This window comes from Mobula hypostoma, chromosome X1, assembly GCF_963921235.1.
Source record: "Mobula hypostoma chromosome X1, sMobHyp1.1, whole genome shotgun sequence".
Taxonomy (NCBI): domain Eukaryota; kingdom Metazoa; phylum Chordata; class Chondrichthyes; order Myliobatiformes; family Myliobatidae; genus Mobula; species Mobula hypostoma.
This window is the reverse complement of record NC_086128.1, coordinates 36929751-37073929: the sequence shown is the minus strand read 5'-3', so window position 1 is coordinate 37073929 and position 144179 is coordinate 36929751. Positions and strand designations below refer to the sequence as shown.

At 40.9% G+C, this 144179-nt stretch overlaps 3 protein-coding genes, 1 long non-coding RNA gene and 1 pseudogene across 6 annotated transcripts; 3 read left to right on the top strand and 2 right to left on the bottom strand.

Moving 5' to 3' along the window:
* The window catches only part of LOC134340619 (glucose-6-phosphatase catalytic subunit 1-like), an 11382-nt pseudogene extending 4338 nt beyond the window's left edge, over positions 1–7044 (top strand).
* A 21016-nt stretch (positions 7045–28060) lies between these two features.
* On the bottom strand, positions 28061–50107 carry LOC134340312 (membrane primary amine oxidase-like). The gene is made up of 4 exons (XM_063037391.1): positions 48450–50107; positions 33659–33947; positions 32355–32484; positions 28061–31328 (listed from the first exon to the last, which is right to left on the bottom strand). Exons 1-4 carry the CDS (start codon positions 50017–50019, stop codon positions 31062–31064), a joined length of 2256 nt encoding a protein of 751 aa, XP_062893461.1. The 5' UTR covers positions 50020–50107; the 3' UTR covers positions 28061–31061.
* Positions 50108–71179: 21072 nt separating this feature from the next.
* On the top strand, positions 71180–110743 carry LOC134340377 (uncharacterized). The gene is made up of 3 exons (XR_010016537.1): positions 71180–71665; positions 105618–105686; positions 110453–110743. It is a non-coding gene; the product is annotated as an uncharacterized LOC134340377 (long non-coding RNA).
* psme3 (proteasome activator subunit 3) lies at positions 82830–115252 on the bottom strand. The gene is made up of 11 exons (XM_063037557.1): positions 115148–115252; positions 110776–110808; positions 108792–108854; positions 107879–107998; positions 101647–101695; positions 93440–93558; positions 90462–90530; positions 90152–90219; positions 89843–89897; positions 88286–88372; positions 82830–85068 (listed from the first exon to the last, which is right to left on the bottom strand). Exons 1-11 carry the CDS (start codon positions 115187–115189, stop codon positions 84988–84990), a joined length of 786 nt encoding a protein of 261 aa, XP_062893627.1. The 5' UTR covers positions 115190–115252; the 3' UTR covers positions 82830–84987.
* A 76-nt stretch (positions 115253–115328) lies between these two features.
* becn1 (beclin 1, autophagy related) lies at positions 115329–142588 on the top strand. 3 transcript variants are annotated; one of them, XM_063037556.1, is made up of 13 exons: positions 115329–115452; positions 119354–119482; positions 122222–122289; positions 123671–123729; positions 127244–127334; positions 129413–129549; positions 130760–130954; positions 132124–132270; positions 134065–134214; positions 135782–135842; positions 137079–137221; positions 140293–140309; positions 141967–142588. In XM_063037556.1, the coding sequence occupies exons 1-13, from the start codon at positions 115392–115394 to the stop codon at positions 141972–141974; spliced, it is 1266 nt and encodes a 421-aa protein (XP_062893626.1). In that variant the 5' UTR covers positions 115329–115391; the 3' UTR covers positions 141975–142588. The 3 variants fall into 3 exon arrangements, with proteins under 3 accessions (XP_062893626.1, XP_062893625.1, XP_062893624.1); XM_063037555.1 differs by lacking the exon at positions 140293–140309; XM_063037554.1 differs by having other exon boundaries at positions 140293–142588.
* Positions 142589–144179: the final 1591 nt, after the last annotated feature.

The window sequence follows — 144179 nt, the reverse complement described above, 5'->3', positions numbered from 1 at the left end:
GTACCGGTGACCCCTGTTTCCATCCAGGGGGTCAGTGTGGACATGGTGGAGGATTACAAATACCTGGGGATACGAATTGACAATAAACTGGACTGGTCTAAGAACACTGAGGCTGTCTACAAGAAGGGTCAGAGCCGTCTCTATTTCCTGAGGAGACTGAGGTCCTTTAACATCTGCCGGACAATGCTGAGGATGATCTACGAGTCTGTGGTTGCTAGTGCGATCATGTTTGCTGTTGTGTGCTGGGGCAGCAGGCTGAGGGTAGCAGACACCAACAGAATCAACAAACTCATTCGTAAGGCCAGTGATGTTGTGGGGATGGAACTGGACTCTCTGACGGTGGTGTCTGAAAAGAGGATGCTGTCCAAGTTGCATGCCATCTTGGACAATGTCTCCCATCCACTACATAATGTACTGGGTGGGCACAGGATTACATTCAGCCAGAGACTCATTCCACCGAGATGCAACACTGAGCGTCATAGGAAGTCATTCCTGCCTGTGGCCATCAAACTTTACAACTCCTCCCTTGGAGGGTCAGACACCCTGAGCCAGTAGGCTGGTCCTGGACTTATTTCCTGGCATAATTTACATATTACTATTTAATTATGTATGATTTTATTACTATTTAATTATTTATAGTGCAACTGTAACGAAAACCAATTTCCCTCGGGATCAATAAAGTATGACTATGACTATGACTATGACTAAATGGTTTTATCTTTACAAGTATGTGCCCTAGCCCTTGCTTTGCTGTCTGGCAAAGCCTTCTCTGCCTTTTCATATTTCTCAGGGTTCCTACTTAACGTAAAAACTGGCATATAAATCAACTTCCTGAGATGTTTTGGAAGGGGCTAACAAGGGTGCAAGGAAAACAGGGTTTGGGGGAAGCATCTTTGACATCAGTACAATGTATTCAACTAACAAAATTTGTTTTGATCAAATTTAACATTTATTTTTCAAATTTTACTAAATTTTGAAACATGGAAATTGTAAAGCATGCATATTATTAAATGGAATGGTCCCAGAGATCTGGGAAATTGCAAATGTCATTGTATTCTTTAAGAAGGGAGAGAAGCAGAAAAAGAAATTATAGGCCAGTTAGTGGTTGGGAAGATGTTGGAGTTTATTATTAAGGATAAGGTTTCAGGGTACTTGGAGGCACAAAATAGGCCAAAGTCAGCATAGTTTCTTTAAAGGAAAATCTTTTGGAATTCTTTGAGAAAATAACAAGGAGGATAGACAATGGAGAGTCGGTGGATGTTATGTATTTGGATTTTCAGAAGGCCATTGACAAGGTGCTGTGCATGAGGTTGCTTAACAAGAAAAGAGCCTATGGTAAGATAATAGTATAGATAGAAGATTAGCTGATTGGCAGGAGGCAAAGAATGGGAATAAAGGGGGCCTATTCTGGTTGGATGCTGGTGAATAGTGGTGTTCCATAGGGGTCGGTACTGGGACCACTTCTTTTCATGTTGTATGTCAGCGATTTGGATGATGGAATTTATGGCTTTTTGGCCAAGTTTTTTTGCAGACAATACAAAGACAGATGGTGGGGCAGATAGTGTTGAGGAAGGAGGGAGTCTGCAGAAAGACTTAAATAGATTAGTAGAATGGGCAAAGAAGTAGCAGAGGGATTATAGTGTCAGGAAGAGTATACTGTAGTCATATACTTTGGTATAAGCAATAAAGGTGTAGACTAAATGGGGAGAAAATTCAAAACTCCGGGGTGCAAATGGCCTTGGGAGTCCTAAATATTGATTTGCAGGTTGAGCCAGGGGTGAGGAAGGCAAATGCAATGTTGGCATTCATTTCGAGAGGGCTAGAACATGAAAGCAAGGATGTAATGCTGAGGCTTTATAAGGAATTGGTCAGACCACACTTGGAGTATTGTGAGCAGTTTTGGGCTCCTTACCTAAGAAAAGATGTGCTGGTATTGGAGAGGGTCTAGTTCAAGAGAATTATTCTAGGAATGAAAGTGTTAATGTATGAGGAGCATTTGATGGCACTGGACTAAATTCAATGGAACTTAGAAGAATGAGAAGGGATCTCATTAAAACCTATCAAATATTGAAAGGGCTAGTTAGAGTGGATATGTATGTTTCTAAAGTGGATGAGACTAGGATCAGAGGGCACATCCTCAGAGTAGAGGGTGTTCATTTAGAACAGAAATGAGGAAGAATTTCTTTAGTCAGAGCGTGTTGAATCTGTGGAATTCATTTCCATGAATGGCTGTGGAGGCCAAGTCATTGAGTATATTTAAAGAGGAGACTGATAGGTTCTTGATTAATCAGTGTCAAAGGTTATGGAGAGAAGGCAAGAGAATCGGGTTGAGAGAGATAATATATCAGCCATGATGGAATGGTGGACCAGACTAGGTGGGCCTTATTCTGCTCTTATGTCTTATTGTCTCATAATAGAAAATGTTTTGAATACTTGAATTGTTTTTTTCATAATTGACTCAAGTTAAAAGTGGAAAAGTTAAACATATTTTAAATTCGTGAAGTGTTCAGCTAAAATTGAAATCCACAGATGGGTGGGGGATAGCAAGTTGGGGGGAGGGGCTTGGGAAGCTGAGGAAAAATATTCCACACCAATGTATAAGTTTCACAGTGATCCAGGTCTGTGTGCACAAAATATCACAAAAGGAGTCCACTTTGCCCATTGGGTCCATGTCATCTCCCAGGGGAGCATTCCCATTTGTCGAAATTATCCAGTTCATTATTTATCTATTCCCTCTTGTACACACTCATCAGCTCCTCTTGGTTTCTTTTTGCAATTAAGGGGTATGGAGAGAGCACGCAAATCCCACATAGCAAGCACCCAAGGTCAGAATTGAACTCGAATCCCTGGAGGTGTGAGGCACAAGTACCCTCAGCACCATGCTGAATTGACCAAACTCTTTACAACCACAATGATTTGACTTGCAAAAACATCCAAACCAAGGGCTATAGCAACAGAAGCCAAGTATTAAGTCAAGGCTTGAGGGCACTCAGGCCTTATTTCTAGAGGAGAGTGGGAAATGGGACATAGGTTGGGGCTGGGTTTTAAACTGACCTGCTCAAAACTGTTCTGGGGTTAAAACTGGAACAAAGCACTCTGACACTCCGCATTTCTTCACCCTGAGTTATTCCCTTATATTGCAGATGTATTTGTGTTGGACTTTGGATGATATTCTGGGTGATTCAACACAAGAGTGTTTGTGGCCACACATTTCCCTCATCAAGTCTTCCTAGGAGTCCTTTCAGGTCAGTCACCTTTTGCTTAGTGAAAGAAAAAAAACAATGAAAAATCTAATAGTACTTTGAATCTGAATAAGCAAAAAAATTAGATTTTTGTTTTGATTAATTGGATGTAGTAGATTAGTAATACAGGACACTTTAATACTGTTATTTTAAGTTCCTAGCGTAGCATGAGTTGAGTAAAATTATTTATCATTCGCGATTTTTTAATTTCACTTCATGAAAAATGCAGCTGACATGTAATGTGGATTGGATAGTGCTGGCCAATGAAACAGCCCGGCAAAATGGACCATCGACGTTGCGTCCAAAGTCCACCAATGCCATCTGCACCCCAACCCCATCCCCGCCTAACACCTTTGCCTCAAATTTCCTGATGCCCTGCCCAAAACTTATTTTCCAGTTAGGAACTACATTGACTTACGCATTTTCCACAGCACCAGTGGAAATTCAGGCAAAATTTCTGGAGGTTTTCAATCCAGTGATTTGGCAGCAATTCCAGATGGAAGCTGAATTTCATGACATGTATTGTTAATGTCCTTCAAAATCACGCAAGTAACAGGTTTGAATTACTGTATTCAAATACTGACATTCAAAAAAAGTATCAGAATTTGAATTGATCCATTTCTTTATGGGCTCTAGCTTAAAGGGGACTAGCTAAATATATCTTAACAAATAAGGCCAATTTCCAAAATTTTCCAGAAAGCGATACTAACTTATGCAATATCACATCAGGATCTTTTCAGTTTAATTCATGTATGGGACTGTCTCGGCCCGAAATGTCAACTGTTTATTCACGTTCATGGATGCATTCTGACTTATTGAGTTCCTCCAGTGTTTTGTGTGTGATGCTATGGATTTTGCTCTTTGTGTTTATTTGAGGATCCTTACTGATACTTCTCAGTGCTAACATTTGACCTATTTTGTGTTCAGGAGTGGCTGTAGCTGAGGCGTTTGGCCGGATTAATGCAATCTACAATGCAAGCCTTAAGAAGTATCTGCAGATCACTCTCTTCCTGTTCTCCTTTGCTCTGGGTTTCTACCTGCTTTTGAAAGTGCTGGGAGTCGACCTGCTGTGGTCAGTGGAGAAAGCCCAGAGATGGTGTGCCCGAGCCGAGTGGGTCCACATTGACACCACTCCCTTCGCTGGGCTGGTCAGGAACATGGGAGCCTTGTTTGGACTGGGATTGGCTCTGAACTCATCCATTTACACCGAGAGCTGCAGGGGGAAGAGAGGCCAGCAGTTCTCCTTCAGATTCATCTGCATTGTGACCTCGTTGATCACCCTGCACCTGTTTGACTCGGTGAAGCCTCCAACGCAGAGGGAATTCCTGTTTTATTTCCTGTCCTTCTGCAAAAGTGCCACGGTGCCTCTGGCAGCTGCAGCTTTTGTCCCGTTTTGTGTGTCACAGGTTGTACACAGACAGGAGGAGAAAGTTCTGTAGATTACTAAGTGTAACATAATTGCATTTTCAGAGGATCTTGAGGATTCAGTCTACCGTTAACAGGTTTATGTACATTGCATTGGAAGTGTGGCATTTTTTTGATTCAAAGCTCACTTAATAAGATTTTTTTAATGAGACCACTTTGGAAAAAAAACGTGAAACGAAGTATGGCTGAAATTTGCAAGGAGGTGTTTCACAGTGTGTCATCTGGATGTGATTAAAAGGCAAAAGATAAATGCTTTCACATGTTAGTTCTCTCTAGATTATGCATAAGAGACATTGGGGTAGTTTAAAAAAATTAATATCACTAAATTATTTGACAGAAGAATGCTTTAAATATGTTGTACACTTTTTATTGCTTTAAAATTTGAAGTATTTGGATCATTTTAACTTTCTCTATATTTGAAAGCAGATCAGTTTTGTTTACACAGTATATTACAACTGCCAACTCACCAGATGTTTCATCCATGCATAATTGAGAAACTGATTAAATAGTTTTAATTAACTACATCTTGGCTTGTGGCTAGTATGCATGGAGAGCTTGGAATGAGGAGACTTGGGCTTTCACAAACAAGAGAAAATCTGCAGATGCAAGAAATCCAAACAACACACACAAAATGCTGGAGGAACTCAGCAGGCCAGGCAGCATTTATGGAAAAGAGTAAACAGTCGACGTTTTTGGCCGAGACCCTTCATCAGGACTCATCAGGACCTAGGCTTTCATAGATTTGGCACCTTGCATCTCATTTTCACCTGCCAGAATTCAGGTATAGAAATGCTACTTTTGCATTTGAATATCAAAGCTAGAGTATCAATCTGCCATTGGGATGCACACACAATTTTAATTGCTGATCCAGCCATGGCCAGTATCCCCATACTCCGTAGTAGAAGCCAGAGGCCGTGGGCACCCAGGCAGATTCACTTCAAAACAAAGCTTCTTGTGTCCAGCTGCAGGACTCTTGCTTGTCTTGGCATCTCTTCCACTCTGGATTTCATCTGCCTTCCTCAACTCCTGCTCCTTCCGAATTTTCCCCTTCCAGCCTCTGTCCAACCCTGTGAAAGTTAACTCTAGTCCACCACTGGTGACATTATTCTCACCGGAGTCACTCAAGCACACATGATCTTTCTTGACTGGAATCCTTACCCTAGCAAGTCCTTGCCAGAGTTAAAATCATAAATTGTGCGCTTCATGATATGATAATGGTTCATCCATATAAGCTCATAACTGAGTGTGAAAGGAGACCTTGCGGTATTGTGCCCTGGCCTCTGGGGAGAAAGAAATTGGTATTGGAATAACAGTAATGTACTGAATATGCATCCCTCCTTAAACAAAACAGGAAATAGTTCCCAAGATATCCCCAGTGACCAGCCTATCTAGAGAGTAATGGGCCTTTTTAAAAGACAAGAGTTTGTTCTTTCATTCTCTGAAGTTCAGTTTTATTGCCAAGACCATTTGGGCAGTTGCATGGATTTAAAATATGAAGTGCTATGTATTCATTTTCTATTGATTTTGTTACGTACCCTGTAACTGGGTTGCCAAACCAGCAGAAATGGATCACTCAGTTGGAGTCTGGAGTACTAGAACTAAGAAAGTTTTATTAAAGAAACAAGCAACACAGTAATCGAAAGGATAATAAATGCAACAGTTCAGCAATGATAACCACTCATGTGCACATAATTAAAATAACAGCATCAATCAAGCTCTATCGTTGTCTAGGGGTAAATGACCAAATTTAAAGTGACTCAAAGTTCAGTCCAGTTAGTAGTTCAGTTCGCAGTAATCGTTGCCATGGCGATGGACAACGTGGGGGGAGAGAGAGAGAGAACAGGAACAACTGATCATTCAGAACACTACTTCACTCACAGACCGGCGATATGGCTCACAAGCAACTTTTGGGCGGGTCCTTGGTGATGTCACCTGAGGTCACCGACTGTGACCCCTCCTCCAGATGCGGTCGATCCTCTGCAGTGAACCCGGCACCCAGGCAAGGGCGGACACACAGCGGGTTCCCGCTGATCGTACCTTTCCACCCTGGTCGTTGTCTGGTACTTCTCACCCACTCGTGAGAGGCGCACCGCTTCCAGGGTCTCGTTACGTCGGGTGGCGTGTGTGTCCTGCCTTAGCGAACCTGTCCCTTTTTATCCCCATGCTGGGGCATCGCCTGTCCATCACTTCAAACAGTTCAGGGTTCAAAGGGGGGAGCCGCTCCAGACAGCTCTCTCTCCCCCGTCCCTTCATTACACATCTCCAGACGCTGCTCCATTGTTCCTTATCTCTCCTTCCCCTGAGGGCAGGTGGCAGACCACTTGCTGATGTCACTGATGCGAACCTAGGCCAGCAAACATCTTAATTTTTATGTGTATTCTCGTCACAATTTTTTTTAGGGGAAAGATATGAAATGAATAAAATGTATTTGAAAGAATTGGTGGTGATTACATTACTTATCATTGTGTAAATTGTAACATTTGGTCATGTTTTATTATGAAATTTTCCAATAAAATACTTAAATATTTGAGCTTCTCCTGCTGTGGAATTTGCTTTCTTGGTCACTGCAGAGCAGACCAGGAGCAGCATCTGTGCAATGCACATTAGGCGCAATGGAGGGATATGTTGACAGTCCATTTATCGTTTAGTTACAGCGCCATTGCTGAGAAAGGATCCACGTGTCTGTGATGTGACGTGGATTATTCTGTTGCTTTAGTTAAGCTAGATCGTTTAAAGCCTGGCTGATGACTGTGTAGCAACAAGTTCGATAACAGATTAATTACCAGGTCAGAGATGATGCAAAAGGAAGAAATTTCTGCCTTTCTGAAAAGATTTTTAAAATTATCTTTTAGGAGGTTGGATATTTTGCAGTTATCATCTGACGTGTGATATACTTTAAGTATATGGGATATAGAAGCTAGTTACCTGTTTCAGACCACTCTCATAAAAATAATGACGGTTATACTGTTACAGATGGATACAAACAATATTTTCTAAGCTACGGCTTTTAATACATTGAAGTGTATGGTACTTTATAAGGAATCACACCTGTACATCAAAACATGTGATATTGGATAAGGATTTGAGATGGATTTGAACAAAATTAACATGCACATATCCATGCAGTCTCTAATACAGGTCTCTTCAAATTTGGATTTACTTTGGTTGAAGGTTTTATATTGGCTGCGGTTCAGACGGTCAGTGAACAAAAGGTCATGTAGTCCATAATGTGGGCGTCTTAAAATCTCACTGTCTGGTTGGGTAATTTTGATTGTGTGGGGTCAATTGTTTTCTAAATATTGGAAGGTTAAAAGTCAGCTACTAATGTCTTTGAATTTTGCAAGAAACCTCAAAAGAGCTGATTTCAAGAAAAAAAATATTGATCATCTTCAAGGATGATCACATTGGGACTCACACTCAGAATAGTTGCAAAGAAGGAACCAGATTTAAATTGTCAAGTTTGGGGCACCAAGTGACAGTCTGTATATCCCCTCACTTGAATTCTAAATGACTGCATTCACAATCTCTATGAAAATACATCTGGGACTCTACAAATCAAGAAATATTAAATAACCTAGTGCCAGGATAAGAATTTTCCAAATATTTGGGATTAGGAAATTCTACTTAGGTCAGTATGATATACTGTCAATAATACCCTGTAGGCATATTCAAGACTGTTTACTGTCATTTCCAGTACACAAGTGAGAAGGAGAATGAAATAATTGTTACTCTGGCTTCGATGCAGCACAAAAAACAAAACACAATAAGATAAAGAACACAATAATTAAAAAAAACACAAATATATATACATAAGATATTTTGTATACATAGATTGATTGTATGTTTATAAAGTGATGCTAGGCACAGGAATGTCTGTACACAAGGTGACTGACAGGAAATGATAAAGTTGTGGTGTTTGGTGGCGTGAGCTTGCATCTGCAACTTAAGACTTATGTTAAAAAGGGAAAGACTGCAAATGAGGAAATTCGCCTCTTTAGTTTGTAACATAATTATTTGTTAGATTAACTCCAACTGAAGGAAATTGTCCTTCTTGTTACATATTCATAAATCTTAGGTCTTTGAAAAACAAATTCAAATGCAACAGGAATAGTAGTTAAAACCAGATCACACTTCTTTGCTGTGCAATTTGTTGTTAAAACCAACAGCAGGCAAGGCTATGCTAGTAGAAAAAGAGAAACGGAGTCAAAATAATGACAGAGAACCGATCAGCTCTGATACAAGCAGAAAGAGAAAATTAATTTCCTAGAGTCAGAGAATTCAATACTGAGTCCTGGAGGTCCCAAGTTATCAGATGGATGATAGATTTGTTCCTCAAGCAACAGATAAGGTACTGTGGAACTCAATTGGTCAAGCAGCTTCTGTGGGAGGAAAGAAGTCCTGGTACAGGGTTTCAACCCAAAATGTCAACAATTTCTTTTCTCCCGCAGATTCCGGCAGATTGTCTATTTACTCTTTCTGCCGTCTCTTCTGCCTCTTTTGTTCCTGGAGCCTGCAGTAAACCTTGTAACGGTTCAGGAGACCACAGAGAGCTCAGTTTGGGAGTGGGATGGCCAACAAGTCTTGTTTGTGTGTAGTTTATCATTAATTCTATTGTATTTCTTTGTTTTACCGTGAATGCCCACAAGAAAATGAATCTCAGGGCAGTACGTATATGGTGATAATAAATTTATTTTTGAAAAGTGACAGACCCAGAGTCTACTCCTGCTAATGAATGCAGGTGCACTGCAGATTTCCAGCATCTGTAGTTTTCCTGATTTTAATTTGCCATGAATATTGTCTGAACATTTTTGAGAAGCTCTTGCATTAAGAACTGGGTAGAATCAACAGCCAGAGTCAAGCAATTTGGCCTAATTAGTCTATGCTTATGCAGTACTTATTATTCACACAAACCTGCTTTAAACTATTCCGCTATCCCCTTAATCAGATTTGAAAGCATGGTCTAACATAACTGTAATGTACAGATCTATTTCTTTTAGCTCAATGACTCCCTTTAGCACTAACTATTAACTGATAATTTACACATGCACAGTGAATACCCCGGTTATCCTCACCTCCACATGCATACTTTTAGTTAATTGATATGTAGTTGTATAGACACAGTAAACTGGCAATGAGCTCGAACCTGAATGTCAGTGGATGTCGCCAACGGCACCGACAGTTCTGAGACGACAGAATTCAGAGGAAGTGAAAGAGACAGCAAGAGGAAAGAGTAAATCAGTTTAGAGAAGGCCGTCACGGACGCTAACCAAAGAATGCATAACAGTGGCTGGTACACAGTAAGAGATGCACAACTAGCAAATATAAAGTGAAAATAACATGACGATGGCTTTAGTCGGGAAAGTTGATGAATTTGATAGTGCTAATGAGGACTGAGAATCGTATATTGAGAGGGTTGAACTGTATTGTAACGCTAGCAATGTGGATAAAGTAAAGAAAGTCTCCACGTTTCTTAGCTTAATGGGTGCTAAAATGTACTGTCTTTTATACAACTCAGTAACCCTTGCAAAGCCAGTAAGCAAGACGTTAGATGAAATTGTCGCAATTTTACAAAATCACTTGAGGCCTTAACTGCTTGTAATAGCTGAGAGGTTTAGATTTCACAAAAGAAACCAGTCAAAGGATGAAAGCATTTCTGAATACATTGCAGAACTGTGCAAACTTTCCCAGTACTGTGACTTTGGAGATGGACTTTCTGATGGATTAAGGGATAGGTTTGTATGTGGAATGCAGAGTCAAAGCACTTAAAAGAGGCTACTGTCAGAAAGAGACCGAACCTCAGAACGGGCATTGACCATTGCAATATCATTTGCGATTGCAGCAAAGGATGTGGCAGAACTACAGAAAAAGAATTTAGAATGTGAAACACACAAAATCTCCCTGAAGGGTGCAAAAAACCAAAAATGTGGCAAATCCTCCCATGACGCAAATGACAGTTAGTTCAAAGAAAATGTTTTCAGAAAGTGTCACAGGCAAGTTCACATAGAGAGAGTGTGCAAGTCAGACAACAAGCACAACCAAAGAGAAAACCACACAGAGTGAAAAGTTTCAAGCACATAATTAAACAAATGCATAAAGTGACTGAATGAGAAACTGAGTCAGAGAACACAGGTCTGACAAAGGTGAGCTGTCATGCCTAGAACTGTTTAGTATTACTGAAACAAATCACAAAATCATACAGATCACAACAGATGTGTCTGGTGTAAAACTGTAAATGGAGCTGGTTACAGGGTCAGCTTTGTCTGTAATTTCAGAGGCTGACTACAACAGACTGCTTTCTAAGCTACCTTTAGAAAAGACCTTGGTGATGCTAAGGACCTACACAGGTGAAAAAGTGACTCCCAAAGAAAAACTGAAAGTAAATGTGACGCACAGGGATGAAACACACCAGTTAGAGCTTTATGCATTGAAACGTGGAGGACCAGCATGTTTTGGATGTGAATGGTTGAGAAAAATCCAACTAGACTGGCACACAGTCAAACCTCTCAATGTGTTATCAACAGGCAACTGCAGCCCAAACGGTAGCGCTAACCAGAGACTGTCTCAGCTGCTTAATGCTGCTGAGAAGATGTTTGAGAAGGGTATTGGTAAATTCAAAGGCAGGAAGGCCAGAACTGAACTGGATGAAGCAACAACACCAAGATTTCATAAAGTGCATCCAGTGCCTTATGCTGAACTTTAGAGCTTAGAGGCAGCTGGTATTCTCGCCAAGATTGAGTGGAGTGATTGGCCATGCCCATTGTCCTGGTGATCAAGGAAGGGAAGGTTGGAGCTGTTCACAAATGCAGGGACTTCAAAGTGAGCTTCAACCCTGTGCTGCGTACTGTGCCTGCCACAAATCGAAGACATTTTTGCATCTTCGGCAAGTGGAAAGAGGTTTTCAAACATTATCTTGTCACAAGCCTATCTGAAAATGGATATTGAGGAGTCAAGCAGTTCATCAATTCACCAGTTAACCTCACCTCTGTGTGCGTGTTTTTATTTCATTGATGGACAGACACAACAATAGCCCCAATACCATGGTGAAGGGGTAGTTTTCCCTACACCTGTTAATTAAAATTGACTATTTGCTACAAATAATATTAATATAATCAAAACAAGTAGTATGATTTGTATTTGAAATGATCAAAGACACGATATGAATTGTTATAGTCTCATAGTCTCATAGTCATACTTTATTGATCCCGGGGGAAATTGGTTTTCATTACAGTTGCACCATAAATAATAAATAATCATAGAAATAGTAATAGTAATAGTCATAGAAATAATAAATAGTAAGAGAATAGTAGCAGAAAATAGTAATAAATAGTTAAATAGCAATATGTAAATTATGCCAGTAAATTATGTAATAAGTCCAGGACCAGCCTATTGGCTCAGAGTGTCTGACCCTCCAAGGGAGGAGTTGTAAAGTTTGATGGCCACAGGCAGGAATGACTTCCTATGACGCTCTGTGCTGCATCTCGGTGGAATGAGTCTCTGGCTGAATGTACTCCTGTGCCCACCCAGTACATTATGTAGTGGATGGGAGACATTGACCAAGATGGCATGCAACTTAGACAGCTTCCTCTTTTCAGACACCACTGTGAGAGAGTCCAGTTCCATCCCCACAACATCACTGGCCTTACGAATGAGTTTGTTGATTCTGTTGGTGTCTGCTACCCTCAGCCTGCTGCCCCAGCACAGAACAGCAAACATGATAGCACTGGCCACCACAGACTCGTAGAACATCCTCAGCATCGTCCGGCAGATGCTAAAGGACCTCAGTCTCCTCAGGAAATAGAGACGGCTCTGACTCTTGTAGACAGCCTCAGTGTTCTTTGACCAGTCCAGTTTATTGTCAATTCGTATTCCCAAGTATTTGTAATCCTCCACCATGTCCACACTGACCCCCTGGATGGAAACAGGGGTCACCGGTACCTTAGCTCTCCTCAGGTCTACCACCAGCTCCTTAGTCTTTTTCACATTAAGCTGCAGATAATTCTGCTCACACCATGTGACAAAGTTTCCTACCGTAGCCCTGTACTCAGCCTCATCTCCCTTGCTGATGCATCCAACTATGGTAGAGTCATCCGAAAACTATCATTCTCCAATTGGAGCTCTATATTCTCTACCTCACACAGCTTTAACACTTAATTGTAACCCTTGGCAATGTTCTCTTTCTACAAGTAGTTAATTGTGAGCAGCAATTAGCATAATGTCATTACAATACGAGCAATCAGCAATTGGGGTTCAATTCTCACAGTTGTCCGTAAAGAGTTCATGCGTTCTTCCTATGACCCTGTGAGTTTTCTCCAGGTGCTCTGGTGTCCTCCCACATTCCAAAGACATACGTACGGGTTAGGGTCAGTAAGTTGTAGGCATGTTATGTTGGCACCAGAAGCATGGCAACACCTGAGAGCTGCCTGCCCCCAGCACTATTCGGACATTTCACTGTATGTTTTGATATTTCAATAAACATATGACAAATAAAGCTAATCCTAATCTTATTTACCTTGTGTTTGCAGTTGCCTTGCAAGCTGCCCTTCAACCTTAAATATTACCCCCTCTTTAATTCTAGATCATTTTAGACCCAAATCACCATGGTGACCACACAGGATGTGGTTCTACCTTGAGCTCCGTACGGATTTCTCCCCTTATCCCTGAACACACTTATCAGGACAACTTGACTATTCCTTTGATTGTACCACCTGTTTAGCTTTGACAAGACCATGAATTAGCCAATATACAGTACAAATGTTTGCTGCTAACTATAAGAAAAATACTTTGATTGAGAAAAGTTTGTCAGCATTTTATTGGCTGCTTTCCCCTTAATGCCTACACTTGCAAACACCTCCTGAGGACAGCTCCAGCAATCGACCACACAATAACATAGTCACAGGCAGGTACCCAAAGTTCTGAGCAGTTGGTCTGGGATAGAAAAAAGTTTACATGCAACAGGAGAGATTGGCAAATTTCTGCACTGATATTTCCAGTACAACATGTTTACACACAGCTTCTTTTTTTCCTCTAAAGGTCTATTGCACGGGGAAGTGTTTGATCCTTTTTAGATTAATTTCAGGACTTGTACTTTGGGAAGAGTAGACAGTCTAACGTAAAATCTTCCACCTCTGTGCAGTGAAAACAAGGACTTGAGGACCTGAATTATGGAAAAGGTTGAATAGGTCACAGCTTTATTCAGTGGAGCTCAGGAGAATGAGGGGCGTTCTTGCAGAACAAAATTAAGAGGGGTATAGATAGGATGAATGCTTGCAGGCATTTTCTCCTCAGGTTGGGTGAAACAAGAACTACAAATTATAGGTTGGGGTGAAAGATGAAACATTTAAGGGGAACCTGAGGGGGAATTTCTTCACTCAGATGTTGGTGTGAGTGTGGAAAGAACTGCCAGCAGAAGTTGTAGGTGCCGGTTCATTTGTAATGGGATGGGAAAGCTTTGGAAGGATATGGTCCAGATGCACTAGGACAAGGCAGACCAGGTCAGTATGGACTTAATGAGCCAAAGGGCCTTTTTCTGTGCTGTAGTACTCAATGACCTGAACCAGATGGACCACTCCCTAGTGTCCTTGAAAGAGGTGGCTGAAGAGATTGTGGAGGCATTAGTAATGACCTTTCAAAAACCACTAGATTCTGGCATGGTTTTGGTGGACTGGAAATTTGCAAATGTCTTTCAATTCTTCAACAAGAGACTGAGGCAGAAGAAAGGAAATTATAGACCAGTTAGCCTGACCTCAGTAATGGGAAGATGTTGGAGTTGATTATTAAGGATGAGGTCTCAGGGTACTTGGAGGCACATGATAAAATAGGCCAAAGTCAGCATGGTTTCCTTAAGGGGGAATCTTGCCTGACAAATCTGTTGGAAATCTTTGAGGAAATAGCAAGCAGGGTAGACAAAGGAGAGTCAGTGGATGTTGTGTACTAGGACTTTCAGAAGGCCTTTAACAAGGTGCCGCACATGAGGCTGCTTAACAAGATAAGAACCCATGGTATTACAAGAAAGATACTGGCATGGATAGAGCATTGTTTTTTTTTGGCAGGAGGCAAAGAGTGGGAATAAAGGGAGCTTTTTTGGTTGGCTACTGGTGACTAGTGTTCCACAGAGGTCTGTGTTGGGACTATTTCTTTTTATGTTCTATGTCAATGATTTGGAAGATGGAATTGATACCTTTATGGCCAAGTTTGTGGATGATATGAAGATAGGTGGAGGGCAGGTGATGTTGAGGAAGTAGGGAGTCTGCAGGAGGACTTAGACAGATTGGGAGAATGGGCAAAGAAGTGGCAGATGGAATACAGTGTCAGGAAATGTATGGTCATTCACCGGTAGAAGGAATAAAAGCATACACTATTTTCTAAACGGGCAGAAAATTCAAAGATCCGAGGAGCAAAGAGACTTGCGAGACCTGGTGCATGATTCCCTAAAGGTTAATTTGCAGGTTGAGTTGGTGTTGAGGAAAATTATTGGTGACAGAATCTATATTTCTATGTTTCTAACATCTCCACCTCACCTACAGTCAATACAGGCACACTCCAGGGGTGTGCGTTTAGCCCACTGCTCTGCTCTCAACACCATGACTGTGTGGCTAGGCACAGCTCAAATGTCATCTATAAATTTGCTGACGACACAACTATTGTTAGCAGAAGTTCAGATGGTGATGAGAGGGCATACAGGAGCGACTTGGTTGCAGGAGGGGCAGGACTGGCAGCTCAATGTTTCAGACATGATGGAGAGGGAGGGATTAAAGGAGGGGGTGGCGATACTAGTCACAGAAAATGTCATGGCAGTGCTCCGTCAGGACAGACTGGATTATTCGACTAGTGAGGCACTATGGGTGGAACTGAGATATAAGAAAGAGATGACCACATTAATGGATCTATATGTCAGACCACCCAACAGTCCTCATGATATAGAGGAACAAATTTGTAGAGTGGTCACGGACTGTTGCAAGAGACACAAGGTTGTTATAGCAGGTGATTTTAACTTTTGACATATTGACTGGGATTCCGAAACCGTAAAAGGATAAGAAGGGACAGAGTTTGTCAAATGTGTTCAGGAAAGTTTCCTTAATTAGTACTTTGAAGTCCCAATGAGAGAGAGTGCGATACTTGATCTGCCATTAGGGAATGAGATAGGGGAACACTTTGCATCCAGTGACCACAATGCCACCTGTTTGAAAGTAAATATGCAAAATGACAGGACCGGTCCTTGGGTTGAGATTATAAATTGGAAAAAGGCCAATTTTGATGGTATCAGAAAGGATCTGGCAAGTGTGGATTGGGACGGGCTGTTTTCTGGCAAAGGTGTACTTGGTAAGTGGGAGAACTTCAAAAGTGAAAATTTGAGAGTACAAAGCTTGTATGTGACTGTCAGAATAAAAGGTAAAGATAACAGGTGTAGAGATATTGAGGTCCTGACTAAGAAAAAAAGATGTGTAGCAGGTATAGACAGGTAGGAACAAAGGGTGTGCTTATGGAGTATAAAAAAATGCAAGAGAAAACTTAGAAGGAAATCAGGAGGGCTAAAAGAAGGCATGGGGTTGCCTGAGCAGGCAAGGTGAAAGAGAATCCTAAGAGCTGAAGGGCTTGTTCTGTGCTATGCTTTTCTGTGACTCTGTGACTCTAGTTGAGTGGCTAGGCAACAACAACCTTGCACTCAACGTCAGTAAGACCGAAGAACTGACTGTGGACTTCGGAAAAGGTAAGACAAGGGAACACACACCAATCTCCATCGAGGGATCAGAAATGGAAGGAGTTGGCAATTTCAAGTTCCCGGGTGTCAATATTTCTGAGGATCTATCCTGGTCCCAACACATCGATGCAGCTACAAAGGAGGCACAGCAGTGGCTATATTTCATTAGGAGTTTGAGGAGATTTGATATGTCACCAAAGATTTGATATGTCACTCGCAAATTTCTACAGATGCGCCATGGAGAACATTCTAACTGGCTGTATCACCGTCAGGAGTGGGTGGGGGGAGGAGGGCTACTGCACAGGATTGAAATAAGCTGCAGAGAGTTGTAAACTTAGTCAACTCCATCATGGACACCAAACTCCCCAGCATCCAGGACATCTTCAAGGAGCGGTGCTTCAAAAAGGCCGTATCCATCATTAAGGACACCCATCACCCAGGACATGCCTTGTTCTCATTGTTACCATCAGGAAAGAGGTGCAGAAGCCTGAAGACACACACTCACAGCTTCTTCCCCTCTGCCATCTGATTTCTGAATGGACATTGAACCCATGAACACTACCTCACTACTTATTCAATTCACAGTTTTTTCACAACATTTGACTGTGATGTTAAACCTGATTCTGATTCAATAATAGCTCCTTCTTTTGGTTAATCAGACCCTATTGAAGGTCTGACTAACCAGAATACAAAATGCTTCCCCCAGAAATGCCCACAATATGTTTCAATGGTTGTTTAATAAATTAACCGTGCAAGATCGGAAAGCAGTATTTGCTGGACTTACTGCCATTGATGGAGTAGTGTGACAGTGAATACAGTATCAGTCATTACAGTCAGTAGTCCCTAGAGATGAGGACCAGAGCTCTGCTATTTATTGTTCGGCAAGTTGCAGTTGCCAGGTAACAACAAGCAGCCACAGCCAATGGGAGTGTTTCATCGCATTCTAGACATCTTGAAACACTGAAACATCAGTGTTGTTGCTATGTAGCAAGCTTCAAGTACTATGCTATGCTCAGATATATTCATTATAATGGATGCAGTGGGCAACAGAGCTTATGGTGTGTGGGAAGGCTTGCAGGACAATTAATTTCCCAATAGAGTGCAAAATCAGAAACTGTAACTCATTAACTGCTGTTTGGAATCCCACAAAGCTTGGATTTCTGAAAGTCTGGTCAATATTTTAATGTTTATAGCTAAAGCATTAAGTTTAACATTTCTGGAAACTTTTAAAAGTTGGGGAATGAGCAATTGAGTGAGTGAAAGCCAGTTGATGCATTAATCTCTCTTCTTTTTACTGAATAGTTGATTTAATGTTTTTCTTTAGATTTTATGCAGCTGTTACTTCTCATAAGGATACATAAGCCTTATGCTTATGTTGCATAGCCATAAGGATGCTTATGTGCGAATGCTGTTCTTGGACTACAGTTCAGCATTCAACACCATAATTCCCTCCAGGCTCGACAAGAAGCTCAGAGACCTCGGCCTTCATCCTGCCTTGTGCAGCTGGATCCTGGACTTCCTGTCAGATCGCCGGCAGGTGGTAAGAGTGGGATCCCTCACCTCTGCCCCTCTGACCCTCAACACAGGAGCCCCTCAGGGCTGTGTCCTAAGCCCCCTCCTTTACTCTCTGTATACCCATGACTGTGTCACCACCCACAGATCGAAACTGATAATTAAATTTGCCAATGACACTACATTGATTGGCCTTATCTCAAACAATAACGAGGTGGCATACAGGGAAGAAGTCATCTCTCTGACACAGTGGTGTCAAGAAAACAACCTCTCCCTCAATGTCACAAAAACAAAGGAGCTGGTTGTGGACTACAGGAGGAATGGAGACAGGCTAACCCCTATTGGCATCAATGGATCTGGGGTTGAGAGGGTAAACAGCTTTAAGTTCCTCGGCATACACATCATCAAGGACCTCACGTGGCCTGTACATACCAGCTGTGTAGTGAAAAAGCACAACAGCACCTCTTTCACCTCAGATGGTTGAAGAAGTTTGGTATGGGTCCCCAGATTCTAAGAACTTTCTACAGGGGCACAACTGAGAGCATCCTGACTGGCTGCATCACTTCCTGGTATGGGAACTGTACTTCCCTCAATCACAGGACCCTGCAGAGAGTGGTGAGAACAGCCCAGCGCATCTACAGATCTGCACTTCCCACTAATCCGGACATTTAGAAAGACAGGTGTGTGAAAAGGGCTCTAAGAATCATTGGGGACCCGAGTCACCCCAACCACAAACTGTTCCAGCTGCTACCATCTGGGAAATTGTACCGCAGCATAAAAGCCAGGACCAACAGGTTTCAGGACAGCTTCTTCCACCAGGCCATCAGACTGATTAATTCATGCTGACGCAACTGTATTTTTATGTTATCTTGTTGTACATGCTACTTATTATAAATTACTATGATTGTACATTGCACATTTAGACAGAGACATAACGTAAAGATTTTTACTCCTCGTGTATATGAAGGATGTAGGTAACAAAGTCAATTCAATTCAATTCAATATGGCAACTTTATGTTGTCTTTGTTTAGTACAGGCCCCTTAATTGTTTAACCTACTCTAAAATCAATTTAGCCCTTTTGTTAAATTAGGTAATTTGCAGAAGAAAATTGGTCTATTTCTGTCTGTGGAATGAAGTTACTAAAACCATTTAAAGACTTTTTAAAAACATTTCAATTGTTCATTTGAACCATGCTTATGGAGTGTTAAATCTTAGTAATAATATTCTGTTACCAATGCACGTCACTTGTTGTTCATTGCTCTGGAGCTAGGTTTGGTTTCCAGTCCTGTTGAAGAAACAGGTGAGTCTGGGGTCTTGAGATACGTGGGCAAATAGCAAACCTTGGGAGCAGCTGAGAGCGAGGTCAGAGACCCCAGACCCAGGAGTGGGTCAATGGGTCAGGTGATTCGACCCATTGAATTTGAGCAACTTGCACTTTCTGCAATATCACATTTTAGATCAGACCTTGCTTATTTTTTTATTGATCTAGATTGTGCTGTGACGGAGTATGGTTTATGATACAAAATTTATCACATAGAGCAAACACCGTGGCACTAATTGATTGACGTTTGTGTCATTTGCTCCTTGGAGTAAAACTTTGGAAAATGATCTGGATGGAAACTTGCTGGATTCAAACCCCTAATGACTTTATGAATCAAGCTGTTTGTACTTCACTGATCAGTGACTATCTCCAGAAATAGGCAAACTCTACCTCATCATTGATTATATCTTTTATTGAGAACAGAAAGATTACACTGTAAATTACGCTGACACCAGTAGTTATATTGTATATATAAGTTTTTCAAAAGATATGTAATAAAATACTACATCCACACATACGTCAGTGTCAAAACAAGCTAGAAATCTGAAAATTTGCATATGAGTTTGGTTTAGCACTCTTTGTGTTACTAAAACTCCAATCACAGGAGGCCCTCCACAGTCCAAAGAGGGACTGATTTTTATTTTCCCTCACTGAAGATTGATTTGATCTTTTTGCAGATCTATTTTTGAGGTACGCCATATCCTCGTTATATGCGTCTTCAGACAATGCAGATTCACAGTTATGCGAGGAACCTATTTCTACCAACGTCTCGTTATATACGTTCAAAACTCACAGTTATGCGAGGAGCACTGCTTCTCGCCAATACAAGTCAGGTGCGCGCACCTCACAATCTCACTCCCGCCAGTCTCGCATTGGTTTTGGCAAGGTGTGGATGCGCAATCTTGCGCTCTTAAACTTTTGGTTTTACATACGGTGTAGTGATTTTGTGTTTGAAATATTTAACTATGCCTCCTAAGCATCCAATATCATGCCCTGGGCCATCAGCCGAGAGGCAGAGAACCACTTTAACACCTAGGGAAAAAATTTGGAAATTATAAACAGCGCGGCATCAGCTGAAGGTAACACAGCTCTGGGACGCTACTGCTGGGAACAGAATCTTGCCTTTAAAGTTCTTTGAAGCAACATACATCAAAGTTTCTGGTGAACGCAGCAGGCCAAGCAGCATCTATAGGAAGAGGCGCAGTCGACGTTTCAGGCCGAGACCCTTCGTCAGGACTAACTGAAGGAAGAGTGAGTAAGGGATTTGAAAGCTGGAGGGGGAGGGGGAGATGCAAAATGATAGGAGAAGACAGGAGGGGGAGGGATAGAGCCGAGAGCTGGACAGGTGATTGGCAAAAGGGGATACGAGAGGATCATGGGACAGGAGGTCCGGGAAGAAAGACAGGGGGGGGGGGTGACCCAGTTCTTTTGTTGTTTGACAATGCACCAGCCCATCCCAAACATTTGGACAGCATTCATCCTAACATAACAGTGCGTTTCCTGCCATTGATTCAACCACTCGACCAAGGTGTGATCCACATTCAAGGCGTACGTATTTTTTTTATGGCGAACTATCTCTTAGCTGCTGCAAGCAACAGGCGATTTTGAAAATCCCGGGAGTTTACCAACAGTGAGGGAATGGTGGAAGTCGGAACACTTGACACAAATGGCGATGGACATGGACCCAAGTTTAGAACGGAGTCAGCATTTCAGTCGTTCCTTGCCGTCAATCCTTCTTCCCTACAAGCAAATTTATGCTGAAAAACAAAATGCTGCCAAGCAAACAACCCTCACCACTTTCTTCAAATCAGTGTCATCTCCTGCTGCCGGCAGTTCTAAGAGTTCTGTGAGTCTTCCTTCACCCCTTGCTGTGCTTGATGATCCTGACGACCACAACCATCCACCTTATCCATGTAAAACTGCCCAACACCACAACAACCACTCATCTCCCAGAGCGAACACACCTGCCACTGTTGGTGAGTACTGTACACCCTCGGATGTTAACTATGATTTATTACATTGAATATTACCTTAAATTGATGAAATATAGTACAAATGTTGTCTTGTGGTACTGCTTTTGTGTCGCATTTGTATGAAAATGTGAATAAATTACAGATAAAACATATTTAGGAAGCCCTTTGGAATGCATCCTTATTTTCTCCATTTAAATAATTATTCACATTATGTGTTGACTGCGAGGAACGTATCCCTCGCATATAAAAAGGATAGGGTGTACTAAATATTTAGGGTGCTCTGACCTAAGTAATTTTGGTCTTCCTAAATCACAGAGAAACTGAAAGTTTGTGCACTGTTTCTATGGGAAACTAGCTATGATTTAAATCAGTTAGACAAATGTATCAGAGAGAAAGTACCCCAGTTTAGTGAGATACCAAAGAACTGGCGTAGGTACTATTACAGAGACTGTTTACAGTGAACATATTTTTGGATGCATCTCGTGGAAGGCTAAAACTTTCCTTTTACTCTTTTTCTTGGATTAAGTTTGAAAACAAAACATGATTCAACTTATTTGACATGCGGGAAGACTGCCCTTTCGGCTTTTCAACTCCCTTTAAGTTTTACAAAAATGGAGACTCCAACATGCAACAAAGTTCAAGGAACTGTAAAGGAAAACAGTTTCTAAGAGATTGTAAGCTTATTTCCAGGATAGTATAAAATGGCTCACAAAGCAATCACTGAAGCATTAGATCTAGTGTTATAAAACCTTAAATGCAAAAATAAATTAATGGGAGGAGTTACTTTAGTGCTTGCTGGAGATTTTTGTCAAATGCTACCAGTAATTTCACAAAGTACAAAAGCCAATAAATTGAAAGCCTGTTTTGAAGCATCATATTTTTGGAAAAATGTTAAATGATTACACTTGAAAACCAATATATAACAACTGTGTCACATGTCCAAGCAAGATGGGTATTGGAAACCCTGGGTAATGTAGCCACTTGGGCAAGGATGTCCTTCAAGGCCAAGAAGTCCAGGTGCATGGTGATCAGAAAGGGCAAAGTTACTAGCAAGTTTTAGCCTCCAGGTTCAGGGTGAGGTCATCCCTTCCATCGAAGATAACCCGATAAAATGCTTGGGGAAGTGGTTTAATGTGTCACTGACAGACAAATCCGGACTTCTGGGTAAATTCAAGACCTGGCTGTACCAATACAGCATTCTGCCCAGGCTTCTCTGGCTCTTCACACTTTATGAGTTCCCCATGACTGTCGTAGAGGGCATCGAGAGGAAAACCAACAAGCACCTGCGGAGATGGTTGGGAGTTCCCCAAGCTTCTCTTTAGTGGGCCTTTACATTCGTTCTGGGCAACTGCAGCTTCCCCTGTCATCTGTTGTGGAGGAGTTCAAGGTGGCAAAATGCAGAGCTTTATTAAGCTTGAGAGATTTTAATGATGTCTTGGTAAAGCAAGCAGGCGTTACAACCAGATCTGGGCGTAAGTGGGCAGCCAATGCAGCTGTGGAGGAGGCAGTGTGTTCTCTGAAGCTGCGAGATATCATCGGCAACCCCTGCGTCGAGCAGCAAGACCTCGGCTCAGTTCACTTCCAGAAGTGGGGAAACGCAAGCATAAGAAACAGGCGAGACGTGATACAAGCAGAAGTACGGATCCGTGAGGAAGAGAAGCGGATTTCAAAAGCAGTGGAACAAGGGTCCCAGGGTGCCTGGACAAAATGGGATCTGCCTAAACGCAAGATCTCATGGGCAGAGTTATGGAGACTGGAGCCCTTCCGTATTTCCTTCCTCTTGCGATCTGTGTATGACACCCTTCCTTCACCATTACATCTGTACACATGGGGGATGAGAGAGGACCCGAACTGTAAGCTCTGTGGTCAAAAGGGGACACTGGCTCATATACTGTCCGGGTGTAAAACAGCTCTAACTCAAGGTATAGGTGGTGCCATGATAAGGTGCTTCTGGCTCTTGCTGACACACTAGAGCGGGAGAGATGCAAGAAGAGGACGACTGGCACAGATTTGAGGAAGGCTATCACCATCAAAGAGGGATCTAGGCCTTTCCTAACCAAACAAAACAAAGCCCAATCTGCAGCTAACGGCCAGGTCCTGGGAGATGAGGGTCGATGTGGGAAGGAGGCTGCAGTTCCGGGATATGGTGCATACAACCCTACGCCCAGACATTGTACTGTGGTCAACTGAAGACAGGAAAATAATTCTGGTTGAGCTGACTGTGTCATGGGAGGAAGGATGGGAAGAGGTCCACGAGAGAAAGGCCTTGAAGTACCAGCCCTTAGTGCAGGAGTGTAAAGACAAGGGATAGCAGGCATGGTTGTTCCCTGTGGAGATCGGCTGCAGAGGTTTCCCAGCCAAATCAGCATGGCGATTGTTATCAGATCTGGGCCTGGACGAAAGGAGCAAAAAACAAGCAGCTCGTAGGATGGGGGAAGAGGCAGAACGAGCTTCTTGTTGGATTTGGAGTAGGCGAGAGGAGGAGAGCTGGAAGCCAGGAGCAGATGGGCAGTGATTTGGCCACCACTGCTGGCCCACCAACTGTAGAGTGTTGTGGTTAAGGGTCGAAACGCTCGGTGAAGGTTGGGAACCACCTGATGACATCTGCTCCTGGCTGAAGGCTACGGTTACCTAAAAAGGTAACTGGAGAATGCACCCTAACAGGTATATGTAACAAGCACTTGACAGACAATCCATTTGTGAGGGCTTGCTTTGAATTTACTCTAATTAGGAAATGGGGAAATTAAGAACAAAGACTCAATAGGAATGAAAGCATTGAGCTGAATTGTTACATCATCACAAATTGATTCAAGTTGTATTCCCAAATATCACTCGACACTATTTGAATTACCAATGGTAGTATGAAAGAGCAATTTTAGCACCAACAAATGATGCAGTGCAGCCCATGAATAAACCATTTTTCAAAACATCTCGAACAACCTGTACAACACAAATCTAGTTACAGTGTGACAGACATTGATGAGGCTGTACATTTTCCTGCTGAATTTTTTTCAGCTCTCAGTCACCACCTGCTGTGCAGTCGCATAATCTTGAACTAAAAAAAGTTGTTCTCATCATAATACTCTGGAATTTGAACACACCAATACCAAGCAATGACAATATTATTAGTTCAGAAATTACTGCCACATGTAACTGAAGCAACAATAATGACTGGTAATACTATTGGGGAAAATGTCTTCATCCCTCAGCTGCCAATTATCCCATCTGATCTACCATTTAATTCAAGTTCCCTGTTCAACTTAGTGTTGCTATGAGCATTAACAAGGAGCAAGAACAATATCTAAAAGCTCTTGGCTTTAACTTTGAAACTTATTGCTTTTTCCATGGTCTGCAGTATGCTGGTTGCTCCAGAGTTGGAGATAATAATAACCTATATATTAGATAAATTGTTGAAGTGTATTAGAATAAACTTCAAAAGAAAATATTCTTATATGCTTCAACAAAAGTAAATTTGCACATAATGAATAGGTACAAATTTACTTAACGAGAACTACAATGTTAATATTGTATACATATTTATTTTCAGTTTATATGTTGTTATTGATAGCTTTAGTTAAACTGCACAATTTTATTCCCTTTTCATGTGATAATTATATATTAAAGTTAGCTTTTACTTCATTTATAAGAAGAGTTATAAAAGCTGATTGCAAGGAACTAAATGCGAGTATTCTGATTGCTGGGTATAAAGTTGAGAATAAGACCTGGAAATCATACAGTGTGACAGTTTAGCCTTGTGACATCAATCACTCCCTTCTATCTTAGACAGCTACAATTACATTTGAAATAGATTATTGGTATTAAAATGGCAGAGAGCAATTTTGTGCTCAGCCTTCAAATGATTGCTTTGCTCCCTTTATTTTAAATTGTACTTAATAGCCCTGGTGTCAGACAATCTTCTGATGACTGACCAAGACTCATTCTTCATTCACTCTGTAACGTTCATTGCCAACAGGAGAATTACAGTGAAGTTACATTACAGTGCCACCTTCTAAAGAGTATTTTTGCTGCTTTAACAACAAATGAAATTGTGCTCAAGTACCGACTCAGTGATAAGACCATAAGAGATAGCAGCAGAACTAGGCCATGCAGCCCATCGAGTCTGCTCTAGCATTTCATCATGGCTGATCCATTTTCCCTCTCAACCCCATTCTCCTGCATTTTCACCATAACCCTTGACTTCCTCACTAATCAGGAACCTATTAACCTCCACCTCAAGTACACCCAATGAACTAGCCTCCTCAGCCACATCTAGTTAAAGATATTCCTCCTCATCTCTGTTCTAATTGGATGTCGCTCTACTCTGAGGCTGTGCCCTCTGGTCCTAGACTCCCCCACCACAGGTTACATCCTCTCCACATCCACTCTATCTGTTGCCTTTCAACCATCGATAGGTTTCAATGAGACACCTCCCCTCATTCTATTAAATTCCAATGAGTACAGGTCCAGAACCATCAAACGCTCCTCATACGATAACCCTTTCATTCCCAGAATCATTCTTGTGAACCTCGTCTGAACCCTTTCCAATGCCAGTACATCCTTTCTTACATAAAGAGCCCAAAACCGCTTACAATGCTCCAATGAGGCTTCACCAGTGCCTTATAAGGCCTCAACATTACATCCTTGCCTTTATATTCTAGTCCTCTCAAAATTAATGTTAAGTTTGCATTTGCCTTCTTCACCATCAATTCAGCCTGCAAACTAACCTTTAGGGAGTCCTGCACAAGGACTCCTAAGTCTCTTTGCACCTCAGATTATTTAATTTTCTGCCCGTTTAGAAAATACTTCACTTTTATTCGTTCTACCAAAGTGCATGACCATACACTTCCTGACACTGTATTCCACCTGCCACTTCTTTGCCTATTCTCCTAATCTGTCTAAGTCCTTCTGCAGCCTCCCTGCTTCCTCAACACTACCTGCCTTCCACCTACCTTCATATCATAGGGAATCCTGGCCACAAAGTCATCAATTTTGTCATCCAACTCATTGGCATACAACGTAAAAAGAAGCGGTCCCAACACTGACACCTGCAGAACACCACTAGTACTCGGCAGCCAGTCAGGAAAGGCTTTATCCGTGCTAGTGTCTTTCCTGTAATTCGTGGCCCTTATCTTGTTAAGCAGCCTAATGTGAGGCACCTTGTCAAAAGTCTTCTGAAAATCCAAGTACACAACATCCAGCGATTCTCCTTTGTCTATCCTGCTTGTTCTTACATCAAAGAATTCCAACAGATTTGTCAGGCAAGAACCATCAAACGCTCCTCATACGATAACCCTTTCATTCCCAGAATCATTCTTGTGAACCTCGTCTGAACCCTTAAGCTAAATGCTGACAACGGCCTATTTTGTCGTATTCCTCTGAGCACCCTGAAACCTCATCCTTAATAATCGACTCCAACATCTTCCCCACCACTGAGGTCAGGCTAACTAGCCTATATTTTCCTTTCTTCTGCCTACTTCCCTTCTTGAAGAGTCGAGTGACAGTTTAAACATTCCAGTCCTCTGGAACCATGCCAGGATCTATTGATTCTTGAAAGATCATGACTAATGATCATTCACATAAATCTTTTTTTTTGCTGCAGCAGTACAGTGCAATACATAAAATTACTACAGTACTGTGTGAAAGTCTTGGGCGCCCTAGCTATATATATTGTATATGCCTAAGACTTTTGCACAGTACTGTGTGTCTTGTGGTCTTATATTGTATAATTCACGTTTAGAAACATAACCCTTGTTTTCAATTTCCTTCTTTTCCTTGCAATCCTCCAACCTTGTAATAACATGCAGCCCTTTAAGCTTCTAAGATAGCTGGGTACCTTCAACTTTGGACCCTTGAATCACTCCACCATTAATGGTTGTCAGTTACTGAGGCCTTGAGTCCCAGAATTTTCTCCCAAAACATTATCATCTTTCCTTCCATTATCTGCCGTCCTTTTACAATAGACAACATAAACCACATTGACCAAGTTTTGGCTATTCACCTCAATATTTCTGCATGTAGTTTATATTTTTGAATAAACTAATGGGATCCTGGGATATCTTGGGATCTTGGCATCTTGGGATATCATGTTATGTTAAATAATATTTCAAATGCTTAAAGATGGAAAAAATAGGACATCACACATCAAAGTTGCTGGTGATCACAGCAGGCCAGGCAGCATCTCTAGGAAGAGGTACAGTCGACATTTTGGGCCGAGACCCTTCCTGACAAAATGTCGGCCTGAAACGTCGACTGTACCTCTTCCTAGAGATGCTGCCTGGCCTGCTGCGTTCACCAGCAACTTTGATGTGTGTTGCTTGAATTTCCAGCATCTGCAGAATTCCTGTTGTTTGCGTTTTTGAAAAAATAGGGCAATTCACTCTTAACTACTCTTTTATCGCCTTTGCCTGATTTCCTTTATGAAGTATGTAGTGAATTGTTTTCTTCACACCTGAGAGGAGTGTTAAACTAGTTCAGAATCTATAATGTTTTCGGAGCCATTCGGTTACAAGATAAATAAAGGTAGTTAGAAGAAAAAGAAATCATGCTGGAGCTGTGGGAGTCAGTACTGGGAAGTTGTCAGAAACCTGAACCAAAAGGGAATGCTGGAACTGTCCAACGGGTCAGACAGCATCTGTGGGGAGAAAATTCCTGAGATATAGAGGATAACCTTATGTCAGAACTGTCCAGTTCTGACACAAACAGGAAGAGCAGGCTATCTGAAATTATTCAATATTGAGCGCAGAGGGTTTCATTGTTCCTGGATGGAAGATAAACTTAAAGCTGGTCCTGGGGAGTCTGGAAAGAGTAAGGAGAAATTTCCCTCCCCCAAAAACATTAGTGAACCAGATGGGTTATTTTACATTATCTGATACCTTCCCAGTCATCAGCTTCTCATTTTTACTTAATTAGTTCAGTTCCCAGCTGCCATAATGGTTTTCAACTCGTTAGTGGACCCAGTCTCTGGATTGCTAGTTAAAAATTTATGCGTTTGTGTCCCTTAATGCTGTGGCTTTTGATATATTATATCTAAGCTCCAAAGCATTAGTAATTGTGCAGATCTGAAGGTAGATATAATGTGTTCACCTCATAGTAGCTGAAGAATAGAAAACTGTTTTTAAAAAGGTGAGTTTATGAATTGTTTTCACTATTTTCACTTTGGTTCCTTGTATAATGATGAGGCCATGTGTGGTGATCCTGTGATCTTGCTGCACTGGGCTATTGCTATGGTGATATTAATCAACACTGTGGTGCAGATTTTAATATTAATAATAGTTCCCAAGACCCCATTTTATTTTTATTAGATAGCTCATAATAGATTCAATATTCTTCTGAGAAGACTTTTTCTGTACATTGTACATTAGATTAGAAACCATTTGAGTGGAAAATATGACACATCATATTGCAAGATATCATCATTTATGACCAGTGATGGTGACCATGACAACAGCTATGTCGGACTTCAGGAACACTGCCTAACCAGGCAATATATGACTCATGGTCAGGATGCCTTGAATATGATATCCCCAGGAAGAAACAACATGCTGTTCCTCAGACTCTCCATTTTATACCATCTTAGATAGTTAAGAAGCCGTTTTCATGTGCAGAAAAGAAGCAGGGCTTCTTTTTTTTTGCACATGGAACAAAAGAGACAATCTACTTCTGTTTCTGTTTTACTGTCTATATTGTTCAGGGTAATCAACAGGCTATCAAAAAATCAACATTCAAGTTTGGACAAAGTTAGGATCATTGTTCCCTTAAGCTGTGTTTTATGTTTCAAAAATCTATTAGTATATCAAAGGAAATCTCTGTAATTTGTTCTGTGGAAAGGACCATGATTCACTGCAGGTAGACACTGAGTGTTTTATATTATCTCAGCAATGGAAATCAAATCAATTTTTGTGGAGATTATCTTTGCTCTAGTAAATAATTTTTATTTTTATAGTGCCAGCTGGTGTAAGCACACTTCCAAAAGTAACCCTTGTTTTTGCAAATTATCAGGAACTTTTAATACACAGTTAATATTGCTGTGGTTAACTTCTCTGTTGCTATAACGTTACAGATAACAAAAACATATCAGTTTGCACGAGGGATCACCACCACATTTGGGAGTATCCCAACCTCTGGTATCACATGAACTCAGATGCTGAGGACCATAGCTGCTTTATTTGAAGTGGAGTTAACAACACATTGGCATATACCATACTTATCCAATATTTGCAAAACACATACAGTATATCCTGAGGATTACATTTATTTTCCACCCTGATTATATTGACAAATAGCTATACTTTCTGAGGTGTTTTTCATGTTGGCATGTATGCTGTGTAAAGCATAAAAATATATTTTGAACTGAAGCTATAAAAACAGTCTGTGAAACGTTAAACCCAGAGTGGGAATGATTGCCCAGAATTTGGAATTCGGACATTTTTGGTGAGCCAAGTAGATGTCCCATTTAGGTATGCCATATCAGAAGTCACAAAAAATTGTAAAATATAGACTACATTTCTTTAAGAAATTGTTAATCTGGTTTCTTCCCTTTGAAGACCATTAAACCCAACCCACATGTTTTGCAGACGGCAGGATTCTGTTAGAACGCACAGTCTGCAAATGGCACAAGGGAAGTGGGCCAGTGATACTAAAAAGATCTCTCCACAGCAGCACAGAAAATGAAGTCAAAGTGTAGCAGAGATATGGTAGGGAAAGGGGCATAAGAGGGGTAAATTGGCAGTGTGAGACTGGTAATAGTTCTATTCTCCCCTCCTCCAACTACACTCACTGTCCACTTTATGAGGTAAACCTGTACACCTGCTCGTTAATGCCAATACCTAATCAGCCAATCACCTGGCAGCAACTCAATGCATAAAAGCATGCAGACATGGTCAAGAGGTTCAGTTGTTGTTCAGACCAAACATCAGAATGGAGAAGAAATGTAATTTAAGTGACTTTGACCGTGGAATGATTATTGGTGCCAAACGGGGTGGTTTGAGTATCTCAGAAACTTCTGATTTCCAGTACAGAAAATGGTGTGAAAAACAAAAAAAAAACATCCAGTGAATGGCAGCTAATGAGAGAGTTCAGAGGAGAATGGCCAGATTGGCTCAAGCTGATAGAAAGGTGACAGTAACTCAAATAAACACACTTTACAACAGTGGTGTGCAGAAGAGTATCTCTGCATGCACAGCATGTCAAACCTTGAGGTGGATGGGCTACAGCAGCAGAAGATCATGAACATACACTCAGTGACCACTTTATTAGTTACAGGAGGCTCCACTGAAAAAAATCATGGAATTGAATCTTCAAAACATTAGAAAAGATTTTAGAAAGATTCAGAATTTGCTGTTAGAAACTATTAGACCTAATGATAAACAGTTCTGTGAAGCATTCCTCAATAACCCCTGTTTGTAATGCTTATAATGAAAATAAACATTTTTAGAAAACTCCTCATTTAAAAAAATAGTTATGTCAGACTGGAACACATCTCAGTGAGCTGGTGAAGTAAAGAACATGAAGTGTTTTCAACCAAAGTACACCCATGGGTAGAGTTTTTAAAAATACACTTGTAATGCAGCCCAAGAGAACTTCCTGGCAAATAAAATTCAATAGATGGAAATCTTATGGAGCTCCTGGGAGTCTCTGCTTGGTGTGCACTAGCCTTGAGAGCAGGAGTTTGTAAAATCTCCCCTTTTATTCATTGTCATTTGATAATGTTACGTTCAGATTAATCACTCCCTTAAAACTAAATGGCAACTGAAATATGAAATTAATCCATAGAGTCCGCAGAGCATCTAAAATTATTTTTCAATGCTTAGTTAAAAGTGGTGGTCAGTATCAGGTAGCTACTCACTATAGTGAAGTTATATAATCTATAGTATAAACAGTTAATATTGATTTAAGTCTTCCCATAGGTAAAATCTGGGAGGTTTGGTGTACAGGTTGCAACTGGTGACAAACATGCCATTGGATTATCCTCGCATTCATCTGTTTTTTCAGCAGGGTCAATATAAGCTGCATCTGAGGAGTAAACTGAAGGGTCATTGTTAAAATAATTGAGAGGTTTCAGAAAGAAGCCAATTCCATTGCCAGATGTGGCAGTATTGGGAACATCTTCTGCATGGGGGATGTGAAGGAATCCAGCTGTTATCCAAGCTACAAGATCCTGTTTCAAAATAATAAATGTGACATTACTGATTGTTTGAAATATCATTAACATAAAAATCAGTTTAATATTTCCTTTTACATTTGCATTAATAATCCCTCAGATAATTGAGATTAACCATTGTGAACAGGAGGATTTAACAAGAAAGGCATTGAGTCCTGATCTGATTCATGGACATAGAACATATAGCAGTGAACACAGCACAGCACAGGGCCTTTAGCCAAAGATGTTGTGCTGACCTTTTAACCTACTCCAAGATCAATCTAATGCTTCCCCCCCACTTCGCCCTCCATTTTTCTTTCGTCCATGTACTAGTGTAAGAGTTTCTTAATTATCCCTAATGTACTGTAGCTCTACCACCACCTCTGGCAGAGCATTCCATGCTCCCACCACTCTCTGTGTAAAAACCTATCTCTGACATCCGTCCCCTTCCCCATACTTTCCTCCAATCACCTTAAAATTATGCCCCCTCATATTAGCCATTTCAGTCCTGGGGAAGAAGGTGCTGGCTGTCTATCAATGCCTCTTATCATGCTATATATTTCTATCAGGTCACCTCTCATCCTCCTCTGGTTCATTTTTCTGCAGAGTTCTGTACAATAGTGTCCTGACCTCCAATTCTGTCTACGGGGAGTTTATGTTCTCTGTGTGACTGTGTCAGTACCTTCCTACAACCCAAAGATATGCAGGCTGTTAGGTTAACTGTTCTTGATTGTCCATGTGGATGCATTGGGCCAATAGACCTTTACCCGAGACATTATATCTCCTGACTCTCTATGCAGATTTTTTAGAAATCCTCTTTAGCCAAAGGCTATTAGCACCTCAAGAACCATCCTAGATAAGTCAGCTAATTCAACAGAGAGTGTTTGATATGTAAGGTTTACCACAATTGGGAAAATTGCATTATCCGCCAGGTGCCCAGGTTTTATATACCTACCTTTCATCACTTTCTATGGGGAGATTGTGTTTATAATCCACCTTCTGCAGATTAAGGACAAGTTATTACATTAAAACACATGAACCAACCTCATTCTGAATGCTTTCACCATTAATAAACTCATCAAAATAAACAGGAGGGTTCCACATGTTATTCTGATTGTAGATGCTGCTGCTCCTTTGCTCATGATCTTTGTACTTTGTCACAGCCAACTGGTACCTATAATAGATAAAACATTATTAACTTGAGTTATCCCAAGAATTTGCACACTTTTAAATGCTTGCATTTTTTTTGTAATTCTTCTGTACGCTTGCGTCTCTTGGGAAAATCTTACTGTCCAGTTGACAGATATCTGCAAGGGTGTGACCACTGATCCTCTCCTACTGGATGTGAGGTCACAGAGCTGAGAAACGGCATTTTTCCACATTGCCACATCAGCTTCAATGCAGAACCAATGCAAAACAAATCTCTCTCTGTGTTAGCATCACAACTCTAGTCTCATAAGTGGACCTGGAAAGTATAACCTTCCTATGCTTCATCACCTGTCCCAAACTATGAGCATTGCTCTAAGCTTTCCACCTGCTGGCAGACATGGAGACAGAATCCTCTCTGCTGACCAATTTACAAAATCAAGATGGCAAAACCCATTGACTTCAGTTCCAGTAGAGAAATGTGATGACATCCGAAACTAGACTAAACCTGAGTCTGATCTTTTCTCACCAGGTCATGCAGAGAGGAAAGTCTGAAGATCAAGCAGAAAAGAAAATGTCCAGTGCAGAGAAATAAGTGTTTTCTCTGGAAAGGTGCACAACAATTGCTGGCAATACATGGAGAAAGAAAATGTGGAGGAAACTGACAGGAAAATAAGAGAAGCTACAGTGAAGACAGGAGAAAAGCCAAATTATAGCTTGAGGGAAGTGAATATCAGACCATAAGTGGAGCAATGGAAACAAGTGACAGGAACATAGGGGCAAAAGAAGAACAAAAATGCATTGCAAAATAGAAAGTAACATTACATGTGACAATGGGTGATAGGCAAACAGAAAATAGAAGGAAAACCAGAAGGTAATATTTTTCATATTTTGCTTCCATAGTGTTTTCCTTTTTGTAGGTCCTTCTAATAAACCTCAGAATCATTTCTACCACATAGCAAATCCAAGAGAATTGTAGATTTTTTGAAGAAGTAAGGTTTTGTAAAAGCATTAAGGTACAAATTAACATTTTCTTGTATTAATGTATCTCCAGTGTGTAAAATCTTATTAGAGATACAATGAAGACAGTATTTATTTACAAGACTTCAAACAATAAACCAGACCCAAATATGGTTTAACATTTTAATAAAAGTTTTCAGTATTTAAGAAGATGCAATAAGTAAGAGGTAAAGATTTTATACCTTTGCCAAGAGAAGCCTTTTTCATCTGGACTTTCTTCTGGCACACTCTTAGGGTTGAGGCTTACCACTTGAACCCTGTAACCTCGAGAATGGCCCCACTTATTTTTCTGTGCCAAATTTACAAAATTCAGGTATTGAGGTAGTTTTGTTCCAGATCTGAAGGCTGCTTCATCCTCTGTCTCTAAAATCTTCTTTTTCACAGTGGGTACATATACCTTCTTGTCAGTGTTCCATGGGACTGGTTTGAGTTGATATTCTACATCGCTTGTTTCAAAAGAGTTAGATGTACCTAAAATTGAGAAAGGTACATTTCAAATGAATGCTTATGTGAAAAAAGTACTGCACTAGACCTTAACATCCTAGAAATTCCAGGCTAAAGCTGTTCTTGGAATATGTTTTCATAATGTTGAGGATGCACTGAACCATTACTTGTTATATTCGAACCAGTGCAAGGTTCAAATGCATGCTGACTGCAATTATCCTGCATATTATGTATTATTGTAAAGGTAAAATTGCTCTTACCACACAATATATGCATTTTATTATCCTCATGCACATTGAAATAATAAAAGTCTGCAATTGTTATGTCATAATTTTTTCATGCCAAAAAATTAGCAGGACCCCTTCAGAGCAGTGTTCAAACTCTAAATTTCTTGACTTGCATACGTATATCTGATATCTTATTTATCTGTTTCCATTGACTTAGTTGTTTTCTATCTTTTGGTATTTCATTGTAATACACGCGACAGTGAAATTAGTCCCAAACCAGACTTGGTCTATTTATCTAAGTGCAGGGCACTAACATCTATAAAACTCTCCATTAATTCTCGAGTCCCAGGGGATATTCTGATCACTGATCTTCTGACCATGCAGTGTATTTGTGGATTTCTGCTATTGCCTTCCAGTGAAGATAATTTTATTATGTCCAGTTTGCTTCATGTGAACTTCTGTTGTTTTAGCCCCAGGTTGGGCCTGAACCTTACAGCAGTTTATCTCCGGTTAACTCTTCCCCGAATATTGTTCAAGAATATGTAAGTTCTTCAGTGAGAACCTACAGTACCACCAATTTCTTACAGAATTGATTTCTCATGAGGAACATACACTCAGTGGCCATTTTATTAGGTACAGGAGTAGAACCTGCTGTGGTCTTCTGCTGCTGTAGCCCATCCACATTAAGTTTCCATGTGTTGTGCATTCAGAGGTGCTTTTCTGCCCACCACTGTTGTAACTTGTGGTTATTTGAGTTACTGTTGCCTTCCTGTCAGTTTGAATCAGTCTGGCCATTCTCATCTGCCCCCTCTGATTAACAAGACATTTTTGCCCACAGAGCTGCCGTTTGCTGGACGTTTTTTTTGCTTTTTGCAACATTCTCTGTAAACTCTGGGCACTATTGTGTGTGAAAATCCCAGGAGATCAGCAGTTTCTGAGATACTCAAACCATCCCATCTGGCACCAACAATCATTCTACAGTCAAAGTCACTTAGATCACATTTCTTCCCCTTTCTGATGTTTGGTCTGAACAACAACTGAAACTCTTGACCACATCTGTATGTTTTTTACGCATTGAGTTGCTGCCATACGATTAGCTGATTAGATATTGCATTAATGAGCAGATGCACCTATTAAAATGGCCACTGACTGTAGATTAAACATGGCATCAGCCTTGGCCAGCATTACTTTCAAATATGTTCAGAATACTCTACATTTTCTTTTAGTAACACATAATAGTCATAAACCAAACTGTAAATGCAATGGTTATGTTTAATTTACAAATGATAATACTTTGCTCAAAACTCATCCAGTTCTGTCAGGAATAATGAATAACCACTTGACAGCAGTCCACTGCACTGAGCACTGGCAATTTTGTGTTGTATCACTTGTCAGTCTCTGAAACCATTCTTTTAAGCAAGGCATGCCAGAACATCTTTGCTTCTTTGTTATTTATTATTGTGACCTGCAAGCAATTATCCACAGGTTGTTGGGTTCCATTAAGTTATCAAATATTAAAGGTATCATTTCTACCAGATCACTGAATTGAGCACAAAAGAGAGATATGATTTTCATTCCTGAATTGAAGCTATCGATGTTTTCTGGACAAAACACCGGATTCATGCTCAAGAACACTGGAATTCTTTTCATAATGCCTAAAAGTACACCTTTCTTTCTGAGGTTGTGTAAATAATTCAGGCTATTTTCAGTTACTGTTATTCCTACCTAAACCATAAATGAGTCTCACAGTCAGCATGAAGTGCAAAACTGATAGTGACTTACCCCAGTAAAAATCAAATACTGTGAATGCACTCACATGAATTTTTCATTCACTTGTTTGATCTTGAGCTACTTTTCTCTCTGATAGGAAAGGTTGCTTCCCATCAGGAAGACTAAGTCGTAATAAGTTAGTTAAATTGCATAACCTATCATCACATTTTTCAAATCTAGAAACAGCTGTCAGTATAAAGCCTTGATCAAATAGCAATTACCTTCTCTAACTATGTTTCAACAGGCCTGAATCCCCAAATATTAAAGCTGAAAAAGGAATCATGTTTCCATTGCTGGCACTTGCCCCACATCAACCATATGTTTTGACTCAAAGGATCGAACAATACATTGTTGAAGCAGATCCTTCAATCCATAATGTCTCTGCCAGCCACAGTGTCAATTTAAACTGCACATCTAACATGGAGGGATTGTCTACAGAGTCTCTGTGGGTGGAAGTGTTCACAATTCTATCTCCTTTACCAGAGCATTGGAGAGGGATAGGAACAGACAAGTTAGGAAAGCGTTTCATTGGAGTAAGGGGAAATATGAGGCTATCAGGCAGGAACTTGGAAGCATAAATTGGAAACAGATGATCTCAGGGAAATAGAAACATAGAAAACCTACAGCACAATACAGGCCCTTTGGCCCACAGAGTTGTGCTGAAAATGTCCCTACCTTAGAAATTACTAGGCTTACCTATAGCCCTCTATTTTACTAAGCTCCATGTACCTATCTAAAAGTCTCTTAAAAGACCTTATCGTATCCGTCTCCTCCACCATTGCCGGCAGCCCATTCTACGCACTCATCACTCTCTGAGTAAAAAACTTATCCCTGACGTCTCCTCTGTACCTACTCCCCAGCACCTTAAACCTGTGTCCTCTTGTGGCAACCATTTCAGCCCTGGGAAAAAGCCTCTGACTATCCACACGATCAATGCCTCTCATCCTCTTATACACCTCTATCAGGTCACCTCTCATCCTCCGTCACTCCAAGGAGAAAAGGCAGAGTTCACTCAACCTATTCTCATAAGGCATGCTCCCCAATCCAGGCAACATCCTTGTAAATCTCCTCTGCACCCTTTCTATGGTTTCCACATCCTTCCTATAGTGAGGCGATCAGAACTGAGCACAGTACTCCAAGTGTGGTCTGACCAGGGTCCTATATAGCTGCAACATTATGTCTCGGCTCCTAAATTCAATTCCACGATTGACGAAGGCCAATGCACCTTATGCCTTCTTAACCACAGAGTCAACCTGCGCAGCTGCTTTGAGTGTCCTATGGACTCGAACCCCAAGATCTCTCTGATCCTCCACACTGCCAAGAGTCTTACCATTAATACTATATCCTGCCATCAGATTTGACCTACCAAAATGAACCACTTCACACTTATCTGGGTTGAACTCCATCTGCCACTTCACAGCCCAGTTTTGCATCCTATCAATGTCCCGCTGTAATTTCTGACAGCCTTTCACACTATCCACAACACCTCCAACCTTTGTGTCATTAGCAAACTTACTAACTCATCCCTCCACTTCCTCAGCCAGGTCGTTTATAAAAATCATGAAGAGCAAGGGTCCCAGAACAGATCCCTGAGGCACTCCACTGGTCACCGACCTCCATGCAGAATATGACCCATCTACAGCCACTCTTTGCCTTCTGTGGGCAAGCCAGTTCTGGATCCACAAAGCAATTTCCTCTTGGATCCCATGCCTCCTTACTTTCTCAATAAGCCTTGCATGGGGTACCTTGTTAAATGCCTTGCTGAAATCCATATACACTACATCTACTGCTCTTCCTTCATCGATGTGTTTAGTCACATCCTCAAAAAATTCAATCAGTTTCATGAGGCATGACCTGCCCTTGACAAAGCCATGATGACTATTCCTAATCATATTATACCTCTCCAAATGTTCATAAATCCTGCCTCTCAGGATCTTCTCCAACAACTTACTGAATTAAGATTCACTGGTCTATAATTTCCTGGGCTATCTCTACTCCCTTTCTGGAATAAAGGAACAATATCTGCAACCCTCCAGTCCTCCGGAACCTCTCCCGTCCCCATTGATGATGCAAAGATCGTCGCCAGAGGCTCAGCAATCTCCTTCCTTGCCTCCCACAGTAGCCTGGGGTACATCTTATCCAGTCCCGGCAACTTATGCAACTTGATGCTTTCATCCTCTTTCTTAATATCCACATGCGTAAGTTTTTTAGTCTGCTGCAAGTCATCACTACAATCACCAAGATCCTTTTCCATAGTGAATACTGAAGTAAAGTATTCATTAAGTACCTCTGCTATTTCCTCCAGTTCCATACATACTTTCCCACTGTCACACTTGATAGGTCCTATTCTTTCACGTCTTATCCTCTTGCTCTTCACATACTTGTAGAATGCCTTGGGGTTTTCCTTAATCCTGCCCGCCAAGACCTTCTCATGGCCCCTTCTGACCCTCCTAATTTCCTTGTTAAGCTCCTTCCTGTTCGCCTTATAATCTTCTAGATCTCTAACATTACCTAGCTCTCTGAACTTTCTGTAAGCTTTTCTTTTCTTCTCGACTAGATTTACAACAGCTTTTGTACACCACAGTTCTTGTACCCTACCATAACTTCCCTGCCTCATTGGAACGTACCTATGCAGAACTCCACACAAATATCCCCTGAATACTTGCCACATTTCTTCCGTACTTTTCCCTGAGAACATCTGTTTCCAATTTAAGCCTCCAATTTTCTACCCTATAGCCTCATAATTCCCCTTACTCCAATTAAACACTTTTCTAACTTGTCTGTTCCTATCTCTCTCCAATGCTATTTGTAAAGGAGATAGAATTGTGATCATTATCTTTAAGATGCTCTCCCACTGAGAGATCTGACACCTGACCAGGTTCATTTCCCAATACCAGATCAAGTACAGCCTCTCCTCTTGTAGGCTTATCTACATATTGTGTAAAGAAACCTTCCTGAACACACCTAACAACCTCCACCCCATCTAAATCCCTTGCTCTAGGGAGATGCCAATCGATATTTGGGAATTTAAAATCTCCCATCATAACAACTCTGTTATTATTACACCTTTCCAGTATCTGTTTCCCTATCTGCTCCTCGATATCCCTGTTGTTATTGGGCTGCCTATAAAAAACACCCAGTAAAGTTATTGATCCCTTCTTGTTCCTAACTTCCACCCACAGAGACTCCGTAGACAACCCCTCCATGGCATCCACCTTTTCTGCAGCCGTGACACTATCTCTGATCAACAGTGCCACGCCCCCACCTCTTTTGCCTCCCTCCCTATCCTTTCTGAAACATCTAAAGCCTGGCACTTGAAGTAACCATTCATGTCCCTGAGCCATCCAAGTCTCTGTAATGGCCACAACATCATAGCTCCAAGTACTGATCCAGGCTCAAAGCTCATCCGCTTTATTCACGATACTCCTTGCATTAAAATAGACACATCTCAAACCATCGGTCTGAGTGCGTCCCTTCTCTATCAACTGCCTATCCTCCCTCACGCACTGTCTACAAGCTTTCTCTATTTGTGAGCCAACCGCCTCTTCCTCCGTCTCTTCAGTTCAGTTCCGACCCCCCCAGCAATACTAGTTTAAACTCTCCCCAATAGCATTAGCAAACCTCCCCACCAATATATTGATTCCCCTGGGACTCAGGTGCAACCCATCCTTATTGTACAGGTCACACCTGCCCCAGAAGAGGTCCCAATGATCCAGAAATCTGAATCCCTGCCCCCTGCTCCCTCAGCCACACAATTATCCTCCACCTCACTCTATTCCTATACTCACTGTCACGTGGCACAGGCAGTAATCCTGAGATTACTACCTTTGAGGTCTGTTACGAGAATACACATAAAATTAAGATGTTTGCTGGCCTGGGCTAGCATCAGTGACATCAGCAGTTGGTCTGCCACCTGCCCTCAGGGGAAGGAGAGATAAGGAACAATGGAGCAGCGTCTGGAGATGTGTAATGAAGGGATGTGGGAGAGAGAGCTGTCTGGAGCGGCTCCCCCCTTTGAACCCTGAACTGTTTGAAGTGATGGACAGGCGATACCCCAGCAGGGGGATAAAAAGGGACAGGTTCGCTAAGACAGACACACACGCCACCCGAGGTAACGAGACCCTGGAAGCGGTGCGCCTCTCACGAGTGGGTGAGAAGTGCCAGACAACGACAAGGGTGGAAAGGTACGATCAGCGGGAACCCGGTGTGTGTCCGCCCTTGCCTGGGTGCCGGGTTCACTGCAGAGGATCGACCGCAGCTGGAGGAGGGGTCACAGTCGGTGACCTCAGGTGACATCACCAAGGACCCGCCCAAAAGTTGCTTGTGAGCCATCCCGCTGGTCTGTGAGTGAAGCCGTTCTGAATGATCAGTTGTTCCTGTTCTCTCTGTCTCTCTTCCCCCACCTTGTCCATCGCCATGGCAACGATTACTGCGAACTGAACTACTAACTGGACTGAACTTTGAGTCATTTTGAAATTGGTCATTTACCCCTAGACAACGATAGAGCTTGATTGATGCTGTTATCTTAATTCTGTGCACATGTGTGGTTATCATTGTTGAATTGTTGCATTTATTATCCTTTCGATTACTGTGTTGCTTGTTTCTTTAATAAAACTTTCTTAGTTCTAGTACTCCAGACTCCAACTGAGTGATCCATTTCTGCTGGTTTGGCAACCCAGTTACGGGGTACGTAACAGGTCCTGTTTCTCAACTTCCTTCCTAACTCACTGTAGTCTGTTTTCAGGACCTTCTCCCTTTTCTTACCCAATTCGTTGGTACCAATATGTACCACGACCTCTGGCTGTTCTCCTTCCCATTTCGAGATATCGTGGACGCAATCAGAAACATCCTGGACCCTAGCACCTGGGAGGCAAACTACCATCCAAGTTTCTTTCCTGCGTCCACAGAATCGCCTGTCTGACCCCTAACTATAGAGTACCCTATTACTGCTGCCTTCCTCTTCCTTTCCCTACCCTTCTGAGCCACAGGGCCAGACTCTGTGCCAGAGGCACGGCCACTGTTGCTTCCCCCAGGTAGGCCGTCTCCCCCAAAAGTACTCAAACAGGAGTACTTATTGTCAAGGGGGACAGCCACTGGGGTACTCTCTAGTACCTGACTCTTCCCCTTCCCCCTCCTAACTATGATCCACTTATCTGTCTCCCGTGGCCCCAGTGTGACCACCTGCCTATAACCCCTCTCTGTCACCCCCTTGCTTTCCCTGACCAGACGAAGGTCATCGAGCTGCACCTCCAGTTCTCTAACCCAGTCCCTTAGGAGCTGCAGCTTGATACACCTGGTGCAGATATGGCCGTCCGGGAGGCTGGGAGACTCCAGGACCCGCCCCCCCCCCACTCTGACACCGAGCACAGAAAATTTGCCTCACACCCATACTACTTCCTTTCCGCAATTAACATAGGTAAACCTACCTCGCCTCGTCCTGTTACTGCCTAAGCCCACTGAGCCAAAGCCCTATCACTCTGCTGCCTCTCACTCCGCTGCCCGCTGGATATGGCAGTCTTCTTTTTAAACCTTTTGCACTCTACTGGCTGATGTCATGCACCTGCGCAGTCTTGCCTCTCTTTTACCCCGAGTGGTAAAAAGCTCCCTTCGCTCCGAAAAATCAGCCGTTCACTCGCAGTTTTCTTGCTCCGAATCAAAATGTATGAAAGAAATGTGGAAAATGTTCAGGGGATGTTTGTGTGGAGTTCTGCATAGGTACATTCCAATGAGACAGGAAAAGGATGGTTGGATACAGGAACCGTGGTGTACAAAGGCTGTTGTGAATCTAGTCAAGAAGAAAAGAAGAGCTTACGAAAGATTCAAAAAACTAGGTAATGATAGAGAGCTAGAAGATCATAAGGCTAGCAGGGAGGAGCTCAAGAAAGAAATTAGGAGAGCCAGAAGGGACCATGAGAAGGCCTTGGCGGACAGGATTAAGGAAAATTCCAAGGCATTCTACAAGTATGTAAAGAGCAAGAGGATAAGTCATGAGAAAATAGGACCAATCAAGTGTGACAGTGGAAAAGTGTGTATGGAACCGGAGGAGATAGCAGAGGTACTTAATGAATACTTTGCTTCAGTATTCACTACGGAAAAGGATTTTGGCAATTGTAGAGATGACTTACAGCGGACTGAAAAGCTTGAGCATGTAGATATTAAGAAAGAGGATGTGCTGGAGCTTTTGGAGAGCATCAAGTTGAATAAGTCACTGGGACCAGACGAGATGTACCCCAGGCTACTGTGGGAGGCGAGGGAGGAGATTGCTGAGCCTCTGGCAATGATCTTTGCATCATCAGTGGGGACAGGAGAGGTTCCGGAGGATTGGAGGGTTGTGGATGTTGTTCCATTATTCAAGAAAGAGAGTAGAGATCGCTCAGGAAATTATTGACCAGTGAGTCTTACTTCAGTAGTTGGTAAGGTGATGGAGAAGATCCTGAGAGGCAGGATTTATGAACATTTGGAAAGGCATAATATGATTAGGAATAGTCAGCATGGCTTTGTGAAAGGCAGGTCGTGCCTTACGAGCCTGATTGAATTTTTTGAGGATGTGACTAAACACATTGATGAAGGTAGAGCAGTAGATGTAGTATATATGGATTTCAGCAAGGCATTTAACAAGGTACCCCATACAAGGATTATTGAGAAAGTAAGGAGGCATGGGATCCAATGGGACATTGTTTTGTGGATCCAGAACTGGCTTGCTCACAGAAGGCAAAGAGTGGCTGTAGATGGGTCATATTCTGCATGGAGGTCAGTGACCAGTGGTGTGCCTCAGGGATCTGTTCTGGGACCCTTACTTTTCGTGATTTTTATAAATGACCTGGATGAAGAAGTGGAGGGATGGGTTAGTAAATTTGCTAATGACACAAAGGTTGGAGGTGTTGTGAATAGTGTGGAAGGCTGTCAGAGGTTACAGCGGGACATTGATAGGATGCAAAACTGGGCTGAGAAGTGGCAGATGGAGTTCAACCCAGATAAGTGTGAAGTGGTTCATTTTGGTAGGTCAAATCTGATGGCAGGATATAGTATTAATGGTAAGACTCTTGGCAGTGTGGAGGATCAGAGAGATCTTGGGGTCTGAGTCTATAGGACACTCAAGGCTGCTACACAGGTTGACTCTGTGGTTAAGAGAGCATACGGTGAATTGGTATTCATCAATTGTGGGATTGAGTTTAGGAGCTGAAAGGTAATGTTGCAGCTCTATAGGACCCTGGTCAGACCCCACTTGGAGTACTGTGCTCAGTTCTGGTCGCCTCACTATAGGAAGGATGTGGAAACCATAGAAAGGGTGCAGAGGAGATTTACAAGGATGTTGCCTGGATTGGGGAGCAGGCCTTATGAGAATAGGTTGAATGAATGCAGACTTTTTTCCTTGGAGCAACAGAGGATGAGAGGTGACCTGATAGAGGTGTATAAGATGATGAGAGGCATTGATCATGTGGGTAGTCAGAGACTTTTTTCCAGGGCTGAAATGGCTAGCACAAGAGGACACAGTTTTAAGGTGCTTGGAAGTAGGTACAGAGGAGACGTCAGGGGTAAGTTTTTTTTATGCAGAGAGTGGTGAGTGCGTGGAATGGGCTGCTGGCGGATACGATAGAGACTCCTGGACTGGTTCTATGGAGCTCAGAAAAATAGAGGGCTATGGGTAACTCTAAGTAATTTCTCAGGTAAGGACATGTTCAGATAAGGACATGTTCTCAGGTAAGGACATGTTCAGAAGGGCCTGTATTGTGCTGTAGGTTTTCTATGTTCTATCTGCATGAAGAACAAATAAGCAAGAAAATGTAGAGTCATAAAAATCATTGTACATTCCAAAGTGTTTTCCTAATGTTTATCCTCATGTTGCAAGGAACATTATAGAATATGCTATAATTCTTTTGAATTACTATCTTTTTGTTTCACTTAATGCTAGCAAAATAAACCTCCCAGGGCTCCTATAATGTGCCTCTAACAAAGCAATTTCAAAATAGTGGGAGATCATTGACTGGTTGGCAATCAAAAGAACTTTGTGACGAAAGTGAATTATGTCCAACCATTGATTCCATGAAGAAGCAAATTCATGGAGTTTCACTGAGGAAGCAAATTCACTGATGAAAGGTCCCCCACTATTTCAAACCGCTTTTGTCAGAGACACATTATATGTTCAACAACAATGACATTAAATCTTCAAGATCAGAGAGACACAAAAACCTTCAGGAAATTCATTTATGAAAAGATTTCCAGAGGTCAACAAGATATAGGAGAAGAATTAGGCCATTTGGCCCATCGAGTTTGCTCCGCCATTCCACCTTGGCTGATTTATTATGCCTCTCAATCCATTTTCCTGCTTTCTCCTGTAACCTTTGACATCCTGACCAAGCAAGAACCTATCAATCTCGATCTCTGATTTACAGTTTGTAAATATACCCAATGACTTGCCTCCACAGCTGCCAATTGCCATGAACTCCACACATTTTGCCTCTGGCTAAAGAAATTCCTCCTCATCTCTGTTCTAAAGGGATTTCCTCGTATTTTGAGGCTGTGCCATCTGGTTTAAGATTCCCCCAGTATAAGAAATATCCTTTCCATGTCTACTCCATCTGGGATTCATTTTCTTGAAGGTATTTACTGGCAAAATAAAGAATAGAATTTTATGAAAAACTACACATAAACAGACAAAGGATAACCAGCAACCGGTGTGCAAAAGAAGACAAACTTTACAAATAAAAAGAATACTGAGAACATACGTAAGTTGAAAAGAAGCATGAGTTGCTCTCATGAGATATCCTTTTTGTTCCACCCCTTTGACCACCTTCACCACAACTTAAATTTACCCGTTTTATTTCTGTTTACCAGTTGTTATAAAGAATCTCCAACCTGTAACCTGAACTCTGTCTCACCGGAATTCATTGGGTTTGTTTAGAAGCATGTGCTTTTGCTTTGGGGTTTAGTTAAATTTCCAAATGCTTCAATATGATTTCCAGCATTTTATTAATTTAGCAGTGTCTTAACAATATTTTCAGAGTGAAGATAACATTTGCCTTTCGGCAATTTTTAATCACATGCTCACCTTTGCGCTAAACCTCTTCATTTTCTGTCACTGTTACCAACTGACCACTGGAGGAAGCTGGTATCAAAAATCTAAACACCATCTCCTAAAAGAACCTTTTTCAGCAAGATTAATGTCAATCTCATATCATTCTTTTTGAGAAGGAAGATGTGACAAGGCATAAGGTACATGTTTGTTGATTTTCTCAGTCTTGTTCTTATAGGGCAGCAGGTGATTCTTTGGTCTTTCTCACTCCTCTTTGCCGCCTTACACTTACAGACAATATTCTTTTTCACTCACTTTCTCCTCTGTATGCGCTCCAGTAAAGCATCAGCCTCAGTGCACCTCCCAATGTTACAGGAAATTACTTATTTCATGGAGACCAGGGCTCCAGAGATTCAGAAAGAAGTGCAGAACTGTTACCTCACTGAGTCAGGAGGGACCAAACATCACCTGGTGAATCAGAATCAAATTTATTATCACTGACATATGTCATGAGATTTGTTGTGTTGTTGTTTGTTTGGTGGTCAAGATACCTAACCACGGACAATAAATTAACCTAGTACTCAATGTTGTTTCAGCACTCCCATGTTACACTATGTCTAAAGGAGGCACAAGGCTGTGTGCATAGCCCCCTGCTCTACTCGCTTTACACTTATGACTGTGAGGCAAAGTACAACTCCAAAGCCATATTTAAGTTTGCTGACGATACCACTGTTGTTCCCCAAATCAAAGGTGGTGACAAATCAGCATACAGGAGGGAGATTGAAAATCTGCCTGAATGGTGCCAGAACTACAATCTCTCATTCAGCATCAGCAGAGTCAAAGACCACAGGAGGAAGAAACCAGAGGTCCATGAGCAGTCCTCATCAGTGGATCAGAAATGGAGAGAGTCAGTAACGGACATCTGAGAATTCCTCTAAGGTATCATTTCAGAGGATCTCTCCTGGTTCTAGCCATTACAAAAAAGGCACAGCAGCACCTCTACTTTCTTAGAAATTTACAGAGAAATTTTACAGGGATGTTAACGGGTGTGGAGGACCTGAGTTATATGGAAAGATTGAATAGGTTAGGGCTTTATTCCTTGGAATGTAGAAGATTGACAGATTTGATAGAGGTATACAAAATTATGATGGGTATAGATAGGGTTGCAAGTAGACCTTTCCACCGAGGTTGGGGGGGGGTGGGGGAACTACAACCAGAGGTCATGGGCTGAGGGTGAAAGGTGAAAGGTTTAAGGGAAACATGAGGGGAAACTTCTTCACTCAAAAAGTGTGGAATAAGCTGCCAGAGCATGTGAGCTTGATTTCAACATTTAAGAGAAGTTTGGATAGGTACATGGATGGTAGGGGTACGGAGGGTTATGATCCCAGTGCAGGTCGATGGGACTGGGCCGTTTAAATGGCTCAGCATGGACTAGATGGGCCAAATGGCCTGTTTCTATGCTGTACTTTCCTATCACTCTATGACTCTAAGTTTGCAAAGATTTGGCATGTTATCTAAAACTTTAACAAGCTTCTATAGTTGCACAGAGGAGAGTATACTGACTTTTCTGATTTTTCTCAAATTCCATTCTGATTGGTCACATTGCAGCCTACAAAAAGTAGTGGATGCAGCCCAGTCCATCACAGTTAAAGTCCTCTCCATCATTGAGCATATCTACAAGAGCACTATTGCAAGAAAGCAGCATCCATCATGAGGGACCCCCACCATCCAGGCCATTCTCTCTTCTCACTGCTGCTGCCATCAGGAAGGAGGTACAACAGTCACAGGAGACACACCACCAGATTAAGGAACAGTTATTATCCTTCATCCATCAGGCTCCTAAACCAGAGGGGCGAACTTCACTCATCCCAACACTGAACTGATTCCACAACATATGGTCTCACTTTCATGGACTTTACAATTCATGTTCTCAGTATTATGTATTTATTTATTACTACATCGTTTCTCTTTTTGTATTTGCACAAATTGTCATCTTTTGCACATTGGTTGCTTGCCTGCCTTTTTATGGAGATCTTCATTGATTCTATTGTGTTTCTTTGCATCTACTGTGAATGCCCACAAGAAAATTAATATCGGTGTACTATATGGTGACATACATGTACTTTGATAATAAATTTACTTTGACCTTTGAACCTTTATTTTGGACAAACAGTATGTACATCAATGCAATTTTTCTATACGACTTTTAAGTTCTCAGGCAGCATGTCCTCAGAAATCCGTATTTCCAGGCTTTGATATCTAGCAACCTTTTTTATTTCATGTTGGGATGCAGATATTTCTGGAAAACCCAGGACTAAACTTTACAAGATGGTGGTGAGCCATCTCATTAAATTGCTACAGTCCTAAATCCAGTTGGACCCAGTCCTACAGTTCTGTTGAAGTGCTCCAACAAATCTGTTGGGTAGAAGTTCAGGATTTAGGCTTGAGAACAATGATGGACTACGAATATATTTCCAAGTCAGAGTTGGGGGGGGGAATGGGGTGAAAATTGCAGGTGGGGGTGTTTCCCATTTCCCTTTGTATTTCATGTGACATAGGTTGTAGGATGGGAGTGTTGTCAGAATGGTTGAGCTGAGTAACTGCTTTACATTTTGCAGAAGACACACACTACAGCCTGCTGTGTTGGAAGTAATAGAGACTTAAGGACGTTAATTGATAGTCTCTCAATGACCTCCTCTACCGCCATGATGAGGCCACTCTCATGTTGGAGAAGCAACACTCCTGCTGGTGCCTCTCCTCCTTCCTTGTCTTCCATGGTCCACTCTCCTCTCTGATCAGATTCCTTCTTCAGCCCTTAATTTGTCACCTCTCAGCTTCTCATTTCATCTCCCCCCCCCCCACCTCCCCATCCACAAGACTTCACCTATCACCTTCTAGCTGGTATTCCTTCCCCTCCTCCCACCTTCTTATTCTGGCTTCTTCCCCCTTCCTTTCCAGTCCTGGTGAAGTGTTTCAGCCCAAAGCAGCCACTGTTTATTCCCCTCCATTGATGCTGCCTGGCCTGCTGAGTTCCTCCAGCATTTTGTGTGTGTTACTCTGGATTTCCAGCATCTGCAGAACCTTATGTTTGTGAATTGATAAACGATGCTGAGTGGGTCATGGGAGAATACTAACAATCAAAGGCAGAAAAATAACAAGTTCGAGCATGCAAAGTCCTTTATGAAAGGACGTGGGTGAAGGTAGCTGGGGAATTCACCGCGTGGAGTGAACATTTTGTACACGATTAGGGATTTATTTCAAGTCTTCAACAGAAACGTCATTCTGAGTTGGGCTACGTGAATTTTCATGTAAAAAACACATCGACGAGTTGATTGTTTTTGTGATATTGTCGCCGTTATTTGGTGACAATTGATCGGCAATGATTTATAAACCCAGCAGTGAATAGGTTTTAACAACATTACGGAAATTGCATAGTCCTGTGCACGGGTATAATTTCTTACAGTGGAGTCAAAGTTAACTTAAAAAAACAAAGGTACACAAGAACTCACTGGAACCTACCCGCGATATCCAAGTCAGCCTTGAAGTGTAGGAAGTGGGTATGAATATTGCCCAAAACGTTCTCTTCAAGTTTGGTTCCGTATTTAGTTGCTTCTCCCGAAATAAACGACGTTAGGGCATAACCTGTCGGATACACTTTAGTTTCAATCACCCCATTGTTGTGGAACACGAAGTCAAACACGTAATCATAGTTTCCCACGCTTGATATTGATCTTATAATCAGCACGTTGTCGAGTAACCCCCCATAAAAGGGGGCAGTCAACCAAGTCTCGAAGTGGCGCCTGAGAGGAATTCCCCGATTTTGTTCAAAAATACAGATGGAGTTACTTATCAACACCGGTTTGTCGCTGTTCTTGAAGTGTAACGTATCAACAAATGTCGCGGTATAGGGACAATCCACGCCCTTCACCAGCTCATTGGAAAACGACCCAATTCCATAACTACTGTCCAAGAACTTGGTCATCATTAAAGTTGGCGTCTCCCCTCCATACGCGGAACTCATTTCCTGGATACTCAGTTCATAAACCAGTCGTTCTTTCTTGAATCGGATATCAAACAGTTGTAAACCTAGAGCGGAGCTGTGTCGGAATGCAAAATCCCAATCAAAGTACCTAACGTGATTATTGAAAACGTAGTATCGTTGTCCCTGGGGCTCGTATTGAAGAGGTCCGAACCTTTGAAATTTCTTACGGGGTTTCAATGAGGCATAGTTTGGATACGAAGCTTTTCGTTGGATGTTAATCTTCTGCGCAGATCCCTTGTTGTACTGCTTCGCAAGCTCGTCGATGCTGTCAAAGTACTGGCCGTTGTAAAAGACTTTCTTCACGTTCCACTCCGAGATATTGATGCTGCTGTGATCCACCAACAGCTCAAACCCCATAGGGTGCAGGAAGGCCCCACTCGTATTTTTCAAGTACGACAACCAAGTTTCTCTGTCGCCAGATGCAACCCCGGGAGGGGATGAACCTAAAGGGCTCGCAGACTCCCAATCAAAATCGTAACTTTCCATGAAAAGTTTTGAAACTTTCTCCAGGTTTATCGCTAATTTTAACTGTTTATATTCTGGAAAGGTTAGTGGCCTTGAATTGAAGAGAAGGCTGTTGTAATTGCGAGAAGTGACATCCACATGGTAGGTTAGGTTGGGGAGAGGTCCCACTATGTATTCCTTTACATTGGGCTTACTCTGTGCCCCAAAAAACACCACAGCTCTGGCTTCCCTCTTCGGTGGATCCCCTCCCCGGTCTAAAAACATCAAGACAACCTCTTTGCGGGGAAGCTGTAATTCGATCGAGTAGATGAAGTTATCGGAGGGCAGGGCCTGGGTGTAGTTCACCAGGATCACACCCAGGTGCTGCTTCAGGTATTGCACGACCTGCATCAGCTCTCTGGGGCTGAGATCGGCAAAGATCTCTTTCTGCTGGCGCTGCTCCATCATATTGCCGAGTTCATCGTAGGGGCTGCGTTTCACACAAACTTTCGTGTTCGAAATCCCCACCAGCAGGATCCAGTTCAGAGCAATGATCGCTACCAAAGCGACCGCCAAGACGGCGAACAAAACTTTCAAATTCATAGTGAGCCCAACACCGAAAGCGGCCGCCAACTATGGTAATGTACGTGATGTTTTCTCGCTGACTTTGGAAGCAACCTCTCCGCGACTATGTTCGCACTGCAAGGGGTTTGCCAATAGCAGAACTGAGTGACTGAAATGTACGTCCTACATTGGCCAAGGATTTAGGGATCGTTTTGGATAATTTAACTGTTTCCGGACAGAAGGACTAAAGTTGGCTGATGAAAGTTCCGTGTGAGAGAGAATTGAGTTATTAAAGAGAATTAGATACAGTTAAAAAAAAGTCAAGCGAGCTTTGCCTTGAAGGGAAGAGCAGACAACCAATATTCTGAATTAGACGGATAGGAATGTGTCAAGCAATGAACATAGAACAGTACAGCCCAAGAACTGTCCGTTCGGCCCGCAAATTGAGCGAAAACCAATTAATTTAGTAACCAAATAGTCAACTAAATTAATCTCTTTTGGATACACAATGCCCATATCCTTCAATTTTCCTCAGATTAGTCCCTCTCACGTTAAATGCATTCCCAATGGTAATAGGCAAAATATACTCCCTGTCTATGCCTCTCGTAATCTTACAAACTTTTATCTGATCTCCCCTCAGCCTCCACTGCTCCGAACAAAACAACCCAAATTTGTCCAACCTCTCGTTAGAAAATGCCCTCTAATCTAGGCAGCATCTTAGTAAACCTCTTCTGCACTCTCTCCGAAGTCTCGACATCCTTCCTATAATGGAGTGACCAGAACTGTGTACAATATTCCAGATTCGGTCTAACTAGAGTTTATGAAGCTGCAACATAACTTCCCGACTTTTGAGCTCAATGCCTCGATTAATAAAGGCAAGCGTGCCATATGCCTTCTAAACCACAAGATCAACCCATACAGCCACTTTCAGGGATCTATGATCTTGGACCCCAAGATCCCTCCGCTCATCAACACCGTTAAGGGTGTTGCCACGTTGAAAGTCAAACAATGTCTCTAACTCTGAGAGTTATTTGGTTTTATTTCAGGGATCTATGCATCAGATTAGCCAACATTTATTGCCCATTAGTAAATGCCCTTGAGAAAGTGGTCACAACAGGAAATCTGCAGATGCTGGAAATTCAAGCAACACACATCAAAGTTGCTGGTGAACGCAGCAGGCCAGGTAGCATCTATGGGAAGAGGTGCAGTCCACGTTTCAGGCCGAGTCCTGACGAAGGGTGAAGTTGCTGGGTGAGGTGTTCCCGAGTTTAGACGCAGTGACAGTGAAGCGCCAGTGAGGCAGGAATGAGTGCAGTTTGGAGAGGGCGCTGCAGGCATTTGTGTTTCAGTGCACCAGCTCTACCTGTCCTTGCTGGTAAGGGTAGCGGGCTCGGAAGAGATGCTGTTGGAGTAGCCCGGACGAGCACCACACTGCATTTTTAGACGGCAGAAACACACTGGAGCTGCTGTGTTCTGCGAGCAGACAGATTTATCATTTGTGTTGTTTTGTCCTGGACAGTATCAAATTTATTTATGTGAAGATATAGCACGGAATCGGCCCTTCGAATCGCGCAACTCCAGCAACCCCCGACCATCCAGATTTAACCCTAACCCTGCCGAAGGGTTTCGACCCGAAACGTCGACTATACTCTTTTCCATACGTGCTGTCTGGCCTGCTGAGTTCCTTCAGCATTTTGTTTGTGTTGGTCGGATTTCCAACGTTTGCTGTTTTTCTCTTGTTTAACCCTAACCTAAACACGGGACAATTTACAATGGCCAATTAACCTACCTGGTACGTCTTTGGACTGTGGGAGGAAACCAGAGCACCCTGGGAAAACCCACGTATTCCATGGGGAGGACGTACGAAGACTCTCTACAGAGGACACGGGGAATGAACTCCGATCTCCGTCGACCCGTGCTGTAATAGCATCGACCCACGATACTATAGCGATTAGGTTCTCGAGATCTCTTCGATCATTGTACCTTATAAATGTGCTCAGCACGGGGGGGAGCCAGGAAGCAAAAAAAGTTCTGTAAGACCCCCAGCCCCTGGCTTATAATTGTTGCCATGATGTTTCTGGGCTAGCCCAGTAGAGTTTTTATAAAGAGCATTTTGATGGTAGGAGAAGTGATGACAGCAATGACATTGACAGTCAAAAGAAAATGGTTGGACTCTCCCATCAGAGGTGGTCGTTATGTGGCACTCATGTGGCATGAAATATTACTTGCCACTGATCAGCCCATGCCGGAGTGTTGTTTGTAAGAACCACTGCAAAATCTGACGTAAATAACTTCAAAGATTCACCCACCTCTGTGAAGGAATTTCTCTGTTTCTCGGTGCTAAATGGCCTACCCTATTCTGAGATTGTGATTCTTCTCCTGAAACTCCTTAGCATTGGAAATATAGGGCCATAAGACACAGGAGCAGAGTTCGGCCATTCGGCCCATCGAGACTGTTCCGCCATTTCATTAAGGCCGATCCATTTCCCTCCCAACTCTATTCTCCTGTCTTCTCCCCATAATCTTTCACGTTTTGGCTAATCAAGAACCTATCAACCTCCACCTTAAATACACTCAATGCCTTGGCCTCCACAGCCACTTGTGACAATAAATTCCACAGATTCACTTACCTCTAGCTAAAAAAAATTCCTCATTGTTGTTCTAAACGGACGTCCCTCCATTCTGAGGTTATGCCCTCTGGTCCTAGACACCCCACCATAGAAAAAAAACATTTCCACATTCACTCTATCAAGGCCTTTCAACTTTCGCTAGGTTTCAATGAGATCCCCCCCCCCCACCCCCACCACCTCCCATTCTTCTAAATTCCACCGAGTAAAGGTCCGGAGACATCAATCGCTCCTCATATGATAAGCCTTTCATTCCTGGAATAACTTTGAATCGTAAACTTGGCCACGAAGTCATTAATTCAGTCATCAAAATCACTGACATACAACATAAAAGAAGCGGTCCTAACACTGACCCCTGCCGGATCACCACTGGTCAACGGCAGCCAATCAGAAAAAAAACTCCCTTTATCCTTATCTCCTGCCAAAGAGCCAATGCTCCATCCATGCTTCTATCTTTCCTCCAATACTAAGGGCTCTTGATAAGCTGCGTCATGTGCGGCACCTTGACAAAGACCTTCTGAAAATCCAGGTACACATCTAGCGATTCTCCTTTGTCTATCCTGTTTATTATTTCCTCAAAAAAATTCTAACAGATTTGTCAGGCAAGATTTTCCCTGAAGGAAACCATGCTGACTTTGGCTTATTTTACCATGTGCCTTCAAGTACCCCAAAACCACATTCTTAACAACCGACTCTAATATCTTCCCAACTACTGAGGTCAGGCTAACTGGTCCATAATTTTCCTTTCTTCTCCCCCCTCCCTCCCTTCTTGAAGAGTAGAGTAACATTTGCATTTTCCAGTCCTCTGGAAACATTTGAGAATCTAGTGATTCTTGAAAGATCATTACTAATGCCTCCACAATCTTTGACCAGTGACCAATCGGCATTTGGGATTGACGAGTAAGAGCAAATTAATAGGAATGCAGAGGCAAGAGCAGCGGCCATCTGAGAGGTGATCTTAAGGCTTCAGCGAAGAGAACGTTCACTCAGAGAAGTCTCTTCGTTATACCCACTCAGATAGGACAGTGGGGATGACAGGCTGGATAGTGAAATGCTCCTCTTGCGGGATGTGGGACGGCAGGGGTACCTGCAGTGTCCCTGATGACTACACCTCTGAGAAGTGCATCTTGCTGCAGCTTCTAACAATCTGTGTTAAGGAGTTGGAGCTGGAACTGAATGAACTCTGGATCATTCAGGAGGCTGAAGGGATGACAGATAGGACACAGAGAGGTAGCTACACCCAAGGTGCAGGACACAGGAAACTGGGTGAGAGTCAGGAAGGGGAAAGGGGTTAAACAACCAGTGCAGAGTAACCCTGTGGTCATCCCCCTCAACAACAGGTATGCCACTTTGGATACTAATGGGGGGGAATGATCTAACAGGTGAAAATCACAGTGGTCAGGTCTCTGGCACTTAGCCTAGCTCTGTGACTCAGAAGGGAAGGGTGAGAAGAGTTCAGCTGTGGTGATAGGGGATTTGTTAGTTAGGGGAACGGACAGGAGGTTCTATGTCCGAGAACTAGATTCCCGGATAGTATGTTGCCTCCTGGGTGCCCGGATCTGGGATATCTCGGATCGAGTCCTCATCATTCTTAAGTGGGAGGGTGAACAGCCAGAAGTTGTGGTCCATGTAGGTACCAATGGCATGAGTAAGAACAAGTGACGAGGTTCTGCATGGAAAGTTCAGAGAGTTAGGTGCTAAGTTAAAGGGCAGGACCTCCAGGTTTGCGATCTTGGGATTCCTACCCCTACCACATGCTAGCGAGGCCAGAACTAGGAAGATCATACAGTTTAATCCATGGCTAAGGAGTTGGTGTAAGAGGGAAGGCATAAGATTTTTGGATCATTGAGCTTTCTTCCAGGGAAGGTGGGACCTGTACAGAAGGGACAGCTTACACCTGAACTGGAGGGGGACTAATATCCTAGTAGGAAGGTTTGTTAATGCTGTAGAGTGGGGTTTAAACTAGAGTTACAGGGGGAATGGGAACCAGAGTATCAGAACAGTTAGTGAAGAGTTTGTGAAGGTAGATGTTATTTAGTCTTCAGACAAAGTTAGGAATCAAAAGGTTGAGCATGGTGCGACTAGTGTCCTGAGCTGCCTATACTTAAGTGCAAGAAGTATTGTAGGAAAGACGGATAATAGTGCTGAAGATGAGGTAGCTGATTTACAAACAGAGGCAATGTGTAGTGAGGAGAGGCTGTTGATAGGGCAGAATTGCAGTCAACAGGATAAGTTGCAATGTAAAAGGTGGACAAAATCGAAATGGGTGAATACAGGACGGAAGGTGTCGTATGTGAGTGCGTGTAGTATACAGAATAAGGTAGGTGAACTTGCAGCACGGTTACAGTTTGACAGGTATGATGTTGTAGGCATCACAGAATCATGGCTGAAAGATTATAGCTGGGAGCTTAATGTCCAAGGATTCACATTGTATCGAAAGGACAGGCAGGATGGCAGAGGGGTGATGTTGCTCGGTTGGTAAAAAAATGAAACAAAATCATTAGAAAGAGGTGACATAGAGTCAGAAGGTGTTAGACCATAAGACCATAAGACATAGGAACAGAATTAGGCCATTCAGCCCATCGAGTATTCTCCGCCATTCTGTCATGGCTGTTCCCGGATCTCACTCGACCCACATACACCTGCCTTCTCTCCATATTCTTTGATGCCCTGACCGATCAGGAAACTATCAATTTCCACCTTAAATATACCTACGGACTTGGCCTCCACTGCAGTCCGTGGCAGAGCATTCCACAGATTCACTACTCGCTGGCTAAAAAACTTCATCCTGACTTCAGTTCTAAAAGACTGTCCCTCAATTTTGAGGCTGTGCCCTCTAGTTCTAGATACTCCCACCAGAGGAAACATCTTTTCCACATCCACCTTATCTAGTCCTTTCAACATTCAGTAGATTTCAATGAGATCCCCGTGCATTCTTCTAAATTCCAGTGAGTACAGGCCCAAAGCTGCCAAACACTCATGTCAACCCCTTCATTCCTGGAATCATCCTCGTGAACCTCCTCTGGACTCTTTCCAATAACAACACATCCTTTATGAGATATGAGGCCCAAAACTGTTGACAATACTCCAAGTGTTGCCTGACTAGTGTCTTATAAAGGCCCAGCATTATCTCCTTGTTTTAATATTCTATTCCCCTTGAAATAAATGCCAATATTGCATTTGCCTTCTTTACCATAGACTGAACCTGTAAATTAACCTTCTGGGAATCTTGCACAAGGACTCAGAAGTTCCTCTGCACCTCTGATGCTCCAATTTTCTCCCCATTTAGATAATAGTGTGCTCTATTGTTCCCTTCACCAAAATGCATTATCATACATTTCCCAACACTGTATTCCATCTGCCACTTTTTTGCCCATTCTTCCAGTTTGTCTAAGTCCTGCTACAATCGCATTGCTTCCTCAGCACTACCTACCCCTCCACCTATCTTCATATCGTCTGCAAACTTTGCCACAAAAACATCAGTTCCATTATTCAAATCATTGACAAACAATGTGAAAAGTAGCAGTCCTAATACTGACCCCTGAGGAACATTACTAGTCACTGGCAGCCAACCAGAAAAGACTCCCTTTATTCCCACTCGCTGCCTCCTGCCTGTCAGCCATTCCTCTATCCATGCCAGTATCTTTCCTGTAACGCCATAGGATTTTATCTTGTTAAGTAGTCTCATGTGTGGCACCTTATCAAATGCCTTCTGAAAATCCAAGTAAATGACACCCATTGCCTCTCCTTTGTCCACCCTGCTTGTTTCTTCCTCAAAGAACTCTAACAGATTTGTCAGGCAAGGTTTCCCCTTACAGAAACCATGCTGACTTTGACTTATTTTATCATTAGTCTCCAAGTACCCTGAAACCTCACCCTTACTAATAGACCCCAACAATTTCCCAACCACTGAGGTTAGGCTAACTGGCTTATAATTTCATTTCTTTTGCCTTCCTCCCTTCTTAAAGAGTGGAGTGACATTTGCAATCTACCAGTCCTCTGTGACCATGCCAGAATCAAGTGATTCTTGAAAGATCATGACCAATACATCCAATATCTCTTCAACAACCTCTCTCAGGACTCTGGGATTTAGTCCATCTTGTCCAGGTGAATTGTCCACATTAAGACCTTTGAGTTTGTTTCGCACTTTTTGTTTCGTAATAGCAGTGGCACTCACTCCTGCTCCCTGACACGGTGGCACACTGCTAGTGCCTTCCATAGCGAAGATTGTTTCAAAGTATTTATTAAGTTCATCTGCCATTTCTGTCCCCCCATTACTACCTCACCAGCATCATTTTCCAGTGGTCCAATATCAACTCTCACCTCCCTTTTACTCTTTATATAACTGAAAAAACTTTTAGTATATATTATTGGTTAGTTTGCTCTCATACTTCATCTTTTCCCTTCTTATAGCTTTTTTCGCCTTTTTTCGGATTTTATCTGCTTCCCAATCATCCAACTTCCCACTCGCTTTTGCTACCTTATATGTCCTTTCCTTAGCTTTTATGCAGTCCTTAACTTCCATTGTCAGCCATGGTTGCCATTTCAGAACAACTTCTTCTGTGGGATACATCTATCCTGCGCCTTGTGAACTATTCCTAGAAACTTCAGCCATCTTTGTTCTGTCATCATCTGCCAGTATCCTCCTCCAATCCACCTGGGCAAGCTCCTCTCTCATGTCTTATTCCATTGTGATACTGATACATATGACTTATGCTTCTCCCTCTCAAATTTCAGTATGAATTCAATCATATTATGATCACTGCCTCCTAAGGGTTCCTTTATGTTAAGCTCCCTAATAAAATCTGGGTTCTTACACAGCACCCAATCTAAGAAAGCCTTTCTCTGAGTAGGCCCAAGCCCAAACTGCTCTAAAAAGCCATCTCGTAGGCATTCAACAAATTCCCTCTCTTGCGAACTGACACCAACCTGAGTTTCCCAATCAGCTTGCATATTGAAGTCCCCCGTTACAATTCTGTCATTACCCTTATTATATCCCTTTTCCAGCTCCCTTTGCAATCCTGACCCCACATCTTGGCTACTATTTAGAGGCCTATATATGATTCCCATCATGGTTTCTTAACTCCACCCACAAAGATTCAACATTCTCTGACCCTATGTCACCTCTTTCTAAAGATGAAATTACATCTCTTATCAACAGAGCCACACCACCACCTATGCCGTTCTGCCTGTTCTTTCGATACAAAGTATATCCTTTGATGTTTAGCTCCCAACTATGGCTTCTTTCAGCCATGATTCAGTAATGCCTACAACGTCATACTGATCAATCTCTTATTGCGCCACGAGTTCATCCACCTTATTCTGAATGCTACGCGCATTTAAATACAGCACCTTCAGTCCTGCATTCTTTGCCCTTTTGAATTTTACCTCTGTGGTACAATTTAACTCTTTGCTCTGTCTGCATTTGTACCCAATCATTGGCTTGTCCTTCCTTACATTCATGTTATACCCATCATCTACTTGTAAACCTGATGGGTCATCCTCAGCTCTATCATACTGGTTCCCACCCCCCTGCCAGATTAGCTTAAACTACTCCCAACAGCTCTCGTAAACCTGCCCGCAAGAATATTGGTCCCCCTTGGATTCAAGGTCACACCTGACCCAGAAGAGGTCCCAATTATCCAGGAATCTGAATCCCTGCCCCCTGCTCCAATTCTTCAGCCATGCATTTATCTGCCACCCCATTCTATTCCTATACTCAAATATATTCCTATATTTATCTTGAGATTACTACCCTTGAATTCCTGCTTCTCAGCTTCCTTCCTAACTCTCTGTATTTTTTTTTCAGGAACCTCCTCCCTTTTTCTACTTATGTCACTGGTACCAACATGTACCACGACTTCTGGCTGCTCACCCTCCCTTTTCAGGATATTGTGGACGTGTTCAGAAACATCGCGGACCCCAGGATGCAAACTACCATACGTGTTTCCTTTTTGTGCCCACAGAATTGCCTATCTGTCCCCCTGACTATAGAGTCCCCTATCACTGCTGCCATCCTCTTCAGTTTCCTACTCTTCTGAGCCACAGGGGCAGACTCTGTGCCAGAGGCACGGCCACTGCTGCTTCCCCCAGGTCGGTTGTTCCATCCCACCCCAAGAGTACTCAAAATGGAGCACTTATTGTTGAAGGGGACAGCCACAGGAGTGCTCTCCACTATCTCCCCTTCCCTCTCCTGATAGTCACCCATTTATCTGTTTCCTGTAGCCTTGGGGTGACTACCCCCCTGTAGTTCCTGTCTATGACTGCTTCACTTTTCCCTAACAAGCCAAAGGTAACTTAGCTGCAGCTCCAGTTCCCTAACACAGTCTCTAAGGAGTTGCATCTCGGTGCACCTGGCACAGATGTGGTTATCAGGGAGGCCTTGAAGTCTCCTGGAAATCCCACATCTGACACCCAAAACAGAACACTGGCCCTGTAGACATACTCACTATTCTTTCAAGAGTTAAATAAGAGAAAAGAAATAAGGAATGAACTTACCTACTTACTTACCTTGCCTCCGCCTGTTCTCGACAAAGCCTTGCTGAGCCAAAGCCTTACTACTCTGACTCAGACTACTCCAATGATGACCGCTCTGCTAGGTGGTGCCCCTCTTTTATAGATACTGGGTTTTTAAAGCTCTTCACTGGACCTGCACAGGACCACTTCTGTTGTGTCTGCACAGTACTCCAATCAATGACTCCTGTCGAAAAACTTCTTGCTTTTTAAAGCTCTTCGCCAGACCTGCGCGGGAATGCATCTGTTGCGTCATGCGCAGTACTCCAATCAATGACCTCAGGGAAGGGGAAGAGAGCTAAGGAACTGCAATGGTAAAAAGATCCTGATGGGAGCTGTATAGAGACCCCCACACAGTAGAAAGTATGTGCCCTACAAATTACAACGGGAGATAGAAAATGCATGCCAAAAGGGCAATATGCAGGTCAATTGGGAAAATCAGGTTGGTGCTGGATTACATAAGTGAGAATTTCTAGAGTATCTATGAGATGGCTTTTTAGAGCAGCTCATGATTGAGTCCACTAGGGGATGAGCTATTCTGGATTGGGTGTAGTGCAATGAACCAGAATTGATTAGAGAGCTTAAGGTAAAAGAACCTTTAGGGGACAGTGATCATAAAATATGACCGAATTCAACCCTGAACTTTGAGAAGGAGAAACAAAAGTCAAATGTATTAGTATTACAGTGGAGTAAAGGTAATTACAGGAGCATAAGCAAGGAATTGGCCAAAGATGATTGGAAAAGAACATTGGCAGAGTTGACGGCAGAGCAGCAATGGCTGGAATTTCTGGAAGCAATTCAGAAAATACTGAATATATATATCACAAAGAGGAAGAAGTTTTCTAAAGGCAAGATGACACAACTGTAGCTAACAAGAGAAGTCAAAGCCAACATAAAGGCCAAAGAAAGGGTATAGAATCGAACAAAAATTAGTGGGACGTTAGAGGGTTGGGAAGCTTTTAAAAGCCAACAGAAGGCAACTAAAAAAAGTAATTAAGAAGGTAAAGATGGAATACGAAAGTAAGCTACCAATAATATTAAAGAGAATACCAAAGGTTGCTTCGGATACATAAAGGGTAAAGGAGAGGTGAGAGTGGATATCAGACCGCTGGAAAATGATGCTGATGAGGTAGTAATGGGGGACAATGAAATAGTGGACAAATTGAATATTTTCTGATCAGTCTTCAATGTGGAAGACACTAGCAGTATGGTCAAAGTTCCAGGTGTTAGGGGGCATGAAGTGTGTGAAGTTACCATAACTAGAGGGAAGCTGAAAGGTCTGTAGAAGATAAGTCAGCTGGACCAAATGGTATACACCCCAAGGTTCTGAAAGGGGTGGCTGAAGAGATTATGGAGGCATTAGTAACGATCTTTCAAGAATCACTAGATTCTGGAATGGCTCCTGAAGACTGGAAATCAGCAAATGTCACACCACTCTTCAAGAAGGGAGAGAGACAGAAGAAAGAACACTATAGGCCAGTTAGTCTGACCTCAGTGGTTGAGAAATGTTGGAGTTGATTATTAAGGATGAGGTCTCAGGGTACTTGGAGGCACATGATAAAATAGGCTGTAGTCAGCATGGTTTCCTGAAGGGAAAATCTTGCCTGACAAATCTGTTGGAATTATTTGACAAAGCAACAAGCAGGGTAGACAAAGGAGAATCTGTTAATGTTGTGTACTTGGATTTCAGAAGGCCTTTGATAAGGTGTCACATATGAGGCTGCTTAACAAGCTATGAGCCCTCGGTATTACAGGAAATATTCTAGCATGGATTAAGCAGTGGCTGATTGTCAGGAGGCAAAGGGTGGGAATAAAGGGAGCCTTTTCTGACTGGCTGCCAGTGACTAGTGGTGTTCCACAGGGGTCTGTGTTGGGACCAATTCTTGTTACATTATATGTCAGTGATTTGGATGATGGAATTGATGACTTTGTTGCAAAGTTTGCAGACGATATGAAGATAGGTGGAGGGGTAGGTAGTTTTGAGGAAGTAGAGAGACTATGGAAGGACTTAGACAGATTATGAGAATGGGCAAAGAATTGGCAGATGGAATACGGTGTTGGGAAGTGTATGGTCATTCTTTTGGTAGAAGAAATGAAAGAGTTGACTATTTACTAAATGGAGAGAAAATACAAAAAAACTGAGACACAAAGGAACTTGGGAGTCCTTGTGCAGGATTCCCTAAAGGTTAACCTGCAGGTTGAGTCTGTGTTGAGGAAGACATTCATTTCAAGAGGATTAGAATATAAAAGCAAGGATGTAATGTTGATACTTTATAACACACTGGTGAGGTCTCACTTGGAGTATTGTGAGCGGTTTTGGGACCCTTATTAAGAAAGGATGTGCTGAAACTGGAGAGGGTTCAAAGGAGGTTCATGAAAACGATCCTAAAATTGAATGCAACATACATCAAAGTTGCTGGTGAACGCAGCAGGCCAAGCAGCATCTATAGGAAGAGGCGCAGTCGACGTTTCAGGCCGAGACCCTTCGTCAGGACTAACTGAAGGAAGAGTGAGTAAGGGATTTGAAAGCTGGAGGGGGAGGGGGAGATGCAAAATGATAGGAGAAGACAGGAGGGGGAGGGATAGAGCCGAGAGCTGGACAGGTGATAGGCAAAAGGGGATACGAGAGGATCATGGGACAGGAGGCCTAGGGAGAAAGATGGGGGGGGGGTGACCCAGAGGATGGGCAAGAGGTATATTCAGAGGGACAGAGGGAGAAAAAGGAGAGTGAGAGAAAGAATGTGTGCATAAAAATGAGTAACAGATGGGGTACGAGGGGGAGGTGGGGCCTAGCGGAAGTTAGAGAAGTCAATGTTCATGCCATCAGGTTGGAGGCTACCCAGACGGAATATAAGGTGTTGTTCCTCCAACCTGAGTGTGGCTTCATCTTTACAGTAGAGGAGGCCGTGGATAGACATGTCAGAATGGGAATGGAATGTGGAATTAAAATGTGTGGCCACTGGGAGATCCTGCTTTCTCTGGCGGACAGAGCGTAGATGTTCAGCAAAGCGGTCTCCCAGTCTGCGTCGGGTCTCACCAATATATAAAAGGCCACATCGGGAGCACTGGACGCAGTATATCACCCCAGTCGACTCACAGGTGAAGTGATGCCTCACCTGGAAGGACTGTTTGGGGCCCTGAATGGTGGTAAGGGAGGAAGTGTAAGGGCATGTGTAGCACTTGTTCCGCTTACACGGATAAGTGCCAGGAGGGAGATCAGTGGGGAGGGATGGGGGGGACGAATGGACAAGGGAGTTGTGTAGGGAGCGATCCCTGTGGAATGCAGAGAGAGGGGGGGAGGGAAAGATGTGCTTAGTGGTGGGATCCCGTTGGAGGTGGCGGAAGTTACGGAGAATAATATGTTGGACCCGGAGGCTGGTGGGGTGGTAGGTGAGGACCAGGGGAACCCTATTCCTAGTGGGGTGGTGGGAGGATGGAGTGAGAGCAGATGTACGTGAAATGGAGGAGATGCGTTTAAGAGCAGAGTTGATAGTGGAGGAAGGGAAGCCCCTTTCTTTAAAAAAGGAAGACATCTCCCTCGTCCTAGAATGAAAAGCCTCATCCTGAGAGCAGATGCGGCGGAGACGGAGGAATTGCGAGAAGGGGATGGCGTTTTTGCAAGAGACAGGGTGAGAAGAGGAATAGTCCCGATGTGGCCTTTTATATATTGGTGAGACCCGACGCAGACTGGGAGACCGCTTTGCTGAACATCTACGCTCTGTCCGCCAGAGAAAGCAGGATCTCCCAGTGGCCACACATTTTAATTCCACATCCCATTCCCATTCTGACATGTCTATCCACGGCCTCCTCTACTGTAAAGATGAAGCCACACTCAGGTTGGAGGAACAACACCTTATATTCCGTCTGGGTAGCCTCCAACCTGATGGCATGAACATTGACTTCTCTAACTTCCGCTAGGCCCCACCTCCCCCTCGTACCCCAGCTGTTACTCCTTTTTATGCACACATTCTTTCTCTCACTCTCCTTTTTCTCCCTCTGTCCCTCTGAATATACCTCTTGCCCATCCTCTGGGTCACCCCCCCCATCTTTCTCCCTAGGCCTCCTGTCCCATGATCCTCTCGTATCCCCTTTTGCCTATCACCTGTCCAGCTCTCGGCTCTATCCCTCCCCCTCCTGTCTTCTCCTATCATTTTGCATCTCCCCCTCCCCCTCCAGCTTTCAAATCCCTTACTCACTCTTCCTTCAGTTAGTCCTGACGAAGGGTCTCGGCCTGAAATGTCGACTGCGCCTCTTCCTATAGATGCTGCTTGGCCTGCTGCGTTCACCAGCAACTTTGATGTATGTTGCTTGAATTTCCAGCATCTGCAGAATTCCTGTTGTTTACGCTAAAATTGAATGGCTTGTCATTTGAAGAGCGTCTGATGGCACTGGGCCAGTATTCAATAGAATTAAGAAGCATGAGGGATGACCTTATTGAAACCTATCAAACAGTGAAAGGCCTTGATAGAGTGGATGTGGAGAGGATGTTTCCTCTGGTTGGAAAGTCTAAGACCAGAGGACACTGCCTCAGAATAGAGGGGCTTCCTTTTAGAACAGAGATGAGGAAGAATTTCTTTAGCCAGAGAATGGTGAGTTCTTTACCACAGGCAGCTTTGGAGGCCAAGCATTTATATATATTTAAGGCAGAGGTTGATAGATTCTTGATTGTTCAGGGCATGAAGGGATATGGGGAGAAGACAGGAGATTGGGGTTGAGATGAAAACTGGATCAGACATGATAAAATGGTCTATTCAGCTCCTATATCTTATGGTCTGATTACACTACATGGTCAAGAAGCTAGTTCTTAACATAGTTCTTGTAAGAGGTAGGCAAATGGTGGTTTTTGAGGGAATTCATGAGAAGAAGCAGTATATACTGATGTCTGTGACTCAGGATCTCTGAAGACACTTTACAAAGGGCTGAGTACACTTGAAGCACTGCAACTGCAGGAAACGCGGCAGTTGTTTGTCACCTTTGCAGACAGAATCCTCACCAATCGGTAAGGTTGAGAAATGTCATAATTGCCAGCAATGGCCTCATGTTGAAATATTAAGAGTCCAGAGTCCCACTAGGCAGATCCATACACATAAGGTACTCCCTCTCCAAATTCAGAGTTGTGCGTGCATTGCCCTTTTGCTGATCTGACAATCAGCTCCCCTTCTCTCAATATCTGATGCTAAATTAATCTGTTTGCAAATTTGATGCTTTTGCTCCAGTCAAACCACTTTCCAACAATGCCCGTCTCAGTGCCTTTGTGCCTACTGGAATTTATCTCTATGAGCCACTGTTTTTTTTCTGAATTTGTCATCCAAAATACTGTTGCTCTAGGCCTTATTTGATCATCAACTGAGCACGCTGTCTCCAGTGAAGCAACGTCTTGATTTTACAGATGTATGTCCCAATCAGTTCACACTCTGGTCCCTCACTATCGTTGTAACCTCACTTGGCCCTTCAGCAGCCTGAGTTAACTATACTCCCCACTGCTCCCCTACTGCTCCTCATGGCTTGTAAATCACCCTGTGATTGTTAGCAATGGTTTCAGCTACTGAAGTTGCACAAATACTTCATTTCAAAATTCAAAGTAAATTTATTATCAAAGTACATATATGTCACCATATACAACCCTGAGATTCATTTTCTTGAAGAAAAATAGAATCAACGAAAGACCACAGAACAGACAACCAATGTGCAAAAGACTATGCAAATAGAAAAAGAAAGAATAATAATAAATAAATAAGCAATAAACACCTAGAACATGAGATTAAGAGTCCTTGAAAGTACATCCATAGGTTGTGGGAACAGTTCAGTGATGAGGCGAGTGAAGTTGAGTGAAGTTATCCCCTCTGGCTAAATAGCCTGATGGTTGAGGGGTACTAATTGTCTCTGAAAATTGGTGGAGTGAACCCTGAGGCTCCTATACCTCCTTCCTGATGGCAGCAGTGAGAAGAGATTATTGCCTGGATGGTGGGGGTCCTTGATGATGGATGCTGCTTTTCTGCAACAGCACTCCATGTAGATGTGCTTAATGGTGGGGAGGGCTTTACCCATGATGCACTGGGCTGTATCCACTATTTTTGGTAGGATTTTTCATTTAAGGATATTAGTATTTCTATACCAGGCCATGATGCAACTGGTCAGTATACATTCCACCTCACATCTATAGAGGTTCGTCAATATTTTAGATGACGTGCTGAATCTTCACAAACTTCAAAGAAAGTAGAGGCACGGCTGTTCTTTCTTCATAATTGCACTTGTGTACTGAACCCAAAACAGATTTTCTGAAATTATTTTCTTCAGCGGTTTGAATGCAGCACGACTGCACAAGCGCGTGGAGGTCGGCCAGTGAGAACAACGGGAAGAGTTTAAAAGGAAAACAGATTTACAGAGCAGGTGTCGGAGTGGAGGGAGACAGAGTAGGAAGGCTTTGGCTCAATGGGGCTTTGGCGATACGGGTCGAGGCCAGGTAGGTTATCTTTTTAAAATAAAGACAGAAAGTATGTGTGTGAGGCCAGTGTGCCGTGCTCGGTGTCAGATGTGGGAGGTCTTGGAGACTCCCAGCCTTCCGGACGATCACATCTGCACCAGGTGCGTCGAGTTGCAGCTCCTTAGAGGCCGTGTTAGGGAACTGGAGCTGCAGCTCGATGACCTTCGTCTGGTCAGGGAGAGTGAGGAGGCAATAGAGAGGAGTTATAAGCAGGTAGTCACCCTGGGACCACAGGAGACAGAGAAGTGGGTAACAGTCAGGAGAGGGAAGGGTAAGAAGCAGGTACTAGAGAGTACCCCAGTGGCTGTCCCCCTTAACAATAAGTATTCCTGCTTGAGTACTGTGGGAGGAGACGGCCTACCTGGGGGAAGCAACAGTGGTCGCGCCTCTGGCACAGAGTCTGGCCCTGTGGCTCAGAAGGGTAGGGAAAGGAGGAGGAAGACAGCAGTAACAGGGGACTCTATAGTTAGGGGTCAGACAGGCAATTCTGTGGACGCAGGAGAGAAACACGGATGGTAGTTTGCCTCCCAGGTGCCAGGGTCCAGGATGTTTCTGATTGCATCCGTGATATCCTGCAGTGGGAGGGAGAACAGCCAGAGGTCGTGGTACATATTGGTACCAACGACATGGGTAAGAAAAGGGAGGAGGTCCTGAAAACAGACTACAGGGAGTTAGGAAGGAAGTTGAGAAACAGGACCTCAAAGGTAGTAATCTCGGGATTACTGCCTGTGCCACGTGACAGTGAGTATAGGAATAGAGTGAGGTGGAGGATAAATGTGTGGCTGAGGGATTGAAGCAGGGGGCAGGAATTCAGATTTCTGGATCATTGGGACCTCTTCTGGGGTAGGTGTGACCTGTATAAAAAGGATGGGTTGCACCTGAGTCTGAGGGGGACCAATGTCCTGGTGGGGAGGTTTGCTAAGGCTATTGGGGAGAGTTTAAACTAGAATTGCTGGGGGGTGGGAACTGAACTGAAGTGACGGAGGAAAGGGAGGTTGGCTCACAAATAGAGAAAGCTTGGAGACAGTGCGAAAGGGAGGATAGTTAGGTGATAGAGAAGGGATGCGCTCAGACCGATAGTTTGAGATGTGTCTATTTTAATGCGAGGAGTATTATAAATAAAGTGGATGAGCTGAGAGCGTGGATCAGTACTTGGAGCTATGATGTTGTGGCCATTACAGAGACTTGGATGGCTCAGGGGCAAGGAATGGCTACTTCAAGTGTTAGGCTTTAGATGTTTCAGAAAGGACAGGGAGGGAGGCAAAAGAGGTGGGGGTGTGACACTGTTGATCAGAGATAGTGTCACGGCTGCAGAAAAGGAGGAAGTCACAGAGGGGTTGTCTACGGAGTCTCTGTGGGTGGAAGTTAGGAATAGGAAGGGGTCAATAACTCTACTGGGTATTTCTTATAGACTACCCAATAGTAACAGGGACATCAAGGAGCAGATAGTGAGACAGATTCTGGAAAGGTGTAATAATAACAGGGCTGTTATGGTGGGAGATTTTAATTTCCCAAATATTGATTGGCATCTCCAATGAGTGAGGGGTTTAGATGGGGTGGAGTTTGTTAGGTGTGTTCAGGAAGGTTTCTTGACACAATATGTAGATAAGCCTACAAGAGGAGAGGCTGTGTTTGATCTGGTATTGGGAAATGAACTTGGTCAGGTGTCAGGTCTCTAAGTGGGAGAGCATTTTGGAGATAGTGATCACAATTCTGTCTCCTTTACCATAGTATTGGAGAGGGATAGGAACAGACAAGGCAGGGAAACGTTTAATTGCAATAAGGGGAAATATGAGGCTATCGGGCAGGAACTTGGAAGCATAAATTGGAAACAGATGTCCTCAGGGAAATGTATGGAAGAAATGTGACAAATGTTCAGGGGATATTTGCGTGGGGTTCTGCATAGGTACGTTCCAATGTGACATGGAAAGGGTACAAAATCCGTGGTGTACAAAGGCTGTTGTAAATCTAGTCAAGAAGAAAAGAAGAGCTTACGAAAGGTTCAAAAAACTAGGTAATGACAGGAATCTAGAAGATTATAAGGCTAGCAGGATGGAGTTTAAGAATGAAATTAGAAGAGCCAGAAGGGGCCATGAGAAGGCCTTGGCGGACAGGATTAAGGAAAACCCCAAGGCATTCTACAAGTATGTGAAGAGCAAGAGGATAAGATATGAGAGAATAGGACCAATCAAGTGTGACAGTGGAAAAGTATGTATAGAATCAGAGGAAATGGTGGAGGTACTTAATGAATACTTTGCTTCAGTATTCACTACGGAAAAGGATCTTGGAGATTGTCGGGATGACTTGCAGTGGACTGAAAAGCTTGAGCATGTAGGTATTAAGAAAGATGATGTGCTGGAGCTTTTGGAAAGCATCAAGTTGGATAAGTCACTGGGACCGGACAGGATGTACCCCAGGCTACTGTGGGAAGCGAGGGAGGAAATTGCTGAGCCTCTGGCAATGATCTTTGCATCTTCAATGAGGACAGGAGAGTTTCCGGAGGATTGGAGGGTTGTGGATGTTGTTCCCTTATTCAAGAAAGGGAGTAGAGATAGCCCAGGAAATTATAGACCAGTGAGTCTTACTTCGTGGTTGATAAGTTGATGAAGAAGATCCTGAGAGGCAGGATTTATGAACATTTGGAGAGGCATAATATGATTTGGAATGGTCTGCATGGCTTTGTCAAAGGCAGATTGTGCCTTACGAGCCTGATTGAATTTTTTGAGATGTGACTAAATGCATTGATGAAAGAAGAGCAGTAGATGTAGTGTACATGGATTTGAGCAAGGCATTTGATAAGGTACCCCATGCAAGGCTTATTGAGAAATTAAGGAGGCATGGGATCCAAGGGGATATTGCTTTGTGGATCCAGAACTGGCTTGCCCACAGAAGGCAAAGAGTGGTTGTAGATGGGTCATATTCTGCATGGAGGCCAGTGACCAGTGGTGTGCCTCAGGGATCTGTTCTGGGACCCCTACTCTTTGAGATTTTTATAAATGCCCTGGATGAGGAAGTGGAGGGATGGGTTAGTAAATTTACTGATGACACAAAGGTTGGATAGTGTGACGAGCTGTCAGAGGTTACAACAGGACATTGATAGGATGCAAAACTGGGCTGAGAAGTGGCAGATGGAGCTCAACCCAGATAAGTGTGTGGTGGTTCATTTTGGTAGGTTAAATATGATGGCAGAATATAGTATTAATGGTAAGACTCTTACCAGTGTGGAGAATCAGAGGGGTCTTGGGGTCCGTGTTCATAGGACACTTAAAGCTGCTGCGCAGGTTGACTCTGTGGTTAAGAAGGCATACGGTGCATTGGCCTTCATCAATTGTGGGATTGAGTTTAGGAGCCGAGAGGTAATGTTGCAGCTCTATAGGACCCTGGTCAGACCCAACTTGGAGTACTGTGCTCAATTCTGGTCGCATCACTACAGGAAGGATGTGGAAACCATAGAAAGGATGCAGAGGAGATTTACAAGGATGTTGCCTGGATTGGGGAGCATGCCTTATGAGAATTGGTTGAGTGAACTTGGCCTTTTCTCCTTGGAGTGACGGAGGATGAGTGGTGACCTGATAGAGGTGTACAAGATAATGAGAGGCATTGATCATCTGGATTATCAGAGGCTTTTCTCCAGGGCTGAAATGGCTAGCACCAGAGGGTTTAGTTTTAAGGTGCTTGGAGGTAGGTACAGAGGAGATGTCAGGGGTAAGTTTTCTATGCAGAGAGAGGTGAGTGTGTGGAATGGGCTGCCAGTGGTGGTGGTGGAGGCGGAAACGATAGGGTCTTTTAAGAGACTCCTGGATGGATACATGGAGCTTCGAAAAATAGAGGGTTATGGGTAAAGCCGAGGTAGTTCTAAGGTAGGGACATGTTCGGCACAGTTTTGGGGGCCGAAGGGCCTGTATTGCGCTGTAGGTTTCTATGGCTCTCCCCATCTTTGATCCCCTGATGGGTATTGGCTGATGGACCTCTGGTTTCCTCCTCCTAGTCAATGATCATCTCCTTGGTCCTGCTAACATTGAGTGAGAGGTAGTTGTTGTGGCACCACTCAGCCAAATTCTCAATCTCCCTCCTATATGGCAATTCATCACCACCTTTGACTCAGCCAAGGACAGTGGTGTCGTCAGCAAACTTAAATGTGGTATTACAGCTATGCTTAGCCTCAGAGTCATAATTTTAAAGCGAGTAGAGCAGGGGGCTAAGCACACAGCCTTGTGGTGCACCTGTGCTGATGGAGATTGGGGAGGAGATGTTTTCTTCCAATCAGAACTAACTAGAGTCTGCAAGTGAGGGAGGGAATCGAGGATCCCATTGCGCAAGGAGGTATTGAGGATGAGGACTTGGACAGGGGCGGAGCTAAGGTGGTGCTAGCTGGGCTATAGCCCCAGCAGAAATTGCAGTAGCCCCACTATAGCCCCCCAAGAAATTAACTGCAGCTGCTTTGCTTTCTCTGTATAGTTTTGAATACAGCTTATTTCTCCAGTTGATCTAGTGAAACAGCGCCCCCAACTGCCATAGCACCCATGCAGCAATAAAGTTATAAACTCTGAAAGATCCACTCTACGCTTTGTTCGTTGTCAATGTCTTGCCGTTGCTGTCCTCAGATCAGTTAAGCTGATCTAAGATCACTGAAGGTGGTGACGTCACTCACTCTCACTCACGCGAGAGTACATCCGGGCGCAGATCCATGGTCTCGCGAGACTAACGGATGCCACACGCGCATGTTGTGCTTTCACAAGCGAGCGTGGGTCTGGCACGTGCACGATTTTGGCGGGCGTGAAAAATGGGTCGATTTTTAGTCAGAAAACGACCTCATCCAGAGGGATCAGTGGTGACTCAGCCTGAGCCTGTCTTAATTGAAAGTGACATGCAGAAAGGAGTAAGTGGGGATGAGGACGACAGCAGTTCATCGAAGGAGTGTGAGGGCAAAGTAGAGGAACAAGAAATGGAGCGGGATTCGGAAGAGAACGTGGATGAAACTGCTCTTAGTGTGAGTGGGAATACTGTTAGCGACGTTAGCCAGCAGCCTGAGGAAGGACCCCGTCGGCCAGCATTGAAAAAGTATCCTTCGCTGCTCGCAACAGTTTGGCAATCAGCAAAGGAGTTTTATTCGTGGCTGTTTTGACTGACTGGAATATTCACTCACAAAAGATACTACATTCTGCTTCGCATGCAGGCATTTCCTGTGTGGAGGATATCGGTTCCATTCTGAGTCTACCTTCACTGTCACCGGTTACCGCAACTGGCGGAAAGCTACAACAGCTTTCAAAACCCACCATGTAAGTGCAGCTCATAAGTTTGTTATGGAGGCATGGGCCTAATTCAGATTGAGAAATCAAGACGGTTTAAGACTGGGAAGTATGCTTGATAAAGGACATGCAAAGATTGTCCAAGAAAATCGTGAGTATATGAGAGCAGTGGTTGAGTCTGTGCGCTGTACTGCGTCCCAAGGCATTGCCCAGCGGGGACACTGGGAGAATGATGAATCTGGCAATAGGGGAAACTTTGTTGAGTTACTCACTGTAATCGGGAAGTTTGATAAGACTGCAGCTGAAAAAATAGAGGACAATCTTGGAAATGCAAAAAACACCCATCACGATATCCAGAATGAAATTTTGGGTATTATGGCAGATATGGTCAGACATCAAATAAGTGCAGAAATCAAGGAGGCTGGATATTTTGCCGTCATGGTGGATGAAAGTAAAGACTTGAATAAAAAGGAGCAAATATCAGTGGTGGTGCGGTATTTGAATAACAAGACAGTGTTTGAAGAATTCTTGCACTTCACTCCAGCGGAATAAGAACGCGTGTCTGGGTCAGTGTTATGACGGGGCGGCAGTGATGTCCGGGTGCAAGAGAGGTTCAGGAAAGAGGTCCCGCGGGCATTATATATACACTGCCATGCTCACAGACTTAACCTTGTTTTAGTGGATGTTGTGAGCAATGTACCACAAGCGGGTGAGTTTTTTGAAACTGTGCAGCTGCTTTACAACTTCTGTTCAAACTCTATTGCCCACGATCACAACAACAGACGGATTGTGCTTCTCTGAAAACATTAATGGTGAGTGCAGTTGATTTTTAAAAAATTTGGTTCAAGACTAATGTTGATTATTGTTATTATTTTGTGGTGGATACCCCATAGTCCTTATGTTTCCTGCAAATCCTAAAATACTACATTTACTGCTATTAAGCCTACTGGTTTTGCTCAGACTTCCAAGCGGTTATTCTGTTGATTTTTGTTTAAATTCAATAGCCGAATTAATTGAGATATTGCATAGTCAGAGTACAATTTGTCCAACTCCTGGTAAAGCCTAGCATCTGTTGTTTCACTTTAATAACAGTGTATCTTTTGGCATTGCTGTCTATGTAATGTGAATAGCAGTGGGATCGTTTTGTGTTTTTCAGTTGAAAAGCACGCATTTGACGCTGATTGCGGAATTGATGCGTGATTCACGTTGTCCGCTGTTGCTCGGATACGCTGTTTTTTTTTGTTTATGCTCCGTGTAGCCCAGGTGGTCTTCGATGCCGTTGACACTGTAACAGTTCACTTCTATATTAGATCTATCAATTGCTGTTGCTTGTGCAACAAGAGGCATTCATAGTAGGCACATAATGCTGCCCCACTTCCCCCTCGTACCCCATCCGTTATTTATTTACATACACACATTCTTTATCTCCCTCTCCCTTTTTCTCCCTCTGTCCCTCTGACTATACCCCTTGCCCATCCTCTGGTTCCCCCCGCCCCTTGTCTTTCTCCCCGGACCTCCTGTCCCATGATCCTCTCATATCCCTTTTGCCAATCACCTGTCCAGATCTTGGCTCCATCACTCCCCCTCCTGTCTTCTCTTATCATTTTGGATCTCCCCCTCCCCCTCCCACTTTCAAATCTCTTACTAACTCTTCCTTCAGTTAGTCCTGACGAAGGGTCTCGGCCTGAAACGTCGACTGTACCTCTTCCTAGAGATGCTGCCTGGCCTGCTGCGTTCACCAGCAACTTTGATGTGTGTTGCCTTAACCTTGAAATTGATGGGTTACAGGAGCAGAAGACCACGGACGTACATTCAGTGGCTACTTTATTAGGTGCAGGGTGCAGGAGGTACCTACAATAAGTGGCCACTGGGTGTATAACGTGTCAAAATTAAAACACAAGAAATAAAAGCAGGAGAAAGTCATTTGACCTCCCAAGCCCACTCTGCCACTCTGCCCTTCAATAAGCTCATGGCTGATCTTAGGGCAGGACGTTGGTACAGCCAGATGCTAGATTCAATCCCGACCTTGTATGGTGTTTCTGATTCTTCCTATGACCAGAAGAGTTTCTTCTAGCTGCTCTGGTTTCCTGACACACGCAGTTCATAATATCCAATCTCACATGCTCTCGTTTTGTTGAATTACCACCTGTGTGGCACCTATTTAAGGCCCTCTGAACGTCCAAGTACATGATATCTTCTGCTCTGCCATTTACAACATCAAAGAACTTGGAATCAGAATCAGGTTTAATATCACTGACATATGTCGTAAAATTTTGTTGTTTTATGGCAACAGTATATTACAAATACATAATTTTTAAACTATAAATTGCAATAAGAAATACATATAAAATATTAAATTAAGTGTGTAGTGCAAAAAGAGAGCACAAAAATATTGAGGTAGTGTTCATGGGTTCATTGTTCATTTAGGAATCAGATGGCAGAGGGGAAGAAGCTGTTCCTGAATCATTGAGTGTGGGACTTCAAGCTTCTGTACCACCTCCTTGATGGTAACATGAGAAAAGGGCATAGCTTGCATGATGGAGGTCCCTAATGATGGATGCCGTCTTTTTGAGACATCGTCTTTTGAAGGTGCCCTTGATGCTGGGTTGGCTCGTGCCCATGATGGGACTGGCTAAGTTTACAACTTTCTGCAGCTTTCTCTGATCCTTTGCAGTGGCCCCTCCATGCCAGGTGGTGATGCAACCAGTTAGAAGGCCTTCCATGTAGAAAATGGCGAGTCTTTGGTGACATACCAATTCTCCTCAAACTCCTAAAATACAGCCGTTGCTGTGCCTTCTGTAAAATTGCATCATTATGTTGGACCCAGGGTAGATTTCCAGAGGTATTGACACCCAGGAACTTGAAATTGCTCACACTCTCCACTTCCGATCCCTCTATTAGGGCTGGTGTGTGTTCCCCCGTTTTACTCTTTCTGAAGTCCGCAATCAATTCCTTGCTCTTACTGACGTTGAATGCAAGATCGTTGTTCTGACAGCACTCAACCTGCTGACTCTTGTGTGCCTCCTCAACACCATCTGAAATTCTGCCAACAATAGTTGTGTCATCGACAAATTTACAGATGGCCTTACCCTTTTCCTTCTCCCTGGGCCTCCTGTCCCATGATCCTCTCATATCCCTTTTGCCAATCACCTGTCCAGCTCTTGGCTCCATCCCTCCCCCTCCTGTCTTCTCCTATCATTTTAGATCTCCCCCTCCCCCCCCCACTTTCAAATCTCTTACTAGCTCTTAGAAACATAGAAAATAGGTGCAGGAGTAGGCCATTCGGCCCTTTGAGCCTACACCACCATTTATTATGATCATGGCTGATCATCCAACTCAGAACCCCGCCCCAGCCTTCCCTCCATACCCCCTGACCCCCGAAGCCACAAGGGCCATATCTAACTCCCTCTTAAATATAGCCAATGAACTGGCCTCAACAGTTTCCTGTGGCAGAGAATTCCACAGATTCACCACTGTCTGTGTGAAGAAGTTTTTCCTAATCTCGGTCCTAAAAGGCTTCCCCTCTATCCTCAAACTGTGGCCCCTCGTTCTGGACTTCCCCAACATCGGGAACAATCTTCCTGCATCTAGCCTGTCCAATCCCTTAAGGATCTTATACGTTTCAATCAGATCCCCCCTCAATCTTCTAAATTCCAACGAGTACAAGCCCAGTTCATCCAGTCTTTCTTCATATGAAAGTCCTGCCATCCCAGGAATCAATCTGGTGAACCTTCTCGGTACTCCCTCTATGGCAAAGATGTCTTTCCTCAGATTAGGGGACCAAAACTGCACACAATACTCCAGGTGTGGTCTCACCAAGGCCTTGTACAACTGCAGTAGTACTTCCCTGCTCCTGTACTCGAATCCTCTCGCTATAAATGCCAGCATACCATTCGCCTTTTTCACCGCCTGCTGTACCTGCATGCCCACTTTCAATGACTGGTGTATAATGACACCCAGGTCTCGTTGCACCTCCCCTTTTCCTAATCGGCCACCATTCAGATAATAATCTGTTTTCCTATTTTTGCACACCAAAGTGGATAACTTCACATTTATCCACATTAAATTGCATCTGCCATGAATTTGCCCACTCACCCAACCTATCCAAGTCACCCTGCATCCTCTTAGCATCCTCCTCACTGCTAACACTGCCACCCAGCTTCGTGTCATCCGCAAACTTGGAGATGCTGCATTTAATTCCCTCATCCAAGTCATTAATATATATTGTAAACAACTGGGGTCCCAGCACTGAGCCTTGCGGTACCCCACTAGTCACCGCCTGCCATTCTGAAAAGGTCCCGTTTATTCCCACTCTTTGCTTCCTGTCTGCTAACCAATTCTCCACCCAAACCAATACCTTACCCCCAATACCATGTGCTTTAAGTTTGCACACTAATCTCCTGGGTGGGACCTTGTCAAAAGCCTTTTGAAAATCCAAATATACCACATCCACTGGTTCTCCCCTATCCACTCTACTAGTTACATCCTCAAAAAATTCTATGAGATTCGTCAGACATGATTTTCCTTTCACAAATCCATGCTGACTTTGTCCGATCATTTCACCGCTTTCCAAATGTGCTGTTATCACATCCTTGATAACTGACTCCAGCAGTTTCCCCACCACCGACGTTAGGCTAACCGGTCTATAATTCCCCGGTTTCTCTCTCCCTCCTTCTTTAAAAAGTGGGGTTACATTAGCCACCCTCCAATCCTCAGGAACTAGTCCAGAATCTAATGAGTTTTGAAAAATTATCACTAATGCATCCACTATTTCTTGGGCTACTTCCTTAAGCACTCTAGGATGCAGACCATCTGGCCCTGGGGATTTATCTGCCTTCAATCCCTTCATTTACCTAACACCACTTCCCTACTAACATGTATTTCGCTCAGTTCCTCCATCTCACTGGACCCTCTGTCCCTTACTATTTCTGGAAGATTATTTATGTCCTCCTTAGTGAAGACAGAACCAAAGTAATTATTCAATTGGTCTGCCATGTCCTTGCTCCCCATAATCAATTCACCTGTTTCTGTCTGTAGGGGACCTACATTTGTCTTTACCAGTCTTTTCCTTTTTACATATCTATAAAAGCTTTTACAGTCCATTTTTATGCTCCCTGCCAGTTTTCTCTCATAATCTTTTTTCCCCTTCTTAATTAAGCCCTTTGTCCTCCTCTGCTGAACTCTGAATTTCTCCCAGTCCTCAGGTGAGCCACTTTCTCTGGCTAATTTGTATGCTTCTTCTTTGGAATTGATACTATCCCTAATTTCCCTTGTCAGCCACGGGTGCACTACCTTCCCTGATTTATTCTTTTGCCAAACTGGGATGAACAATTGTTGTAGTTCATCCTTGCGATCTTTAAATGCTTGCTATTGCATATCCACCATCAACCCTTTAAGTATCATTTGCCAGTCTATCTTAGCTAATTCACGTCTCATACCTTCAAAGTTACCCTTCTTTAAGTTCAGAACCTTTGTTTCTGAATTAACTATGTCACTCTCCATCTTAATGAAGAATTCCACCACATTATGGTCACTTTTACCCAAGGGGCCTCTCACGACAAGATCGCTAATTAACCCTTCCTCATTGCTCAAAACCCAGTCCAGAATAGCCTGCTCTCTGGTTGGTTCCTCGACATGTTGGTTCAAAAAACCATCCCGCATTACATTCCAAGAAATCCTCTTCCTCAGCACCTTTACCAATTTGGTTCACCCAGTCTACATGTAGATTGAAGTCACCCATTATAACTGCTGTTCCTTTATTGCACACATTTCTAATTTCCTGTTTAATACCATCTCCGACCTCACTACTACTGTTAGGTGGCCTGTACACAACTCCCACCAGCGTCTTCTGCCCCTTAGTGTTATGCAGCTCTACCCATATCGATTCCACATCTTCCCGGCTTATGTCCTTCCTTTCTATTGCGTTAATCTCTTCTTTAACCAGCAACGCCACCCCACCTCCCCTTCCTTCATGTCTATCCCTCCTGAATATTGAATATCCCTGAACGTTGAGCTCCCATCCCTGGTCACCCTGGAGCCATGTCTCTGTGATCCCAACTATATCATAATCATTAATAACAATCTGCACTTTCAATTCATCCACCTTATTACGAATGCTCCTTGCATTGACACATAAAGCCTTCAGGCACTCTTTTACAACTCTCTTAGCCCTTATACAATTATGTTGAAAAGTGGCCCTTTTTAATGCTTGCCCTGGATTTGTCGGCCTGCCACTTTTACTTTTCTCCTTAGTACTTTTTGCTTCTACCCTCACTTTACACCCCTCTGTCTCTCTGCACTGGTTCCCATCCCTCTGTTGTGAACTAACCTCCTCACGCCTAGCCTCTTTAATTTGATTCCCACCCCCCAACCATTCTAGTTTAAAGTCACCTCAGTAGCCCCCGCTAATCTCCCTGCCAGGATATTGGTCCCCCTAGGATTCAAGTGTAACCCGTCCTTTTTGTACAGGTCACGCCTGTGCCAAAAGAGGTCCCAATGATCCAAAAACTTGAATCCCTGCCCCCTGCTCCAATCCCTCAGCCACGCATTTATCCTCCACCTCATTGCATTCCTACTCTCACTGTCGCGTGGCACAGGCAGTAATCCCGAGATTACTACCTTTGCGGTCCTTTTTCTCAACTCCCTTCCTAGCTCCCTATATTCTCCTTTCAGGACCTCATCCCTTTTCCTACCTATGTCATTGGTACCTATATGTACCACGACCTCTGGCTCCTCACCTTCCCACTTCAGGATATCTTGGACACGATCAGAAATATCCCGGACCCTGGCACCAGGGAGGCAAACTACCATCCGGGTCTCTGGACTGCGTCCACAGAATCGCCTATCTGACCCCCTTACTATCGAGTCCCCTATCACAACTGCCTTCCTCTTTCTTGCCCTACCCTTCTGAGCTACAGGGCCGGACTCTGTGCCGGAGGCAGGGCCACTGTCGCTTCCCCCGGGTAAGCTGTCCCCCCCAACAGTACTCAAACAGGAGTACCTGTTGTTAAGGGGCACAGCCACCGGGGTACTCCCCATCACCTGACTCTTCCCCTTCCCCCTCCTAACCGTGACTCACTTGTCTGCCTACCGTGGCCCCGGCGTGACCACCTGCCTTCCACTCCTCTCTATCACCTCCTCACTCTCCCTGACCAGACGAAGGTCATCGAGCTGCAGCTCCAGTTCCGTAACACGGTCCCTTAGGAGTTGCATCTCGATGCACTTGGCGTATATGTAGACGTCCGGGAGGCTTGGAGACTCCTGGGCCTCCCTCATCCGACACCGAGAACAGCAAACTGCCCTCACACTCATAATGCCCCTCTCCTCAAATAACAACAGAAAATGAATGTCAAACCTTCCTCGCCTCGCCTGCTTCCGCCTAAGCCCGCCTCTTCTTTCAGTTAGTCCTGACGAAGGGTCTCAGCCTGAAACGTCGACTGTACCTCTTCCTATAGATGCTGCTTGGCCTGCTGCGTTCACCAGCAACTTTGATGTGTGTGTGACGTAATGCTTGAAACTGACTTTTTAACGCCACGCGTCTGGCCTTGTGAATACATATTACAATGCAGTGCATCCCTCAGCACCATCACTGAATCATTTTGCCCCTCCGTAGCACCAAAAAGAAAAAATCTCTTGCGCCGCCACTGGACTTGGAGCTTATAAATTAGTTTAAAGGGGATGATGGTATTGAAAGCCGAGCTGTAGTCGATAAAGAGCATCCTGATATATGCATGTTTGCTGACCTGATGTTCCAGGGTTGTGTGAAGAGCCAATGAAATGGCATCTGCTGTGGACCTGCTGCTCCAGTAGGCAAATTGAAGCAGATCCAAGTTGCTTCTCAGGCTGGAATTGATGTGTTTCATCACCAGCCTCTCAAAAAGCATTTCAGCACAGTTGATCGATGTTACTGGATGATAGTCATTAAGTTACCACGTTCTTCTTAGGCATCAGCTTAATTGAAGCCTGCTTAAAATGGGTGGGTACCTCAGACGGTCGAAGCGAGAGATTAAAGATATCAGTGAACACCCCAGTTGATTAGCACAGGTCTTTAGTACTCGGTAAGGCACCCCGTCAGAGTCGGATGCTTTCACTTCAGCCTCAGGGACTGAAATCGCGAGGTCATCGGGGACTGTGGGAGTTCGTGAAAGTGCCGCCATATTTTGATAGTCAAAATGAGTATTTGCAGCTTGCTGTCCATTGATCCTGTTTACTGTTACAGTTCTATAGATTTGCTAAGTATGCCTGCAGAAAAAGAATCTCAGGGTTGTATGTGATGACATGTATGGCCTCTGACAATAAATTTTACTTTGAACTTTGAGAATGTAGAAACTCCTTACAGACAGCGCTGGATGAACTCTGACTCCGGAACTCTCCGAGCTTTAACAGCTGCTCTACCGTGGGTTCGTTATAGAGTCCATTGATGGTTTACATATACCTGGCCTTTTTCATATGGTGTACTTTGGGAACTACAGCAAAGCAAGGGTTAAAATGTGTGCTAACCGAACAGAGCGCACGCACTTCGTACGGCTTCTTTCCATGTTGAAGCTCACAGAGACAGTATGCAGACATTATGCAGTCACCTGGGCTGACCGTGGTCATTGAAAGCCTCACGTACAGCCTTTCTGTTCAAACCTGGGAATAAAGGTCACTGAGTATAGACTAGACAAGACAAGATAAAGATGGAAACGAAGGACTCTCGGGCAATCCTTGCTATTGGACAGTTCATAGTATTATTGGCCTTTAACAGGTGGGTTTAATTGGTGATCAGCACCTGAAATATGTATTACGATTGATGCTTAAATATGCAAATAATGGGATTCAGAAGCACACAAAGTCTCTATTGGATCAATTCATGTTTATAAATAATTAACTTTGTATAAAAACGCATTTCTTTGTTCAAACTTCAAAGCAGTGTGGTGACAAACCATGCATAAGTAAATAAAGTGTGATTGAGGAACAAGTGCAAGTTGTCAGGGTCCACTCAATCGGCAACGACAGTACTGTCTGTATAAACACGGCAAATCTTTTGCCCCACAGTAACAGCGAGGGACCAGTATGTGGGAGAGAGTGAAAGCATTCACAACGTCATCCGGATGGTGGAATTAATGATTCATTTCCTGTGAGATTCTCATCATCACACAATCGATGTTCAGCCAATACCAACGTACATCAAGAAGGCAAGGGATTTAGAAACTAACAACTTCCTCCAGAATCACATGTAGACAAGCTGCTCTAGTATAGTTATTGCAGTGGCATCTGTCCTGACCAGAAAAAATGCAAAGGATTGTTTGGGGTCCTGAATGGAGGCGAGAGGAAGTGTATGGGCAGGTGTAGCATTTCTGTCGCTTGCAGGGGTATGTGCCAGGAGGCAGATTAGTGGGGATGGATGTATGGACAAGGGGATGACGGAGGGAGCGACCACTGCAGAAAGTGGAGAGAGTGTGAGTGAGCGCGCGCACGTGTGTAAAAGATGTATTTCGAGGTAGAATCCCGTTGAAAGTGGCGAAAGATGTGGAGAATGATTTGTTGGTTGCGGAGAGTCATGGGGAGGCAGGCAACGGTAAGTGGACTGTGTCCCTATTAAGATGGCGGGAAGATGCGGCTGAGGACAACATCAATAGCGGAGCAAGTTAAACCCCGTTCTTCAAAGCAGGGTTTAAGGGCAACGTGGAAGTCGATGAAATTAAAGAGCTCAGCATGGGTGCATGAAGCAGCACTAACGCAATCGTCAATATAGCAGAGGAAGAGTTGGAAGTATTAACAGGGAAGCCTTGGAACATAGATTGTTCTGCAAAGCCAATGAAAATACAAGCATAACTGGGGCCCATGGTACTCCTTGGGTTTGGAGAAAGTTTGGAAACGCAAGGAGAAATTATTGCATGCGAGGACGGAGGATGGTGGTGGTGGTGGAAGGGGGACTGGTCCATTCTTTTGTTGAGAAAGAAGTGGAGAGATTTAAGGCCTTCTTGAGGGGGAAAGAAGTGTATAGGGACGAAACATGGTCAAGGCCAGAGACTTGGAAGTTGTCGAGGAGACCAAGAGCATGTGAAGTGTCACAGATGTAGGTGAGGATGGACTGAACCAAGAGGAATAGAATGGAGTAGAGGGGCAGGAGAGATAATGGGCCTATCAAGACAGTCAGGTTTGTGGATCTTGGGCAGATAGAAACTAGCAGTGACGACTAAGATAACTATGTGTCTGGTGGCAGTGGATGGGAGCTCTCCTGAGTTGATGAGGTTAGTAATGAGGCAGTCTTCAGCACCTCCGTGAGGCAATGGATCTGTGGAGGATATTCCCCCAGCTGAGTGATCTGGAAGAGTAACAGGCTCCGGCAGAGAGTTAGGACTGAAATGAGGAGAAAATTCTCCACCTAGCAGAGTCCAAGTCACAGAACACATTAAAGGACATAAACAAATGTCTAGATACAACAGGCATTAAAAAGCATGAAAGGAGTGGGAATTATAGTATTGAAGTAAATGATCAGTCTTTATCATATTGAATGGTTGGTCAGACTCAAAGGGCTGAATAGCTTACTCCAGGATTACCAAATACAATCAGCCTTCACCACAACCAGAATGAACTTTTACAGCTGCAAAGTGTAAGGTTTTTATTAGACATCTGCCTCTGCAACTCAGTCAGACAGAGATTCAGATACACCTTACAACCCTATTAACATTCAGTGCTCTCTATGTGGCCTCCTCTGCATCAGTGAGACGAAGTACACCAGGCAACTATTTTGCTGAGCATCTGAGCTCTATCCGCAATAGCAACGTGGTACTCACAGTTGCAAGCTACTTTAATGCCTCTTCTCCATTACCAGGGTAAAGCTAAATATAAATGACAACAGCAGCTCATATTCCCCCTGGGTAGCATAAAGCCCACAGCCATGAGTACCAAATTCTCCAATTTCATGAAACCTGCTCCCACTCACTCTCTGTCTGATCTACTCAGGTCCTCCCACTCAGATCTCCCAACATCCCACTACATCTGCCTAAAACTTTTTACATTCCTTTATCAGATCCTATAATCTGCAGCATTTTGTTGTCTCCCCCATCACCTCCCAACTTTGATATTGCCACCCTTCCCTCTCCCATTTGATTTCATCTACCCATAAAACCCTCCTCCTCACTTCTTGCTACGGGCCATTTCCCCTCTACTGTTTCAGTCCAGATGAAGGATCAAGACCCAAAACATTATGTGTCCACTTCCCCACCCCACAGATGTCGCCTGCCTGCTAAGTTCAAGGCATTTTTTCAACTCTAGTCACAGTATTGTTTGCTTTCCTTTCTACACTAGAGAATACACATTTATGGAGTGATACAAAACAGCAGTTATGGCCACACATAAACCAAGGATGCAGGTCAAAGATGAGGATTAGCTCAATAAACTAATTTTTGCTCTCTTCGATGAGTAATAGAAAATAGAAAACTTCATTAGCAGAGACAGTTTCTTAACTAAGTTAGGTGTCCATGGTTCAATTATTTATTTAAAATTTGCTAGTGTATACTAAACAATTATTTTGCAGACTTTCTTCCTGGCACCATACTGTCACTGGAAATGCAGGAACAGAACTTAGTAACGATGCAGAATACCAGAGGCCCTGTTACCCCAATGAGAGTGGCAGAATTCAGCTTTACTCACGTCACATCCATACTCAGCGCAGTAGAGAGCATCCTAACAAGCCGCATCACTGCGTGGTATGGAAACTGTACTGCGGTGGGCAGGAAGGCTCCACAACGGGTACTCAAAATTGCCCGACGTATCACAAGCACCAGCCTACTCACCATCAAGGACATATATATAGAAAGGTGCCAGAAAAGGGCTAGTAACATCATGAAGGTTCCCACATACCCTGCTCACAGACTGTTTGTCCCACTCCTTTGAGGGAGAAGTCTACGTAGCATCCATGCCAAGACCACCAGACTTGTTATTTTCCCCAAGCAGTAAGACTGATCAACACCTCCGCCCACTAATTCCACCACTACTTATTTCCCACCTGTTACCTTATGTACAGCCTGGCATCACTTTATGGATATACAATCTATGTACACAAGCTATCTTATGTATTTATGTTTATTGTTTGATTTCTTTTATTGTGTTATTTTGTGAGTTTTTTTGTGTACTGTATTGGATCCACAGTAACAATTACTTCATTCTCCTTACACTTGTGTACAGAAAATGACATTAAACAATCTTGAAAAATAATCATAAAGCTCCAGATTAGAACGCCGGATTGCCCTCTGCAGCTGTATTATGATGCTTTGGCTCGTTTAAAAGTTTGCGGAAGTGTGCTTGGATAAAGTTCACTGTCCAGTAGTGATCTCAAATTTTAAAAAAAATTTTAAAGCAGCATGTTCTTATTGTAAAATATAGAAACAACTTTTAACAAAACCTTTTGCTACTGTTTCTTGCTTTAATTATTTCCAAATGTCAGACTTAAAAGTCTGTGCAGATTCCACTGGAGCAGTAATAGTTTCACAGTGTGTTGGAACAGATATATTCATATTATTGTATGCAGGTTACCTTGAATTTAATCTTTCTAATGGCAGTACCATAAATATGTTTCCAGCAAAACATAATATGCATGTTTTTATACTTCTTTCTGAGAAATTAGAGTACACTAACAAACATGTTTCATAGCACTGCCATATTTCATTGCTTTGATTATCCAGACATCCAGTTAATGCTTGTGCAAGGAAGGATGAAGATAATGACAGAAAACAACAGCAAAATTAGATGAATAAAACTAATGAGTGGTATTTTTAAACAAGGTTGAAAATTCTGCATTATCTGCCCATCAAATAGGTATTTTTGATAACAGTCCATAGATTTAAAAGGTTAAGTGTGTTTTCCTCTGCACGTACTGAGTATTTCCAGCATTTCCTCTTCTGATATCAGCTTTCCAGAATCTGTATTTTGTTTTAGTACTTATAAAGAAAGCTTATTTTGAAAAAAATTCATATTAATTTGATATTATAAACACAGCATATAAACTGGCACAGTAACACAATTACATCAATCTCTATTAAACCTAGTTCTGTAGTCTTTAATGTAATTGTCTTTTAACACTGCATGACGTAAACAGAGTTTTTATATTTGGATATAAAAGCAATCAGTTACTCGACAGATTATCATACACAGACCTCAACACAAAGTATCTAGGAGGAATGTTTTATTTGCTTTTAAATATAGTTTTATAGTTGTCGCGTTCTGAAGGTTGGGCTCAATAGAAATTTCTATGACTTGCAAGTTTCTTCCCCTACCTCCCTCCCCACCCACACACCCAAACCCTTAAGTAAGGAGCAGAACATTCGCACATCTTGCAGATCAAAGGTGAAAAGTTCTTAGCAAAGTGCAGAGACTGACTTAAAAACTGGGAGTAACTTCACAAGAAAAAAAAAACAGGCTGAAAGCATGGATTAACGGGAGAATCTAATATTCAGTATTCTAACTTATGGCCGTTAGATCACAGAAATATATAAGTTACATAGAATTATTAGCTTCATTTAAGCCCCATTATGGAGGCTCAGACCAAGCATACAGCACTATGTTTTATTTTAAAAGAATATTTTCAAATAACTTCCTTGTAAAAGAAACAGTGCGTGCAGGTGATTTAGATAGTGAAAAGGACAGACAATAAATGTAAAGTATGGTGCAATAACTGTTTTCTTATATATCATATGCTGCCTGCAAACATGTGACTCGTGTTTTGAGTGGTTCCCTGTACATAAAAGTTGTACATGAATAATCGTTCAGAATGTACAGAATATTTTATACATCATCTTTTGTGGATCACACTAAAGATTTTAATGGATGTGAAAAATACTACGTTTTGAAATAAAACCTGCTTCTAAACAGAACTGCTTCCTATAATCACTAATACTGTACATTACAAAGATCCTTTAGAGCAAAATGGGAAAAGATTCCTGAGGATTAAAAAACCTCTCAATCATCAGAAAAATAAAAGAATGGAAATCCTTATCATTTGTTTCACTAAAATGCAACTAACCCTGTGCTTCACTTTCCAACCAACTTATTTCTACTGCAGTAAGACCAAACTCTCAATAAGACAAGGCAAAAATGGTCTTATATTTGGGGTTACCAAAGTCAGATTCCATTTCACGAGACAAGCATGTTAATACAGTGCATCTGCATTGCTGTTCCTGGGTCGTTTGATTTTTTCAATGTTTTTAAGGATCGTGTCATGTAACGTTACCTGTTAGGGGAAAAAAAATGTGATGTAAAATTTACAAATCTACTCTTCCCTAGGAAGGCCTGAACAATAAGTCAGTCTCTCTTCATTAACATAGCTTATTTTTTTTAGCATGGTGGGCTGGGCATTGATGTTCTTGTTGCCATTTGCGCGATTTTTTTTTAAGCATGGAGGGAATTGATGTTCTTGCCGTTTGCGCGATTTGTTGCTTTTTAGCGTGGGGGAAGTTGATGTTCTTGTTGCTGTTTGCGCGATTTGTTTGTTTTTGCGCGTGGGGCAGTGGTTGATGTTTTTCTTTGAATAGCTTCCATGCTTTTCTTTGTTTCGTGGCTGCCTGGAGAAGACGAATCTCAAAGTTGTAAACCACATACGTACTTTGATAATAAATGTACCATGAACCTTGATGGCTTGGGTTTGAATCAAAGCTGGAATGAAAGTCTGCCAACATGAGGTTGGACAATTACAATCAAGTGGATTTGAAACCAAAAGGGTTCATAGCATGGCTCTTATACTTGAGGGCAAACAGGTGCTAGTATGAAAAACAGAACATACTTTTGCAGAAGCCTTCTTTGTTTTTTTATGTTAAGGTACATAGTTGTAACAAAGTTGTCATTTGAACATCATCTGCATAAAGAGACTCATTTTGTCTTTAGTGTGTTCCTAAGATGATCAATGGTCTAAGACAACCTGACATGTATTACTTGATAAAAGATTTGGCATCTTTTGGGGAATGGTGTATTTGTATCTCAGTGGCACAAAGGAATTACATAACTTAAATCCAATAATTGGCAAAACAATTCTGAGATTCTTTGCAACACACACAAAATACTGGAGGAACTCCACAGGTCAGGCAGCATTTATGGAAATTAATAAACATTTGACATTGTGGGCCAAGACTCTTCTTCAGGACTGAGAAGGAAGGGGGAGGATGTCAGAACATAAAGGTGGGGGAGGGAAGGAGGACTAGCTACCTGCTAAATGATGGCAGGTGGTTGGGAAAAGCAAAGGGCTGGAGAAGAAGGAATCTGATAGTAGAGGAGAGTGGACCATAGAAGCGAGGGAAGGAGGAGAACCAAGGGGAGGTGAGAAGCAGCTGTCAAGAAGAGTTAAGAAGCTAGAATGGGGAATAGAAGAGGGATAAGGGAGGGGAAAAAATTACTGGAAGGAGATATCAATATTCATGCCATCAGGTTGGAGGCTACCCAGATGGAATATATAAGGTGTTGCTCCTCCACCCTGAGAGTGGCCTCACTGTTAGAAAAGCGGCCATGGACTGTCATGTCGGAATGGGTATAGGAATTAAAATGGTTGGCCACTGGGAAACACTGCTTTTGGTGGATGGAGCAGAGGTACTAGATAAAGCATTCCTTGGAGATATTTTAGAGTTCAAGAAATACAGTAAGCTCCATTTAAAAATTTGCATACTATAAAAACAGCTTACTGTCAAGAGTGTTATTTAGTTTATTCAAATGAATCAGCCAATAAGGAACTTAGACTTTTGGAAATAAGGGCTTCTCACTGCAGAGCTACACATTGAAAGTTACTTTATATCAACAAGTTTTGAAGAGAAAGTCAACCAAAACACTACCCGATGAAGTTTTTAGTATCTAGCTGTTTTTTTTTCTTTTAAAAAAAACGGAATCAGATAATGCCCCTAAGTTCAGAAGCTCAAATTGGATCAATTATGGAATGTGATGCAAAGAAACTTCACATACAGTGCTCTACAGCAAAGCAAAATGACCTTCCTGTGCTCAAACATAGCTCTGATACCCACAGATCTGATCAAATCCAAAGCACCTAATATTAAGGTGACCTTTTGGTTTATCCACACTAAGATGAAAGGGGCTTTTCTCAAAAGGAATGGTAGCAACTCTAAACAGCTTGTGATAGGATCATCCTATAAAATTAACTTTCCACAGCCCACATCTCATTTTAGGTCATTTTTAAGCCAAAGGAATTGAACAGAATGGTTTTGGGGGAGGGGTAGCAAAGAAAACATTAAAACCTTCTGGTTTGTACTTGCAAAGTTGAAATGAACACATTGCCTTAGCACAATTAGAAGGTCCAAGCCAAGCTGAGGAATATACGGATAGTTTCTGTTTATCTGGTTTGGAATGCAAATTTTCCTTGTAGGCAAACAAATGATTTATTTAAATACAGGAAGCTGAGCAAAGACCAATACACCATAATTGGGCTCTCTGAAGTGTAAATGCAGCTATCTTTAAATTTGCATGACCCATCTAAAGAGAGAATTCCCAGGTTTCCGGCTCCTTTATAGCAATGGTTTCTATAACCATCAGAAAGCAATTTGGAAGAATCTCAACATGTTTAATTAACCCATATTGACTGCTGAGCTAGGGTCAGTGAATGTTTGTCAGAACCCTGGAGATTTGCGAATGTGCTGTTCTTGCATATTACCTGAGAGGACAAACTTTTGTTCTGTACTTCCAATGTGCTGGGTTTTGAAGTAATTTGAATAAAAAGAGGCCTCTTCCTCCCCATCCCCATCTAGTAGGAGAGCTGGTAGCCAATAGACTGTGATACAAAGAATGGCAATTTGCACCTTGGGATGCAAGGCTTAATTTGCACCAACCCCCAAATATGGGACTCTCTCCCACCCAACTTTTTATGATTTCATTAAGTCATTCTCGAAACTTTGTCAGAATATTGCAACATATTCTGTTCCTATCATAACCAGAGAAGGGATATTCATCCAATCAATAAGTCTTGACTAGATGCAAGTACAAGTCAAAGGACTGTCCCACTGCACCATTAATGGCCACATAATTATTTCAAAATATAAAATGGAGAGGAGGGATATTATTGTTAGTGAAGCATTCAATAAGCACATAATTCTGATTAACTCTGTGCCCTTAATCATCATGGGAAAAAAAAATTGAAGCTCCCCACATTCCTCACAATAGGGAATTAGGTTATGGTTTTTGAATTTCCAAATATTCACAAGGAAAATTTCCATTCTTCGATGTTGAAGGGAGGCAATGAGTTCACTTAGATTCCCACACAGGAAGTTCAGGAATTTAAAAAAAAAAGTTATTTATATAATAATAGATGTTGTTTTGGCAAAAATGAAATAACAAGAGGCCCAGTTCAAGCAGAAAACAATGCACTAAACCCACAGCTTGAGACTTCAAAAAACTGAAAGTGAGGTTAAAAGATCTTTCATGGGACCATTGCTGCTTTGGTCAAAATTTATACTTACATATTGATTTCTCAGCTCAGAAACAATTAATCGAAGACTGATGTATTCCTTTTCATCAATTTCTGATACTGTGCGACGATAATCTTCCTAAAATTAAAAACAGGCATATTATTGTTTTAGCTTTAGTTCACTGATATTCAAAACTGTGGTAAAGCCCTGAAGCATCTGCATTAGTGGTCAAAACTAGACATATGCAGGTAGTTTTGCAATTGCAAACATGCCATTGACACTCAGCGTGTAAAGGGGAAACTATTTTGGGAGCACAAGCCTTGTATTACACATTTCTGAAAACAATTGGCACTTAAATTCACCAACTGGGGTAAACAGCTAAGGACATCTTGCAATGAAAAACTATACCCAGGTAGAGAGAATGTTTAAGTGGGAAGGAGCCAAGTTGACAAATTGTGCTAGAAAAACTTACTTTGACAATCAGCATGCTACTGGAAAATCAGAGAGAAAAATCTTGAAGTCAGGGAAAATAATAAATTATCAGTGTGAAGAAATGTTTTATTTAATAAAGGTGAATGCAAATCGGTGCTAACGGTTTTGGTGAGTCTTGGTGATGCAAGTCACACAATGAATTAGACTTAAGTACAATCATGTTTAGTTTTCTCAAATAATGGTTTTTGGAAGATCACTGGTTCAAAGTAGTATGACAGCAGACTCTCAATTGTATTTGGGAAACAAACTGAAAATTGACCATATTCCCATCGATTAGTACAGAGCATATATGCTGCCAAGTTGTAGAGGAAAGATTTCAATAAGTCACCTCTTTGGAGTTAACTAAGGGAATATTAGTATTAACTAACACCTTGCCAAACATTTCTCCCCACAGCATTATTAAGTAATAAGATTAGTAGAATAACTATTTTTAGGTGCTGTTCAATTGCCTTTCCTCTAAACAGAATTAGGATATTCAATCCTTGCATCTGCTTCGTTATCCAAGACTTTGCCTGATCCTTTCCCCCAGTGCCACTTTCCTGAATTACCCCATGACCTTCATATCGAAAAGTTTATCTATCTTTCTTGAAAATTCATAGCAATTGAATCTCCACAGGTAGTGAATTCTACAGAAGTATCCAGTCTCTAGACAAAGAATATTTTTTATCTCCATTCTGAATGGTAGGCCTCTTACTTGGAGTGTATTACCCAATGGTTCTAGACATGGCAACCAGGGGATACATCAATTCCACATCTACCCTGTCTAAGCCTTTTGAGTAAACAAGAAATTAAAGATACAGTATACTTTTAAAATAGTTTTCTTTAAAAAAAAAATAGCCATACGCCCCACTCTTGCACATTTAGGGACCCTAGAAAGACCAATTAATTTGTTAATATTTACTCTTTTCCCCTCTAATATGGTATACCCATCTGAATTTTATTTATGACCACTATGGATTATTTTAGAAAAACAGACTCTTTTCTCAACGGAACACCATATATTTCTTTCACATTGTTATCACAGAAAGTACCTATTTCAATGCCCAATCAGTGATCTGAATTTTTTAAAAATTAATTTTGGTGACTCAAGTTAAAATACAAGCTCATTCCACTTACCACATGAGGATATTTAGCTACTTTGGAAACCAACTTTGCTCTTGTTATGTAATATCTGAAAAAAAGACATGTTTTATAGGCTGAAGGCTGTGTATAATTTACTTCTATTAAAGTTTAAGGGTAATTATAGTTATACCCAAAACATTAATATTGCTGTAGTGCTGAGGGTTAATAAAAATTCAATAATCAATTAAATTTTAAAGCGATTTCCATGTATACAGTTTAAGTTTGTGATCTGACATGCTTTGGCTAAAATAGGCTAATAGATAAATTCAGGAAATTATTTCTACATTAGGATGTGTATTTTACCTAGAGATCTGGTCCAAGTATGAAGCAGCTTCACTTTCAACTGTTCTAAGTTCTGCAACAGTCTCTTCCTGCAATTGTAAATGAGAAAGAAATAAGACAAGGCAGCGAGGACAAAGATATTATGGCAGAAAATATCATGCCATAATATCCTGCCCACTGTTCCAAGATAAAGCCCTCCAATCCCCCAGCTCACAATATCCAGGTCCAAGTGTAGAAAAACTCACTCCAAAAACCTAAGTGCTAACTAAACAAGGCTTCAGAAAATAAGCAAGGTAAAATCTAAAGTACAAGACACAATGAAGGATATTACCTGGATAGAAACACCAAAATTATTGCCATCTTCTATCCTTGGTATCAACAATTGGACCCACATTTTAACCTGCATTGATTAATAAAATGGATATTACACAGCTACACAAACATTTACAGGAAGTTCAGATAACAACACGAAAAAAAAGCTCCATCTGTAGCACTAATCCTTTTTTTGCGTGTAGGAGAGTAATATGATATGACTCATGAGAGTGTGGAGAAAAAAAAAATCAGAACAAAATGTTCACTTGGCTTTACCAACTTAGCACTTAACCAATAACTGCTTAATGGTTCTCAATATTGTTAGAACTGAGGAAAGGATTTCTTCACCAACATACACAAAATGCTGGTAGAACTCAACAGGTTGGGCAGTATCTATGGAAAGGAATAAACAGCCCACATTTTAGGCCATCAGCCCGAAATATCGACTGTTTATTCCTTTCCTTAGATGCTGTCTGACCTGCTGAGCTCCTCCAGCATTTAGTGTACGTTGCCTTGGATTTCCAGCATCTGCAGATTTTCTCGTGTTAATGATTTCTTAGAGTCCACTCTGCCCAATTACAAGCATGTAACCAACTGACCGACAACCCCACACGTCTTTGGAATGTGAGAGGAAACCGGAGCACCGGGTGAAACCCATGTGGTGACAGGAAGAATGTACAAACTCCTTTGAGACAGTAGGAGCATTAAACACGAATCACCAGTGCTATAATAGCTCTATGCTAACATACCGCCCAATTTTATTCATTGCTCCAACACCCTTGCTGGATGATGACCATCTCTAATTTGGAAATTTAACCACCAGCTCTTGGTGCTTAAACATATTTTCATTATCAAATCTCCATCACGAATGTTGTGAGTCACTACTGCCCAGGAATTAGATACTGAAATGACACGGCTACAAAAAGTTGACAGCAGTAGGTAATTTGCAGTGAATAACTCCCCCAGGAAGCTCAACAACACTCAGGACAAGGCAGCAGATTTGGTTTGTCATGCCATTCACAACCTTAAATGCTTCTGCCCTTAGTCACTTTTGCACTGTGGCTGGAGTGAGTACCAATAGATGAAATGAACCTGCTCGCCAAGGCTTCTTCAACACCTCCCAACTGTGATCCTTTTGTACAAGAACATCACTATGGCTAATAAAAAGGGGCATAATTTAAGGTGATTGGAGGAAAATATGGGGGGGGGGGGAAGAATGTCAGAGGCAAGTTGTTTTTGCAGACAGTGGCGGGTGCGTGAAACACGCTGCCAGGGGTGGTGGTAGAACATCAGGAACTCTTAGTTAGGAACATGGCTGATAGAGAAAAGGGAGGATTATATGGGAGGGAATGGGATTTGGGGTACAGTGGATTCTGGTTAATTGGGGCAAATTGAGACCAGTACATTTGGGCCAATTTAGTGGCTGCCCCAATTAGCTGGTTTCATGGAAATAACAGTTCTGAATTGTCTTACTGCTTATTACTCACCAATTACCAGTGACAAAAATCACTGCTTTTTGAACACAAGCAAACACAACTGATGCTATTTAGAAACTGTTTGCTCTAAACACACTGTAGTGTCTAACGGCCACATAAGTGCTTGCAACTGATGCTAGTAAGAAACTGTTCGGTAACAGTTTCCTGTTCCAATTAAGTGACATAGTGTCCCAAATAAACGAAGAGAGAAAATTCAAAAATCAGGTGCGCAAAGAGACTTGGGAGTCCCTGTGTAGGATTCTTCAAAGGTTAACTTGCAGGTTGAGTCAGTGGTAAGGAAGGAAAATGCAGTGTTACCATTCATTTTTTTTAAGAGGGGTTGAATATAAATAATACTGAGGCTTTATCAGGCATTGGTCAGACTGCACTTGGGAGTATTGAGAGTCATTTGGGGCCCCCTATACAAGAAAAGATATACTGGCACTGGAGAAGGTCCAGAGGAGGTTCATCAGAATGATTCTGGAATGAAGGGGTGGATCTCATTGAAACCTAATGGTTATTGAAAGGCCTAGATAGAGTGAATGTGGAGAGGGTGTTTTCTACAGTGGGGGAGTCTGGGACCAGAGGCCACAGCCTCAACATAGTTGGATGTCTATTTAGAACAGAGATAAGGAGGAATTTCTTTGCCAGAGGGTGGTGAATCTGTAGAATTCATTGCCATGTAAAGCTGTGGAGGCCAAGTCCTTGGGTATATTTAAAGTGGAGGTTGATAGGTTACTGAGTAGCCATGGTGTCAAAAGTTACAAGCAGAAGGCAGGAGAATGGGATAGAGAGGAATAATAAATCAGCCATTATGAAATGGCAGAACATACTCAATGGGCCAAATGGCCTACTTCTGCTCCTATGTCTTATGACCTTATACACATTTTGGTTTATGAACTCAGAATTTAGAAGTTTCACAGCTGAAGTACACCAATAACATATTCAGGAATGAGCAAGTGGATAGGATTGCCAACAACAATGCTATAATTTGCCTTCTGTTACTGCCTGGATGTACTATTGTTTTGGTATGATCTTTATGAATGGCATACAGAACAGTGTTTCACTATATCTTAGTACGTGTCACAATAAACCAATTACCAATGATTCATACTTCGAAAACATGGAACTTGCATTGATTTGCTTTTTGAAGGCCAGTTTCCATATATATCCTAGAATCTCATTTATTTTTCCAGTTTACAGCCTCATGCAAAAAGGCCTGGTCCTTGATTGCAAAATATGTGGAATTTTATGAAAATCATACACTGTACAAGTTTCAATTGGCTTTTCCAATTTTAAAATACAAAAGTGTCTTGAGAGGCCAAATAAAGAATAGGGAAAATCGTTATTACTTTTCTTTCTGTGGAGTTCACAGCATGATTTATCTACAGATCAGTGAGTGCAAGACATGCCCAACTAGTGGGGCTGTGTTCAGTTTCATCTGAAGCACTGGAGTACAGAACAATAGCACATGGAATCTGGCCCAACTGCAACCCAAAAGGACAGCTTCTTGTATACATACTGTATTGCACTTTTCCATAAGTGTCCTGATTTCTGGTTTTATTTTCTCAATCATCTCCACGAGTTGCTGGTTGCTCTTTAGCATTCCATTTGGCATTATAAACACTTTTGTACCTGTAACTGCGAAGTTATAGAAACTATTAGATCAAATCAAGCAGTAAAAAATTCATCAGGTTACAGTCATATAAACCTAAGCATGTCCTGTTGAATGTATTTCCAAAATATGCAGTACTGTAAAACTCTTAAGATTCCCAGCAACATAAACAGAAATTGCTGGAACTACAGAGCAAATTCAAAAGAATCCAAAGAAAATCTAGGCTCACATTTGAACACTGCACTTGCATCAAAACAGCTCAGGTGGCAGCAACAATAGTAGATAATCACCTGACACATTTGCTGAAATGCTTTCAGCATTTTGCACATTTAGTTCTCAAAACAGGCAGTCCAATTTGTCTGTAGTGCCTGAATCTGACAAAAGGAATTACAAATCCCCAAATCAGTTGAATTTTCTAGTCAGGATGTAGTTGTAACTGGGCAGTCACACACCAAGTACAACAGAATGTAATTTTGTTGGAAGAAATATTTTAAGTACTTTAAGGATGATAAAGTACTTGAAGCCTGCCAATATTCTCTTCCAAGTGTTTATAAAGTTGATTTATTGTTTGTTAATGACTCTGTGGAAAACCAGTTTCCAAGAACCAATCTGGGAAAGCGAAGTGCATACATCCCACCCTGCAAAAACTCATTTCAGGGAGGTCTCAACCTCATAGCAGTCTGTGTCAATGAATTTGTTAATTTTGCAAGACATCAGATTCACAAGTGTTTTGTGAGACAGCTGACTTCTGAATTCTGCCTTAATGTGCCATGTTCACAATAGCTGCTGTCTTGGTTGATGAGCAGGCATAGTTTTTTGCCATTTCTGAATCAGGAAACATTTTCCTGAATCGCTTGCCTGTGTGCTTATACACCTGGAATGGCAGGTTATGCTCAACGATGAAAGGGGTAAAGTACACCTCAGCTCTAGTGACCTTCTCTGTCAGACTTTGGTTTTCTGCTGAAAAGAACTGTGAACTACTTGAGCAGTCTTCCCTGCGCTTAGCCTCCCTAATATGCTGTGGTCCCTAAAAGAAATAAAAGCACCACTTAACATCCATTCGGACGATGTCCGATCACATATACATCCGTAGTCACACACACACATTGCCTGCAATAGTCAGGATCAGAACTTACTTTTTTACATCGAAATGGGGGATTTTAAATGAGTGATTTAGAAGTTCTATATCTTCAATTTCAAGTTTATTGTCATCTGGCTGATTGTCCACAAACGAAACAATCTCTGTCCGGACCATGGTGTAGCCACAATACATATATGACGCACATCACATAAAACGATATATTACCATATTATTTAATAAAGTGTAATTCAAAATGCATATAAAGTGCGCAGCACAGGTGAACAGTTCGCTGTCCTAATGATGAGACCTCGGTGGGTCCCGGTATTTATTAAAATCAGTTTTTCTTCTGAAAATGGCTGCGCTTAAACCCAGTCCACCACGGGCTTCGATGTAAGTGGAAGTGTTTCAGGAAAAAAAAACCCCGAAGAACTTGCTTGCTGCGAGCACGTTTTTAAAGATGTTTTAGTGGACGATTTTGGAATTTCGCTCCAATTTAAACCCTGCTCTAATCCCCTTTAAGACACCAACGCGCCCTACCCGTATAGGACAGCCTTGCATAGTCAGGTTGTCACCGCCAGCCTTGGGAATTTCTTCACCAGGCTTTTGTACTTCATCACCGACAGTTATCTGGATGATTTCAGCATCATTACAGATGGCAGTAACTGAACTGATGGAATATGGAAGAGAGAGTGTTCGACTGTAAAGCCCGCCCACAGAGAAAACTGATAGGTCTACTTAGCACAAAGAGAGATCAAGCAGGATTCATTCATTTTCTTTCTTTCTCTTTTTTTCCCTTCTCCCTCTCTAAAAAATCGATTTCTGGGATATTGTATATTATTTGTGGGCGTCAGGGAGCAGCTATCAATATGCGGGAGACTCCTGGAACTCCCGGGAGAGGTTGGACGTCTGAAAGTGCATGTTTTAAAATTCACATATCTAAAAAGGCCAATTCTTTTTACTAATTAAAGGTGTAATTAAGAAATGTAACATGGAAGTTTTACCTACATTTCTTTTTGAAAAGCTGAATATACAATGCTTTACCATGCAATTACTTCTGAACAATAAATGTCAAATTGCATGCATTGGCTCTTGAATATAAATTGCAATATGAATGGTATATTGCATGTCTACATTTTCAGCAACTTCCTTGCTGCCTTCATCAAGGCAAGATATTTCATTGTCTAGTAACCATCTGGTTATCAGTAGTTTACATCTCAAACTCTAAACCTAAAACTTCTTTGGGTCTGTTCACTGACCAGCAAGTGGAGGATGTGTCTGTCAGGTAGGAAGTATTGGAGTGCAGCATTATGCCACAAGCAAATTTTAGATTAAAGTTCAAATCCTGTATGTTAACAGAAGAACTGTCCACCCCTCAGAATCTTCCATCTTGTGGTTTGATGGAGGAACTTGCAAATTTATATGTAGATTTCTGATTATATATTGGATTAGATAAAGTTTGTTTAAATAACTTTCTGCGTTGGAATTTTGGAACTGCAGATATGGGAAAGTTTTGCCTGCATTAAATGACTTGCTTTAGAATCACAGCAATGAAATAATGCCACCATTTTTCAATCAAATTTCCACAGATAAAGATTTAAATTTTAGTCACAGCACTAATGCTGGTCATAACCAAATATATAAAACTGAACTCCTTTGTCACTAACCTTAAAACTTACTCCTCTGACCTGAAGTCAAGGGCAATATTTCAAATGGATGGACAATGAAAGACATTGACCTGAAATGTTAGCTTTGCTTCTCTCCATAGATGTTGCCTGATCTGCTAAGTATTTTCTGTATTTTCTTGTTATTCCTACAGGTACCTGATCCAAAGGTTTATCATCGCTGGGTCAGTGACCATATTGCATTTCAGATATTGGATAATGTGAAAAATGATGTTTGGGAACAAAAACATAACTTCAGTTTTGTTTCGTATTACCAAATGTTAAGTCAAATCCTTTTCAAAGTGAGGTTGGGCACTTCAGGCTGCGTCACATCTGGGCTCAAAAACATTACCGGTGTGCTACCACAAAGTGGCAAAGCCAGGCAACATGGTTCGCTAATAGTGAATTCATGGGTGACATAGTGGTGCAGGTAATAAAGCCGTTGCCTCACAGCAGCAGAGGACCAAGTTCAATCCTGACCTCTGGTCCTGTCTGTGGGGAGTTTGTTATGTTTTCCCTGTGACTGTGTGGGATTCCTCCAATTGCAGTTTGGTTGGTAGGTTAACTGGCTACCGTAAAGTGCCCTTAATGTGTAGGCAAGTAGGAGAGTCCAGGGGTAGTTAATAAGAATGAGGGGACAAAAGAGAATGGGATTAATGAAGGATTAGTGTAAATGGGTGGTTAACGGGTTGAAGGCTGTTTTCATGACTAACAGTCAGTCACCTGAATTTCCAGAAATGTACAAGTTCTAGACAGCTGGATTTTTGATACTGGAACCAGAATAATTTTTTTTCCAATGGAATCAGTTCTCCCCAGATTATAAGCACCCAATTTATGTACATACAATTAAGCAGTTGTGAGACCAGGATGGATTTGCTGACTACTGACACTTCCAACCTATGGACTGACAGTGGAACAGAGGAACAAAACTGTACCATAACCTGGACAGGACCTGTCCTTTCTTCCTTACCTCTGAAGTTCGGTGGACTACATTTTTTTTTATTAATTTAACTAATACTTGTACAAATCTGCTAGGAATTAACATGTTAGTGTTCAGCGCAGACATCGTGGGTTGAAGGACCTATTCTTCTTTACCATTCTATATTCATAAGCGTGAATCACTTTAATTGTCCAGTTAAGGAGAATGCCTAACCTCTGTTGTTATATGTAACTGGCCTCCTTTTTATCTAATCCTAACCAGATCACAAAGCCGAACCTTATGACAGACAATGGAGAGCATAGTAGATAATATAGTCTCACATAGATAAAACATTCTTACCTCAATTGTACCAAAAACAATCTGCAATGAAGCTGGTTAGAATTTAAAGAACAATGTCTCACATCTTTCAAATTAGCTGTTCGAATTTAACTACTGCTGAAGTAAAGGTGGCCATTCTAAAAGGGATGCAGGAGCAGAGGAAGCTAGAGGTATGTATGCAAAAATCATTGAAAGAGGCAGGGCAGACTGAGGAAGGCATGCACAAGTCTGGGTTTAATCCATAAAGGCAGAGCGTAAAAACAGGAAAATGAAGTAGAACCTTTATAAAATGATGTTGCAGTCTTAGATATGAATATTCTGTTCAGTTCTGGTTGCTTCATTGTAGGAAGGATATTGGGGAGGTTTATGAGTATGTTTCCTGGGATGAAAGACAACAGTTACTGGGATAGTTTTCTTTAGAGCTGAGAAGGCCAAGGAGAAATTGGACAGAAGTAATAAAATAATAAGGGGCCTGAACAGTTTGGATAGTGGCTACCGTTTCCTTCAATAGAAGGGTCAAGGACCAGAGATCAGAAGTACAAAATAAATAAAAGAGAACTAGGAAAGTCCAGAGAAAAAACATTTTCTTGAAAACAATGTCTGGCTGAAACCTTGAATGCACTGCCTGCACACAAATGTGGTGGAGACAGGCACTTTTGTGGCCTTGAAAAGCAAACTGGATAAACATACAGTCAAGAAACCTTTGCAGGGCTATAGAACAAGGCAAGGAAACTAGCAGGGTGCTCCAGTACAGCTGACATGGACATGATGGGATGAATGGTTTCTTCCTGTGCAATATCAACTGTACAGGTATATGATTTGCATTTAAAGAATTTCAAAATCAGATTTATTATCACTGACATACATCATGAAGTTTGTTATTTTGTGGCAGTGGTATAGAGTGAGACAGACATGTCTGGCAACTGTTGTTCATTCCTAACTGCCCCAGGACAGAGCTCATCCCCCAGAAGGTGTTAGTGAACCTGTGAATTATTACAACAATCTAGTGGTTTCAGTCACTCACTGAAATGAGCTGTTCTTGGAGTATATTAGGGAGCCACATTGGTGTTTAGAATAAACCAGTCATTTCACAACTATTATTATGCTTTAAAAATTCCAGACTTATTTACTTTTAAGTTAAATTCCACATCTGCTTTGGTGGGATTTGAATTCAACTGGGATCAATGGTCCAGAGGTCTGGCTGCTAGCAGAGTAACTGAACTATCAGGCTATTGTACGCCTACATGTATGTATATACAATCTTGCTTACAGACCTCCACTCACACAAAAATGGTAGCCTGGGCCAAATTTTACAACATACCTTTGTAATGTTCGGAAAAAATAAATATCCTTCTTTCAAAAATAGTAATAAATATACAAATGCTGAATAAACATGTCAATCTGTTTGTTCACATCTGCTCAACAACACAAAGGTTAAACTATCCAAAATGTTTACGCTGCTTTAACAGATGTCAAAAAAAATCAGCCATCGTTACATTTCAGAAGGATAAGTAATATCAGCACTCAAAAGCCATTTAATTTTGGATTGTAATTCAGGCTCTGGGGCCAGAAGCATTAGAGGAAAACAATTACAACACACACACTTTTGAAAAGCTCACCATCAGAGTGGCCAGTACCAGAGGCTGCACTCAATCATTGAACTCAGCGCCAAGAACATGAAAGAATCTCATGGTCGAGGGGAATTTTAGTGTGAAATACTGAGTGGTCCCTATCAGCTAGAAGACATTCCAACAAAGGAAAAAGATTTCAAACATAAATTTATCAACCCAATATGCTGCCAATAGTTGAACGTATAACGGCCAATGTTATTAACAAAATGATACAAACAGTTTAAGGTTAGAATTTTGAGACCGTTAAAGGGCAAAAGTCTTCATTAATCATGTGCTAAAGGGGTAATTAAGAACTCCATGCACGTAGGGCACAGACATTATTGTGGTTATTCTTCAAGGCAGAGGAGGAATCTTGTGCAATGGAAGTTCAAGGCTGACAATCTAAGGTCAAATTCTAGTTTGGGAATCTCAACACTTAGTAACAGGTTGAGAATTAGGAGTATGAGACAAGTATTAGTTCTAAAGGAAGGTGGGAGTTAAGCCAGAAGGATGGACAGCATATAAGAACTAGGAAAATGGATGAATATGAAACTGAACTACCATTTGAACAGAGATGAAGCAGGCAGATGAAATTAGAATGAATTGTGAAAAAGAATAAAGCAAAGGGGTAGAAATAGACTGGGTTAACATCAAAATTAAAAATTTTGAAAAAAATATGGCTGTGTAAAGAAAAAAGTAAAATGAGACTGATAAGTCATATGTAGAAAAATTCCACCAAAAAGTGACAGATGCAAGTTAAGATCCAGAAATATGCACAAAGTACATTACATGCCCAGATAATCAAGAAATTAGCAACAGATTTACACAATTTTACAGCAAATTACGTAGGAATTGGGAAAAAATGCTGTACTTATGGGAAGGTCATGTAATGGAGGAGGACGTATGCTGCAAAAAAAAAGCCTGATGCTGACAAGTTCAAAAGTTCTCTCAGTTAATAGTTCAAAGATAAAAAGGGACTTTTATAAAGGACAACAGAGATAACTTCTTTTTGTATCTTTATGGCAATTATTCTCAAGCAGCTAACCATATTTATTTGTGGTCTTAGCCTGCAGCCACCCTGACATGCTATACAGAGGAATCTGCCAATATTTGTTTACTTTATATCCTCTTCCTCTTTTTCATTTTTCAAGGAAGTGTTAAAGAATGGTGGCTCACTGCAACCTGTTCTCTGTAGATCTATTTATTACTTCCCTTTTAATCATTTGCCTCTTTTAAATATAAATTCTAATACTGTTCTTTTCTCTGTAACTGTAATGCCATATTCTGCATTCTGTTACTGCTTTGCTCTTGTAGTGCTGTGATGTACTGATGTGATGAAATGATCTGTTTGGATGGCTTGCAAGACAGTTATTTATTCATGTGACAATAATGAACTAGCTTACCAGTTTACTCCATCCTGACCCATCAACTGGGTGAATGGGGATAAAATTTCCCAGAATAATTCTGCTGTTTCTGCACATCCCTCTGTTGTTTGCAGAGTTCTTCAGTTTTCTTCCCATGTTAGAATATTTATATGAACAAATTTTATTTTTGATCTCTGAACGTTAACTAACTGAAGTATTTTTTCTTTCAAATTGTCAGCACTAGTGCTTTTAGTAATATGTATCGCCTCCTCTTTTGAGCACACTTCCTTCCAAAAACATCCCATTTTCTATTCCTGGTTAGTAGGAATTATGTACCATAGCTATATTTGCCCCCTCATGAGGCATCATGTGCAACAAAACTGACCCTGGCCATCCAACCATACCCAAAATCTTCTGCTACCGTGCACAGCAGAGGAAATTAATTGGGCAGATGATTTGGCATGCAAGATGGGGGTCAAGAACACCAGTCCGCTTTAACAACACAGAAGGTGGCCTTAAACTCAAAGTCCATTTCAGTGTATGACACCCATACTGTTTGCATACCCTTGGAGTCCACTGTGACGAACAAAGAACAGCAATGCTTCTGGTACTAAACCTCAATTGGTGATTGGGTTTACAAAAAAATGTAGTGCATGGTGCACAAAAGCCTTGAAGAATGCAATAGAATTCTTGGGCCTATGCATTTTTGCCTGTTGCATTCATGGGCAATCCATGGATTTTTTTTTTACCTTAATTTCTCTCAGTGCAGTTTATGTAAGCTACCTAATCATTAACAGAGGAAGCAGTAGAGACAATGTATTTTTATGATGGGGAGACAAAATATAAGATTGACAACTAAATACAGAGTGCTGGAGAAATCAGCACATCAGGCTGAGGAGGGAGCATTAAACAGGCCAGGTTCATAAAGAACTTTCATGAAAACTTGAAACATGGTAGCTAGCTTTTACATGAAACATGGTTACTTGCTTTTAGGCTCCACCTTCACTTGTCATCATGATCAGAATAACTCGTAACTCCCTAAACAATTTGGACTCTTAAAAATTAAATTACATGTAAGAACAGCATCACAGAAATCAATGAAAAGAAAACACTCATAATTTACATGCAAGTTTTCAGTACCTGGACAATGAGCTTCACCATCTTCCAGTTTTCTTTTCTTTAAGTTGCACTGAAATTAGTTAAATAAATACTCTAAATCAAATTCCAAGATCTGGGAAGGATTAAGTAGAAAGTGAAGCTAAACAGCATTATAGTTAACAAGGCAATAGTACTTGAAATAAATGCTTAAGTATGCTAAAAGTTAAGGGTGGATTATTGAAAAAGTACAAGGAAACATAAAAAGATAACAAGAACATGCAGACACAACAATTTTCATTTAAATGAGATTGTGAGAAATAAGAGCAGCAGCAGGTCATTCAGATTCTGAAGTTACTCTGTTATTAAATATGGTTATGATTGATGTTGAATCTCAATACCATTTGTTGCTCTGTATCCTTTGATCCTTGTAATATCTGGAATCTACTGATCTATTCCGAATGTAATCAATGCTCCAGCTTCAAAGCCACCACGTCTGAGAATTCTATAGGTTTACTATCCTTGGAACACATTTCAGTCCTAAATGGCCTAACTCTCCTGCAAAGACTGTGGATTTGGCTCTTGACATCCCCAGCCAAAGGAAACATCTTCTCCAAAACTACCCCATGGAACCCTCTAAAAATGTCAATTTTAATGTTACCTCTCAATCTTCTAATCTCTGAAGAACATGGTCCTATCTAAGTTTCTCCACATATACCATATCTGCCATCCCAGGAACCAGTCTGGTGAACCTTCATTGCACTTCCTCTAATAATCATATCCTAAATAGAGCACTTCATGTAGAAAAACATCATTAAGCAAAATTTGGGACTGAACCTCAAAAGGAGACATTGGCCTGGTCTGGTCAAAAGGCAAGTTCCAAGGAGCATTTTGAAGTGAGATAGGCTGAAAGTTTGAAGAAATAAAATCCACAGCTTAAGCCATAGGATGGTTACCAGTGGAGTTGCACATAAATTTATGACTGGAGACCAGAAGTGAAGGGACAAAGACTACTTAGAGTAGATTCTTAAGATAAGAGAGAAGGGCAAGTCATGAAGGGATCTGAATTTGAAGAGGCCTTAGTTAATTGGGAACCAATGTGGATTAGGAAGCACCATGGTGATAGGCAAGCAGGAACTGGAGCAAGGTGCGACACAAGGTTGCATTCTTAGGATGCCTCAAAACACAAGGGAAGAAATCAGATATAGACAATACTTAAAGGTTACAAAACATTGGACAGCTTTTGGGAGATTATCCAAGCTAAATATAACAAAATAATGAAACGAACAAGAGACAAAGTGGAAACTGAAAACTAGAGTGTTATGTTATTTGAATGCATTATAACTGCTTTTTACATATCTTCAGATGACTGCTCCATTAGTTCAGCTGAAATCTGTGGTTTGCTGTTCATATGCTCTGCCCATAACTTATGAACCTTTTCAATGTTAAGAATTATCCCAAGACATTCATTGTCTCAGCAAGTACAACTAATTCACCTAATTTCAAGTCTTTCACTCAGAACTTCAACTCTTGGAGCTCCACCCATCACATTTTTGAAAAGATTCGGAACTAGTTACGGTTTCTCTATGGATGGCAATGAATGTACTGGGCATTTTCTACCCCTTAAAGATGAGCTTCATTTCTCACATGTACATTGAAGCATACAGTGAAATGCGATGTCCGTGGCAAATCAAGTCAGCTAGGGGCAGCTTGAACATGTTACCAAGCTTCCGGCACCAACATAGCATGCCCACAACTTACTAACAGTAACCCTAACTGTACCATCTTTGGAATGTGAGAGGAAACCCACACGGTTATGGCGAGCACGTACAAACTCCTACAGGCTGTGACGAGAATTGAACAGTGATCAACAATTACAGGAGCTGTAAACAGTTAGTGAAATTGCTTACACTACTGTGCCACCTCACTAGACTACTGGCCGTCTAAATGAAAATCTCTAATTACTTCAAGCCTAAAAAGTAACAAATCCATACAGAAAATATTTCTGAACTCTTATTTGTTTGGAGCAAACTCAATATTATCTTACGCCTGTGGTTTCCCTGTTGCTAAGGAAGCGTCTGCCTTAATAAGGATGCTTCAATTGAGACTTCATTTCAGCACAAGCAACTCTTTCTGATATGACAAGAAGCAATCTTGTATTACTTTATTCTCATCTTTATTTACCAGGAAGAATCCAGTGAAATTTTGTACTAATCTTCATTTTCAACTAGATTTAAACTTTGTTAGAGAAAATGCCACTCCAGTACCTTTCAATATCCTACATAGAGCCCTATCAATAATTCACACTCTTTTCTAATTTTAAACCAGTTTTAGTTAACTCCTGCTACATTTTATCCCTATACATCCTTTACAGCCATTTTAAATTGCTGATGATCTTAAATATACATCTTGGATAATTTTGTTCTCTCTAGCTATTTATAACTCTTAAAGTGGTTGTATGATTAAGGATTAAATGTTTCTGAATAGTATTACTTATTCTAACAGCCAAGATAGATCAATTGTATCAACTTTGGAAGGTGCTGACATACAAGAACTGGTTTTAATATGTTAAGAATTTGTTTCCCATATTGCACTTTAACACAGACACTTGGCATTATCCACATCCAGTAGATATACTGGATAATTCCAGGATTACTTAGAGCCAAATATCCATTGACTCATTGAACTGCCAATTCCAAATGCATTCCAACGTCATAGTTCCCTTCTGAAATAATTTCTTGCTCAGTCAAATTTATAGTCTGCTGCAAATTACTATTCAGACCAATATAAAAGCAAACAGTTACTGAAAATGATTTTAAACAGTACTTAAACTGTGTCATTCCAATTGTTTAAATGAAATGTAATTTATTGCCTGGCACCAGCTAACTGTTTCACAGTTAACACTATAAAAGGAATAATTAAATTAAAACAAAGACATATCTGTCAGATTAACCCTCTCATCTTTAGTAAATCTACTAGTTTTGGCAATGATAAATGGAAACTTGAATCAGACTTCCAAAATAACTTGCAAATATTGCCAAATTTATGACTGGAATGGAGGAAAATGCTTATTTGTTGCTAGGCTACAAATGTTTCTTCAAATCAATGTTAGTATCTTTGCTCCCATGTTCAAATAACTCTAAGACCTTATTCCATGCACTACTGTTCTAATACTGCTATTCTACTTGCTCCTTACTTAGCTCATTCTACAATCTATTATGAACAGATGCACTTTCAGTGTTATCCATATTCCTTTCATACCCTTCTGCCTAATCTTTCTCTCCTGTTTGTTATAGACCTCTGAAGATATTTTCCAATTATTCTCTGTTACCTAAAATTTATTCTACCCGTTCTTCCTTCTTGCTTGATTTACAAAAAGTTTTCCATTCAGACAGCACAAGGTAGGTTCCCAATGTGAGGAATACTGTATAAATGCAATTTCAACAGCAAAGCACACTTCCGGAGGCAGGTGACCTTATTATGATACTTCTGTGTCCTTAGAAGAATTTAAATTTCCAAATTATATGGATATCCAAATCTACTTCTGCAATTTGGTTGATATATTTTCTTTCTTTTGCTGTAGAATGTGTGGAATATCTTGGCTTCTGTGCAGTACTGAATCTAAACACCAACGTTGATAGAAATGTACTTGGCTCCAACACAAATGAGCAGATAAAATGCTGGCGGAAATCTTGATCTGAAGCTTGTTGAAATCGTGAATAGTTTTAGTTTCCATTATACCTTACTCAGAATTATGTTACAACATTCTAAAATATGCCAAAAGTTACAGTAATGAACAGAAATTATATTCTTATGCTCTTTTAAGACCTCATCAGTTGAAATCTAGTTCACTGCATTTTGCTTACAATGTGGCCTCCTCTACATTGGAGAAACTAAATGCAGATTGAGTAATTGCTTTATGTGTTGAAGGGGCCCCTGAGCTTTACAATGCCTGTCACTTTAATTTCTCATCCCACTCCCATGCTGACCTATCTGTCTATGGCCTTCCTTTGCAGTTACAGTGAGGTTCAATGAAAGTTCATCTTCGTGTCTTCTGGACTCAATATTGAATTCTACCATTTCAGGTAAATTGATTTTTGTTTGTATCAGCCATCCATCTGTGATATTGGATCACCTTGTTTGTTGCTTCCTACCCCCCCACTTTTTTTCCTCTTTTTATTTCTCCTTCAGAAATGGAGGACATGTCCAGTTCCAACTATCAGTCCTGCCTCCCTACGTTACATTTATCAACACCTACATTCTTCTATCGATTTTCTCACTCTCTAACTCCTCACATTCATTCAATCACCAGGTACTGCTTATTCCCAACATCCCCCTCCCATCTTCCCTGCAGATTAATATGCTCGATGTGGCTTCCTTCCCAGATCTGATGAAGGGACTTCAACTCAAAACGTTAGGTCTATTTCTCATCCCAAAGGTGTCGGTGGAACTGTTCAGTATTTCCAGCATTTGCAGTTTTTATTTCAGTTTAAAGCTGGGTTAATACTCTTTCATTATCAGTAAGATTATGAATAACCATATTAGTTGAAAAGTATAGCTCAGGAGAAATCCCACAAAGCAGCACAGATCACAGTGCAAGGTTAGACTTCAGAGTGTGTTTTGGTTTCAAAATTATTGTTAATCTCATGTTTACTAACTATTGTAGAAGCCCAGGATGCACAATAGCTCAGTAGGGATCATACTAGAGTTATGAAATTATTTGAGCTCCCTGCCTACAGAGTAACTACTGACGGTCATGTCTGACAAGTTTCAATGATCAGAAATTGAATGGGCAAAGAGAGAGTGTGATATATCCCACAGTAGGCCAGCAGGAAAGGAGGCAACAATCAAACTTTCACAAACAGCAAAGCTGAATTTTACATTCTGGTAGAAATCAAGAGTACAAATAGGATGATAATGTCAGTAAATGCCTGGAATGTTTTATTGCCTTTTGTGCTTGTCTTACGTTTAGCTAGTTAGGGTCACAGAAGTGCAGATAGAGATTCACACAGGGATATAGTAGAAAGTAATTGGGAGTGGATCCTAAGTGAATGGCATTTTCGCTTCCCTACTTAATTAGATCCTCCTCAAAGTTTGGCCTTCCTGGGACAGATTTCTGTCCAGGGGCAGAATGGTATGTTAGGGACTGTTCTGGAGTTATGAAATTATGGATAGCATAATTATGGATGAACTAAAATGAGAACCAGTCTTCGGGAAATAAAACCTGTACACAGTTTAACTTTCAACTAATACTTTGTGGCTAGTGAAATCAATCATTCTGATTCTGCCCTATTGAAATTACATTGGAAAGGAAACTAAATGAATGTTCTTGGTATTAGCACATTGTTACAATTGTATCCCTGCCACTAACGCAGTTCAGGACAGATCTGCTCTTTTGGTTTGTGGTATATTCATGGAGACCATCCCTCAAGGAACAGACACCAGTATTGAATATTCAGAGGTTTTGTTAGTTGGAATGTGCTACCAATCTAAGTATGTAATTTTGTAAATTTACGTGACTATATTCAAAATGTTAAAGTTAAGTAGATGATTATAGCAATTGAAACTGTTGTTAGTTGTTTGTTATCTTTGTGTTGAAGAAGTATAAAATGTCATGCTAGGAAAGTGAGATTCTCTTTGATACTGACTGACTGACTGACTGACACTCTCTCTCTCTCTCCCTCAGAGGCTCGCTGTGTGAATAAATACTTTTATATTTCCTAGTTACAACTTCCATGTAACTCAGTTTTTGTCAGTCACAACACCTCTGATGTTGGTTTTACTTTGAAACGATGATGATAAATACACAAAGAATCTTTCAGTTATAACACTGATTTTTAAAATACTGCTCACATCCCAGTACATCTGGATCAATGCATCAGTTTTAGTTCATGCAGCTCAGGGAATTCTGAGATTTACAGACATAGTGGGCAGAAATTGCAGGAAAGCTGCTTATGTTGATATAAAGATGTGTCATTAATTAGGAGACTAAAGCTATTCACTATTTCAACAAGAAACATTTATTCACTGTTCGGCAGCCAACACTGAAATCCTGAGGTAAATAAAACTTTATATTTGTGGATATCCAGCTCATTTGTGCCAGGCATACCTTTTAAGAGTCTAGCTAATGTGTGATGTAATTTTCAACCACAAAATTAAAACACCAGAGCACTGCTTTGCCTTCAAAATGCTACCAAAATATCACATAATATATTGTAAGCTTTCAAGATCAGTTGCAATTTATACATTTGCATAACAATTGAAAGACATCTCTTACTGAAGTACTCATTGTACTGTCCAAGCCATCGTGGCTATTGGTGAGCACAATAGGTTCTGGCACAGGCAAGTTGAGATCTGAGTGAATGGTTGCCAAATCCGAAATATTCGACAGCGGTTCCTAGAAAGTATGTATCTTATAGTTAGTCATGTGATACTTTTATATCACTACTTACAAATTCAAGGGTCCCACAATAATGTGTTCAAAAAGTAAGAACCTTACATAGTTAAACTTAGCAAATTAAGTGAAATTGCTTAATTGAAATTATTGTATAATTATGGAATAGAAATAAACAAAATGGGGGGGGAAGAGGGACAATGTCTTCATTATTTAAGAAAAATAATTTAACGAAAAGCTGACATGAAATAAAGGAAATCAGATTTCTACAGCACATTTTCATTTCCAGGAAGTATGTGAAAAGTGCAGTCACAAGTGTAATTCAGCAGCCAATACATACACTGGAATGACAAGTAGCAAAGTGATAATGAATGCACAATATGTCTTTAAAAGTGGCACTGGTTGAAACACATCTTCTCTGCAATATTCTGGAGATAATTCCCTTACTAATCTGTGAAATCGTATTATGGGATCTTTCAAACCAGGAGAGTGAGAAGATGGAGCTTTGACTTAATTTGACAGTGGACACCTTTGACAATGCAGTATGTTCACAATACAGCACTAAAGTTTCAGTCTACAGTTCAATGAGTATCAGGAATGAGCCTTATATTGGAGACATTTAAAACTCTAATGTCACACAAACACAGTGTTGACACACAAAGTAATAAAGCATCCAGCCTTTTATTCCTACACAGAATGAACATGGATTAGAGATTCATATCTACAACACTGTCTAAATCCTTTTGTCCTAAAATCAAAGATTTACGTACATCCAACAAACATTTGTGAATCATACCTTAAGAAAAGAATCTAGTTCCAACAGCTTCTTTGGAAAGAAACTTGCAACTAAGTCTTCTGCCTAAAGTACACATTTAAAATATAAATAAGAAAGAAATGCATAAGAAAACTCATGCAGATTAACCACACAAGATCTGAAAACACAAGCAGCTGTAGAAATAAAGAACAGTCACTAAGCTACCAGAAAATATATGAAAAAGAACTGTTTCCATAAATATAATACTGCATGATCAATGCACCTCTAACTCATAGCAATCAATTCTATTGCATTTTCTTAAACAAAAATCTGATTTGCATTAAAATAATGAGCTCAGTTCATTCACTTACAGCTACAATAACTGTAACAGGCCGACATACTCAGATGCTCAGTATTTAATACAGCAGTTATAGTTCACCAGATGAAACAGGACACTCGAATGGAGGTGGTCAGCATTTTTATAAATAAGAATAAAAAATTCACAGTACAGAAATATTAAACAATTAAATGAATATCAGTACAAATATCAAATACTTCCAATATAATCAAAACTTTTGGCCATAATATTAAAGGAAATATTTAATTTACCCTTTTGCACCTAGATGTTAAGAAAGAAGACAAGGTCTCTTCCTTCAAAGAACTCTGTCACGCCAGTTTTTATTTGGGGGAAAAACCACAAAGCCTTCACTTTGACAGTAAGTAATTTTGGACTACACACCACCTGCACTAAGTCAAGAGACTAGAATCACTGAAGAAAATATCAGGCTATTTTGACCACCTCATCTATGTAGATCATGATGCGTAACTACACCAATACCATTTGCCTGCAATAAGCCTGTATCATTCCATGCCTTTCCTATTCAAATGCCTTTTAAACATTCTAATCGTATCTGCCTCTACCACCTCCTCTGCCAGCTTGTTTCAGACATTCGCTACCATGTGTGTGAGGAACTTACACCTCAGATTCCCTTTAAATTTTCACTTCTCACATTAAACTTGTGTACTTTAGTTATAGACTCCCCTGCCTTAGGAAAATGATACTATCTATGCTCAATTTTATAAACTTCTAAGGTCACCATCCCCTCCCCCACCAGCCCTGAGCCTCCCATTTTCTAGTGAGAATAAACACAGCTCATCTACTCTCTCTGTGACTGGAACCCTCTATTCCAGGCATCATTCCGGTGAATCTCTTCTGCATTCTCTGTATTGCGACCATATCCTTCCTAGGGAGTGGGAACCAGAACTGTACACAATACTGTAAGTGGGGTCTAAGCAATGTTTGCACAATTGCAATATGACTTTCCAGCTTTTATACAATTAATCATTAATATCGCTCTGCAACTTCTCTGAAAAAAAATCACATGACAATAGCTGACAGGACAATCATTCAGTTTCCACTCTCCACTGGCATATAGTTTGTATTGCTGTAAAAGTGGCGTCTCACTATCCATAACTAAGGAAGACTGAGATGTGAAGCATTAACTCTCATTTCTTTCCCCACAGATGCTCCTGGACCTGCTAAGTATTACCAGTACTATGCTCTTTATTTCAGGTTTCCAACATCTACAGTACCTTGTTTCAGAATCACCCTCATATTTATTATAACTGTCAATTGGCTCATGCTTGTTGGGGCTGGAACATTGCTGTTTCTTTAGCATTTTTGCCTGTTTTTTTTTTACAAGGCCAAGTTGCTAGCTCGACGTTGAACTAAGCATAGATGGAAAGCGCGCAAGGAGTTGGCCACATTTGATCCTAGGACCATTCGCCTCGAAGTCTGGTGAGGATGCCACGACACCACCGGCTGGCTTAATTGGCTCAAGTGCATTAAAGAAACTCAGTGAGCATATCATATTTATATTCATATTCCTATATGGAAGCTTAAAGTTGACATCTGGGAGATGGCTGTCTCCTTACGGGAGTAAATGGTGCTAGTTGAATAGAGAATATAAACAATTCAGTAAATAGTTCTACAATTTGTGCTTACAATGCTGATAGATTTACTTACTTCAGCAGTGACTCGCTCTCTAAAAGCATCAACCTAAACGAACAAAAAAAAAGACATTCTATAATAATTGTAATTTATAATTATTTTGAAAATATCGTTCCGGTTTTCAAACAGGAGGCCTTTAAATAGATTTCTATTGGTCACTGAAGCTCTGTCAGTCTGGCATTAATTGCATTTGGATCTAGCAGGGAAAAAGTTGGTTTTAGCCCTTGGCTGGGGAGGAACAATACCTTTCAGAAAGGACCACAATGAAGGGTGGTTGGACATTCAAACGTTGCTAGTGGATTAACCACATACCTGAAAGCACAAGAGGCTGTAGAAACTAAGAATTGTCATTACTCCATGACTAAATATTACAAATCTCACATTGGAACCTGGAAGAGACTACATGAAAATAAGAGTGCTCTTTGTACAGTAAGCCTAAATGACTTCTAAGAAAATGGAAGCATTTTATGAATCAGCTCTTTGGAAAAGCAACAATTGATCAAACAGTTGTTACATTACTTGAGGATAGTCATAGTCATACTTTATTGATCCCAGGGGAAATTGGTTTTCATTACAGTTGCACCATAAATAATAAATAGTAATAGTATAGTAATAGTCATAGCAATAACAAATAGTAATAGAATAGTAGTAGAAAATAGTAATAAATAGTTAAATAGTAATATGTAAATTATGCCAGTAAATTATGAAATAAGTCCAGGACCAGCCTATTGGCTCAGGGTGTCTGACCCTCCAAGGGAGGAGTTGTAAAGTTTGATGGCCACAGGCAGAAATGACTTCCTATGACACTCTGTGTTGCATCTTGGAGGAATGAGTCTCTGGCTGAATGTACTCCTGTGCCCACCCAGTACATTATGTAGTGGATGGGAGACATTGATCAAGATGGCATGCAAGCATGCATAAGTTTATGTACTATAATCTAGTCTGATTACAAAGGCTAACTGTAAAGCAAAAGGATGATGTTAGTAACAACAGTGTTGACAAAGTAAGCCTTTAAAAAAAACAGAATATTAAAGCAAGCATCAACAAAAAATTAAAGATAATTTGGGGTGATGACACAGAGTTCACATGAAACATTGACCATCCTTTTGAATGCTTGACCTGCTGAGTTCCTTCAGCTGTTTGATTTTTGTTCCAGATTACAGCACCTGCAGTCATGCATCTCCTTTGGATTAATCACGGCACTTTATAAGTGCAAGGGTTTAGGACACAAGGGACTTTTGCCTCACCCCTGGTTGGCAGGGATCATAGAGCATAAAGCTAGGCCAAGTCATATAACCCATGTGGCCCATCAAATATGTGTTAATACTATCCTGTTTAAGAGCACTTCGTCTGTAGCCCATTCAAGTGCTTGTCTAGAACATCTCAACATGCCTCCAGTACACAAGGAGGCAGCACATCCAAGATTTTGACTACCAGCTGGCTGATAAAAGTTCTTTCTCAACCCCTCTAGATTTCTTGTGCATTTATCTTGCACCCATCTGGATAAAAATCCATTTGGCTTTGCTCTGCTCATCTTATCAGCCAATCAATATCACACAGTAGCATATCAGTATCCTGCATTTGTGCCAGTTCAAACAGTCAATTGCTATAGCTTTCAAAAACTTATCTAGCTCCTCTTTAAATATCCACACACAAAATACTGGAGGAACTCAGCAGGCCAAGCAGCATCTATGGAAAAGAGTAAACAGTCGACATTTCAGGAGACCATTCATCAGGACTGGAGAAAAGGATGAGAAGTGAGGAAGAGTTGGGGGGAGGTAGGGGAGGAAGAAATACAAAGTAGTAGGTAATAGGTGAAACAGGGAGGGGGTGTGAAATAAAGAGCTGGGAAGCTGATAGGTGAAAGAGATAAAGGACTGGAGAAGTGTAATAGGAGAGTGTAGAAGACCATGGAAGGAAGGGAAGGGGGAGGAGCATCAGAGATCAGAGGGAGGTAACAGGCAGGTAAGGAGATAAGGTGAGAGGGGGAAATGGGAATGGGGAATGGTGGGGGGAGGGGTGGCATTACCGGAATTTCCAGTTTCTTGTTCGTGATTGGTCCTCTTTAAATATCTCCAGTTATTTTACCTCCACCACCCACCAGAGTGGAGGATTTCAGAAATTCGCCATCCTCTGTAAGATATTGGTCTTAACTGACTGTCCCCTAACGTTGTAAATATGACCCCTTATTTGAAACTCTCCAACTGCATTTCAAAATGTACCCTTAGCATCTTGTGTTTCAATAAGATCATCCCACATTCTTCTCAACTCAGGGAATAAGATTCAATTTCTTTAGCTACTCATAATAGGTCAACCCTATCCTTCCAGGAAATAGGCCCATAGAAATCCTTTGCAAAGGACTAAAAATTTTGCACAGTATTCCAGGTGTGGCCTGCTTCCGTTTCTAAATTCCAAGCCCCTTGCAATAAAATATCATTTGTCTTCCTAGCCATTTGTTGCACCTGCCTGTGATTCATCTACAAAAAGCCTTAGATCTCTCTCTACCTGATTTATTTGTCCAAAAGGAAAACAAGCAGACTTATTGCACATGCTAAGATTTTGTTTTGCTGAAATTCCACAGAAAACAACCCCCGACTGCATGGTTGTGCTCGTTGTAATGAAGATGGTAATCTCCATGCTAGATGTGATCAGAATGCTGCACCTTGACAGATATTATGGTGTCACTGAACCCTTATGTTTGGAAATAGATGTAAGTGATACTGTGTGCAAGTCAGTGATAGAACATAGAAAAGAGGACGTCCAACCCATCCAATCCATATCAATCATCTATCCTAAACTTAAATTACTCTGGAATATGTAATGGACTCTAATAGCAGTTAACTATAATTAAAGCTATAGAATTTACAACTATAGGGATAGGCAGTTAAGCCCAACCAGCACATAACCACGAGTCTCATCCCATTAAGTCTCATCTAACTCCATTAATAGATCAAAACGCTTGCCACAATCCCTTTAATTTAAGCTATTTATTCCAAGTCCTAGTGAATTTACGATGGGATTTATTAGGCACAATTTTGCATTTATACTGTATATATTCCCTATAGCGTTTGTATTAAGTAATTCCTAACTTACTCGTTAACTCCGCCATGGACAGTCCCAAGCCTGACTGCAAAAGGAGGAGGGTTGGGCTTGGGGCTAGCAACTCTTCCCATAAAAGCCTAGTGCTACAGAAACAATATCAGAAGCTCCAAAGACTTCATCCCTGGGAGAGGAAGGATTTTTGCCTAAAAGGGGATAGATGGGCTACACCTGAAATTGAAAGACTGGACCAGGACAGAACCTGTTGTCGGCCAATGCCCCAATAGGGATGATGGGCTTAAGAATTAATTCGATTCAGCACAAAGCAATCTGTCAGTATCACCCAAATCAGTAAGCAACAGAGCCAACAATTACTGCAATAGTGTGCTCAACTCATTTGCTAAAACATACATCAATCTTTGTATTCCAATAAAGGGAAAATGTTGCAGAAACTCAAGCAATGAACATTCCAGATAACATTTCACCTGACTCAAGGTGAACTGTCACCTTCTGCCTTTTAATATTCCTGACTTCAGTGCCATTCACCTATTTAGCTTTTCACTTCCTCCCCTACTCCCTTACATCTTTAAAATTTCCAGTTCTGATTAATGATCATCCACCCAAGGCTATTCTATTCTCAATAGATGCAGACTGACCTGCTCAGTATTTCCAGCAATTAGTTTTCGAACCATTGTATTAATGTCTCAGCAAGTCAAAACCACAGTTCCTTTGAGCCTGGAAGCTTAGCTTAATATTTACAGAAATTATTTAACATAGTTTAAACGGGAATGACTTGTAACGAGCAGGAAATGACTCAATAAGTCTGTATGCAGGGAGATCGAGTTAGAAAGGGCGAAAGAAACGCGTGAAGCCCTATTCTAATAAGGCTTCCGTACATTTAGGACAATTTTGGATAACTAAGTGCCCCATTCAATTCCAAGAACTAGGTGACTGTAAGTAGATTGGCCGGGATAAATACAGCAAACGATTTGCCAATAATTTTAGAGCAATTTGATTACGCAAATCAGAGGCCTCAATCGCTACTTGCACATGTCGGATGGCTTAGGGGGTAGGGCGCTGCCGCTCTCTGATGGTAACCCAGGTGGGTGGAGGGGAATCGGGCCAGCCTGTAATTTTCGCCCGCGGAAGTCGAGTCAGCCATTTGCCAACCAAACGTTCGCGAATAACGATTACGCGTGGTACCGGCCCAGGCGGGTGGTCACAACGGCACATCAGCAACCGCATAACCCCCGAACTCGCCTCCTGCAGGTGGCTGCCCGGCAGCCGGCACCCGGGACGTTACCCAGTGTTGGGGGAAAGCCACCTCCCTGGGCCCCAGAGCCGTTACCTTAGTCCTGAGCGCATTATCCAGCTTAAGGAGACCCGACATGTTGCAAATACCACGATTTTGCCGGCGGGCGCGGGTAGCTAACTTCACAAGCACGACGTCACAAACACAACGTCACAAAGGACGTCACAAAGGACGTCATAAACACTACGTCTCCATTGGTCGCCGCCGTGTAACGGAAAAAGTATTAAGTCACTTCCGCCGTGAGGGGGAAGGAGAAAAAAAGTCCGGAGACGGAAATTGAATGTTAAGTGGTGAAGTTTGTTCTTTTGGGGCAACACCGTGGGATGGGTTTGGGCTGAACGGTCAGCAGTTGTTTTACATTTATCTGGGTCGGGGGGCGGGTTAGGTAGGCGTGTGTGTGTGTGTTTCTGTTTCTGCACGTCTGTTTCCCTTGTTGATACTGGAAGTTATCCTTGGCAAGTGGGGATGGGGGTGGGGAAGCGTTCTTTGCTTCTATTTTCCTTTAATTCATCTGTGTATTTATTACAAGTATAAAGTAAAGCGGTGCGTTGCGATCGCGTCTTAAAAATGCAAATCATGATAACAATCTGAATGGGCCTGCATCTGTAAAACAGAAACGAAACGAAGTTTTAGGTCAGTAATATTTGAAAGACTGCTGACCTGAAACTGCGATTATTTCTCTTTCCGCTGATACTCGTTACTCGCTGATCTGAGTCCTTCGGCATTTTCTGCGTATTTTCCCACATTTGCAGTTTGTACTTCTGTTTATAATTGTAACAGTGTTATTTGTGATGTTCTGTTATTGTCAAGATCTGGCAGAGGCAGGTAGTTTTAGTATTGAGTCCTCTGCAAAGATTAGGCAAAAAAAAAGAAAGTAATGGTTTAATTGTGAAGGAAAATTGCTGGCAGCATTTGAAATTGTCAGTATTTCTGCATGAGACATGATTGTATACATGGCCTTGGCAAGGTCCCCAGGGGAGCTAGTACACTAGGCTAGAGCTTATGGGATCCAAGGAATTTAAGTAGACTGATTAAAATTGGCTTGGTAATGGGAGGGTTACCATGAACAGTGGCTTTTGCATTTGCGAGTCAGTGACCAAGAGTGCATTGGTGCTGGGACCCCTATTTTTTATATGCTAATATTGTCGCTGTGACTGCAGAAACTATGATTAATAAATCTGCAGCTGATAGATAGTGAGGAAGGTCCTGGAATGATATTGATCAGCTGGTCAGTTGAGCTGAGCCATGGCAGATAGATTTAATCCTGACATATCTAAAGAGATGCCTTTTGGTGGGCAAATAAAACTAGGATTATGCACTATGAATTATAGGGCCTTGAAGAACAAAGATCTTTGTCAACAAGGTCAAAGATCCCTGAAGTTGGTAGATAGGTTGGTGAAGAAGGGGAATGCGATATTTGTCTTCATTATCTGGGGCTTAAAATATGAGAGAGGTGGTTGTTACTGGTATAACTTTATAAAACATTGGTTGGACTACAGGTAGAATGCCATGTGCAGTTCTTTTTGCCACACTATAGTAGGAATGTGAATCAGATGCAGAGAAGATTCACCAGGTTGCTTGTTGGGACGGGGCACTTAACCTATGAGGAGAGATTGGATAGGTCATATTTGTTTTTCTAGGAAAAGAAGAGGGTAAATGGGGACCAGATGAGGTGTATAAAGTTAGAAGAAGAAACCTTTTCCCATGGAAGATGTGTCAAAGACCAGAAGGCATAGCTTTTTAAGTGAAAAATAAGAGTTTTAGGGGAATTCTAAGAAAGGATGTTTTTATTCAATGGAGTGGTTGAAAGGAGTGCTTAAGACAGTGGTGGAGGCACACTTAAGAAGTAACAGCACAAGCATTTGAATCACCAAGATACAAGCTAGAGAAAAAGTGGTGATGGTGGGCTGAAGGTCCTGTGTCTGTGATGTACGATTATTTTTCAATCAATTGCAGAAGGAGCTTCTATTCCTGTTAAATGTGGTGAGTTATTTTAACAATGGATACATATTGACACAATTATACATTTTCACTTTCCTTTTTTACATGGAGGTTGGTGAGTGTGGAATGATATGTTATAGAATTGGAGAAACTTTTGCCACTTTGTCTATGCGCTGAGTGGGGGGGAGGGGGGAAACTGCCTGAAATGTTATTCTACCTGCTGGCACTTGGTTTCTAGCCCTACAGATTATTGCTTTTCAAGTACATGCCCAGGTACTTTCTAAATATGATGAGGGTTGATTTTTTTTTCCCTTTGCTCCTGTTAATCTCACAATTGCTCTAAATCTATGATCTGCAGTCTTTAGCCTTCTAAGGGGAAGCATCCTTTTTATTCAGTCTCAACCCTTCAAAATTCTATTCATTCTCCTCTGTTCTGAAGAAAACCATCTCAACCTATGCAATTGTTCTTTGTACCTAAAATCCTGGCAATATTCTCAAATCTTTGTGTACTCATATATTTCCTGCAAGTTAGTGGCCAGAACTGCACGATTGTACTAACTAATGTTGTATGCAGTTCTAACATCATCTCCCTTTTATGTCTTGTTTAAAAAGCAAGCTTATCTTTATGCAAACAACAGGAATTCTGCAGATGCTGGAAATTCAAGCAACACACATAAAAGTTGCTGCTTATCTTTATGCCTTTATATATAGTTTATCAACATGGTCTTTTCCTTATGACGATCTAAGGACAGACACTCCAAAGTCCCTCTTTTCATGTCATTCAGTATCCTATTTATCTTGCCTTATTATGCATCTTCTAAATGCATGAGTTTTCTGTTTTGAATTCTATTTGCTGTTTTTCTGCCCCACTGACCAGACATTTGTATCTTCCCATAGTCGAAATCTTTACTACCCAGTGTCAACTGTGCAGCTAGTTTGTATAACTTTTGCAAACTACCATCCTTCAACCTCTCAGTCTAAATAATTAATACATATTGCCAAAAGAAAGGAACTGAATCTCATGAAACTCCACTGGTAGCATTCTTCAATCACAGAAATCTCTGTCAACCATAATGCATTTGTTTCCTGCATTGAACCAATTTTGGATCCAATTTGCCACTCTCCCATTGGATTACATAAGCATTTTATACCAGCCTAATCAAAATACTGCTTTTAAAAAAAAGACAACGTTATTATGTAGTCAGCCCTCATTAACTTCTGAAAAAAAATCAGTCAAGTTAGTTTCCTCTCTAACTGCTTTTAATAGGCCAGAATGACATTGCCAGGTGTTGGGGTCCGTATCCGCTTAAAAATGAACTACTGAACATCAGTGAAATAGTGCTGAGTTCCTCCAGCCTTTTGTGTGTGTTATTGAACATCAGACATTCATGATAGTTGCATAGAGAGATGCTGATGTGGATGGTTTTGATGGTGTTTTGAGGGAGAGAATGGTTAGGAATCTCTAGATGGAAGACAGTTGGTATCGAGTTGCTATTTTGCTCTGGCTCCAGTTCCCATTAGGAGTTTGACTCAGTTTTTCTTTGCAGTTTAACTCTCCTCTGTTTGCTTTTCTCACAATTGTCTTAGCTATTCATCTACTCGGTATGACTCAAATTCCCTTTATATCTCTACGTGCCTTCTATTGTCTCACCTTGGCATCAGTTTGTTCTTTTAACTACTGTACTTATAAATTGACCTTGTATAGAGCATCTATTAGAATTAGGATAACAAGAATTGAATCTATGATAATGACCCTTTAATTTTTAACATAATATTAATTTTGTATCGCTTATGAACTTAGCTCTGTAATCTTGATTCTGAAGAATGATAAATGTTCCCTCTTCCCCCCCGCCCTCATCCACAATTACTGAGTTAGTATTGATTCCCTCCAGTGTTTACCAAATATGCTTGCCTTTCACCTCTGCTTTCTGTTTTATGGATGAATATTTTGTCTTGCTATATACTTTTATAAATTGTATTGAATTTTTTGACCCAAGTTATTTGGTCACAGAATTTATGCTGGCAAATTGCTCATAACCTGCGTAAGGGATGAATTTAATGAACCTAATTATATTGCCTTACTGTGTAGTGAACAATCTGGAAGAACTCAGTGGATCAAGCAGCATCTGTGGGAGGGAAGAAATTTCAGCTCGAAACCCTGCACCAGGACCTTAAATTCTTTTTCTCTCACAGATGCTGCTCGACCAACTGAGTCCTCCAGCAGATTGTTTGTTAATCTAGCTTCCACCATCTGCCATCTCATGTCTCAGTTATCTTATTGCATGTTTTCCCATCTTGTAGAAATGGAGGGGTCAAAGACATCGAGTTCTACTATGCAGGTGAGCTTTGTATGCCAGCGTTGCAGCCAACCTCTCAAGCTGGATACATCCTTCAATGTCTTGGATAAAGTCACGATTCAGGAACTCACAGGTATGAGATATTAATAAATATAATGTTTTTGTTATTGTCATTAATGGCTGTATTGGTAGTACACCCTTCTCAGTCAAATGGTTGCAGTTGGAGATTCAGTTTTTGGATGTGATGATGTGGCGTCTTGCAGATGGATGAAAATACTCTGATGGACAGTAAGTAGTTAAGTGTTACCACCCCCCGCCCCGTGTCATACCCAGTATTAATCTCTTGATCAACTATTTATTTTTGGTATTTTTACATTTTATTTTGTTTTGGATCTTGCTGTGTGCAGATTCTGTTCTGTTTTTTAAACCAGTGAGTATATCTCAATGAATACTTATTTAGCTGTTAAGAATCCAATGGTCAAAAAAGATGCTACATAATTTCAATGATGGATTTTTGTTGAATTTAATTTAGAGTAATTTAGTTTTTTTGTTCTAAGTGATAATCCAGAATCAATAATAAAATGTCATGTGCTTATGGGAAAAATTAATTGGATGTATTTTTAATATCTTCCTCTTGTAACGAATATTATTTGTCGTCTTTTAAGACCCCAAAACATTCAATGGACTAAATGTTTCTGTAAACTTTCCCAAACTTAATACAGAGCACCATGGTTAAAAACAATGTACTCTGTTATTGGTAAGCCACTATGTTTTTCGGTGCAACAGAAAGTTGCTGGATTTGATCAGTTTTCAGCTTTTGTGTTGGTGATGGTATTAGTTCAGTGGTGATATCCATGTTCACGTTTGGCTCTTTGTCTTTATGCCAATGAGGAGGAATTAAACTTGAGCAGAATTGAAGTGCTGAGGGTTTCTGGTATGCTCTGCACTGGTGGCTGAGATTAAAGATCTATTAGTGAGACTTGCAAGGAATAGGCAAATTACTTGCTGTTGTGTCAGGGAACAATTATAGTTAGGAAGTGCAAAGTCTTTTAGTAGCGATCAAAGAAGTGTTGGCTGAATATGGAAAAACCTGAGGGTAGTAAAGATGGAGTAAACCTTTTGGTGAAAGAGTGTTTTAGAAAATGCAAGAAGGTGGGAGCAGTGGGTGAAGGTGAGAAAGGGAACTGCTGATCCATAAATTTGGCCCTTTCAAATCTCTAATCTTAGAAAGGTATTTCTCAGCCCCAAAGTTATAAGTTTTATTTAAAATTCTAGATAATGTCATGCATGTAGTGGGAACAATAGACTTGTGAAGTGTTTTGAACACAAAAATATTCCAAGGGTCTTCACCGAGATATAAGGAAAAGGTTCATCACAGATAGATTGGGGGTGATGGAGGCATAAAGGGAGATGGTTGGATTGGAAGAGCCTGGAGTTAAGACAGTTGTAGGCAAAAAAAAAAGAAACAAAATAGTGTAAATGCTTAGCAACTCAGGCAGCATTTGAGGAGAAAATTAGTGTTGATCCCAAAAATTAACGTTTCAGACAAAGCAAGGTTTCTTCCTCAGATAAAACTGCGGCAGACAGTATAGAGAAATTGGTTATCATAGGAAAGGGAGAGACTCAATGACAAAGTAATGATGGAGCTAGATGAGAGGGGTTGGTAAAGTTATTAATTTACAACACAAAGTAGATGGGAGAAAATGAATAAAATCTGGAAAATACAACTGCCAAAAATATTTGATAAAATGACTGGAATTGTTGGTTATCTAAATTCGACATTAGCTCCAAAAGTAGTAATAGGCTGCCATTGCCCAGTGATTGATGACAATGGTAGATAAAGTGAGATGATAGAGACACAAAAAACTGATGAAGGGTCTTTGACCTTAAATAGTAACTGTTTCTGTCTGTACAGGTGCTGCCTAACTTGAGTATTTCCAGCATTTTCTGTTTTAGTTTCTAATTTCAAGCTTGTGCAGTTCTTCATATTTTTTAGAAATGACTGGCATTGGGTAAAGTCTGTCGTGGAGTAGAATATGGCTGTGTAAGAGCAGCAGGTTACAAAGGTCAGAATTGAAATGACCAGGGTGTGACTTTAAACATGCAAAGGAGAGTTTTAAAAATGAGATGCCAGACACTAATGGGAATCATAAGGTTGGGCAAACAAGACAGTTAACTTATAGTAGGAGTCTGAAAATGAGAACATTGCATTTGTCAATTAGACAGGTGACAAAAGGATATACTAGGGGGTTTGATAAAAGACTAATTTACAGAGAGGTGACACAGCGTTGAAAAATGGAAGCTATCTCTGAGAGAGTGCTGAGTGACTTTATAAATTAATTTTGTGTGATGGAATAGTATTATAAAAACAGCCTTGTATGAAGTAAGGAAATGCTGCTGGTTCTTAAGCCTATCACCTCTACTGGGGAATAGGCCATCAACCACAGCTCACTAGAATCCTCTGTCCTGTGTAGCCCATTGAAGATCCTTCCTCTCCCAGGGATAAGGTTCTTGGAGCTTCTGCTGTCGTTTCTGTAGAGCTGGGTTTTTATGGGATGCGGTTGCTAGTCCCATGCCCAGCCCTCCTCCTCTTGCAGCTGGGCTTGGAATTGCCCATAGTGGAGTTAGAGAAATGCTTAGGTTTTATATCATCTGAATAAACTGAAGTCCTGCTCACAACTTTAGTAACACTACCCTGAAGATGCTCAGCAAGTTGTTGAATTCTTTGTGAAAATTTTTAGTCCATTATTTTCCTTTTCCAAATGTATTTAGTCAACTACTAGTTAACGTTATGTGGCTTATTTAAATTTATAGCATATTGAAATCAAAATTAATTATTAAAAAACTCAGTAAGACAATTTTTTTTTAACAGCTCCTTTAGTTACAGTTACTCCGGTAAAACCAGAAGAAGGCAGGGTGGAAGATGGCAGCTTCCCTGAGGTAGGAAATTAACCAGATATCTACAAATTTCAAAGTGTGTCTATTGTGTTTCTGGGGCTCCAACTACAGTTTAATTGTAATAAAAATTCTGGATTGTTGTCTGTGCTCAGTACAAATATTGTGCTCTGCTTAAACTAGGAGATGTTGGCATTTATTGATCCTATTGTTTGAAATGGACAATGAGGACCTCATTATGTTTGTTTGATACAGTTTTGCAGCTTTATGGTGCAAATGGATATGATGGTGGATTGAGGGTGGCAGGGTAGACAGTGAGGATGGAATCTTCCTGTGGACGCGGTGCATCATTCTTATTGCTATCTTTAGCATATATGTACTTTCATAAAACATATTGGTATTGTTTAGAAAAACTTAAGTTATGAAATTTTAGAACTCTCTCTTCCTCAAGGGCAGTAGAAGCAGTATCTTTGAACATCCATAAGGCAGATGTAGTTGATAGGCAAAGGGGTGAAAGGTAGATGGGAATGCTAGGTTGAGGTTGCTAGCAGATCAGTTGTGATCTGATTGGAAAGCAGAACAGGCTGAGTGCACTACTCCAGATATTGTAAGTTCATTTTTTTTAAATAATTAAAACAATAGAACAAAATATGCTGTATGCACACACATTTAAAAATGATGAATTGTTTAAATTAAATCAATGGGTAGGAAATAACTTCCTATTCTTTGTTTAGCCTCACTAATTTAATTCAATCCGAGGAAGTTCATGCTCCACTTAATTTGCAGTCCATCAGAGCAGTGCAGTGATTTTAATGATAGCATTTAGCTGAACATAATGCTGGACTTCAACCTGAGGTTGGGTGTCCAGTTAAATGCATAAAGGCCAACAGTAATAGAGTTGTCAGCTGTTATGAGCTGAACCAATAATTTCTGGAGGGGATTAGTATTTGTTTTCTATTTGGAGAGTTGGTCTCAAGTTACAGAATAGCTGAAAAAATTAACAATCTCAAAATAGCTGTGGTTTAAGAGAAAGTCTTTGTTGCCTTTCCTGGCAAAAACAAGCAGATGAGCCAGTGTTACACCATTAGAGATGTTAAGGTGGCTGCTCATTGTCCAGATCCCTTGGGGGAGAAAAATAGGGATTACCTACTGCACTATATTTCACACACAACTTTTATAACTAGAACAGGTTAATAAGTCTTTCATCCCTTGGTTTTGTAGAATCTTGATATAAATTAGCTCACCAGCAAACCCATAACTGCCTGTCAAAGTAACTAATTTTTAAGTTTTGGTTTTGGGTATTAGTTCAGTGCCACAATAGGTATGTGATTTTATAACAGTAATTCCACTAATTAAATTATTTCAGGAAGTGTGCAACTTGATAATCATTTTCATCGGTTTTTACTAAAAATGCTTTATTTTTCAGGAAATTTGTATGGAAAACAAGCCGGATGGTGTATCCAGAAAATACATCCCTCCAGCTCGGTAAAGACAAATGATTTCATTCTTTTTATATGGGGCGATTTTAAAAAATTTTTTTGCTATGACAAAGACCATTCATTTATCAATCAACAGTATAAATGCTGATGAACTAAATTTTGTTTCAGGTGTTGGGTAATAAACTTTGGAGAAACTCTTCTTGTTGCTAGATGATTATCAGATAAAATCTCTTTCCTGCCATTCTGTCAGGAATGACAAAGTAGATCCCTTGACTTGCTTTTACAATACCTTTTCATAGTGGTAGGATGTCATTTGGATTGCTATACTAATGCCTGGAGGAAAAAAAAAATGGTGGTTTGTAGAAGGAAAATAAATTGAGCAAGTGGGTGTGGTGCATTATGCTGCATTTACTTTTCAAAATTTTCTTGGCTTTTGCTGTGGGTAATTCTGCTTTGCAGAATAGGCTAATGTATTTTTATCAAATTGTTTTGCATGTTATTGCTGACCTATGTAAAGCAAAAAGTTCCTATGCTAGCACCATTGGTGATGTTGAGTGAGCTGTTGTTTGACAATACAAACAGGATAGTCATCCAGTGGCAACTGAGGATAGATTTAAGAGCTAGAGATCAGATACAGTGGATTTTGGTTAATCAGGGCAGCAGCTGATTTGGGACAGCTCTTAAAGAACAAAAACAATTGAGAAAATTGCTGGGGTTCCCCTTGTTTAATTGGGATATTATGCCATTTAATTGAGGCTGGAGAATGTTGCATGTATATCGTGTGGCTGTTAGATACTACACTGTGCTTAGAGCAAACAGTTTTTAAATAGTGGTCACTTGCATGTGCTTGTGTTCAAAAGGCAGTGATTTTTGTTACTGATAGTTGGCAAGTAATAACTCACTGCGGTTTCAAGCATTCAGGCTTGGAGATGCCAGAAACTGCTGGGAATGAAAATGAAACGATCTCACTATTTCAACAATTTATAAACCATGATGAATTTGAAGGTATTGACAAACATCTTGTATCCTATAATTAAAATGAACATTTGGAGGATGCATCCATCGAAAACATTGTTTGAAGGCAGTCCATTGTTTGCACTATGTGTCTGCACTGATCTTGTTCATTTACAGTCAATCAAAAGAACTCATCAGTGTACACTGGATGAATTCCTCCGTTGATAAAACTATGTTACTTCCTATTAGTTGTAGTACTGTAGTAGTATGGGTAGTGTTGTAATTTATTGTGTATTTCATTTAAGTACATAATTTGTTACTCACTTAAAACAGTAGTTTGCCTTTAATTTTATACCTTTTTAACTGTTTCCATGCAACTTCGGCTAATTAGGGCAGCGGCTTAATTGGGCCAAAATGTACTGATCCCGATGTGTCCCAATTAACTGGAATCCACTGTATATTTTATTATATTAGTATTATTGACAATAAGTTAATCATTTAAAATACCAGAGGGTCCAACTGCAGCTTGCGGTGCCTTACATCTCAATGTGTTTCACACTCAACAAAGTAATATGTTGTATATTATACATTGTATATTATACATGTATACATTGGCATGCAAAAGTTTGGGCACCCCTGGTCAAAATTTCTGTTACTGTGAATAGCTAAGTGAGTAAAAGATGAACTGATTTCCAAAAGGCATATAGTTAAAGGTGACACATTTCTTTAATATTTTAAGCAAGATTACTTTTTTATTTCCATCTTTTACAGTTTCAAAATAACAAAAAAGGAAAAGGGCCCAAAGCAAAAGTTTGGGCACCCTGCATGGTCAGTACTTAGTAACACCCCCTTTGGCAAGTATCACAACTTGTAAATGCTTTCTGTCGCCAGCTAAGAGTCTTTCAATTCTTGTTTGGGGGATTTTCACCCATTCTTCCTTGCAAAAGGCTTCTAGTTCTGTCAGATTCTTGGGCCGTCTTGCCTGCACTGCTCTTTTGAGGTCTATCCACAGATTCTTGATGAAGTTTAGGTCGGGGGACTGTGAGGGCCATGGCAAAACCTTCAGCTTGCGCCTCTTGAGGTAGTCCATTGTGGATTTTGAGGTGTGTTTAGGATCATTATCCTGTTGTAGAAGCCATCCTCTTTTTATCTTCAGCTTTTTTACAGATGGTGTGATGTTTGCTTCCAGAATTTGCTGGTATTTAATTGAATTCATTCTTCCCTCTACCAGTGAAATGTTCCTCGTGCCACTGGCTGCAACACAAGTCCAAAGCATGATTGATCCACCCCCGTGCTTAACAGTTGAGGAGGTGTTCTTTTCATGAAATTATGCACCCTTTTTTCTCCAAACATACCTTTGCTCATTGCGACCAAAAAGATCTATTTTAACTTCATCAGTCCACAGGACTTGTTTCCAAAATGCATCAGGCTTGTTTAGATGTTCCTTTGCACACTTCTGACGCTGAATTTTGTGGTGAGGATGCAGGAAAGGTTTTCTTCTGATGACTCTTCCATGAAGGTCATATTTGTGCAGGTGTCGCTGCATAGTAGAACAGTGCACCACCACTCCAGAGTCTGCTAAATCTTCCTGAAGGTCTTTTGCAGTTCAATCGGGGGTTTTGATTTGCCTTTCTAGCAATCCTACAAGCAGTTCTCTCGGAAAGTTTTCTTGGTCTTCCATACCTCAACTTGATCTCCACTGTTCCTGTTAACTGCCATTTCTTCATTTCATTACATTACAAACTGAGGAAATGGCTACCTGAAAATGCTTTGCTATCTTATAGCCTTCTCCTGCTTTGTGGGCATCATTTATTTTAATTTTCAGAGTGCTAGGCAGCTGCTTAGAGGAGCCAATGGCTGCTGATTGTTGGGACAAGGTTTGAGGAGTCAGGGTATTTATAAAGTTTTGAAATTTGCATCACCTGGCCTTTTCTAATGATTGTGAACACCATAGCCCTAACAAGCTAATTAAGGTCTGAGACCTTGGTAAAAGTTATCTGAGAGCTCAAATCTCTTGGGATGCCCAAACCTTTGCATGATGCTCCTTTTTTTCCACTCTAAAATTGTACAAAACAAAAATAATACACTAATCTCGCTCAAAGTGTTGAAAAGAATGTTTCATCTTTAACTTTGACTTTTGGAGATCAATTCATCTTCTACTCACTTAGCTATTCACAGTAACAGAAATTTTGACCAGGGGTGCCCAAACTTTTGCATGCCACTGTATTTCATGGAATTTCATCCCACCCTGAGAGGGCAGGGAAGGAAAGTGCACTTCTCCCTTCCAATTATGCTCTCTAACAAGCTAGTCTGTTTTTAATGTAGAATTTCTTGTAGCAGTTTGCAATGAATTAGTGAAATCATTCAAACAAGTTAAAATTAAAATTTCCATCTATAAACAAGCTATTAAAATACATGGAATGTTCTTAATTGTGTTAATTTAGTAATATTTTTATCAGGCTCTATGTGTTGGAAGTGAAAATAATACAGTTATATTCAAAGAAACATAGTACATAGAATTGTATGACTTTTTATTTAACTTTAATAAAATCCTGAACTATTTTGTTTGCATTAGGAACTTGTTAACAGGCCATAATCTTTTGTAGGATGTTGTCCACTGAAAGTGCTAATAGTTTTACATTAATTGGAGAAGCTTCTGATGGTGGGACAATGGAAAATTTAAGTCGAAGGCTCAAGGTAGGTTTGTCTTTAACATTCAATTATAGTTAAAGTCAGTATTTTAAATTTAAGTATGTCTTACAAGCAAAAATATCTAAGTGAGATAATGTACACCTTGATAAAACAGATTAACAAGTCTATAGGAAGTAAAATGTTTAACAAGGAGTGATGCTCACAGTAAGTGAACATTATATTTAAGACTTGAAAAAATCTATGATTTGTTCAGTTTCATTTATAAAAATTAATTTAAAAGTTGGTGTTGTGTAATGTCCCCTCTATTATTTTATTCATTTTAAATAAGGAAAGATTGGACCAATTAGGCTCATGTTCATTGGAGTTTAGAAGGATGAAAGGTATCCAGACAGACCTGATTCAGGGAGATGTCAATGTCTTAGTTAACAAATCCATGCCATTGAATCTCTCGTGTGGCCTTGTACCATTAATCAAAATAGTTACAGCTGTGGTCCATGTGACAAGGAAGTGGGGTGGGGTAAGACAACAGTCGTTGAGGAACAGTTTCCAAATGACTTCCAGACTTAAAAAAAAATTAAACATCATCTCAATACATCCCTTGGAATGGTGACAACCACCTGCACGGGAGATCTCCTTCATATGACTGCTTTGCAGAATAAGAACTTTCACACTGGAAAGGGACCCAAACTACAGCCTGTTCCCGGCATTCTCACAGGACACATTTAAGTAATTACTGCAGTATACAAAGCTGGGAAGCTCTGATAAAAGAGCTAGCAACCTTCCCCATCATTTAAGTACAGCAACCTTCAGCTGGTGACTATTAGAAAAGTGTCCTTTACCTCTACATCTTATAAATTACTCAGTCTGCCCAGTTACCCTCCCTTATCATTCCTGAGAAATGATCATAGCCATCATGTGTTACATGACAATGTGCTCATAGTAGTGTATCTTTCACCTCACTGCAGCAAAGTCACAGAGTATCCAGTACATCCCTACAAATAAACTCATGGAATAATTAAGAGACACACAATTAATAGCTTAGCCTCCATAGGACCCTTGATGTTGGATTAATGATTGTTCAAATGAATAGTAATTTGAAAAATGTCATCCCAAGAAAGGAAGCAAATATTCAGTGTTACACTCTGATATGCAAGTTCTAATTTACAGTACTTCCTGTTCCATTAATCACCAAGCTGTCCTTATTTAAATAATTCTCCTATAAAGTTCCCAGTTGAATTGACTTTATTTCTTATATCCTTCACGTACATGAGGAGTAAAACGTAAAAATCTTTACGTTACATCTGTCTAAGTGTGCAATGTGCAATCATGTTATTTATAATTTATAATACATAGAACAGTCAATGTAACATAGAAATACACTCAAATCAGTGTGAGTTAATCAGTCTGATGGCCTGGTGGAAGAAGCTGTCCCGGAGCCTGTTGGTCCTGGCTTTTATGCTGCAGTACAGTTTCCCGGATGGTAGCAGCTGGAAAAATTGTGGTTGGGGTGACTCAGGTCCCCAATGATCCTTCATACCTGGGAGCCCACAGTAAAATGTCAAGGTGTCTTTCAAAAATATAGGCAATGTCAAAGCACTGGGCCAAAATTTAAGCATGTGATTATAATTCTCCCATTACTGCAGGTTCAGTTCTCCAGCATTTCCACCACCCTCCTCCAAGTCTTGCTCCTGCTTTTACATTGAAGCTCCTACATTTACGTTGAAGCTCCTACATCAACCTTTGTCCTTTTGGCGTTGCACTTGCGTTCATTCACGCAGTGACAGAGCACTGAAAATAATCAGAGTTTCCAGCATGGAGATTGGCTCTTTGGCCCATTGAGTTGGCAATGTTCATCAAACATTGTTGACTAGGAATGAACATCACCAATAACCTGGCCTACTCCAACCACGTAGATGCTATGGCCAAAAAAGGGTGCCAACACCATTTATTCATCTTTGCTTGGATAGGTGGAGTTCTCTGTACATTTCCAACATGATTGACATAATATCAGGATGTTAACTGATACTGACGTAGTTCTGTTCTTTTTCTGGAAAGTAAGTGTAACAGAGGAAATGCATGGCATATGCAGGGTATGCACTGATTCTGTCCTTGTTTTTAAATAGGTGACTAGTGATCTGTTTGACATAATGTCTGGTCAGACAGATGTGGACCACCCTCTTTGTGAAGAGTGTACAGATACGTTGCTGGATCAATTAGACCAACAGCTGAATGTTACAGAAAATGAATGCCAGAATTACAAGTATGTCATTGATATTAGTTATACTGTAGAACTATTATCCAGATCTATTTCAGTTGTGGGGGGGGGGGGGCACAGAAAGTTTAGTTAAAGGAGTCAAGACTGCAAAGTTATAGTATTCTTGCAATTAACCAGGCTTAACTTTATAGTCAGTTCTTCTTTGGATTGTCATCCCACTATTTTTATTTTAAAATAAAACTATTCCTATTTTTACGTAGTACCTCACTATTTTGTTAGCTTTTGCACTATTTTTCTTTGTTTCAAGGTCAAGTTTATTGTCATTCAACTATACACATATAAACTAAGCAAAATATTGTTTTTCTGGGGGAAAGTGCAAACACACAGCACATGTAGTTATGATCCAGTACATACAGTCACAAAATATCAGCACATGTCTCTGAGTGGCATGGCCTGAAGATTGATGTAAAGTGCATGTATATGTAAGACAGTATTTACTTTATTTCTTATTATAATGTATAGTATATTCTGTGTTGCACTGTAGTGCTGCCACAAAACAACAAATTTTACAACATGTGTAAGTGATAATAAACCAAATTCTGAGCCATCTCTTTGAGCTTAAACTCTCAATGTAATGTTAAGCTTGAATCTAAATTCTATAAATCCAGAGACAAGTAAGGAGCAAAGCATACAGACTGTTCCTTAAGCCATATGAATCAATTTGAATCATAAGCTGGTGCTTGTAAATCAATCCATCCCCTAGAGTGACTGGACAGAGATGATTTCAGTTATGATTTTTTAAAAAAAGTATTTCTAAAAGAAATCTTGCACTAAAATTATAATGTGCAGCAGCAGTAAAACTCATCCTTCTCTTCATTTGTTACTGTTCCCGAGGCCTGCATTTATTCCCATTTCTGATTGCCCTTCAGAAGGAGGGAGTACATTGCTGTCTTTTAACAGTGCAGCTCATAAAGGTTTTTCTTTCAGATTTCTAGTAACCTTAATATTTTGCTGCTGGCATAGCAGACTCAATAGGCTGAATGGCTGAGTACTGCTATTTTCAATCCTCAAGTATCTTCCACTCTCCAACTGTAATGGAAGCAAGTTATCCCCAGCCCCAAGGGATTCCCTAAGAGAAAGATTGCACCATAATGTTTTTTTCTAATGTTTTAGAGTAACATCTTCAAAATTACTTTGGTTTTGTTGAATATAATGCCCACAGCTAAAAAGAGTGATTAAAGTGTTCTTGGTGTAGGAACTGTTTAGAGATCCTTCAGCAAATGAGTCAGGAAGATGAAGAACAGCTTCTGGAAGAGCTAAAAATGCTGAACTCTGAAGAGGACCATCTAATCCAGGAACTTGGAAATGTAGAAGAGAAACGGAAGAAAGTAGCAGATGATTTGGCCAAGGTTAGAGCAGAGACTGACAGACTCAATCAAGAGGAAGCCCAGTGAGTAAACAATCGTCAATGTAATCGTTTCTGTCTGGTCGTCTGTAAATTTACTACTGTTTGATAGAAGTACACATTAAACTCTCCGTCCTTACCACGGTTCTTGAATCTCGTACCAAATGTTGTAGAGAAAATAGAGGCAAAACTTTATATGAAGTAGCATGTTTAAACAATGATCTCCCTTCTCTTTCTCCAAGACCTCCAGTCAAAAGGCTAGATTAGGATGGCATGGCAGTGTAGTGGTTAGTATAATTTTCCAGCACCAGCGACCTGTGTTTAATTCCACACAGGTCTATAAAGAGTTTGTACGTTCTCCGTGTGACTGTTTCCTTTAGATGCTCCAGTTTCCTCCCACATTCCAAAGACATCCGAGTTCGTAGGCTAACTGGTGGCATAGGCTCATTGGGCCGGTAGGACTTGTTAACATGTTATATCTCTGAATTTTTAAAAAATTGCTCAATAAATTGATGTTAATTTAAATGAATGACATATTTCTCATTAATATTAGTGCAGATGGAGCCAACAATGGACTTGGTGAAGAAGAAAGGCTTAAGGATATTGAATGCTACTTTTGTCACGTTATATAAATTTTGAAGCAGTTCAGAATTTTATTGCAATTCTCCTTTTCATGTAAGCCAGAAACTTACCATCAGCATTTCAGAACAAAATTATGAGTTGTAAGTTAAAAACACAGATCCTCCCCACCTTATTAACACCCGACTTCTGTAGAGCCCATACATGTGAGCAAGCTGTTAGGAGACCAGTGGTATGGATTTGCCTGCTGCTGCAGGGCTGCAAGCATCTTCTGCTACCTGGGAATTTGGTATGCAGTCGCACTTCTGACTTGCGAACTATCTGAGTTACAAACAGTTCACAGGAATGGAACCCTGACATAACCTGGGGATTGCCTGGACAAGAATTCAGAAGAATGAGTCTGCTCCAGCATTTGAAAAGGTTTTCAGCCTCCATTCTACTTTGCTGATTTACATCCATTGGTTCCTGCTGTTTCTAAAAAAAATATTAGTGCAAATTTTTTTTTGGCACCCCTTCAGTAAACTTCGTTACACTAAGGTTTTTGTTGTTTTCATGTATCTATAACTTGTGTAAACAAAAGTCATTGCTGACTGTGACCATTCTAAGATTAACAGCACATTTTGCTTGTGTAAAAGGTACCAGAGAGAGTACTCTGAATTCAAAAGACAACAGCTGGAGCTTGATGATGAGTTAAAGAGTGTTGACAATCAAATGCGATATGCTCAAATTCAGCTCGACAAACTCAAGAAAACCAATGTTTTCAATGCTACATTCCACATATGGTGAGGACCAGTCACCTTGTATCTGTGTTAAACTGATCAGCTTTTATTGTTGTTGTCATCAGTGGATTTTTGTGTTAATGAACATGTTACGGTGACGTTCTAATCAATTAATGATTTAAATTTGGGATGCTGCTAAGTCTATAACGATGGACTGGTGTCACCTAAGAAGCAGTTATTAATGCTGTGACAGGATGTAAATTTATTCTCATTGCTGTCTTGCTTCTGGATTCTTTTATATCTGTTGCTTTGTATTCACTGAAAGCTTATTCAGAAACTGTGGAACATAGGGGGTATTGTTTTTGATATGTGAACAAAGTGGGTTTCCATTTTTAATTAGTGAGAATGGGTTTGGAATTAAGTAAAGTGAGGTTTGCTTTTCCCTGCTATACAATAATGCTTACAAAAATAAAACTGTGAACAATTTATACTGGCCTAAACCCACTTAATTGCTCATGCGGGTGTAACTGGTGGTGAGGGTTCAATGGGTTGGAAGGGCCCGTTACTACGTTGTATCTCTGAATAATAATAAGTAAGAAGTGGGATCTACAACAGCCATCGTAACAATACGATGTGACCTCTGGGTGTAGGATTTGTTCCAGGATTATCATGGAAAATATGCAAGAATATTTTTTGTTTTTGCAAATATGCAAGAGTTTTTTTTTAAGGGGATTGTTAGCATTGGAATATTCAAGACAATACAGTAAGGAGTTTCAACTGTAGCCCCGAGTCTCTACCATTTGACTCATCCTCAGCAATTTACATCTGATTGTATTTAAATTTACTGTCTTTCTTTCTTGGTCTTGATCATTAGTCATTGTTATGTGCGTTAAATGTGGGTTCTCAAAAGTACTGAAAGCATTGATTATGAATGTAAAGAATGAAAAGGCATTGCATGTTTTATTCTTGTAAATATGTTTTTATTATGAAGTTTATTCTGATATATAAAAATACCGTCCCTTCAAACTGTCCGGTGGGGGCGTGCCTTATTATTGTCAAAAGCAGCTTCTGTTGTGATTAGTTTAGAAGGTGCAGCTGCTTTTCCCATTGGTGTCCAGTTTCAAATATTCTGGATGTATAAGCTAGCACACGGAAGGGGCTTGCTCTCTTCCTTTATTTAAGACAAGACCATTGGGAAGGTGTGCTTTGCACGCACTTTTAACTAAGTATGTTTGTTGAATGTACGTATGTTGATTATTCAGCTTTGTAGTTTCTGTAACTTGGGGAACATGAATGTTTGGTTGAATTTTTACATTTATAAATAAATGATTAATATACTTATTCACAGAGAGTGCTTTCTGTATCACTCGCCAGACCAACAAACCTCATTGAACATTACACTGATAACATATAAAACTCCTTGTAAATTTCATCCAGTCCATTATCAAATTACTCTTTGCCCACCACACTTGGTTGATTGTGATTCCCTGTGTGAAAGGTACAGGAGATGTGTCACAACTTAAGTTATTGTTGCTAATTTTGTGTGCAAGTTTGATGTGATATTGGAAGGGACATTATAATTAACATTTTCATTGTATGCATAATATCACATCTTTAGTTATGTTTATTTACCAAAGTTAAATCTTTTCTTGAGTTTCACTGGCATAAGTTACAACAGACCAGATTAAAGACTACTCGTCACACCTGAATCTTGTAGTCATGACCTGAAATTTTGACTGTTTATTCCCCTCCAAAGACATTGCTGAGTTCCTCCAGCATTTTGTGTGATTTGCCTTGTATTGTTTGTGCATTTTTATTTTGATGTAATTTTTCATTACTGAGCAATTTGAATTACAGGCACAGTGGACAGTTTGGCACTATCAATAACTTCAGACTAGGGCGTCTACCAAGTGTTCCTGTTGAGTGGAATGAGATTAATGCAGCTTGGGGACAGACTGTGCTACTTCTGCATTCACTGGCTAACAAGATGGAACTTCGATTTCAAAGGTGCATTCTGAAACTGCATTTGGTGTGTGAAACTTGTAATTACAAATCTTCAAGTGAGCTGGTTTAAGTACTCTAAATGATAAGTAACTTAAAAGCCAGATGAGCAATTCATTACAGAAGTAAGGACAAAATTGTTTGTGCTTTAATAATTTCAAATAGAAGGAAAGAAATTTTAGGGAAAAAGAATATTTCCTTCAGCATACATTAACACAATATAAATATGTATCCATCACCTAGGCCATGCCCTCCTCTCATTGGTACGATAAGGGAGGGGGTACAGAAGCTTGAAGGCACACATTCAACAATTTAGAATAGCTTCTTCCTCCCCGCCATCAGATTTCTGAATGCACGTTGAACCTATGAACACTGCCTCGCTACTTTTTTTTCTCTTTTTGCATATATATTACATAGTTGTACCACTATGATAGGCAATTGGTTGCAGATATATTTCAAGGTTGGGGAGATTTGATATGCCACCCAAGTTGCCCGCAACTTTCTATAGATGTATCCTGGACAGCATTCTAACTGGCTGCATCACAGTCTGGTATGGGGGTGGGGGTGATCACTGCACAGGATCGAAATAAGCTGCAGGAAGTTGTAAACTCAGTTAACTCAATCATGGGCACTAGCCTTCCCAGCATCCAGGGCATCTTCAAGGAACAATATCTCAAAAAGGCGGCATCGATCATTAAGGACCTCCATCACCTAGGACATGCTCCTCTCATTGCTACGATTAGGGAGGAGGTACAGAAGCCTGAAGGCACACATTCAACAATTCAGGAACAGCTTCTTCCTCTCCGCCATCAGATTTCTGAATACACATTAAACCCATGAACACTGCCTCACTACTTTTTTTTCCTCTTTTTGCACTGCTTACTTCTGATAGGAACTACATGAATAAGAAAAAGTTAGCCAACACCAGGTCTAGTACTGCATTTTATTTCAACTAAAATTTTTACCTGATGGAGCTGATGCAGGACAGTTCTTGGTGAGGACATTACTTTTCTAGTTTGTCCTCAACTATGCACTAGAACCCAATTAGCAGCTCCTGTTCTGAATGTGACTGGCAAAACAAAAAATGGCAGAGATGGGGCTTCTTGGATTTGTAAGCCTTTAGTGAACACCAATACATGAGCTCTGAGTACCCTAAATATTGTTCCGTTCACGATCATAGGTTTAGGAAAACAAAAGGCCCAAAATAGGAATATAGTCATTGAGAGCGGCGCCTTTTAAAGTTGAGGCAGTACTAGGTTGTATTAGCTTTGCAGATTTTTCTTCATATTCAGTTATTCCAACAGGACTTGCTGCAAGCTATCTCATCATTGTACTTTGGAAAATTGTTATTAACAATTGATGACATTCTTCCCCTCCGCCCCCCCCCCACATCGTATGCTCTATCAGAGAAGCAAGGAAGTGTTGGTGATACCTTTTGATGTCGAGAGTTTTCTTCTAAGATTGACTGCAAGGAACCAAACAGTTTATATGGAACTTGTCTGAAAATGCAATTTCTTTTTTTAAAAAAAAGCATACAAACCTTTTTTATTTATTAGGTGTTTCTATTTTGTAGGTATCGCCTAGTTCCTTATGGAAATCATTCATACCTGGAATCACTTACAGACAGAACCAAGGTCTGTATCTTGGTAGTAAAATAATCCTTGCTGAGTTAACAAAAATTACTTTGACCATATTTTTGTTTTCTGCTAATAAACCGATTTAAAAGTTGTAATCTGAAAATAGAATGAGGTGCTTAAAGTGAAATAATTTTCAAAAAGTTGTAAGTTTTGAAAAGGAGGAATAACCAGGTTTCAAATGTTACTGCTTTAAGATAATGGGTTAGATTCTCTCTCTTGAGAAAAGAGTTAAAAGTCCACTGTCAACATGAAACTAACATGACTATAAATTAAATGAATTTGGGAACATCTCATACCTCATCTATTTGAGGCCAATGTCTGTAGCACTAGTCATTTAATTCTCATTAGAATGATTTTGTGTGTCTTGCAATTAAGCTGACGGCATGTGTATGTGTAAGTGATGAGGAGGAAATGTTTTAGCATGCAGCATAACTGCTACAATTGGAAACATTTCACTCCCATTATTGGTCTTTTTCTTGGTCATTTTTGCTGTTTATAAATGGATATATTATACTTGGCTATTCTCACAGAAAAGGGTATTGCAAGCATTGGTTTATATGATATACTGTTAACTTTCTGTTTGGTAAATGATGGTTAATGATCAGAAATAAGATGATGGTAGCTAGATGCAAAGTTTATACATCAGTCTAATAGAGTGATGGATGCAAGTTTGCATTTTCTTATCCCACAGTCTTCCCAGTTCAGCAGTGTCATTTGGGGAGGAACTAAAGAGAGGTCACATATAGGCTGTCTCTAGGAGTGAGAGGGTTCTACTTTCAGATGCCTATAAGTTATTTTGATCCATAAGTTAGAAAATGCACAAAAATCAGTTGATATGATAAGAAAACCTTCATGGTACTGTAATGATCGGCACCAAAAGCACACAATACTGAAGAGAACGAACAATTGACAAAAGTGAAGGAGGGAAACTAGTTCTGTTCTTTGTAGCAGCAAACTGATGTTGGACTTTTGAATTGAAAAACATTATGGGAGCTTGCCTGCATGTACGGATGTCTGTAATCTGGGGATGGCCTTTGTTACTTAGTGGAAAGTGAAATCCTTAGCCCCCTTCTGCACTTTTCTCATTCTTGGTTGATAATTCCAGTAATGGAAGAACAGAGGGTGTTCAATCATTAAATACAGAAGAAGTCAAGCAAACTTCTTGGCAGTGGGTGGAGGGAGCAAGGAATATTTTTTTTAGTTTTGTACCTGGAATTTAATTTTCTGTTTTAGGAGCTGCCCTTGTATTGTTCTGGGGGACTGCGATTCTTCTGGGATAATAAATTTGATCATGCTATGGTGGCTTTTCTGGACTGTGTACAACAATTTAAGGAAGAGGTCGAAAGAGGTGACACTGGCTTCTGTTTACCATACAGGTATTTAGATTGGTTAACTAGTCAAATCTAATTCTAGTCAAAAATCATGTAAGACTTCCATTCAAATGGCATTATCAGTAGCAAAGTATGCCTTCACTAAATTTACCAATTTAAAAAACAAAATAGGAACCAGTGTTCAATAAGTGTGTGTTATGTTTCTCCTTTTGTTCTGGATGTTGTCACCTGGGAGTGACAACACATAGAACAGAAACAAAGCCCTGTGTTGCATAATCAGTCAGACATTTTCCTCTTGAAGAAAATGGAATTTAATGCACACTGCAGCACAATCCATTTCCAAAAACACTTTCATCCCCAAAGTAACAAAAACACAATCTACTGATTCCAAGTAAATTCCTGCAAGAGATCTTTTGGTTTCCATTACTATTGATTTTGTAATCCTCCTTGTATTGTGACTGTATTGTGGTACTTATGGTCAAAAATCAGCATGCTATTTTTAAAGTATATGAAGAATCAAAACTGTCAGTTTGTCTGCAGTTCTTATAAACTCTGCATGTTTCAATATATAAACATCATGCTTACTACAATGCAAAGTTAATACCTGAGTGTATGAAATGAAGTCAAATGAGGATGATTAAAAACCTGAGTTAAAATGTGTAATAGATTTTGTATAAATGCATAGATGCCATTTTACAGCTACAGTTAATGACCAATATGTTGGCCATTAAGGGTTTTGTCATCCTTATACCCATAAGTCATAGAACATTACAGCATAGTATAGGCCTTTCAGCTGACAATATTGTGTTGACTTTTTAGTCTACTCATTCTAACACTTCCCTCTTACATAGCCCTCTATTTTCTATCATCCATGTGCCTATCTAAGAGGTTCTTGTATGCCCCTAATGTATCTACCTCAACTACCACCCCTGGCAGGGCGTTTCACACACTCACCACTTTCCTCCAATCACCTTAAAATTATGACCCCTCATATTATTTCTGCCCTGGGGAAAAGGTCTCTATCCACTCAATCTATGCCTTGTTATCTTGTACGCCTCTTATCCTGTACACCTCTATCAAGTCACCTCTCATCCTCCTTTGCTTCAATGAGAAAAGCCCAAGCTTGCACAACCTATCCTCATAAGGCATGCCCTCTAATCTAGGCAGCATCCTGGTAAACCTGGTAAATCTCATTTGTACCCTCGCCAAAGCTACCGCAACTTGGGTTGTTTCCTCTGGAGCGGTGGTGCCTGAGGGGTGATCTGATAGAAGTTTATAAGATTGAAAAGCATGGGTACAGTGGACAGACAGTATCTCTTTCCCAGGGTTGAAATGTCTAATACTAGAGGCATACATTTCAGGTAAGAGGGGGGTAATTTCAAAGGAGATGTGAGGGGCAAATTTTTAAGAGTTGTGGGCGTCTGGAATGTGCTGCCTGGGGTGATGATAGAGGTAAAACCATTAGAGACTTTTAAGAGACATTTGGATGCATGAATGTGAGGAATGGACGTTGTATAGGCAGAAGGGATTAGTTGACCATTTAATTACTAATTTAATTGGTTCGGCACAACATTATGGACAAAAGGACCTGTTCCTATGCTGTTCTGTTCTAAATTCCTATAATGAGGCAACCAGAATTTAATACTTGGAATATTATGTTATCTAACCAGGGTTTTATAGAACTACAACCTTATTGGGCGGCTCTTGAACTCAATCCAACACACCATGCACCTGAACAACCCTACCAACTTGTGCAGCAACTTTGAGGGATCTATGGATGTGAACCCCAAGGTCCCTCTGTTCCTGCACAATGCTTCGTATCCTGCCATTAACCCTTTATTCTGCCGTCAAATTTGACCTTCCAAAGTGAATCATTTCATAAGGAGGAAAAGTAATACATTTGCAGAGCATCTTGTACTATTATTAATTCACTACTCCTGAGAAAGGTAATGGCTTTCTCATTGGCATGGATAGGTAATTGGTTAACCAATAGAAAACAGAGTTGGGATACATGGGTGTTTCTCTGGTTGGCAATTGGTGGTGAGCGGTGTGCATTAACTATCTGGAAGAGAGGACTGTGTAGTGGATCCAGGTTTGCTGATGACACTAAATTGAATGGAAAAGCAAATTGTGCAGAGGATACGAAGAGTCTGCAGAGAGATATAAATAGGTAAGCGAGTGGGTAAGGGTCTGGTAGATGGAGTACAATGTTGGTAAATGCAAGTTATCCACTTTAGAAGGAAAAATGGAAGACCGGATTATTTAAATGGTAAGATTGCAGCATGCTGCTGTGCAGAAAGACTTGGGAGTGCTTGTGCATGAATTGCAAAAAGTTGGTTTGCAGGTGCAGCAGGCTGTCAAGAAGGCAAATGGAATGTTGGCCTTCATTGTTAGAGGGATTGAATTTAAGAGCAGGGAGGTTATGCCGCAACTGTATAGGGTACTGGTGAGGCCACATCTGGAATACTGCATGCAGTTCTGGTTTCCTTACTTGAGGAAGGATATACTGGTTTTGGAGTCGGTGCAGTGGAAGTTCACCAGGTTGATTCCAGAGATGAGGGGGTTAGACTATGAGGAGAGATTGTGTCGCCTGGGACTGTACTAGCTGGAATTCAGAAGGATGAGAGGAGATCTTATAGAAACCTATAAAATTATGCAAGGGTTAGGTAAGGTAGAGGCAGCAAAGTTGTTTCCACTGGTAGGTGAGACTAGAACTAGGGGATGTAGCCTCAAGATTCAGGAGAGTAAATTTAGGACAGAGATGAGGAGGAACTTATTTTCCCAAAGAGTGGTGAATCTGTGGAATTCTCTGCCCAATGAAGCAGTGGAGGCTACCTCAGTAAATATATTTGAGACCAGGCTGGATAGATTTTTGCATAGTAGAAGAATTAAGGGTTATGAGGAAAAGGCAGATAGGTGGAGATGAGTCTATGATCAGATCAGCCATGATCTTATTGAATGGTGGAGCAGGCACAACAGGCCAGATGGCCTACTCCTGCTCCTATTTCTTGTGTTCTTATGACTGAAATGAGCTCAGTCTAGTGAAGAAATGTCATTGGGTTCAATAATGACAGTTAACTTTGTTTTCAGTTACTTTTGTTACTTTTCCAATATAGGATGGATGTGGAAAAAGGTAAGATTGAAGACACAGGAGGAAGTGGAGGATCTTATTCTATTAAAACTCAATTCAACTCTGAAGAACAGTGGACTAAAGCACTCAAGTTTATGCTTACCAATTTGAAATGGGGACTGGCCTGGGTATCTTCTCAATTCTACAACAGATGATTGCACACTATATTTCCTTCTTGAATCTACAAAGGTTTTGCTGAATATTGTTTCTTAATTTAGCCTGTCATTATTGCTTGTAGAAAGCTGTATGCTTTCCTAGAGGAATCATCCACATCATCATCAAATGTGGGGAGAAATTGGAGAACTGGCTAGCACAGTGGATTTGTCTTTCATCTCTGGACACTGTTCCAAATTAGATAGTTGAAACTGTTGGCTATTTGTATGAAATGGGTTACTTTAGTTATTTTTAGTGTAGTTAAATAAGCCTGAGGTTGCATCCCAAAGCTGTACCCAGTTCTCTCTTTGCTGGCCACAGGGTGAGTGGTGCAAGACATTAAAACAAAGAATATGACCTGCTGGGGTAGGGTTTTTTAAATTCTGATACAGGCATACCATCAGAGTGGAGACCTCTTCTCTGCACCCTTCCTGAGATTACTTAATGCTGAGACTGAATGACTCAACATTAAAATCACTTTTTTTTAAAGCACAGAAATGGGGTAGGGTCAAAATATTTTGCTTTATTGGTGAAATGTACAGCTAGATCTTTAGGGCATTATATACTGAATTAACATGTGCTGCACAAATGCAATAGTCTTCTATATGCATATGAAATGATTGGAAATAACTTTGTTTTTTGATAAATCATTAGGGTGGTATAAAGACTTTTTGAGGACAGATACAAAAGCTTTTCTGTGCCAACCCACTTTTTGTGGTATGGTCTCTAGATAATGTTGGATTGATTCAAGATTAATTTCATAAATCATGTATGCTTTAATGTTGAGTCATTAAAATGACAAATGTTAGGCACTTGGAAGTTATTACTCAACTGGACATATTGTTTTACATCATGGGTTGGAATAATTACAAGAGACTATAAATAATTTGGGAAAAGCCATTAAACACAAATAAATTTGTTGTCTGAACAATAAGTGAGATTGGTTCTGTTACAACTACCATCTCACACTTTCTCTTTAGTAATTATGTGTATATACTGTAGTTCTATTTATAACAAATTAAGTTTAGTGCGTTGTGCTGCTGGTTGTAGATCATACACTGATGTCATGGCTGACTGGGCAGGATCCATTAATTAGTTGAGGCATGATGACATCCGCACTAAAAGATTAAATTTACAATGTAATCATTGCATAAATTCCATAATCTATTCTGCAGTGGAATACTGTAAGATAGCGGTGGTTTTATAATCTAAGGATATATTAAGCTTCTGTCAAAATAATTATTTCTGAGTAAAGGCTTGTTTACTTATCCGTGCATACACCTGATGTTCCATTTGAAATGGTGTAAGTGGCTCCTTTTTATAAGGCGTTATAGAAAAACATCTAAAAATTCTGACAGATTTAAGAAATTAAGTATGATTTTCCATATTGTAACATGCCTTTACAAAATTGTTTCAATTGAAACTTTTAAAATATCCATACATTTTGAATATATTCTGAGTATAGTTTCATCTCTACAATATATTTCATTTAATCTTTTACTTGCAGTGAATTGATTTCCATATCTATTAATGGCCCAGCTGTTTCTATGTCTATCTATTGTCCGTATAAAGCAACTGGAGATTTGAGGAATTGAGAATACTACTGTTAGGATGTTGGATATATCCATATATGACAAAAATCTACAGCTACATACCATCTAAAGACTGATCTGGGAAAATAGAAACAATTTAATATAGACACATTTATAATTTAAAGTGACAAGTTTTTTTGGTTAAGGATGTGAACTACAATGAGATGTTTACTATAGTTTCTCCCATAAGGTGATATAACATGTAAAACGAAAAATTCAAGAGCTGAGAATTGATGTCTTTGGCAAGGTTTATATTCTTTAAATGCTAGCAGCTATAATCATGTACTTTTGTGCTTCAGTAAGCATTAGTTTACAAAATGGAGAAGCAGCTCTTTCATGTAAAAAGCTTGAACTTTGCATAACCTTTGCAGCCTTTATGTTGCTGAATTTTCAGCTTTGCAAACTGCAGCTTTGTGTGAATGTTCACAATATACGTATACAACTGGATAGGTGCAATGTATTACTGTATCTTAGTGCACTGTAATACAATGATGAAAGTGTTCACTTTCTATATGTAATAAAATGTACTCATAAACTGAAAAATTTTCTGGATTTATTATGTATACTTGTATAATTATTTGTATTTGGCTTTTTCCTGCTATGGTTATCCAGTATTTCAGAAGAAATGGTCATAACAAATAACCCTCATTTTTAGTTACATATTTAAGAAAATTAAGTATTACTAGTTTCAAAATCTTTAGTGATGAGCTGTCTTGACCAAAAATAACTATTTCTTATATTATCCCTGTTATGAGTTCAAGAGGGTAACATGATGGGAGATTGATGCAGCTAATAAACTGCTGCCTCAAAGCTCCAATGAACCAGCTTCAATTCTGTTCTCCATTACTATCTTTATGGAGTTTGCATATTGTCCCTGTGACTGTGTGAGTTTTCTCCAGGTGCTCCAGCTTCCTCTTGTGACTCAAAAGTGTACCAGTAGGTAGAATGATGGGCCATTGTAAATTTCCCACAGTGGGTAGGTGACTGATAGAATTTGGGGAAATTAATGGGTGTGAGGAGAAAAATATTGTCAGATAGGCATTCACTTGATGATCAGCACTGACTCGATGGGCCAAAGGGTGTTTCTGTGCTGTATGACTCTATGACCCTGTCCCCTGTCCATGACTCTTTTTGTGGAGGCCATTTAAACTGTTCACCATAAGCTGCAGCTTTTCTAATTGTAAGCCAGTTTATTTAAATATAATTTCTGGTTGTATCTAATTTTCCAACTAGTCTAAAGCAAAAAGTACCAAAAAGTTTTAATCAACATTTTCTGAAAATATCTTGTACAATGCCAGTGCTCATGAAGCACATTTCAAGAGCAAATTTGCATAAACAGTATTTAGTAAAATATTTAATTATGATAACCTGGTACCCTTGGGACTTTGGTATCATAGACCTACAACAAAGAAATGGGCCCTTTGGCCCATCCTGTCCATGTCAGCTATCAAGTACGCATGCTAATCCCAAGAACTGCAATTCATCTGTAGCCTTTCTTTACCTTGGAGATTCAGTGCTCCTCCAACTACATAAATATTATGAGAATCTCCACCTGCACCACCCTCTCAAGCAGTAAATTCAACCTTCCTATAGATTCTTCTCTGTATCTTCCTCACTATCTCCCTGACTACCCTCTTATCAATATACTCATAAAATGCCTCGGGATTTTTCTTATCTGCCACTGATATTTCTCATTGCCCTCCAAATTTAATTTTTAAGAATCCCACCAACACTCACTACTGAAAAATCTCCATTTTCAGTCCTCTACACCTAATATCTGCTTCCTTAAATAAAACCTTGGTGTCTCTTTACCTCCAGGGCTCTCTTGCCTTTCACCCTTGTAATAACATATTGGACCTGAACTTTCACTGTTTCACTTTTAAAAGATTCCCACTTGTTGGATGTAGATTTTCCACAGGTAGCTGCTTCCAGTCTACATTTGCCAAGTCCTGTTTGATAATGGTGAAACTGGCTTTCACCCAATTCAGAATCTTTCTTGCACCACAAATTAAACTGGAACAAAAATGGATGGCCCAGCAATTTGCTCCAACAAGCAGATTGGTTAGCACAATGCTTTACAGTCCCAGCGACCTGGGTTCAGTTCCTGCCGTTGCCTGTAAGGAGTTTG

Bases quoted from the DNA above. Each gene is read 5' to 3' on its own strand.
- LOC134340312 (XM_063037391.1), bottom strand. From the start codon at position 50,019: ATGAATTTGAAAGTTTTGTTCGCCGTCTTGGCGGTCGCTTTGGTAGCG. The intron at 33,948-48,449 runs GTAGGTTCCAGT...TCTCAATTTTAG, and splicing joins GGCTGACTTGGATATCGCGG to GTACATCTAACTCTTTTGAA. The intron at 32,485-33,658 runs GTATAAAATCTT...TATCTATTATAG, and splicing joins AAAGGCTTCTCTTGGCAAAG to GTACCAGTTGGCTGTGACAA.
- psme3 (XM_063037557.1), bottom strand. From the start codon at position 115,189: ATGTCGGGTCTCCTTAAGCTGGATAATGCGCTCAGGACTAAG. The intron at 110,809-115,147 runs GTAACGGCTCTG...TTGTTCGTTTAG, and splicing joins ATAATGCGCTCAGGACTAAG to GTTGATGCTTTTAGAGAGCG. The intron at 90,531-93,439 runs GTATGTATACAA...TAATCAATGCAG, and splicing joins TTATGGAAAAGTGCAATACA to GTTAAAATGTGGGTCCAATT.
- becn1 (XM_063037554.1), top strand. From the start codon at position 115,392: ATGTTAAGTGGTGAAGTTTGTTCTTTTGGGGCAACACCGTGGGATGGG. The intron at 127,335-129,412 runs GTAGGTTTGTCT...GTTTTTAAATAG, and splicing joins ATTTAAGTCGAAGGCTCAAG to GTGACTAGTGATCTGTTTGA. The intron at 134,215-135,781 runs GTGCATTCTGAA...TCTATTTTGTAG, and splicing joins ATGGAACTTCGATTTCAAAG to GTATCGCCTAGTTCCTTATG.